The sequence below is a fragment of the Oncorhynchus mykiss genome, chromosome 16 (genome assembly GCF_013265735.2).
Source record: "Oncorhynchus mykiss isolate Arlee chromosome 16, USDA_OmykA_1.1, whole genome shotgun sequence".
Classification (NCBI taxonomy): domain Eukaryota; kingdom Metazoa; phylum Chordata; class Actinopteri; order Salmoniformes; family Salmonidae; genus Oncorhynchus; species Oncorhynchus mykiss.
In genome coordinates, this window is record NC_048580.1 from 26,281,569 (window position 1) to 26,406,848 (window position 125,280).

The 125,280-nt window shown below is 41.6% G+C and overlaps 5 protein-coding genes across 10 annotated transcripts; 1 reads left to right on the forward strand and 4 right to left on the reverse strand.

Moving 5' to 3' along the window:
- Positions 1 to 1,502: 1,502 nt before the first annotated feature.
- On the forward strand, positions 1,503 to 33,241 carry mpp3b (membrane protein, palmitoylated 3b (MAGUK p55 subfamily member 3)). Of its 5 annotated transcripts, none has more exons than XM_036946618.1 (20): positions 1,503 to 1,756; positions 2,456 to 2,525; positions 16,332 to 16,492; positions 17,572 to 17,690; positions 18,023 to 18,100; positions 18,301 to 18,381; positions 19,074 to 19,211; positions 19,590 to 19,671; positions 21,420 to 21,505; positions 21,646 to 21,720; positions 22,337 to 22,533; positions 22,858 to 22,922; positions 23,209 to 23,226; positions 23,478 to 23,519; positions 25,031 to 25,192; positions 30,264 to 30,344; positions 30,587 to 30,680; positions 30,986 to 31,094; positions 31,438 to 31,545; positions 31,935 to 33,241. In XM_036946618.1, the coding sequence occupies exons 3-20, from the start codon at positions 16,456 to 16,458 to the stop codon at positions 32,115 to 32,117; spliced, it is 1,755 nt and encodes a 584-aa protein (XP_036802513.1). In that variant the 5' UTR covers positions 1,503 to 1,756; positions 2,456 to 2,525; positions 16,332 to 16,455; the 3' UTR covers positions 32,118 to 33,241. The 5 variants fall into 5 exon arrangements, with proteins under 5 accessions (XP_036802513.1, XP_036802515.1, XP_036802511.1 ...); XM_036946620.1 differs by having other exon boundaries at positions 1,507 to 1,756; positions 17,960 to 18,100; positions 31,438 to 31,557; XM_036946616.1 differs by having other exon boundaries at positions 1,507 to 1,756; positions 31,438 to 31,557.
- Positions 33,242 to 38,411: 5,170 nt separating this feature from the next.
- LOC110491735 (26S proteasome regulatory subunit 8) lies at positions 38,412 to 61,033 on the reverse strand. The gene is made up of 12 exons (XM_021565423.2): positions 60,774 to 61,033; positions 60,074 to 60,145; positions 59,885 to 59,954; positions 59,570 to 59,667; positions 59,398 to 59,454; positions 58,904 to 59,134; positions 58,369 to 58,495; positions 57,874 to 58,064; positions 52,692 to 52,790; positions 51,795 to 51,905; positions 45,762 to 45,848; positions 38,412 to 38,607 (listed from the first exon to the last, which is right to left on the reverse strand). Exons 1-12 carry the CDS (start codon positions 60,798 to 60,800, stop codon positions 38,554 to 38,556), a joined length of 1,224 nt encoding a protein of 407 aa, XP_021421098.1. The 5' UTR covers positions 60,801 to 61,033; the 3' UTR covers positions 38,412 to 38,553.
- Positions 61,034 to 64,129: 3,096 nt separating this feature from the next.
- On the reverse strand, positions 64,130 to 87,931 carry smarcd2 (SWI/SNF related, matrix associated, actin dependent regulator of chromatin, subfamily d, member 2). The gene is made up of 13 exons (XM_021565424.2): positions 87,323 to 87,931; positions 85,926 to 86,104; positions 83,576 to 83,615; positions 83,306 to 83,428; positions 82,872 to 82,991; positions 76,726 to 76,821; positions 76,040 to 76,141; positions 71,586 to 71,747; positions 69,211 to 69,308; positions 68,727 to 68,862; positions 68,109 to 68,231; positions 67,697 to 67,798; positions 64,130 to 67,038 (listed from the first exon to the last, which is right to left on the reverse strand). The coding sequence occupies exons 1-13, from the start codon at positions 87,470 to 87,472 to the stop codon at positions 66,985 to 66,987; spliced, it is 1,485 nt and encodes a 494-aa protein (XP_021421099.1). The 5' UTR covers positions 87,473 to 87,931; the 3' UTR covers positions 64,130 to 66,984.
- A 697-nt stretch (positions 87,932 to 88,628) lies between these two features.
- Positions 88,629 to 99,987, reverse strand: LOC110491737 (ataxin-7-like protein 3). Of its 2 annotated transcripts, none has more exons than XM_021565425.2 (8): positions 99,671 to 99,987; positions 98,781 to 98,904; positions 98,366 to 98,498; positions 97,983 to 98,154; positions 96,255 to 96,355; positions 90,615 to 90,637; positions 90,095 to 90,140; positions 88,629 to 89,641 (listed from the first exon to the last, which is right to left on the reverse strand). In XM_021565425.2, exons 2-8 carry the CDS (start codon positions 98,829 to 98,831, stop codon positions 89,475 to 89,477), a joined length of 693 nt encoding a protein of 230 aa, XP_021421100.1. In that variant the 5' UTR covers positions 98,832 to 98,904; positions 99,671 to 99,987; the 3' UTR covers positions 88,629 to 89,474. The 2 variants fall into 2 exon arrangements, with proteins under 2 accessions (XP_021421100.1, XP_021421101.1); XM_021565426.2 differs by having other exon boundaries at positions 88,629 to 89,628; positions 99,671 to 99,828.
- Positions 99,988 to 107,530: 7,543 nt separating this feature from the next.
- Positions 107,531 to 123,810, reverse strand: LOC110491739 (nucleolar transcription factor 1). The gene is made up of 16 exons (XM_021565427.2): positions 123,433 to 123,810; positions 122,817 to 122,989; positions 122,286 to 122,369; positions 119,585 to 119,740; positions 119,337 to 119,401; positions 119,110 to 119,233; positions 118,643 to 118,762; positions 117,153 to 117,274; positions 114,507 to 114,654; positions 114,300 to 114,341; positions 111,283 to 111,401; positions 110,821 to 111,016; positions 110,539 to 110,586; positions 109,660 to 109,719; positions 108,059 to 108,112; positions 107,531 to 107,972 (listed from the first exon to the last, which is right to left on the reverse strand). Exons 1-16 carry the CDS (start codon positions 123,479 to 123,481, stop codon positions 107,886 to 107,888), a joined length of 1,647 nt encoding a protein of 548 aa, XP_021421102.1. The 5' UTR covers positions 123,482 to 123,810; the 3' UTR covers positions 107,531 to 107,885.
- Positions 123,811 to 125,280: the final 1,470 nt, after the last annotated feature.

Genomic DNA, 125,280 nt, shown 5'->3' on the forward strand with positions numbered 1-125,280 from the left:
TATAATTCTCATTTCTAGAAAAGGCTTTAAAAATCCAGGTCATGTGACATGATTAACCAAAACACAGGGCCATAATTATGAAATATGAATTGTTTGGATGAAGATCAATATGGGTGGTAATTATGTTAGTATTAGCAACAAGACATTGGCCACCACACCCCAATACAGTAGACTACATATACACATATACTCTCTCCCTCTCTCTCCTTCCCCTCTCTCATTCTCTGCATCCCTTTTTGTGTTTGTGTCTGTCCACTCCACACATTTGCCAAGCAATCAGCATAGAGACTCACACTGGTGTCATCTGAGTAGGATGACCCTGATACCCATGTTTGCTGTGACCCACTGAACATGGCTGCTGTGCTCCCTGCTCAGCCATAAAAGCCTACAGCCCTACACTAACCACATAGCCACGCCTTAATGATTACTGATGGGGTAACAAAAGCAATGACTAAAGCACTTTGCAACTCCCTTCCCTTCCTCTTCTCACCTCTCCTCCCCTGTCCTCCTCTGCCTTTCCCTCCTCTCATCCTGCCATCATAAATGTCTTATCACATCAAGGCTTCCCCTTTGACTGAGTGGACTGTAACTACACTCCAAAAGGGTTCTTCAACTGTCCCCATAGGAGAACCCTTTTTGGTTCCAAGTAGAACCCTTTTTTATTCCATGTAGAATCCTCTGTGGAAAGGGTTCTACCTGGAAACCCCAAAAATTATACCTGGAACCAAAAGGGTTCTTCAAAGGGTTATCCTATGAGTGTAGGGCACTAAAAGAGAGAGAGGGAGTAGATGGAGGACAGAGTGGTTGGTTAAGGGATAAGTGGAGTGATGGTGCGGTGATGGAAGAGTGGAGGGATGGGGGGCAGAAAAGGAGTGAAGTAGGGGGACTGGTAAATTTAGAACCATAAAGGTGCTATCTAGAATCTAAAAGGGTTTTTAGGCTGTCCCCATAGGAGAACCCTTTGAAGAACCCTTTTTATTTCCAGGTAGAACCCTTTTGGTTCCAGGTAGAACCCTTTGGGGTTCCATGTAGAACCCTTTCCAGAGGGTTCTACCTGGAACCAAAAAGGTTATCCCTATAGGGACAGCCGAAGAACCCTTTTGGAACCCATTTTTCTAAGTGTGTCATTTAGCAGACACTCTTATCCAGATCGATTTACAGGAGCAATTAGGATTAAGTGCCTTGCTCAAGGGCACATCGACAGATTTTTCACCTAGTCTGATTGGGATTCGAACCAGCAGCGTTTCAGCTACTGGCCCAACGCTCTTAACCGCTAGGCAACCTGCCACCCCATAATGACTCATAGGCAGGCATGTTTTAGTTCTACTACCCCCACATGTCAAATCTGCTTATCAGCTCAAGCATGTCACAATCAGCAGCATTGGTGAAGCAGCTAGAGAAAGAGAGGGAGGAAAGGGGTGGACCACAGATCCTGCATCCATGCGTCTGTATGTGTGAGAGAGGGAGAGGGAGAGCGAGAGGAACGGCCTGAGTGATATGATGAAGATAGACAGATAGGGGGAGGGAGGAGCCTGAGCGAGAGATAGAAAGGGAGGACCAGCGAAGTGCAGTGCTGCACGCGTGTCTGTGTGAGGAGGAGGAAAGAGTGATACAGATAGCAGGGAAGCTAATGGCAGGTTTACACAGGAATCAAGACACAGCGCTAGGCACCAAACCAAAGGAGAAAAAGGAGGGATTGCCAATGCACACACGCCCACACAGATACACACCACAGACAGAGCAGAGCATGAATAAGGTAAGGATCTTATTCTGTTTCATTTATAATTATTCTGGCAGACGTGTCAGCAGGAGGGAAGGATTCAGCAATGAAAGAGATTGAGGGATACAACGTGTGTTCACCTTTATGTGAAAGCTGCAGGGATGCTTAGCCTTGTGTGTGTTCTTGTGAAACCTGCTAGGATTCTCCAAATGCTAGATTTTACAAAAACAAGTGTAGTGGGTTCATAGAATGCCATATGTAATCTTTAAATCAAATCTATTTAGTTTGCTATAGCTGCTTTATGTTAGATTTGATATTAGAGGTTGCATTGAATGCCATGGAACTGTAGGTTGAATGATACATTTAGTATGTCTTTGTGTTCTGTGGGAGGGGGGGGGGGGGGGGGGGGGGGGGGGGGTCCATGTTGATAAGCGTGTGCTGTGTTAATGCAAAGTCAACTTCTCAGACTAATTATATCCATTGATACAAATTGCAAAGATGTATTATGAAATTGCAAAGATGTATTATGAAACATCAGTAATGGAATGGCAAGGACACACATTGCATTCTTACCTTGCATGACCGCCCCTGCTCTCTTTGGCCTGGAATGATTCAATACATGACCTTAGAGTGATCTGGTCATCTCACAATATTTCTTTTTTAAATACTACAGCATATTTTGAAACCACTTGCCATAAGCCATCACATTGCTTACACCAACTCGTTGCTTTTCAGACACTTTAAGGGACAGAGGAAAGAGGTTTGTTTGCAGACCGAGCAGTCAACCATTACTTAAGGATAACAGGTGAGGCCGGGGGCTTTGTCACGCACCAACACACACACACACACACACACACACACACACACACACACACACACACACACACACACTGGGTAGAAGGGCAGATGGTGCCAGGTCTGTGTTTTGAGTGACCTTGCCTTCCCCCTCTCTGGCATCACCCACAACAACAGATAAATCATCCACTCTTCATCTGACTCTACAGGCAGTCAAACAGGTGGTGAGGGAGAGAGAAAGGGATGGCGAGAGAGAGGAAAGAGAGGAGAGTGCATGTGTGTTTGTGCGTGACACCACCCTTGGCATTGACAGAGAGATGGGGAATGGAGAGAGATGGAGGAGAGAGAGAGAGTGAGGGAGGGAGGGAGAGGGAGGAAGAGAGAGGGAGAGGTCAACAACAAGGGGTCAAAATCTGCTGAATGAAGACCGTGCTATCATATAATACTGTGACCTTAGCTGAGGGGGTTCACCATCTGTCATAGAGACAGGCACTATGAAAGGCTATTGTATGTCTACGCAACGTAATGATAAGTAACCTTGCCTGAGACCTGAAGACTTGTGTCAGAGCTAATGCTTATAGGCTTTGTCTCAATAGGCTGATGTGGTCCTGAGACACAAGACCGTAACTACAGGAGTGAGCTATAACAGATTTGAAGAAAATATCTTAACGATCTCTTTAAAAATCTATTCACACTGCTTATCATTTAGGCCTCTGAAGTTTGAACAGACAACGATTTTGGCTTTTAACACTGTCGCAACCATGTCCATTAGCCCGATGCTTAGGGACTTGGCTAAAAGTACAGACCTCTTTGTCTAATGCTTAGTCTTCTGGACCAGATGATAATCCTCTCACCACCCTCACTACAAAACTACTGCATGCAGCAATATAGTATAGTGTGCATGTAGCAGAGTGCCATGCCACAGATGGTACTAACAGATTGTAGTCCAACTACTATTCAATAGACAGACCACTCTGTATTAGAAAGTCATTCCTCTTGTCCAGGACCATCTAGCCAGTAAAACATGTCATGTTGTTCAGTGGCAGGCAGACAAATGTCAGTGGGAGGAGGCTGTCCACTCTAAGCTCTCCTCTACTGCTTGTTATCAGAGTCCTGGAGAGGGGAGGGATGGAGGAATGTAGGGGATGGACAGAGAAGATGGCGAGGGAGGGAAAGAAGGTAAGGGGGAAGGGCATAGAGGATGGTAGGGAGTAAGAGAGGGAAAGATGTGGGCATGAAAGAAGGGTAAGAAGGAGAGGGGTAGAGAGGACGTGTAGGGAGAAAGAAAGAAGAGGGATGGGGAGGATGAAGGAGGGAGAGAGGGATAGAAAGATGGGTTGGGAGGTAATGAAGAGGAATGGGGAGGGCGAATTGAGGAGAGAGAAGGGATCCAGCTTTTGTCAAATTAATATCAAAAGTATAATTTTTAGCATTTTAGCTAACCCTAACCCTTTCCTAACCTTAACCTAATTCTCATAACATGCTACATTCATTTTCCTAACCTGCTGCGTAAATTATAACCTGCTACGAAAAGTCAAATCTGACGTTATTTTTACAAAAGCTGGATCCCTTCTAGCCATGACCGAGTAAGAGGGGGCCTGAGAGGGAGGCAATCTGTAGAAATGACTGATTTTCTGAGCAGAGAGGTCAGGGCGTCATGGCCTGGTTTATTCAGATAGAAATGGACGGTCTAGATTGGAACAGACATGGCTTTTTGTTGAAGTGTATATAACCATATTAAAGAACTGCAAAAATCTCTGAAGCTGGAGACTCTTACTACCTCCCTCACTAGCTTTAGCACCAGCTGTCAGAGCAGCTCACAGATCACTGCACCTGTACATAGCTCATCTGTAAATAGCCCATCCAATCTACCTCATCCCATACTGTATTTACTTATTTATTTATTTATCTTGCTCCTTTTCACCCCAGTATCTCTACTTGCACATACATCTGCTGCACATCCTACCATTCTAGTGATTTATTCCTATATTCTAATTACTTCGCCACCATGACCTATTTATTGCCTTACCTCTCTTATCCTACCTCATTTGCACATGCAGTATATCGATTTTTCTACTGTATTATTGATTGTTTGTTTGTTTATTCCATGTGTAACTGTTGTTGTTGTATGTGTCAAACTGCTTTGCTTTATCTTGGCCAGGTCGCAGTTGCAAATGAGAACTTGTTCTCAACTTGCCTACCTGGTTAAATAAAGGTGAAATCAAGGAAGACCTCTTCCTAAGGCAACCATGACCGTTTTTATTATACTCTCTAGCTTGTCATTGGTAGGCGCAGAGTGATTTGTTACCTCTTCTAGGAATAGAAGTATCAAATCAAAGTTTATTGGTCACGTACACCAGTGGCGGTCTGTTCCGTTTATGATATTTTCTTTCATGAGCATGACCTTATTTCTACTACAGCATCCTGGATGACTGTCATTCATATTCCATTCACCCAGTTCAAAGTAACATCGCTAGGTTTAGGCTACTACATGATACTCTAATTTTCCCTATACCCATCATGAGGATGGTACAACCTAGCCTATGAATGGAGGTTTACAATTTAGGTGCACACAAGTCGAGAGAAACATTTGAGATGACCGTGACACATGGACAGACAGTGACACATTCAATACCGCCTTGCACACTCTTGCCTGCATCTAGCTTAGCTAGGGTGTAAGGATTAGTCCATCAGTTGCAAACAAGTGTTTCTATTGGACAAATTCTGGTATTTTTGTCTCCGTTTAGTTTTCTTCCGTTTAAGAAACGTTTTTCAACAGAATCGGTGGAATGTATACACCCCTGATCACGCATAAACACATTTCACTTTCATAGCAGCCACGTTGTATTCATTCTAGTCTCTATGCACTCTCCTCCTCCCCTTTTCCCTTCAATTGTGTACTTTAATGAACAACACATCAGCTATATGTGACCAGGCGAAAAAGCCTTTCCAAGCCAAACCATGTCATAACCGCTACACACAGTCTACATCGTTGTCCCCATATTAGCTAAAGTAACGTCCTAGTCAACATAGCTAATAGAACTAATGCGTTAGTAAACCCACTACAATCATGCAGTAACGTTAGTGTATAGTCAGTAAGCAGTTACACTGGCGTGCCCCAGTGGTAATAAATTAATAAAACCTAAAGCTTAACTTAACTTGACTTGGAATGTGTGTATTAATGCCTTCACACATGTATCAGGTTTATCTCTGAATATGAGGAGATGTTAATTATTTGCGTTGAAAAGATGTGACTTAAACTCAGTTTGTAATATCCCTGTAAAAGATATGATCACATATCTTGGTTTTAAATTTAGCAAAGATCAGAAAGAAAGGGCCAACTTAAATGTCTCTCCTATTGTAGAGAAAATTGGAAAGAGATTTAACTCCTGGTTATTAAGAGATCTTTCTTTATCTGGACGTGTACTTTTATCACAATCTGAAGGTCTGTCCAGATGAGTTTATACCTCCCTTGCCTTGGATGTTTCTCTATCAGTAACTAAAATGGTTGATACTAAATTATTTAACTTCATATGGAGGAATTAACCTCATTATTTAAGAAAAGCGGTAATATGTAGCACCCAAAGTGAGGGAGGGTTGAATGCTCTGGATTTTAAAACCTCTACTATAATATTTAAGATTAAATGGATACAAAACCATTTAAGGAAAAAGGATTGCATCTGGAATGTCATCCCTAATTTAATATTCCAACAGATTGGTGGTCTAGAATTCTTACTAAAATGCAACTTTGATATGGGTAAAATCCCTATTAAGCTTACAAACTTTCATAAACATTTTTTTTCTAACTTGGAACCTCATGTACAAACATAATTTTTCCCCACGTAGGTATACAATATGGAATAATAAAGACATAAAATACAAAAACAAGTTTTTTTTTTTTTTTCCAGAACTGCTTTGACAACAACATTATTTGGGTTAAACAATTATTGAATAATGATGGACAACTATATGATTATCCAGCATTTATGAGAACACACAATGTTACATTCACTCCTGAGGAGTATCAAACTGTTGTTAGAGCTGTCCCTAAAGGTGCTATTCTTCTTTTAGGAGAATATAACACTACTCCAAGTGCAACTATTGAGGAATTTGTAGCCTCAATACAATTAGAAGGAAATGACATTTTAAACTATAAATGTAATAATAACATGTATATAAGGAAACTATGTCAATAAACTATGTCAATATTCCCTCTGCTAATGTACTGGAATGCAGCCCCAGGACAAGTGAACTGAAACAAAGTTTCGTTGTTGTCTGGTAAATATTGTATATCTAATAAGGTGAAAGAAGTATCATACAAACTCATTCATAGAATCGACCCTGTAAAGAGCTTTAATATACACAGATTTAAAATAGTTATTGATAACAAATGTGTATTTTGTGGTTGTGACCCAGAAACTCTTGACCATCTATTTTGGGACTGCTCTTATGTCAGAAGATTTTGGAGTGAGTTAGAAGATTTTATTTTAAAAGAAACAACTATTAATGTTAATTTGAGAGACTCTGGTGTTATGTTTTATTTTGATCCAAATAATATGGACCCTGATTTAACTTTCATTGTTAATTTGTTTATCTTTCATGGAAGATTCTTTATCCATAAAATGAAGTGGGCAGAGAACAAAACCCTCTTCACATTATTTAAGATAGAATTTATTCTCTGATCCTGTGATTGGGTGGACACCATGTCAGTTCATGCTGCAAGAGCTCTGATAGGTTGGAGGACGTCCTCCAGAAGTTGTCATAATTACTGTGTAAGTCTATGGAAGGGGGTGAGAACCATGAGCCTCCTAGGTTTTGTATTGAAGTCAATGTACCAAGAGGAGGACAGAAGCTAGCTGTCCTCTGGCTACACTATGGTGCTACCCTACAGAGTGATGTTGAGGCTACTGTAGACCTTCGTTGCAAAACAGTGTGTTTAAATCAATTATTTGGTGACGTGAACATATTTTGTATAGTTTTATCTAACAAGGATTACTTTTTCAATGTTAATATTATTGATTTTCATGAAATTCACTGAGGAAGATGGTCCTCCCCTTCCTCCTCTGAGGAGCCTCCAGTGGCATACACAGATTTGCAGACGTTATTCAGGTGCAGCAAAATGCTTGTGCTTCTAGTTCCAACAGTGCATTAATAATACCTAGCCAATAACAATTACTAAACAATACACAAATAACCAAACAAGTTCTAATGAAGAAAGCAATTTCGTTCTGATATATATATTACGTGTATATATATATATATATATGTATATATATATATATATATATATATATATATATATGGTCGGAACTAGAAGCACAAGCATCTGCTAACCATGTGTATGTGAAAAATAAAATTGGATTTGATTTGAAAATGTTTTTTATTTTTAATACATTTGCAAAATTTTCTAAAAACCTATTTTCGCTTTGTCATTTTGGAGTATTATGTGTGTATATATATATATATATATATATACATGTATATATTACTTACAGCTGTAATCGCAGCAAAAGGTGGCGCTACAAAGTATTAACTTAAGGGGGCTGAATAATTTTGCACGCCCAATTTTTCAGTTTTTGATTTGTTAAAAAAGTTTGAAATATCCAATAAATGTCGTTCCACTTCATGATTGTGTCCCACTTGTTGTTGATTCTTCACAAAAAATACAGTTTTATATCTTTATGTTTGAAGCCTGAAATGTGGCAAAAGGTTGCAAAGTTCAAGGGGGCCGAATACTTTCGCAAGGCACTGTACATATGAGATGAGTAATGTAGGGTATGTAAACATTATATAAAGTGGCATTGTTTAAAGTGGCTAGTGATACATTTATTACATCAATTTTTCCACTATTAAAGTGGCTAGAGTTGAGTCAGTATGTTGGCAGCAGCCACTCAGTGTTAGTGATGGCTGTTTAACAGTCTGATGGCCTTGAGATAGAAGCTGTTTTTCAGTCTCTCGTCCCCGATTTGATGCACCTGTACTGACCTCGCCTTCTGGATGATCGCGGGGTGAACAGGCAGTGGCTCGGGTGGTTGTTGTCCTTGATGATCTTTTTGGCCTTCCTGTGACATCGGGTGGTGTAGGTGTCCTGGAGGGCAGGTAGTTTGCCCCCGGTGATGCATTGTGCAGACCTCACTACCCTCTGGAGAGCCTTACAGTTATGGGCAGAGCAGATGCCTTACCAGGCGGTGATACAGCCCAACAGGATGCTCTCGATTGTGCATCTGTAAAAGTTTGAGTGTTTTTGGTGACAAGCTACATTTCTTCAGCCTCCTGAGTTAGAATTAGCCCTGGTGTGCCTTCTTTTAACCACGCTATCTGTGTGGGTGGACCATTTCAGTTTGTCAGTGATGTGCACGCCGAGGAATTCAAAACTTTCCACCCTCTCCACTACTGTCCCGTCGATGGTTAGGGGGCTGCTCCCTGTGCTGTTTTCTGAAGTTCACGATCATCTCCTTTGTTTTGTTGACATTGAGTGTGAGGTTATTTTCCTGACACCACACTCTGAGGGCCCTCAACTCCTCCCTGTAGGCCGTCTCGTTGTTGTTGGTAATCAAGCCTACCACTGTAGTGTCGTCTGCAAACTTGATGATTGAGTTGGAGGCGTGCATGGCCATGCAGTCGTGGGTGAACAGGGAGTTCCGGAGAGGGCTGAGAATGCATCCTTGTGGGGTCCCAGTGTTGAGGATCAGCGGGGTGGAGATGTTGTTTCCTACCCTCACCACCTGGGGGCGGCCCGTCAGGAAGTCCAGGACCCAGTTGTACAGGGCGGGGTTGAGACCCAGGGTCTCAAGATTGATGACGAGTTTGGAGGGTACTCTGGTGTTAAATGCTGAGCTGTAATCGATGAACAGCATTCTTACATAGGTATTCCTCTTGTCCAGATGGGTTAGGGCAGTGTGCAGTGTGGTTGCGCTTGCGTCGTCTGTGGGCCTGTTGGGGCGGTAAGCAAATTGGAGTGGGTCTAGAGTGTCAGGTAGGGTGGAGGTGATATGGTCCTTGACTAGTCTCTCAAAGCACTTCATGATGATGGAAGTGAGTGCTACGGGGCGGTAGTCATTTAGCTCAGTTACCTTAGCTTTCTTGGGAAGAGGGACAATGGTGGCACTCTTGAAGCATGTGGGAACAGCAGACTGGGATAAGAATTGATTGAGTATGTCCGTAAACACACCAGCCAGCTGGTCTGCGCATGCTCTGAGGACGCAGCTGGGGATGCCGTCTGGGCCTGCAGCCTTGCGAGGGTTAACACGTTTAAATGTTTTACTCACATTGGCTGCAGTGAAGGAGAGCCCGCAGGGTTTGGTAGCGGGCTGTGTCAGTGGCACTGTATTGTCCTCAAAGCGAGCAAAGAAGTTCTTTAGTCTTTCTGGGAGGAAGACATCGTGGTCCGCGATGGGGCTGGTTTTTCTTTTGTAGTCCGTGATTGACTGTAGACCCTGCCACATACCTCTTGTGTCTGAGCCATTGAATTGTGACTCTACTTTGTCTCTATACTGACGCTTAGCTTGTTTGATTGCCTTGCAGAGGGAATAGCTACACTGTTTGTATTCGGTCATGTTTCTGGTCACCTTACCCTGATTAAAAGCAGTGGTTCGCACTTTCAATTTTGCACGAATGCTGCCATCAATCCACGGTTTCTGGTTGGGGAATGTTTTAATAGACGCTGTGGGTACAACATCACTGATGCACTTTATCCCCTTACACTTGTGTCTATAAGGTAGTGGTTTTGGAATTTTTAGCTAGATTACTTGTTGGTTATTACTGCATTGTCGGAACTAGAAGCACAAGCATTTCGCTACACTCGCATTAACATCTGCTAACCATGTGTATGTGACAAATAAAATTTGATTTGATTTGGTAGATAATGCGGTCGGCATTTGATTGTGAGGAAAGTCAGGTGAACAAAAGGACTTGAGTTCCTGTATGTTGTTATGACCACACAACATCTCATTAATCATAAGGCATACACCCCCGCCCTTCTTCTTACCAGAGAGATGCTTGTTTCTGTCGGCGCAATGCGTGAAGAAACTAGGTGGCTGTACCGACTCTGATAGCGTGTCTCGAGTGAGCCATGTTTCCATGAAACAAAGAATGTTACAGTCTCTGATTTCTTTCTGGAAGGCAACTTTTGCTCGGATTTCGTCTACCTTGTTGTCAAGAGACTGGACATTGGCGAGTAGTATACTCGGGAGCGGTGCGCGATGTGCCCGTCTACGGAGCCTGACCAGAAGACTGCTCCGTCTGCCCCTTCTGCGGCGCCGTTGTTTTGGATCACTGGCTGGGATCCAATCCATTGTCCTGGGTGGTGGAGGAACCGCTTTGGGAAAGTCGTATTCCTGGTCGTAATGTTGGTGAGTTGACGTTGCTCTTATATCCAATAGTTTCTCCCGACTGTATGTACTAAAACCTAAGATTTCCTGGGGTATCAATGTAAGAAGCGAGGCGGCCATCTCTGTCAGCGCCAGAAGTACTGAGGTAAATTACGTAAGTAATCAGACACTTTGTTATGAGACTTTAAATATAGCTCAAATGCATTCTGTTTCCATCGGCCATCTTTGAGATGTTTCTACAACTTCGAATAAATTGTCTGTAGAGTTCCGAGACAGGATTGTGTCTTGGCACAGATCTGGGGAAGGTACCCAAAATTGTCTGCAGCATTGAAGGTCCCTAAGAACACAGTTTGCCAAAAGGCACATAAAGGAGGAACAAGATTCTCTGGTCTGATGAAACCAAGATTGAACACTTTGGCATTAATGCCAAGCATCACGTCTGGAGGAAACCTGGCACCATCCCTAAGGTGAAGCATGGTGGTGGCAGCATCATTCTGTGGGGATGTTTTTCAGTGGCAGACACTGGGAGACTAGTCAGGATTGAGGGGAAGATGAATGGAGCAAAGTACAGAGAGATCCTTGATGAAAACCTGCTCAAGAGTGCTCAGGACCTCAAACTGGGTCAAAGGTTCACCTGTCAACAGGACAACGACCATAAGCACACATGCAAAACAAAGCAGGAGTGGTTTCAGGACAAGTCTCTGAATGTCCTTGAGTGGCCCAGCCAGAGCCCGGTCTTGACCCCGATCGAACATCTCAGGAGAGACCTGAAAATAGTTGTGCAGCGACGCTCCCAATCCAATCTGACAGAGCTTGAGAAGATCTTCAGAGAAGAATGGGAGAAACACCCCAAATACAGGTGTGCCAAGCTTTTATCATGATACCCAAGAAGACTCAGGGTTGTAATCGCTGCCAAAGGTGCTTACATAATGTACTGAGTAAAAGGCCGGAATACTTATGCAAATGTGATATTTCCGTTTATTTATTTGTATAAATATGCAAACATTTCGGGAAAAAAATTGTTTTGCTTTGTCATTATGGTGTATTGTGTGCAGATTGTTTTCCCCCTCAATGTAATCAATTTTAGAATAAGGCTGTAACGTAACTTAATGTGGAAAAAGTAAAGGTGTCTGAATACTTTCTGAATGTGCTGTGTATATACAGTGTACACTGAAAACAAAATATAAGCGCAACACATAAAGTTTTGGTCCCAAGTTTCATGAGCTGAAATAGAAAATCCCAAAAATGTTCCATACGCACAGAAACCTTATTTCTCTCAAATGTTGTACATCAATGTATTTATATCCCTGTTATTGAGCATTTATCCTTTGCCAAGATAATCCACCTGGCAGGTGTGGCATATCAAGAATCTGATTAAACAGCATGATCATTACACAGGTGCACATCGTGCTGGGGACAATAAAAGGCCATTTTAAAATGTGCAGTTTTGTCACACAACACAATGCCACAGATGTCTCAAGTTTTAAAGGAACATGCAATTGGCATGTTGACTACAGGAATGCCCACCAGAGCTGTTACCAGAGAATTCAATGTACATTTTTCTACCATAAGCAACCTCCAACATCGTTTTAGAGAATTTGGCAGTACATCCAACCGGCCTCGCAAACGCAGACAACATTTAACCACGCCAGCACCACATCCGGCTTAGTCACCTGTGGGATTGTCTAAGGGGGGTGGGGCCTATGACTTCCCAGGCCCACCCATGGCTGCACCCCTGCCAAGTCATGTGAAATCCTTAGATTAGGATCTCATTTATTGATATAAATTGACTGACTGATTTATATGAACTGCAACTCAGAGAAAAGCAGTCTCTAAAGTGCAGGGTAGATTCCAAGGTGGTAGCCGGCTAGTTAAAGTTACTAAGGTTCAGGTCAGGGAACTGGGCAGAGGCCGGCTAGTGGTGGCTGTTTAACAGTATGATGGCCTGAAGTTATAAGCTGCTTATCAAATTATCTGTCCCAGTTTTGATGCACCTGTACTGTCTCCTCCTCCTAGGTGGGAGCGGGGTGAACAATTAGGTACCATGGTTAGGGTCAATGCCATTTCAATTCAGTCATTTCAGGAATTCAACTCAAATTCCAAATGTTCTTAATGAGAAGCATTGAGAAAAGCCAGACACCTTCTGAATTTAAAAGGAATCTGATCCCAACTGGTAGCCACTAGCCATAACATTCTCTAAACTTTCATTATTTTATTTCATATTTGCATGCAAGCTATGTTACCTAACGTATGGGTAACACACACACAGTTAGTTTTTCCAGGGAAGATAAAGTAAGATGCAGTGTATTGTCACGCTCTGACCATAGAGTTTTTTGTCTCTATTTTGGTTTGGTCAGGGTGTGATTTGGGTGGGCATTCTATGTTCCTTTTTCTATGTTTTTGTATTTCTTTGTTTTGGCCGGGTATGGTTCTCAATCAGGGACAGCTGTCTATCGTTGTCTCTGATTGGGAACCATACTTAGGTAGCTTTTCCCCACAGGGTTTTTGTGGGTAGTTGTTTTCTGTATAGTTTAGTTTCCTTACAGAACTGTTCGTTTTCCTCTTTGTTATTTTTTTGTTCAAGTGTTCTGATTTAATAAAATATCATGAACACGTATCACGCTGCGCTTTGGTCCCGTCATTTACGGGAAGAGGATCGTGACATGTATGGTGCAGGCATGCAATCATCATGTTGTTTGGATTAAACTTTTCATTTGTATGATTATGTTGTTTGGGTTTGTAAGTTAATGGATAAGATAGATGCGTGCTTTTGTTTATAATACAGGATAATCATGTAATGCAGGTTACACACACACACCTTCAGTCACACACATGCACACACACAAACACAATCTCTCTCCCTCTTTCACACACACACACACACACACACACACACACACACACACACACACACACACACACACACACACACACACACACACACACACACACACACACACACACACACACACACACACACACACACACACACACACACACAGTGCCCTTCTGTTATCTGTGAGTCATTTTCCATGGTGGGAAAAGATGTCATGGTGTCGTTTTCTACAGATTTTTTCAACACCATTTATAGGATTACACACATGATTACCAAGGATAGATAACACATACAAATCAGCCAAAAACGTTAATTTGGTATTTAGAGGACCACAATGGAAATAAGCTTTTGGGATTTATTGTATATTGTCCTCAATAATGTATTTTTTTAGGTACACCATAGTAAACCAGAGCCTTTAATGCACTTTTAATGATCAAATAAATAAATCAAATATTATTAACAGATAAGAAAGGTCAACCATATACGTAACAGGGAATAGTAACAGTTTTTAGTCTCGTTTCCAACTGCTTTTTTTGGTTCAGCACGGGGTGGTGTCTCTCTCTCACACACACACACACACAGTTAGTGTCAATCACTGCAGGCTGTATGATGGAGAATGGACTGACGTTTCCATGAAAGAAGGTGGTAAGGAGTTTCCTGGCCTCCCACACTTATTTCTCAGGATGACTATGTCGCGCGTGAGGAAATAGCTACGCTCCAGTGTCTATATTAGCATACTACTTTGGATCCATGCACATTACATTATTTAATTCTAAGTAGTATGCTAGTGTGGATATCGAAACAGAGCTATTGTGGGCCTATGCCTGTGAGGGATGAGAAGTGAGTACTGTACAGTATTTTAATTGGTATGTCCATTTCAATCATAAGTCCATAACTATGTCAACAGGTGCAGCCTTAGGGAAATGATGTCCTCTCACTTTTAGAAAACCCACACTACACTTCCCATGACTCCACAGTCAGCCATATTGGTGCACAGGTGTAAAAGTTTTCCCATTCCCGATCAGCTCTGCTGGCCCCACTTCATCAAGAAACCGAACACAGCACATTAAAGGCCCAGTGCAGTCAAAAATGTGATTTTATGTATTTCCACACTGAGGGTGAAATAACACTGTGAAATTGTCAAAATAATGATAATGCCTTTTTAGTGTAAGAGCTGTTTAACAAAGACTACCTGACATTTCAGCCTGCTTTGGTGGGAGGGAATTTTGGCCTTCCATGGGTGACATCCCCATGCAGTAAATTAGACCAATAAGAGAGTTCCAAACCTCTCTGCCAATAACATCTAATTTTCAGTTTCCCCCTCCCCACTCACCAGAAATTGTTACCCATAAATTATTTTTAAATTTAGATTTTTTATTTTTTTTTTAAACTGCATTGGACCTTTAACTCTTAGTATTAAGATAAATTTTAAAAAACTGCTTGCAAAGAAAAGTCCCCTATTTTGGGGACCTGCGTGGTCGAGTACCGGTTCACATCGACATTTTCGCTTATAAATCGTTATGTGCGTTGAGCAGTAGCCCTGATTCTCATGGACACAAGAGTATGCATCTTCTGCCTGTGTGGAGCAGAATGTGAAATCTGACACCACTTGAAGCTGGGATGTCCCTCATTTGCTCTTCCGACTGTCAATCAACTCCTGGCTGAAACCTACGTCATTGCCACTAACAACAATTTCTTATTTACAATGACAGCCTAGGAACAGTGGGTTAACTGCCTTGTTCAGGAGCAGAACAACAGGTTTTTACCTTGTCAGTTTAGGGATTCGATCTAGCAAACTTTCGGTTACTGGTCCAACGCTCTAACCACTAAGCTACCTGCCACCACTTATGCCTGGAATCCTTACATCGTAACACATCAGGAGAGAGTGGTTTCATCACTGTAGCACTGTGGATCGATTTATAGCCAGTAATCTAAAATAATTAAATTAGATTTTAAACAAACACGTTGTTTAGTATTTGTTATTTTAGGTATTTTATTAGGTTCCCCATTAGCTGTTGCGAAAGCAGCAGCTACTTTTCCTGGGATCCACACAAAACATGAAACATTAAATAATACAGAACATTAATAGACAAGAACAGCTCAAGGACAGAACTACATAAGTGTCAATCATTTGTCATAGACGGACAAGATTAATATGAGATGAATGCCAGGATGCCAATCTTTAGTTCTGTGAGAAGTTCACAGTGATCGGGGCAGACTTTTTGATCAAGAGACCTTTAGAAAGTATGCACATTTTCTCTAACACTAAATATACAAATTATGTATTTTACAGGAAGGTGAAATATTATAGTAGGTCGTTTTAGAAATTAATTATACTATATTTAGAAAAAATGTATTTTCAAGCATAATTCATAGTTTTGTTGAATAGGAAATACATCATATAAAATAGTTCATATTTGCACTTTGTACTTGAACTTGGGTCCTCAAAAATGACTACACCTCAGCAATTCCTTTACATTTGTTTTTACCAGAAAGGTGGGATTTTATCCTTTCTTGGAGTGTGCAACATTACTATTGTTAATGGCTCAATAATTACTTTTGGGGTTTACGTAGATTACATTTTCGATTACATTTAGTTACATTTAAGAAGAGCTAGCAGTTTGTTTTGTTGTTGTTTTTTTTCCTGTAGGATTGACAGCCGGGTTATAAATCTGGATAATAAGAAAAAGGAGGCAGAGAAAGAAGCTCCAGCAACTCTATCTTCCTTTTCTGTCCATCCTGAGTCTACACTAGCTGGCCCTTCCAGCTTCTAAATGATTGAAGCCATGCCTCAACTCTCTGGAAGCACAGGTAAGGGCAGACATATGGCTAAGACTCATGTATAATGTTCATGTTACTATATTATTTTTTATTTTTTATTTAACTTGGCAAGTCAGTTAAGAACAAATTCTTATTTACAATGACGGCCTACCCCAGCCAAACCCAGACGACGCTGGGCATATTGTGCTCTGCCCAACCCCGGCTGCATGTGATTCAGCCTGGATTTAAACCAGTGACTGTAGTGTCACCTCTTGCACTGAGATGCAGTGCATTAGACCGCTGCACCACTCGGGAGCCCCCTGCCGCTTGGGAGCTAAGAGTGCTCTTCTTAGTACCAGCTTTTTTGGGGCCAGCCAATCACAGAGTTCTGTTGTCCCCTAATTTGAATATTAATTGTGAGTAGCACTGGGCTACAGCATGCAATATGAAAAGGTCTATAAGGAAGTACAGCCTCTGCCAAGAGGTTTTCACCTTCATGGCAGATGAGGTAGTGTGCTTGCCCTGCAGTGGTGTAAAGTACTTAAGTAGTACTTTAAAGTATTTTGACTTAAGTAGTTTTTTGGGGGTATCTGTACTTTACTTTACTATTTATACATTTGACTACTTTTACTTCACTACATTCCTTAAGAAAATATTATACTTTTTACTCCAAACATTTTCCTTGACATCCAAAAGTACTCGTTACATTTTGAATGCTTAGCAGGACACGAAAAATTGTCTAATTCACACACTTATCAAGAGAACATCCCTGGTCATCCCTAATGCCTCTGATCCGGCAGACTCACTAAACACACATGCTTCAATTGTAAACTATGTCTGAATGTTGGAGTGTGGCCCTGGCTACCCGTAAATAAAAAAATAACATTTCACGGTCTGGTTTGCTTAATATAAGACATTTGAATAAATTAATACTTTTACTTTTGATACTTAAGTATATTTTTAACCAAATACTTTTAGACTTTTACTCAAGTAGTATTTTACTGGGTGACTTTTACTTTTACTTGAGTCATTTTCTATTAAAGGTATCTTTACTTTTACTCAAGCAAGACAATTGGGTAGTTTTTCCACCACTGTTGCCCTGTAATGGCATCATGCTTTTCTCACTGTAGGGTTGCATGAGACTCTGGCCCTTCTCACCTCTCAGCTCCACCCTGATGCCAAACACAAAGAAGACCTGGTGTTCCTCAAGGATGTCTTCAGCGAGAAGAGCCTGGCGTATCTGATGAAGGTACAACCCTAAAGATTTGTCCCCCTGATGTAACCCACTGGGTTCAAAGTTGTGTTAATGTTGTGTAGCCTAGGCTCTGGGAGCTAACTTAAGTCTTCAGGTCTTATAGGCAAGTCCGGCTGAATTTGATCTTCATACTATATGCGTTGCTGAGAAGGCTGGTGGGAGGAGTTATAGGAGGACGGGCTCGTTGTAATGTCTGGAATTGAATTAACGGAACAGAGTCAAACGTGGTTTCCATATGCTTGATGTGTTTGATACCATTTCAGCCATTACTATGAGCCCGTCCTCCTATAGCTCCTCCCACCAGCCTCTGATGTGTTGTACCACAGATCCATGAGAAGTTGCGACAGTATGAGCGGCAGAGCCCTACTCCAGTTCTCCACAGCGCCTCCTGTCTGGCAGAGGATGTAAGTACATCCACAACCCACTGAGTTGAAAACACAGGGCAGGTGAAGAAGATCTGGTGGATGCCTCCTGGAACTTTGCTGTCACCTACCCAGTTAATAAATGTCAGTGAAGATGGAGGCAGATATATTCAGTTGTGTTGAGTCACCAGCAATATGTCTTAGGCCTACTTATGATGACATCCTAATGCTGTGGTTGACAGTTGGCCGAGGAGATTCAGAATGGACCGATGGAAGGTGATGAGAGGGAACTGCTTCTGCTTCTGAGTGCTCCTCATCTCAAGGTACACATGTCACACACACACACACACGCGCGCACACACACACGCACACACACACGCGCACACACACGCACACACACACACACACACACACACACACACACACACACACACACACACACACACACACACACACACACACACACACACACACACACACACACACACGTCTCTCTCTCATGTTTTTTATCTCTTCAACATCATCAAAAGCAAGCACTAAGCCTTTTTACAGCCCCGACACAGGCTGAGTCCCAAATGGCACCCTATTCCTTACATATTGTGAAAAGGTAGTGCACTACGTAGGGAATAGGGTGCCATTTCAGACGCAGACACAGACATTCCTCTTCAGTCACATTAATCAAGGTCATTATGCTCAATTTAATGGCTTTTTATTTCAAACAGCTAGGGAAGAAATCACAGCTCATGACATTAGTATAGTAATATCTTCATTATACCCGCTCGTTTGCACAATAGCCGGGGGAATTTTGTCTCTCTCTTTCAATCTCTTCTCAAGGTTCTTCAGTCTCAATTTCTTTGTGCCTCTCTTTCATCCTTTCTCTCTTTCCGTGCCTTGCTCATTGAATTGATGGATTGTCTGTCCCACTCAGTTTTAATGGAATCAAAATATTTATTATCATCGTCATTGTTTAGGATGTGTCCCATCTCACTATGGTCTGTCTCTCTTTGACCTATAGGCTATCCTGGCAGCACATGACACGGTGGCCCAGAAGAACTTTGACCCCGTGCTGCCCCCGCTGCCAGACGAAGTGGACGACGAGCTGGAGGAAGAGTCTGTGAAGATCGTCCGGTTGGTGAAGAACAAGGAGCCCCTGGTGAGTCTTGATAGGATATGATGTGATATGATACAATATACAGTACAATTTACGTTAGCTTACAATATACGTTACAATACTTTATTGTGGGAGCATGAGATTCTGACCCTCATTTCATGGAAATTCATTTTGAGAGGCCAGTGGTACATTTAAAATATAATATGCATAACCATTTAGAATTTGAAAGGCTATAAGTAGGAATGTGTCATGCTTTGCGATAGTCTTCTGTGAGCTAGTTAAGTGTCTGTGAGCTAGTTAAGTGTCTGCGAGCTAGTTAAGTGTCTGTGAGCTAGTTAAGTGTCTGCGAGCTAGTTAAGTGTCTGTGACCTAGTTAAGTGGGAGCAATAATTAAGCGCATCACCTGGTGAAATTTTCCAGGGGGCGACCATCCGCAGGGATGAGGTGACGGGGGCTGTAATAGTGGCCAGGATCATGAGGGGAGGGGCTGCGGACCGCAGTGGTAAGAGAGCAGCATGTGTAAGCACGTGTACACACACACAGCACAAACCCTCACTGCCCTACCCCTCATATGGTACTGCACCAACCATATCTTAGATCCTTCCCCATACCGACACCACCAAAGTACCCTACCTCCTCCATTTTTCATCCACATTCATACCCACCCTCATAAACTACCAACCTGGACTCAGGGGTAGACGTAACATAGTAAATATAAATCCGAGACACGCCAATTAGTATGATACGTATTAGTATTTCGTATGGTATGTATTAATGTGTGGATGTCCATCCTATGATGAGTTATGAATTACAATTCGTACAATATGTTACAAATTGCAATTCGTACAATTTGTAACGAATTTGCAAAAAGTATATGTTACTAATTCCATTTTGTTGTGGCTAACATTAGCTAGGTGGCTAACGTTAGCTAGGGTTAAGTTTAGGGTTAGGAGTTAGATTAAAGGATTAGGAGTTAGGCTAAAGGGTTAGCTAACATGCTAAGTAGTTGCAAAGTAGCTAAAAAGTAGCAAGTAGTTCCAAAGTTGCTAAAATGCTTAAGTTGTCTGTGTGGAGATTCAAACACGGAACCTTTGGGTTGCTAGACGTTCGCGTTATACGCCCACCCATCCTGACCAACCAGCCTTAAGCAACCTTCTGTCCTATGTAACCATACCGATGGGTTCTGACTTCTAAACTTGAAATACTGTTAATCATCAGGTATCCTATGGAAATGAGAAGGGCCACAGTCTGGTTTCGACGCCAAAAGAAAACGATTATCTGTAGGAGGAATGTGTACGGTGGAGTCAATTAAGGTCGGATATGAGCCATGGGCTTGGAATGTTCTGAGTAAAGGAAAGGCAATCAAATGGTTGCGGTTACTGGGGGGCCGAGGTCAGGTCAGATTAAGGGAGCTTATTACCCACATCACTTAACTTCCTGCCTAGAAATAAATATGTAATGTTTATAGAGGGAAGGAGGAGATTTCACCCAAATTAGGGTTTATATACTGGTGGGAACATGTCTTTGTCTGGTCAGCTGTCTGACCCTTTGGGTGTATAAACTTAGTTTGAGCTTTAACAATCGTCCGTGAGTTTTTACACGGTTCATTTAGAACCTAACAATACCAAACGCATCATATCATACTAATTTGAGAGTGCCGGATTTAAATTGCCTATGTTCGGTCTATTCTATGAGATCTGGCTGGAACTACAGTTCCACTTTACTCAACTCAACCCTACAGCATCCCAACCTATTACAACATAATGAAGGTTATTCATGGTCAAAAAGTCCTCACCTCGAAAGTCTAACTTCTTGGTTTAAGTCAAACTGGATGACTCAACGCAGCAAGTCCATCTCTCTCAACCACGACATTCCGAAGACAGAGAAGGAAGATCTTCAGATTTATACCCAAATTTGAAGTTGAACAAATATTGAAATGCTGATAGGAGAAGGGATTATATGTCACAGCCTCACAGAAATCAAACAGGTCACCACTACTCAATATGGACTAGACATAAAATCCTTCAGATTAGGCGTGTGCCACAAGATTGCATTTTGCAGATTATTACTGAGAGGGGTTGCAGTCAAAGCTGGTCACTGCCATTGCCATGGAAACGTTATCGACTGTGTCTGTGTTTTGTTTAGCTCATATATTTTAGAAAGTAAATGCACATGTTGGTGTTTGACTGACTGGTACGGCTTGTGTTGTTTCATGTCTGTCTGTCTGTCTGTTTGTCTGCTTGCCTCAAGGTCTGGTGCACGTGGGAGACGAACTTCGAGAGGTCAACGGGAACCTGATCATTCACAAAAGACCAGATGAGATCAGTCAGATTCTGGTAGGTGTAAAGCTTTGCTCGAATGCTCGCTAATCTAGCTACTATACAGGCTATCATTGTTTTCATTGACGACTGCAGTAATTGGTTATCAAGGTAATTTTAGCCTCATGCTTTATCCTTCGGACTTTTTATTTAACCAGTCCCAGTCACAAGGCTCCATCACTTTGAAGATCATCCCTGCCGTTGCGGAGGAAGATAGGCTGAAGGAGAGCAAGGTGAGGAGGGATCACCAAAACTGTACATTCTTATTGCCCCCAGTTCAGGTAGTGTGAAAACGTTTTCTCCCTGCTGAACACAACCCGGATTTGTTATGAGAGTATCCAGCCACGGAATTACAAGGCATACTTCTATGTAATACGAACATTCTGAGGGATGTTCGTAGTCCATTGACAGTCAAAACATTATGAAGGCTATTGATGGCCAGAAGGCTACACTTTTATTTATTTATTGGCAGCTATAAAAAATAAATAAAGATATATAAACTCCCAGTAATTTATTGGGTAAAACACCAACTTGAAGGCACAGTGATGCCGAAACGTTGGTGCTTTACCCAATAAATAAATGACTGGGAGTTTATATAGTCAGCACCTCTACACAAAATCATTTTCTCTGGGTGTGTGCCAGCTCATGCTATTTATTTATTGGCACACAAGAAAATACAAAACAATATGATGAGAGTTTAAAAGGCAAACGAAAAAGGGGTTAAAAAACCCATCTCCTCCTTAAATTTAAGTTCAAATAAGACATATTTTAATTGTGGTGAGAGATGCACCTCTTCTTCTCTTTAGAATGACCCCTGTCATGATTTGAACCCTGTTCTTCCTGTACTAGGTCTACCTGAGGGCCCTGTTTGACTACACCCCCTTTGAGGACAAGGCCACGCCCTGCCAGGAGGCGGGACTTCCTTTCAAGCGGGGGGATATCCTGCAGGTGGTGAGCCAGGACGATGCCACCTGGTGGCAGGCCAAGAGAGTGGGCGACAGCAACCTGAGGGCCGCCCTAATCCCCTCTACACAGTTTCAGGAGAGGTAGGCAAGACTGATTTTTTTTTAGAATGGTTTAAACTTTAAAGAGTACAAAATAATGGGCAACTTACTTAAGGGGCCCTGCTGTATATGATGTCCTATTGCTGAATTTACCTTTAATTTGAGGAATATATTTGTATTCTGCATTTTTGGGATATAATTGCCAATGATATTGGGAAGAGCCCGTCGTGTTAGTCTTGGCAGATTAGAATTTTGTTATTGTTGATTTTCTATAAACTGGAAGTCACCTCGCTGTGTATGATTATGTCAAATTGCCGAGTCTACTTTAACTTTGAGGGATTTTTATCCCATCTACACCTCTCCCAGGCGTCTTAAATACAGAATAAAGATGGGCACTTACCAGGCGCCTGTGTCACCGAAAACACCCACATGTAAGCTCTCTCAATACACTGATTCCCAAGGATCACTTATATTTTATATTTTATGCATTCTAGAAATTCGTATGCTTTTTGTAGAGAAAGAGAAAAAAAGATTAAGGATATCAAAAGAGAGGAGGGATTTTAAAATGATCCTCCAAGGGTTAAAATCCTTTTATCCAGTTCGGAAGCAAATATGACAACAAATCTGTAGGTGGGCAAACAAAGGGTAATATAACTGTCCTCTCATATCTTTATCTGTCTGAGTATCTTTATCCCCCCCCCTTACTGCTCACCTCAGATGATCCGGCTGAAAGAGGTAGGTGGAGAGAGCACACACACACACACAGACACATACAGACACTTGTCGAATGTTATTTTCTTTGCCTACCTTCCTTGACCCAATACCTGTAACACACCTGCCTGCTTTGCTTTACCACCCTAACACCCCCCCCCCCCCCCCCCCCCCCCCCTCCTGGACTCTTCAGAAACCTCCACAGTACACACACCCCTTCCCTCCTTACCCTCCCCCTCTCACCCTGTCTTCTCTCCCTGCTTGCCTCCCTACAGCAGACTGTGACAGTGAGGGCTCTCAGAGTGGACAAGACATAGGTGAGGGCATCACGGACTAAGCTCCACTCACCAACACGCTTAATTTTTAGCCCCGACGCTAAAGCCAAGCTTTACCTAGCCTCGCGGCTAAGCTAATCCATTCACTGAAAGGTCGATGTGGGCTGTTGAAACAAATTTTGTTCAAATGAATGCATTATGACAACATTATTTACCCTTATGAGGTCTTTACTATGTAGCTCTAGTCCCCTTTTGAGAGTTTAAGTGAAGGTTTACAAGATCTCCATCACACCACCATCTCCTTTACCTTGACCTTTCCCTTCCTTGTGACTATGGCCATGTTTCAGACCGCCTGCAAAGCAGTCGCACTGCACACATTAACCGATGATTGAATACATCATATTCATTGCAGTCGTGCATCAGATTACATTATCATATTGAAGTGGTTACCTGCAATGTGGGTGGCCTCGAACGTGGCCTATATGACAACTCTGCTGCACTCCCCGGTCCTCAAACCCACATCCACCTTTCTAGCTAGTATCTCTACTGCTTTGCTAATTGCTAATACAGGATCCACCTTTCATACTATGTTAGAAGGGTCTTACTATGGCTTAATGCTGCTGAACACTTTTGCCACCTCCTTTTTGGTTTCTTGAACAGAGTTGGGTCAATTCCGTTTCAATTGTGGTTGGTTGAATTAAAGTTGTGCTCCTATGGGGAAAAGAATCCACATCCAATTCAACAAACTGTTAGCAATGTGTTAGTGCTATTAGCATTGTGTGCTTCTTGTCTACTTTCAGTATGCTCTGTGGCCTTTTGTTGAGCGCCATTGCTGTGAACTTTTGTGGTGCTTGGCGTTTGCGCCTCACTGTGCAGAGGAGCAGCTTTCTTTAAACTATATTGTGTACAGAGAGTGCTTCCGTTATTTTATACTTTAAGCTATAGGTGCTTCTTGTGTTTTTGTCCATTGGTGCTTGTCTTTAAAGAGGCCTTGCGTTGGACTCATAGCTAACTCGACCAAGCTGATCTGCTCTTTTGCTGCACCATATCAGACATGGGGGCTGGTTGAGTGGTGGTCTAATGCTAGTTGTAGTTTTTCCCAATAAGAGTAAAGCGACCCCTGCTTCCTGTGGCCATGCTTTTTCCTGGGATTTGTACTCAGGTACCATTACAGACTTTTATTCACGTCGTAGTGTTGTGTTATGTTGCTTTTTCCTTCCATATATTTTTTGGGGGGAGAGTGGAATTGATCATTTTATCTGGAGCCCTTTGATCAGACAACTAATGTTTTGTGATTAGAAGCCTTTTCTGAAAAAAGCTTCTCTCTAAATTATACTGTGAATTTAGCCTGAGTGTTAGTTTGTCTCTGCTTTTGCAAGTTATGAATCATCAATGTTGTGTTATTTAATTTAAAAAACAGTCAGGCACCCAGCAAAAAGGTTGAAGTGTTCATTTTAGGCACCCAGACTAAAAAGTGTTAAGTGCTCTTTCTTGCGTTTTGTATCTGTCTGTCCCTCATATTTGTCTGTCTTTTCGTGTGACTGTTACCTCAGCTGGTCTACGCAGAAGTTTCTGTCTGAGTAGAAAAGATCGACAGGGGTCTCCGGGAGAGCCTCGCACTCCAGACTCGGCCCTGCTGGACTTCCTAATCTATGAGGAAGTGACACGCTACCAGCCCCGCCCCAGCGAGAGGCCTCGCCTAGTGGTGCTGATAGGTAAAGGACATAAGGGCTCTTTTAGTTTATTAGTGTCAAGTGGACTATGGTCTTGGGATATATTGAACTACAGGTATAAGATTTAGCATTTCTGAACTTACCAATCCATAATGTTAGCTAGTTGTGTTAAAAATCTACTCTCTATATATACAGTACCAGTCAAAAGTTTGGACACTACTCATTCAAGGGGTTTTCTTTATTTTTACTGTTTTCTACTTTGTAGAATAATAGTGAAGACATCAAAACTATGAAGTAGAACAAATGGAATCATGTAGTAACCAAAAAAAGTGTTAAACAAAACAAAATATATTTTATATTCTTCAAAGTAGCCACGCTTTGCCTTGATGACAGCTTTGCACACTCTTGGCATTCTCTCAGCTTCATAAGGAATGCTTTTCCAACTGTCTTGAAGGAGTTCCCACATATGCTGAGCACTTGTTGGCTGCTTTTCCTTCACTCTGCGCTCCAACTCATCCCAAACCGTCTCAATTGGGTTGAGGTCAGGTGATTGGGGAGGCCAGGTCATCTGATGCAGCACTCCATCACTCTCCTTCTTGGTCAAGTAGCCCTTACACATCCGGAAGGTGTGTTTTGGGTCACTGTCCTGTTGAAAAACAAATTAGAGTCCCACTAAGTGCAAAACAGATGGGATGGCGTATCACTGCAGAATGTTGTGGTAGCCATGCTGGTTAAGTGTGGCAAGCTGGTTAACACTTGAATTCTAAATCAATCATGACAGTGTCACCAGCAAAGCAGCATCACACCTCCTCCTCCATGCTTCACGGTGGGAACCACACATGCGGAGATCATCTGTTTTCCTACTCTGCGTCTCACATAGACACAGCGGTTGGAACCAAAAATCGTAAATTTGGACTCATCAGACCAAAGGACCGATTTACACCGGTCTAATGTCCATTGCTCGTGTTTCTTGGCCCAAGCAAGTCTTGTCTTCTTATTGGTGTCTTTGCAGCAATTCGACCATGAAGGCCTGATTCACGCAGTCTCCTCTGAACAGTTGATGTTGATATGTGTCTGTTACTTGAACTCTGTGAAGCATTTATTTGGCCTGCAATCTAAGGTGAAGTTAACTCTAATGAACTTATCCTTTGCAGCAAAAGTAACTCTGAGCTTCCTTTCCTGTGGCGGTTCTCATGATAACCAATTTCATCATAGCACTTGATGGTATTTGCGACTGCACTTGAAGATTGACTGACCTTCATGTCTTAAAGTAATGATGGACTGTCGTTCTTCTTGCTTATTTGAGCTGTTCTTGCCATAATATAAACATGTTTTTTTAACCAAATAGGGCTATCTTCTGTATACCCCCTACCTTGTCACAACACAACTGCTTGGCTCAAACACATTAAGGAAAGAAATTCCACAAATTAACTTTTAACAAAGCACACTTGTTAATTGAAATGCATTCCAGGTGACAACCTCATGAAGCTGTTTAAGAGAATGCCAAGAGTATGCAAAGCTGTCATCAAGGCAAATAGTGGCTACTTTGAAGAATCTCAAAAATAAAATATATTTTGATTTGTTTAACACTTTTTTGGTTACTACATGATTCCATGTGTTATTTCATAGTTTTGATGTCTTCACTATTATTCTACAATGTAGAAAAAAGTAAAAACAAAGAAAAACCCTGGAAGAGTAGGTGGGTCCAAACTTTTGACTGGTACTGAATAAATACTGCCATTGTTTTATTGAGGAAACTTAGCTGATCGGTTGAATTGTGTGTGCTTGTCATTGAAAGCTTTATTAATACCTACAACAATCAAAAATGTACATTACCCAGTGGAGGCTCCTCAGAGTAGGAAGGGGAGGACCATCCTCCTAAGTGAATTTCATAAATAAAAAATAAATAAAAAAAGTTACATTGCAAAAGTTATCCTTTTTAGATAATACTAAACATTTTCAAATGTCACCAAAAAATGTATTAAAAAACACAGTTTTGCAATGGTCTACAGTAGCTTAAGCAGCACTCTGTAGTGTAGCACCATGGTGTAGCCGTAGGACTGCTAGTTTCCGTCCTCCTCTGGGTACATTGACTTCAATACAAAACCTAGGAGGCTCATGGTTCTCACCCCCTTCCATAGACTTACACAGTAATTATGACAACTGCCAGAGGACATCTTCCAACCCATCAGAGCTCTTGCAGCATGAACTGATATGTTGTCCACACAATCACAGAATCAGTACTGAAAGCATAAGCTACAGCTAGGTAGCTGCTGCAGTTCATAAAATGTGGTGAGTAGTTGACTCAAAGAGAGAGAAAGACAATAGTTGAACAGTTTTGAACTCTTCAAAAATGAAGGAGAAGCGAGAGAGCAAAAGAGAGAGCAATGTCGTATCTTTTTCACTTTCACTTAGCTTGCGAATGCAGCTAGCTAGTTTAGCTTACTCAAACACCCGGCTCGAAGAAAAAGAGATGCTATGTTAGCTAGCTGGTTATAGCTATCCAACACTGGAACTTTTCCAACTCAAGGTAAGCATTGTACTGCATGATGGTAGCGGGTTTACTAACGCGATAGTTCTCGTAGCTATGTTGACTATGGCGTTGGTGAATATGGCGTTAGTGAATATGGTGACAATGATGTAGGCTGTGTGTAGCGGTTATGATATGAAGGTTTGGCTTGGAACAGTGTTTTCTCCTGGTCACAGACAGCTGATTTGTTGTGCACTGAAGTCCACAAGCGAAGGGAAAAGGTGAAAGGAGGAGAGCACGTAGATGCGAGAAGGAATTATGTGATTATGCTGTTTGTACGTGGCTGCTATGAAAGTGAACAGTGTTTGTGTGTGATCAGGGGTCTATTCCTTCAGCGGATTCTGTTGAAAAACTTTCTTTAAACAGAATCAAACGGGGATAAACATACCTGAATTTGTCCAATAGAAACTCTCGTTTGCAACAGTTGGACACATTTTTACATCCTAGATCAGCTAGATACATCCAAGAGTGTGCAAAGCGGTATTGAATGTGTCTCTGTCACCTTGATTACTCACATTTTTCTCTCGACCTGTGCACCTACGTTGTAAACGTTCATTCATAGGCTAGTTTTTATCAACCTCATGATGGGTATAGGGAAAATTAGAGTATCATGTAGTAGCCTAAACCTAGCGATGTTACTTTGAACTGGGTGAATGGAATATGAATGACAGTTATCCAATATGCTGTAATAGAAATAAGGCCATGCTCATAAAACAATAATCGCCCTCCCTCATCTTCAACGGCACCGACCGCTACTGACATTATCACACTCCCTTATAGAGACATTTAGAAAGGTAGTCCTGTTTCATGAGAGTCTCATTTACAAGGGAGGTCCTTCCTACCTGGACTAGCCTCTACTGATCTGCACTGTAAACATGTCTGTCTACAGTGCCTTGCGAAAGTATTCGGCCCCCTTGAACTTTGCGACCTTTTGCCACATTTCAGGCTTCAAACATAAAGATATAAAACTGTATTTTTTGTGAAGAATCAACAACAAGTGGGACACAATCATGAAGTGGAACGACATTTATTGGATATTTCAAACTTTTTTAACAAATCAAAAACTGAAAAATTGGGCGTGCAAAATTATTCAGCCCCTTTACTTTCAGTGCAGCAAACTCTCTCCAGAAGTTCAGTGAGGATCTCTGAATGATCCAATGTTGACCTAAATGACTAATGATGATAAATACAATCCACCTGTGTGTAATCAAGTCTCCGTATAAACGCACCTGCACTGTGATAGTCTCAGAGGTCCGTCAAAAGCGCAGAGAGCATCATGAAGAACAAGGAACACACCAGGCAGGTCCGAGATACTATTCTGAAGAAGTTTAAAGCCGGATTTGGATACAAAAATATTTCCCAAGCTTTAAACATCCCAAGGAGCACTGTGCAAGCGATAATATTGAAATGTAAGGAGTATCAGACCACTGCAAATCTACCAAGACCTGGCCGTCCCTCTAAACTTTCAGCTCATACAAGGAGAAGACTGATCAGAGATGCAGCCAAGAGGCCCATGATCACTCTGGATGAACTGCAGAGATCTACAGCTGAGGTGGGAGACTCTGTCCATAGGACAACAATCAGTTGTGTATTGCACAAATCTGGCCTTTATGGAAGAGTGGCAAGAAGAAAGCCATTTCTTAAAGATATCCATAAAAAGTGTTGTTTAAAGTTTGCCACAAGCCACCTGGGAGACACACCAAACATGTGGAAGAAGGTGCTCTGGTCAGATGAAACCAAAATTGAACTTTTTGGCAACAATGCAAAACGTTATGTTTGGCGTAAAAGCAACACAGTTGAACACACCATCCCCACTGTCAAACATGGTGGTGGCAGCATCATGGTTTGGGCCTGCTTTTCTTCAGCAGGGACAGGGAAGATGGTTCAAATTGATGGGAAGATGGATGGAGCCAAATACAGGACCATTCTGGAAGAAAACCTGATGGAGTCTGCAAAAGACCTGAGACTGGGACGGAGATTTGTCTTCCAACAAAACAATGATCCAAAACATAAAGCAAAATCTACAATGGAATGGTTCAAAAATAAACATATCCAGGTGTTAGAATGGCCAAGTCAAAGTCCAGACCTGAATCCAATCGAGAATCTGTGGAAAGAACTGAAAACTGCTGTTCACAAATACTCTCCATCCAACCTCACTGAGCTCGAGCTGTTTTGCAAGGAGGAATGGGAAACCATTTCAGTCTCTCGATGTGCAAAACTGATAGAGACATACCCCAAGCGACTTACAGCTGTAATCGCAGCAAAAGGTGGCGCTACAAAGTATTAACTTAAGGGGGCTGAATAATTTTGCACGCCCAATTTTTCAGTTTTTGATTTGTTAAAAAAGTTTGAAATATCCAATAAATGTCGTTCCACTTCATGATTGTGTCCCACTTGTTGTTGATTCTTCACAAAAAAATACAGTTTTATGTCTTTATGTTTGAAGCCTGAAATGTGGCAAAAGGTCGCAAAGTTCAAGGGGGCCGAATACTTTCGCAAGGCACTGTATGTAATGTAGACTTTACGACAAGTGTTCAGACGGTTGGTAAACAAGGTGTTCTATCATTGTCTGTCTGGCCACAGGTTCCCTTGGGGCCAGAATTAATGAGCTCAAACAGAAGGTGATCGCTGAGAATCCCTGCCACTTTGGTGTGGCTGTGCCGCGTGAGTCACAGTCTCTCTCTCTGACACACACACACACACACACACACACACACACACACACACACACACACACACACACACACACACGACTACATTTCACACACACACACACACACACACACACGACTACATTTCACTCACACACACACACACGCAAGTGACTTTATTTCACACACAGAGTAAGTTGCATTGTGTCCATGTTATTCTTGGTATTGTATCTGTGAATTTCCTTTCCACCCTAGACACCACTAGAGCCAAGAAGAGTCACGAGAGGGAGGGAGTGGAGTACAACTTCATCACTAAACAGGCCTTTGAGGCTGACATTCAGAGCAACATGTTAGTTCATGCTTCTAACATTATATAGATTATCTCATTTAAAAAAATATATATATAAAGGAAGGTTGTGGGCTCAATTCAATGTGCAGAAGTTCAGCGTTAAATCCTGATTGAAATTTAAAGGCAATGTTCCCGCAATAGCTGAGACTGCATATGCTGCCTTAATCGGAAATGACCTTAACATTTCTATTGCGGAATCTGCAACGCTTCAGCGGTACAGATTGAATAGAGCCCTTTAGTATCTATCAATAATGAAGACATGTTGTTTCTACTGCGTTGTGTTAGGCTACGTTTTGTCTGTTCAGTTTTATAGAGTATGGGGAGTACAAGGATCATTTCTATGGCACCAGTCTGGAGGCCATCCGCAGTGTGCTGGATCGAAATAAGATTTGCTTGGTGGATGTACAACCAGAGGTATGTATGTATCTCAGCCAGTGGAGGGGAAAAATTGGGGACGATGGGCTCATTGTACCGGCTGGAATGGAACGGTCCTCCCCTTTTCCTTACTCCACCCTCTTCTACTGACCTCAACCAACAGATTCACATAAAATATTGTAAGTACAGTCACGTGTACACAATCGACTGAACAAAAAACAAAACTACTACTTGCAGTGTTTATACGTTATGCAACAAATGGCACAACGTGCATGTGTCTCAGGCTATTCCTGTGTAAACCATTTGAGGTTAACCCGAACCATGTGTATTGTGCCGTCCAGGATGACGATCATGACGAGTAATGTGTTCTGCTCTCCATCAGGCACTGAAGATCCTATGGACGGCTGAGTTTAAGCCTTATGTTATATTTGTGAAGCCTCGTATCCATGAGAGCCACTGCAAACGTCACGGCTCCTCTTCGTCACTCAGTGTAGGCATCACTGTGAGTTACACACACACACACACACACACACTAGGGACAGGAGTTTTTTCCTGATCAGGTTGCATAACCAGGACAAACCAAACACATAGCCACACACATAGGCATAACCTTTTCCCCAGACACACTACAGACTGAAGACATAATATCAATTTAAAAACAAACACATTCACCCTATCAATACACCAATGCTATGGAAAACCCACCTATCCTATAGACCACCCACACCTTTAAGTCAAACTCACCCTATGGACACACGCAACCTCGTATGGATAGCAGTCGCATCCTATTGATAATACATAGGTGTGTAGCAACAGTAAAAAAACAATGCTTTTAAAAACATCTGATCGTCCTGAATCTCTCTCTGACCCCATGGTTAGGAGGAGGACCTTCAGGAAATGAGGCAGTCGGCCGTGCTGATGGGCGAGCGCTACGGCCACCTGGTGGACCGGGTACTAGTGAAGGAGGACTTGGCCAGTGCATGCGTTGAACTCCGGGACATCTTGCAGAGGGTTGAGACAGAGGTTCACTGGGTGCCTATTGGCTGGGCCCGAACCACCTAGCATACACTCCCTGGCGCTACAGAGGGGCCATTGCATATAATACAATTAAAAACCCAGGCCATTAGAAACTAGCGGGTGACATTGAGATAATGGGAATGGATTTGAACTTTGAAGTGTTTTACTGACATTGTGTTCAACCACTCCCGTAATCTCACAAGCCAGAACCAAATCTCAGATGCGCTTTACGCTAACAGTCACAAGAGACTAACCACTGCCAGAGTGATGGTGTTGGTGGTGGCAAACTGACATTGAGATGAGTGGAGAACGAAACGAGGGGACTTGGGAATGGGACCTTTCCACGAGGACAACGTCTATCGGTGGTGACTCAAGTGAATACGGTGGAATCATTTGGAGCAGTTTGGGTTGCCTGGCTCTCGACAGACTCTTAATAAGAGACTTGTCGTTGCCTTTACACGTTGCATCAGAAGTATTGGCTGCCGTCACCTCAAGATCAAGCCTATTTTGCATTGTTGAATTGTGGACAGTTTAAACATGTGTATTATTCCTTCATCCTCATTGCATGAGCTTGTCCTGTTTACTTCATTTATAATAGAGGCTATGTGCAATGGGGAATTGTGGATACTGGCTGAACTAAAGCATGGTAATCAAATGTTGTTGATCAGGCGGCTAAGACACTGTAAGTCCCAAATGGAAGGGTAACAGATTGTAGCCTCAGAGACTCCACAGAAATCTGCCAAAATAAAGCTCAATAACTTAATGCATCCACACACTCCTATTGAGCGTTCACCTGTATTGTGAGTAGGGCTATGCCATCTTGATCTGTAGTAGAGCATAATAATCCTAATTGGCAATGTGGCAACAACCATGAAAAAGCATATAATACTTGCATGTGAGAGTAATGGTCTTGAAAATGTATACTATTTATCATAGCCATGCATTCTATTATAATCTAGAATGTGTACAGTAGATTAGTCTAGTAAGTACTGAACATCAAACAGAATGCAGTACAAATATTGGTTTCCAATTATACATAACAGATGTGGGCAAGATGGAGATGTGATTTCATTATGAATGATCAATGATTACTCATTGAACGCAAAATAATACTGAGGACTGTGTGCTTTGTGATGAAGTAATTCAATAAAATCTATTCCTTAAAGATACAAGATGACCCTGTTGATTTGGCCACCCTCTTCATTGTCCTTCTAGCCCTGGTTACACCTGGCACCATCATGTGTTTTTTTCCTGATTTGATAAAGAGGATCTGATCACAGTTTACTGCGTCTTCTCGTGGTATTAAAATGTGTCTTTTATGCGTCCACTGTGTCCCCAATGTGACCAGATTTCCACCATTTCAATGGTGCCAGGAGAGGACAAGAAATTGAGAAAATAATAATTGAGAAAGAGCCCTGGAATTCTGCCCAGAGGGGTTTAACTGGTTCAGTTATGTTCCGAGGGCAACTCCGCACCCAGGGCACTGGCAGATCAAATGTATTGGTTTGATGAAAGCTCAGTGGGCAGAGCTTAGAGTGACAAGTCAGTGAGTGGAGTTTACAGGTGAGCGTAAAACAAAGGCAAGGCTGGCAGGGAGGTAGGCCCCTAAACCATTTCCCATGCATTGTCTGGGGTTTCTTAACAAAACCGGGTGTAATATAATTCTTGCCACTGGTTGGTTTTGTGGCGCTAGTCAGTCTGATTTTACATAGGGAACACTGTAAACTGGAAGAGGTGCATATTTCTTCACCCAGCAAGAGTCACAGAAATGGTAAGATGAGGAGTGTTGGTGTGTGTCTATTTGGCAATAACAGCTGGTGCGCAATGTCAAATATTAAGGAAGTCTAGAGGTATTGCTTGCCTGAGGTAGAGTACCTCATGAAAAGCTGTAGACCACACTACCTACCAAGAGAGATCTATATTTTTCGTAGCTGTATTAACTACGACAAACCGATGCTGGCACTAAGACCGAGCTCAATGAGCTGTATAAGGCCATAAGCAAACAAGTAAATGTTCATCCAGAAGCGGCACTCCTAGTGTCCGGGGACTTTAATGCATGCAAATTTAAATCTGTTTTACCTCATTTCTACCAGCATGTCACATGTGTAACCAGAAAACAAACCTCTAGACCATCTTTACTCTACCCACGGAGACGCGAACAAAGATCTCCCTCGCCATTTATTCGCTCAAGTGGTCAGATGACGCGGATGCTACGCTACAGGACTGTTTTGCTAGCACAGACTGGAATGTTCCGGGATTCATCCAATGGCATTTAGGAGTATACCACCTCAGTCTCAGGCTTTATCAATAAGTGCATCAATGATGTCGTCCCACAGGCAAAGCGTCAATACAGGACTAAGAATGAATCCTACTACACCGGCTCTGACGCTCGTCTGATGTAGTAGGGCAAACTATTACAGACTACAAAGCGAAACCCAGCTGCGAGCTGCCCAGTGACGCGGGCCTACCAGACAGGCTAAATGCCTTTTTATGCTCGCTTCAAGGCAAGCAACACTGAAGCGAGCACAACTGTGTGAAAAAGGATATCAATTATTCAGATCTGGATTGACAAGTACGCTAAATTACAAAACCTCTAGGGCTTAGTCTACACAAATTAAATAAAGGATGCAGGACCTGAGCCCACAACCATGCATCAGGACTACTTGGCCTGATGACTCTTGGCTATCCCTGTCCCCAGTCCACCTCGTCGTGCTGCTGATCTTGTTTCTGTCTGCAGCTATGGAACCCTGGCCTGCTCAGGACTCACCGGAAGTGCAACCTTGTCCCAGACCTGCTGTTTGATCCTGTCTCTCTCTACCAGACCTGCTGTCTCAACTTCGAAATGCTCAACTATGAAGAGACAACTGTGATTATTATTTGACCCTGCTGGTCATCTATGAATGCTGAAATGTCTGGAAGAACCATCTGGTGTAAATGGCTGTACTATTTTATAATCTCCACCAGCACAGCCAGTAGACTGGCCACCCCTCAGAGCCTGGCTCCTCTCTAGGTTTCTTACTAGGGAGTTACTAGGGTGTCAATGCAAATAGTCTGGGTGGCCATTTGATTAATTGTTCAGAATTCTTATGGCTCGGGGGGGGGGTGGGGGGGGGGTAGAAGATGTTAAGGAGCCTTTTGGACCTAGACTTGGAGTTCCAGTACCGCTTGCCGTGCGGTAGCAGAGAGACCAGTCTATGACTTGGGTGACTGGAGTCTGACAATTTTTTGGACCTTCCTCTGAACGCCTAGTATAGAGGTCCTTGATGGCAGGAAGCTTGGCCCCATTGATGTCCTGGGCCGTTCGCATTACCCTCTGTAGTCCACGATCAGCTCCTTTGTCTTGCTCACATTGAGGGAGTGGTTGTTGAAGTGGCACGCTAGAACTTCCAGAGGCTTGTACACCTGAAGCAGTGTGATGTGGTCCAGGTAATTGTCACACACACTCACTCAGTTTTGTTGTATAATAATGTTAACGTAAGAAAATTGTGCCTTTCTATGTTAGATCTGACACCCCTATTTGCTCAACCACAGCCTTCACAGCTGCAGTCGTCTGCCAATGCTACACTGGCCGCAAAAGGTGATACAGACAATTAAACACACATGCACACGCTCTCTCTATTTAATCACATCCGCTTTAGCCGACATCAGCAGAGCGGTTGTTTTGGCGGCGTCTGAAGTGGAACTGTGTTAGAGCTGTCAAATCCAAAAGCGGCTCCTGGCATTATACTTAAAGTTGCATTAACAGAAATCTAACGCAGCCCTGTTTGCAAGTTTAAACAAGGGAATGTGAGATGTAATCTACACTTTGATTAGGCTGATAGAAATCCTAATTTCATTTAATGATTTTGAATTAGAGTCATTACTTCTGTGTAGCCCACACTTCCTCGTTGTGAACTTTTAGCACGAGTAGGATGGTTGTGGCTTCGTGACAAGGATCAAAAGCGGCTGCTTACCGATGATTTGACAGATCCAACAGTCACAGGCAAAACATCAGCTATGCGGATGTCGGCGGTTAACGCTTGATCTGATTGAATCTAGGCCTTACACTCATTCTCTGTTAAGTTGTAGGATTATTGTCAGATCTGCAGTCACAGCAGTCCTCTGCTGTGGTATTTAATTTGCCGGCTGCACCAGTTCCTCCCACACTGGCCGTGAAGGGAGAAACCTTTAAGGGGTCTTACAATTCCAAATCAAATAGCTAAATGATCCTTGGTATGTCCATCTTACAACAATTCCATATGTTAGCAGCTGACAAAATATGGTCAGAATCAGAACGTAGATAAGATCAGGCAGGACAAAGTGTGCATGGTTTTAATAGGGTTTCTGTTCAAGGTTTTCCACGTCTACACATGGTATTAAAATGTCTCCCAAATTAGATGTTTTGCCAATCTGAGTTTTTACCTAATGGCTAAACACCACATGGAATCTGGTCTTTTGAGTTCAGATTTATTACCATATCCATATGTGGATCTTAATCCTGATACCATTCTGATATTGGATATGGGACCTCAGTCTGGACACTCATTTTTCTTGCTCTCACGTGTTTATTTTTATTTTTACATGACCTACCATTAGCATAAATACCGCCAAATTTCAAGGAACGGTGACAGGAAATGAGCATTGCATCTGTGTGTTACTTTGGAGGCTACATCAGTGTGAAAGCTTAAATCTGATATGGGTCACAAAAGTTAGAAAAATAAATGTGGATATGAAAATAAATCAGAATTGGGTTCTCAGGGTGGCTGTGTATACACAGGCAGCCCAATTCTGAGGTTTATTGGCAGAGACCTGATCTGATTCCCCCGGTTGATGGTCAGGAAAAGCTTGTCTATACAAATCTAAAAATGTGGGCAAAATCAAGACACATGTTAGCACCAGGTATAAACAGGGCTTACTTGGCATTCCTTAAAAAGGTATACTACAATTAAATTTGCACGCTGAATCTCACCGGAGAAATCATCTGAGAAAGGGAGACACCGCCTCTGTCTCAGTATGTGTAGCCCATGTATCTGATGCTGTCTGGACAAAAAGAGTATAAGATGTTGCCGCTGTAGCATTTGACTGATGCCAGCAAGCATTTGGCTTCCATTGATTAAAAAAAAGTAATAATTAGCCAATCAGCGTTGAGCTGATCTGGTGCAGGAAAACACCAAGGGAGGCCAGTTTGGATTTGGCTTCAGACCAAACAAATCACTTCCTAAGAAAAACACATTTTCAGACAAACTTTCTAAACCATGGATGGAGATGGGGTTTTGGACATGTGGTTGACTTAATTCTCTGTACAGGCCAATGATAATGACAGCAATTCTGATTTAACAATAAATTAATATGTTGTGCCACTGGCCTGAGATGATTGAAATTCAATAAGTAGCCTAGATGTAGCTAAGTAGGCTCATGTTAACTTCACTGGTTCATTGTTGCCAATGCCAGGAATTTAGGCTAGCAAACACTTTAGTTAGGTAACCTATGACAACAAAAACTAAAAGTGTACTGTATGACAAAGTCAGTGCGTTTTGCCAACATGAGGATAGCATTGGTGTTCAACTAGTCTACTTTTTAAAAATTATATATATATTTTTTACTTACACAAGCATACCATGGACAGCCACAAAATACATAGCAACATTGATTGAACTAAATAGTTATTGATACCTTAATTTTTTCAGTTTATTAAACTAAGAATATATAGCCTTGACTTGATTTTTACATTTTTAAGTTAAAATGGTGCTGGAATCACAAAGGCAGAGCTCTTGTCGTCTTTGTCCTGATTTGAGGTAACTCAGTGTTTCTAAATGAGTTCATGTAGTAAACAGTCGAAAACATTAACTTGCTTGACCATGTTGCAGGTCATATAAATTGTTGAATGCAATATTTGCTTTGTGGACTTCAACGGACAGGTGTTGCCCTCCGGTTTTGTGAGGAAACAAACGTGTGTGTAGTTTAATTTATTCCGCCACCGTGTGACTTGTCTTTTTGATGGCTTTGCCTTATTGAATATCACGGTGGCGTATGAACGAATGGGTTATAGAGCAAACAACGCAATTATCAGAACATAGGTTATAATATGGCTTTTTTCACTGGCTTGGCTTCCTCAGTTATTTTACCCACATACTTTTACTGGTTGTTTATCAAAGTCATCTGGCCAACTCATTGATCCTGTTTGTAGTATATCCCTCTGGTCTTGATTTACGCAATACTTATCATATTCAAGACCCAGGAGAGGTAGCCTAATCCCAGATCAGTTTGTGCTGTTTAGCCAACCCCCTATGGTCTTTTTTAGGTATACAGCACAACAGATCTGGAACCAGGCTACAGCAGAATAAAAAAATGGGGGACTTGTTTCTCAGTGGGGAGACAATTTATTTTTTAGAATGAACTAGGTAACAATTATAAACCAACCCTAAACAAAAGAAGAAAAATATACATATGTGACTTTGCGGGTAAATATCTGCGTTGGGGTCCAAAAATCCCCCCCAAAGTTCTACTTCCAGAGTTTCTTAATGGACATGTTCTTCTCGCTGTCCTTCTGCATCACCTGGAAAGACACAAAGGATAGGGGTCATTAGCCAGTGATCATTTACCTGATGGGGTGAGAATGTCTCCCTATCATCCCAGACACACTCCAATTCACATACTGCCCCCAACAGATCCACAAATAACACAATCCCTATTGCACTCCACACTTCCCTTTCCTACTTGGACAAAAGGAACACTACATGAGAATGCTGTTCATTGACTACAGCTCAGCGTTCAACACCATAATGCCCTGCAAGCTCATCACTAAGCTAAGAACTCTGGGACCTGATGGGACTCCCCCAGGTGGTGAGGGTAGGCAGTGCGGTGGCAGGACAACAACCTCTCCCTCAACGTCGGCAAGACAACGGAACTGATCGTAGACTACAGGAAACAGAGAGCTAAGCACGCCCGCATTCACATCGACAGGGCTGTAATGGAGCAGGTCGAGAGCTTCAAGTTTCTCATTTCCACATCACTAATGATCTATCATGGTCCAAACATCCCAACACAGTCATGAAGAGGGCACGACAAGGTCTCTCAGAAAGACACAGCAATTGGAACTAAAAATCTCACATTTGGACTCATCAGAACAAAAAGGACAGATTTCCACTGGTCTAATGTCAATTGCACGTGTTTCTTGGGCAAAGCAAGTTTCTTCTTATTGGTATCCTTTAGTAGTGGCTTCTTTGCAGAATTTTGACCATAAAGGTCTGAGTCACGCAGTCTCATCTGAAAGTTGATGCTGAGATGTGTCTGTTACTTGAACTCTGAAGCATTTAATTCTGAGGCAGGTAACTCTAATGAACTTATCCTCTGCAGCAGAGGTAACTCTGGGTCTTCCATTCCTGTGGCGGTCCTCATGAGAGCCAGTTTCATTATAGCGCTTGATGGTTTATGCGACTGCAGTTGAAGAAACTTTCAAAGTTCTTTAAAATGTTCCGTATTGACTGACCATGTCTTAAAGTAATGATGGACTGTTGTACCGCTTTGCTTATTTGAGCTGTTCTAATATGGACTTGGTCTTTTATCAAATAGGGCTATCTTCTGTATACCACCCCTACCTTGTCACAACAAAACTGATTGGCTCAAACGCATTAAGAACAAAATAAATCCCAAATTAACTTAAGGCACAACTGTTAACTGAAACAAAATCCAGGTGACTACCTCATGAAGCTGGTTGAGTTTGCAAAGCTGTCATCAAGGCAAAGAGTGGCTACTACTAAGAATCTCAAATATATTTTAATTTGTTCAACACTTTTTTGGTTACTACATGATTCCATGTGACATTTCATAGTTTGTCTTCACTATAACTCCACAAAAAGAAAATTGTAAAAATAATAAAGAATATCCTTGAATGAGTAGGTGTCCAAACTTTTGACTGGTAATATATTCGGAATGTATTCAGCCCGCTTTACTTTTCCCACATTTTGTTACGTTACAGCCTTATTCTAAAATGAATTTAATATTTTTCCTGAATCTACACACAACAGCCGATAATGACAGTGAAAACTGGTTTTATATTTTTTTTGCAAAAATAATTATTTATAAATAAAATGTATCAAATAAATTTACATAAGTATTCAGAGCCTTTGCTATAAGACTCGAAATTGAGCTCAGGTGCGTCCTGTTTCCATTGATCATCCTTGAGATGTTTGGAACCACCAAGGCTCTTCCTATAGCTGGCCGCCCAGCCAAACTGAGCAATCGGGGGAGAAGGGCCTTGGTCAGGGAGGTGACCAAGAACCCAAAGGTCACCCAAAGTTCATCTGTGTAGATGGGAGAAACCTCCAGAAGGACAACCATCTCTGTAGCACTCCACCAAATCAGGCCTTTATGGTCAAGTGGTCAAATGGAAGCCACTCCTCAGTAAAAGGCACATGACAGCCCGCTTAGAGTTTGTCAAAAGGCACCTAAAGATTCAGACAATGAGAAACAAGATTCTCTGGTCTGATGAAACCAAGATTATCAGACCAGCTGAAGCTGTACATAGCCCACCCAACTACCTACCTCATCCCCATATCATTTGTATATACTTTTTGCACGCCAGTATTTCTAATTGCACATTTATCATCTGCACAACCATGTTAATTTGTTAAATTGTAATCGCATCGCTACTATGGCCTATTTATTACCTTACCTCCTTACTACATTTGCACACACTGTATATATATTTTCTATTGTGTTGACTGTACTTTTGTTAATTCTATGTGTAAGTGTTGTTTTTTGTCGCAGTCCTTTGCTTAATCTTGGCCAGGTCACAGTTGTAAAACAGAACTTGTTCTCAACTGGCCAACCTGGTTAAATAAAAGAGAGAAAAAAAAAGATACTAATTGGCCTGAATGCCAAGCATCACATCTGGAGGAAACCTGGCACCATCCCTACAGTGAAGCAGGGTGGTGGCAGCATCATGCTGTGGGGATGTTTTTCTGCGGCAGGGACTGGGAGACTAGTTAGGATCAAGGGGAAGATGAATGGAGCAAAGTACAGAGAGATCCTTGATGAAAACCTGCTCCAGAGCGCTCAGGACCTCAGAATGGGGCAAAGGATCAACTTCCAACAGGACAACGACCCTAAGCACACAGCCAAGACAACACAGGAGTGGTTTCGGGACAAGTTTCAATGTCCTTGAGTGGCCCAGCAAAAACCCGGACTTGAACCTGATCGAACATCACTGGAGAGACCTGAAATCCAACCTGACGGAGTTTGAGAGGATCTGCAAAAAAGAATGGAGAAACTCCCCAAATACAGCTGTTTCAGGTAGCCTTCCACAAGCTTCCCACAATAAGTTGGGTGATTTTTGGCCCATTCCTCCTGACAAAGCTGGTGTAACTGAGGTTTGTAGGCCTCCTTGCTCGCACACGCCTTTTCAGTTCTGCCCACAACTTTTCTATAGGATTGAGGTCAGGGCTTTGTGATGGCCACTCCAATAGCTTGACTTTGTTGTCCTTAAGCCATTTTGCCACAACTTTGGAAGTATGCTTGGGATCATTGTCCATTTGGAAGACCTATTTGTGACCAAGCTACCTGATGACTTGAGATGTTGCTTCAATATATCCACATTTTTTCTACCTCAGGATGCCATCTATTTTGTGAAGTGCACCAATCCCTCCTGCAGCAAAGCACCCTCACAACATGCTGCCAACCCCATGCTTCACGGTTGGGATGGTGTTCTACGGCTTGCAAGCCTCCCCCTTTTTCTTCCAAACATAACAATGGTCATTATGCCGAAAGAGTTCTATTTGGGTTTCCTCTGACCAGAGGACATTTATCCAAAAAGTATGATCTTTGTCCCCATGTGCAATTGCAAACCGTAGTGTGGCTTTTTTAATGGCGGTTTTGGAGCAGTGGCTTCTTGCTGTTGTTCTGGAATTGATTTGCACTTTTCGCACCATCTGTAGGAGACAGAACGCATCTCCTTCCTGAGCGGAATGACGGATGCGTGGTCCCATGGTGTTTATGCTTGTGTACTATTGTACATATAAATGTGGTACTTTCAGGCATTTGGAAATTGCTCCCAAGGATGAACCAGACTTGGAGGTTCACACGTTTTTTATGAGGTCTTGGCTGATTTCTTTTGATTTTCCCATGATGTCAAGCAGAGGCACGGTGTTTGACGGTAGGCCTTGAAATATATCCACTTGTACACTTCCAATTGACTCAAATTATGTCAATTAGCCTATCAAAAGCTTCTAAAGCCATGACATAATTTTCTGGCATTTTCCAAGCTGTTTGAAGGCACAGTCAACTTAGTGTATGTAAACTTCTGACCCACTGGAATTGTAATACAGTGAATGATAAGTGAAATAATCTGTCTGTAAACAATTGTTGGAAAAATTACTTGTGGCATGCACAAAGTAGATGTCCTAACCAACAGTTTGTGGAGTGGTTGAAAAACGAGTTTTAATGACTCTAACCTAAGTGTATGTAAACTTCCGACTTCAACTTTATGTAAATGTAATATTTCACCGAATTATTTTTAATAACTTTGCAAAATTTTCTAAAAACCTGTGTTTGCTTTGTCATTATGGGGTAGAATAAGGTTGTAACGTAACAGAATGAGGAAAAAGTCAAGGTTCGGAATACTTTCCCCGAATGCACTGTATATACACTACATAACCAAAATAATGTGGACACCTGCTCGCCGAACATCTCATTCCAAAATAATGGCCATTAATAGGGGGTGGGTCTCCCTTTGCTGCTATAACAGCCTCCACTCTACTGGGAAGGCTTTCCACTAGTAGTTGGAAAATTGCTGCGGGGACTTGCTTCGATTCAGCCACAAGAGCAGTAGTGAGGTCGGGCACAGATGTTGGGCGATTAGGCTTGGCTCGCAGTTGTCATTCCAATTTATCCCAAAGGTGTTTGATGGAGTTGAGGTCAGGGCTCTGTGCAGGCCAGTCAAGTTCTTCCACACCAAAACCTTTTCTGTATGGACCTCGCTTTGGGCACGGGGGCATTGTGATGTTGGAACAGGAAAGGGCCTTGCCCAAACAGTTGCCAAAGTTGGAAGCGCAGAATCATCTAGAATGTAGATCTAGATCTCCCTTTACTAGAACTAAGGGGTCTAGCCTGAACCATGAAACAGTCCCAGAACATCATTCCTCCTCCACCAAATGTTAGTTGGCACTATGCATTGGGGGCAGGTAGCGTTCTGACATCCGCCAAACACATATTCGTCAGTCGGACTGCCTGATAGTTAAGCGTGATACATCACTCCAGAGAACGCGTTTCCACTGCTCCAAAGCGAAATGGCGGTGAGCTTTACATCACTCCAGCTGACACTTGGCATTGCACATGGTGATCTTAAGCTGTTGTGCGGCTGCACCAATTACATGAAACTCCTGACGAATAGTTCTTGTGCTGACCTTGCTTCCAGAGGCCGTTTGGAACTCAGTAGTGCAAATTGAGGACGGACGATTTTTACGTGCTTCAGCACTAGGCGGTCCCGTTCTGTGCGCTTGTGTGGCCTACCTCTTTGCACATACTTTTGTATATATTGTGTGCCTAACTCAATTACCTCTTACCCCTGCACATCGACGCGGTACTATTAACCCTTGTACATAGCAAAGTCATCGTTACTCTGTATCTATTACTTATATTACACGTTTTAATTTACTATTATTTCTCAATTTTCTTTCTCTTGCATTGTTGGAAAGGGCCCATAAGTAAGCATGTGACAAATAACATTATTTTATTATCAGTGATAAGGGGAAAAGGATTTGACTGTCCATTTTAATGGCAAGATGGTAAGTTTGTCTGACCCAAATCTGTTTGAGCAGTGTATAGTCAACTCCTATATAGTTGTCATGTCAGTTTTGGCATGACAATGACCACAGTAGTTGGAAAGACACACAGATCTGAGAACAGTGTCATGACGTTGGCTTGGGGGTAGGTTTATGACAGTCATAAATGCCTCTTCCCCCCTTTTTCCTCCCTCTACCCTACTGATGTTACATTTGCAAAACTCTTGGTTAACAGAGATTCTAGGAACATCAGAAGGTGGGGGGGAAATGAACTATACTCTGGTAATCCGACAAATTGAACATTTGCGGTGGTACTTAATGAATATCAAATCAAATGTATTTATATAGCCCTTCGTACATCAGCTGATATCTCAAAGTGCTGTACAGAAACCCAGCCTAAAACCCCAAACAGCAAGCAATGCAGGTGTAGAAGCACGGTGGCTAGGAAAAACTCCCTAGAAAGGCCAAAACCTAGGAAGAAACCTAGAGAGGAACCAGGCTATGTGGGGTGGCCAGTCCTCTTCTGGCTGTGCCGGGTGGAGATTATAACAAAACATGGTCAAGATGTTCAAATATGATGTCAGTTCGGTTGTCATCTGAGACATTCTCATCAATGATAAGATGACAAACTCTACAGTGGAAAGTATACACAGAGTTATCGGATTCACATGGAATTGTTGTTCAATTTAAATGTTTGAATATTAAATTATTTGTGATGGGATGAAACTTGATTTTAGCTTCTAAATCATGAGATTTGGGTTTTCATAAGGTAGGGCTCTGCTCAATCAATGGCCCCGCCCCTGTGAAGGGACATGGGCTATAAAACGTTTCAAACACGCTCTCCTCTCCCTTCCTATATAAAGCCTTGACAATATAACCTCCTTCCCGAGGACAACGTTCCGATGTCAGAATGGTTCAGATAATAACTACAGAACAAAGCCAACATCAGCGTGAGCTTTGGTTGCGAATGGTATGAACTTTGAACTCTTATTCACTACAGAAGTGATACCTCCTAGCCGCTGAGTTAGCAACAGCCGCTGCAAACGAGGGTTAGGAAGGAACAGACAGAGTATCCCATCTACCACACAACGAAGTTACTAAAACATATTCAATTTACCAGCAGAGACATTCTTCAAAGGACAAAGAACTCGGTTGGGCAACACGGCCTTCCATCTACCTCTAACCTACCGAAGCGCAGCTCAGAGTAAATATTTATTGTATTTTCCTTTTCCAAATGGGCGGTAATTTAGAATGCATAAGATACTGTATTTACGATAGCACAGCTTCGCCCTTTGTTCATCAGTCTTCCCACTCTTTCACTCAAACCCAGACCCTTTTCTTTTGTGTAACCAGCTGTCATATCTGTTCCACCCGCTAGGGACGTTTTCCTATGACGTAATTTGTAATCAAGTTCATTAATTATGTTTAATTCTGTGTGATTAGTTAGGTATTTAGTAAATCAATAATTAAACCCAATTTTGTATTGCTGATTCAACTTGTTAGCCAGGGTTTGTGCAGAATGTATAACTTTCAGATGAGACTGAATTAAGGTGACGATTAATATTGACTGCTATTGATGTAAAATATTACTAGGTCTTTAAGAGTTTATTCGGGAAGATAACAGCTCTATAAATATTATTTTGTGGTGCCCCGACTCTAGTTAATTACATTTACATGATTAGCTCAATCAGGTAATATTAATTACAGAGAAACTATTTCATAGAATAGCATGTCATATCACTTAATCCGGCATAGCCAAAGACACGACAACAGTATAGATATAAGAATGTACACCTAATCTCTGATCAACACTAGTTAGTAACGATATGTTAGGAATGTGGGAATAAGAGGAATAATGTAAAACCGAGACAAACTGTCTCTTGGAGAGTGATGGACAGAGAGAGAGAGACAAACAGGACAGAAGACTAACCTTGGCAACAGCCATCTCAAAGTCCTCCTGGTTGACGTGCACTCTCCTCTCCCTGAGGGCGTACATCCCGGACTCTGTGCACACACCCTGAGACGTAAGAGGGAACAGAAACACACATACAGGTTTTACCATGGTGAAATAACACCATGGTAAAAAGTAATTAAGACCCACAGTGGTCGAACACTAAGGCACTCCAGAAACAGGGTCACAAATTCCTAGGCTAGGGGAGGTTAAGATGGTTAACTTGACATATTCTGCCCTTGTGCATATGCAAGCCCTAATGTGGTGGGCCCCATTCTATAACTTGGGGAGTATCAAGTGGGTGTTCTATTATAATATTCTACAGTCATACCTTGTAAATGTAAAACCCTGTGGGACGTGTCCACTACAAAATGTAAGATACATTTTTGTTTTAGATTCCGTCTCTCACAGTTGAAGTGTACCTATGATAAAAATTACAGACCTCTACATGCTTTGAAAGTAGGAAAACCTGCAAAATCAGCAGTGTATCAAATACTTGTTCTCCCCACTCTGTGTGTGTGTGTGTGTGTGTGTGTGTGTGTGTGTGTGTGTGTGTGTGTGTGTGTATATATATATATATATATATATATATGCCTTGCGAAAGTATTCGGCCCCCTTGAACTTTGCGACCTTTTGCCACATTTCAGGCTTCAAACATAAAGATATAAAACTGAATTTTTTTGTGAAGAATCAACAACAAGTGGGACACAATCATGAAGTGGAACGACATTTATTGGATATTTCAAACTTTTTTAACAAATCAAAAACTGAAAAATTGGGCGTGCAAAATTATTCAGCCCCCTTAAGTTAATACTTTGTAGCGCCACCTTTTGCTGCGATTACAGCTGTAAGTCGCTTGGGGTATGTCTATCAGTTTTGCACATCGAGAGACTGACATTTTTTCCCATTCCTCCTTGCAAAACAGCTCGAGCTCAGTGAGGTTGGATGGAGAGCATTTGTGAACAGCAGTTTTCAGTTCTTTCCACAGATTCTCGATTGGATTCAGGTCTGGACTTTGACTTGGCCATTCTAACACCTGGATATGTTTATTTTTGAACCATTCCATTGTAGATTTTGCTTTATGTTTTGGATCATTGTCTTGTTGGAAGACAAATCTCCATCCCAGTCTCAGGTCTTTTGCAGACTCCATCAGGTTTTCTTCCAGAATGGTCCTGTATTTGGCTCCATCCACCTCCCCATCAAGTTTAACCATCTTCCCTGTCCCTGCTGAAGAAAAGCAGGCCCAAACCATGATGCTGCCACCACCATGTTTGACAGTGGGGTTCAGCTGTGTTGCTTTTACGCCAAACATAACGTTTTGCATTGTTGCCAAAAAGTTCAATTTTGGTTTCATCTGACCAGAGCACCTTCTTCCACATGTTTGGTGTGTCTCCCAGGTGGCTTGTGGGAAACTTTAAACTACACTTTTTATGGATATCTTTAAGAAATGGCTTTCTTCTTGCCACTCTTCCATAAAGGCCAGATTTGTGCAATATACGACTGATTGTTGTCCTATGGACAGAGTCTCCCACCTCAGCTGTAGATCTCTACAGTTCATCCAGAGTGATCATGGGCCTCTTGGCTGCATCTCTGATCAGTCTTCTCCTTGTATGAGCTGAAAGTTTAGAGGGACGGCCAGGTCTTGGTAGATTTGCAGTGGTCTGATACTCCTTCCATTTCAATATTATCGCTTGCACAGTGCTCCTTGGGATGTTTAAAGCTTGGGAAATCTTTTTGTATCCAAATCCGGCTTTAAACTTCTTCACAACAGTATCTCGCCCCTGCCTGGTGTGTTCCTTGTTCTTCATGATGCTCTCTGCGCTTTTAACGGACCTCTGAGACTATCACAGTGCAGGTGCATTTATACGGAGACTTGATTACACACAGGTGGATTGTATTTATCATCATTAGTCATTTAGGTCAACATTGGATCATTCAGAGATCCTCACTGAACTTCTGGAGAGAGTTTGCTGCACTGAAAGTAAAGGGGCTGAATAATTTTGCACGCCCAATTTTTCAGTTTTTGATTTGTTAAAAAGGTTTGAAATATCCAATAAATGTCGTTCCACTTCATGATTGTGTCCCACTTGTTGTTGATTCTTCACAAAAAAATACAGTTTTATATCTTTATGTTTGAAGCCTGAAATGTGGCAAAAGGTCGCAAAGTTCAAGGGGGCCGAATACTTTCGCAAGGCACTGTATATAATTGAGTTAATAAAGTCACATGGTGTCTCTTTTGTTTTACTGAGTAAGGGTGTTTCAAAATGCAGGTGTTTCAGCATAGCTCGTGCTTTCTGGGGTGGTGGGGCAAGCCAGCAGAAAATACAGAGTGTTGCGCCGTGATTGGCTCAGTGTTCTTTCACTCATGGGGACTTTGCACCACTGCCAAGTGTAAGAGAAACATTTTATCCCTTCGGGTGCTGCCATAGAAGTGCCCATCCAAGAAGGCTCAATGTCATTGGTCAGACAATGACGGAAAATCACGTTATATGTACAGCAGCTTTGAATGGACTGATCATGTCAACATCATACTTTCACAATCTTAGCTAACAGTCATGAATCAAGTTTACAATCTACTGGCAAATCCTTTTTAATTATTGTCAAATTAATAGAAATAATGGAGAAATGATAGATAAAACATATCGGTGCTCATTGGCCATAAACTTTTCACCACTAGTTGGAAATCACAAGGTCAACGAATGGAATCAGACAGTGGCTGTCTGGTCCCAAATCTGGGATTAAGGGTCTCTTTTCCAAGTAAAAAATATTAAACTTTAGCCATGCTGTCCATGAAGCATGATTTGTGCCACGGTCAAAAAAACTTAACTCAGAGGACCGCCACGCCACCTTTCTGTTCAAGTGAGCACAGGATGAATAATGTGAGTCCAAAATGTATCGTATGCTGCTTCATAAATGTAATATGCCAGGGAGATATGTATACTGTAGCTAAGAAAGTAATACCAAGTGTAGTAAGATGTTAATAGCCCATTTCCCTCACCTTAATAATTTGGTCTTACTTACCCCTCTTAATTTCACCTACTGTTCTACTGTAGCCTATAACCCATTTTAAGGAAATGTAATCGAATATTCTAAGAGCTTTCAGTGTCTGCTGATATGCCCCCATTAATTATCCTAGGGTTCTGACTTGGTGTACAGGGAGAACACCAAGAACGTTTTTCTGAATTCGGTCGCTGTACATTTCAAAGGGTGCTAAACAAAGTTATTGACTAACGTTACTTCCGTCCTAGCTCGATCATGGTCTTAACTGAAATTACCGATTGCCTCCTTTTGTCCCCATATGCCTTAGCTTGTACATCTCAATTGTCATTAGAAACCACATTTGTTGCCGCAAGTCAGCCATGTTATTTTTTTTAAAGGCAGTAAATGAGGCCTGCCAGACAAGGCGCCACTGATAGCCAGGCGAAGCAGTGGTAAGACGTTGGGACAGTTTTATGTAGGCCCTAACAGTTTATGGGCACAGTTTGTCACTCTTATAGTGCAACTAATGTATTGTTTAGTATTGTGTGTCGTGGCTTTGCTAGCTGGCATTACTTTTCTTTTGCCCCACCAAGACTTAAATGCTAAATCACCACTGCTTGCAATAGATTTCCATCCGACGAGTTAAAACTAACGCGGCCACTCAGGAACATTCAATGTTGTCTTGGTAAGCAACTCCAATGTATATTTGGCCTTTTAGGTTATTGTCCTGCTGAGAGGTGAATTTGTCTCCTAGTGTCTGGTGGAGAGTGGACAGGTTTTCCTCTGGGATAATGCCTGTGCTTAGCTCTATTCCATTTATTTTTATCCTAAATAGACTCCCTAGTCCTTGCCGATGGTAAGTATACCCCTAACATGATGCAGCCACCACCAATCTTGAATATATGAATTGTACTCTGTCGTGTTTGATTTGCCCAAAACAAAACATTATATTCGGGAGAAAAAGTCAGTTTCTTTGCCACAATTTTTGCAGCATTACTTTAGTGCCTTAGTGCAAACACGATGCATGTTCTGGAATATTTTTATTCTGTACAAGTTTACATATTTTCACTCTGCCATTTGTTAGTATTGTGGAGTAATTAATGTTGATGCATCCTCAGTAACCGGGCTATTAGTTTATTAAGCTAAAACCAAGACTCAAATGGAAGTGTATGAGAGGGTATGCCTAGGCCTAACTTGAATTAAAGAATTGCAAAAAGCATAGGTCTACCCATTGTTAGCTTAAACTTTTTGGGATAGGGGGCAGCATTTTCACCTTTGGATGAATAGCGTGCCCAGAGTGAACTGCCTCCTACGCTGTCCCAGATGCTAATATATGCATATTATTATTGGATAGAAAACACTGAAGTTTCTAAAACTGTTTGAATGATGTCTGAGTATAATAGAACTCATATGGCAGGCAAATACCTGAGAAAAAAATCCAACCAGGAAGTGGAAAAGTAGTTTTTCCAACTCAGCCCCCATTGAAGATACAGGGTGATATTAGTTATGTTGCACTTCCCAATGATTCCACTAGATGTCAACAGTATTTAGAACCTGTTTTGAGGTTTCTTCTCTAAAGGAGGGGGTCATAAGGGCTCTTTGAGTGAGTGGTCTGGCAGAGTGCCACAGCCTCTGTCTGGCGCGCTCACGTGAAAGGTAGATACGTTCCACTTCATTTGTACAGACAAATGAATTGTCCGGTTGGAACATTAATGAAGTTATGTTAAAAAAATCCTAAAGATTGACTCCATACTTAGTTTGGCATATTTCTATGGGCTGTAACGGAACGTTTTTAACTTTTCATCCGACGTTCAGCGCGACCTGAACGCGCTTTTGGATTTGTTTACCAAGCGCCCTAACAAAAGAAGATATTTGGACATAACTGATGGACATTCTCGAACATTTATGGTGGAACTGGGATTCCTGCGAGTGCATTCTGATGAAGATAGTCTAAGGTAAGTGAATATTTAAAATGCTATTTCTGAGTAATGTTGACTACCCAATATGACGGGTATCTTCTTTTTGGCTGCTTTGTTGTCTAAAGGCTGTTCTCAGATTATTGCATGGTTTGCTTTCTCCATAAAGTTCTGAAATCTGACACAGCGGTTGCATTAAGGAGAAGTTTATCTAAAGTTCCATGTATAATAGTCGTATCTTCAATGTTTATTATGAGTATTTCTGTAAATTGATGTGGTGCTCTGCACAATCACGTTTTAGAACTACTGAACATAACTCAGATTTTTTTAAATCAAGTGCACCTGCAAAAAGTTTGCTCGGATGTGCGAGTGCCTTTTGAATTTTGGTTCCAAACTTCTTCCATTTAAGAATGACGGAGGCCATTGTGTTCTTGGGGACCTTTAAAGCTGCAGAAATGTTTTGGTACTCTCCCCCAGATCTGTTCCTCGACACAATCCAGTCTCGGAGCGCTACGGTCAATTCCTTCGACCTCATGGCTTGGTTTTTGCTCTGGCCTGCACTGTCAACTGTGGGACCTTACATAGACAGGTGTGTGCCTTTCCAAATCAAGTGGACTCCAATCAAGTTGTAGAAACATCAAGGATGATCAATGGAAACAGGATGCACCTGAGCTCAATTTAGAATATTATAGCAAAGGGGCTGAATACTTATGTAATTAAGGTATCTATTTTCAATAAATTTTAGAATAAGGCTGGAACGTAAACAGAAAGTGGAAAAAGTCAAAGGGTCTGAATACTTTCAAAGCCATTCATGCACTGTAACATGAATGGCCTTGAGCGCAAAATGCAGGTGTAAAATGCAGTTTATTTCTGTAAATGCGGCACCGTTTATGCATGTAATGACAGGCTTCATTGGCGCAGGGTTTGCGTGAAGGGTCTCGAGCTTCGAACCACTCCCTTTTGGGGGGTAGCAGGCTAAAAAGTGAGAACCACAGCTCTAAGGGGTAGAGGCTAAAAGACTTCCCTACTGGCCCTCATACTCTGAACCCCATTCCAAAGTGTCTCAGACCTGTGGTAGCCTTCATATGGTTGGCACATTCCAAACCGTGTCTCTCACCTTAACCTCAGCTCCGGAGGCTCCTGGCATCAGCTCTGCAATCTTCCTTAGGTTAATACCACGCGTCAGGTTCATCTTCCTTGAGTGGATCTTCAGGATGTCCAAACGAGCCTGAGGAGCAGAAATAAAATTGGACAACGGCAGAATTACGACACTGTAGCAGCAAGCTGCTCACATGAAACGGAACGAGTGTCAACGCAAACACACATTTCAGAGCGCGAGGAGAGAGTGAGGATGCTGGACTAGACTCAATGGTATAAATCCTTTATTTTAAAATATTAAAAAATAATAAATAGAAAATGGTGCCAGAATACAGCACTTTGTATTTCTGATGAAACTAATGGGGCCGGAAAATGCAAGGGATCTCACTATAAGATATGTTATGTATTGTGATTAGATACGGATTTTGCAATTCAATGTACCAAACATATTGCTCACAATATGTCTACTGCAGAGGTACAAGAGCTATGAAGAAACGAGTTTTGAACAGTAATGGAAGTAAAATAGCTGAAAACAAATTGCCTCCTGATTTAAATAAAGATGGAGAACAACCATGAAGGACAAATACTGGCGTTTCGGTGCAGGTACAGCCAACTAGAGTAAAAATATTGCACTATTTTCAAAACCATAAGATATTTTAAATTATATCCTGATTTGTAACTATTGATGTTTTACCAATGAGCAAAGAATCTGCGTTATATCACACTCCATTTAAAGGTAATTTCTGATTGACACGACATATGCAGCGTTTACCTTCGAGGTTCACAAACATTTCCTTTAAAAAAGGTGCATAGCTGACAAGCATGATCAAATAGAATCCCAGCCCAAAGGCAGGTTTTTACTTGTTTTATCATAATATTCGAGGGGCAAAAAAATATATGTTGGAACAGTACCGACCTCTTCATTGGGAGGAGGGAACTCTATTTTCCTGTCGATGCGGCCGGGCCGGAGCAGGGCAGAGTCCAGGATGTCAATACGGTTGGTGGCCATGATGACCTGAGAAAGCACAAACACAACAAACACACAGTATTAGTCCTTTTAGTCATATTCAGCCTTTTCCATATAGGCTTCTTTGGTTTGCACTTTTCTATATGTTAGCCTGTTAGGCTAACCCTATGTGATCACCTTTAAAAACATGTTCAATACATTACTTCGCATAAAGGGGAGAAAATATATTGCAGTGTTAGAAAAGTAGGTTATAAATTACAAGAACATTGGACAGAAAGGGTTTAGGGAATTAACAAGCCTGAACACAGAAATTATTCCCAGCTACTCTAGACCAAAAATGTGTTCTATAAATCGAACAGAATTAGACAACAAAAAAAGGCTAGTTAATTCAATCACAATGACTGATTACTATAGTCGAGTAGCCATGCATTTACAATTGTGCAAGTTTGTGCATTTTGTTTATAGAGTTTTTTTAGAGAAATGGAAACCTTTGAAATCCAGGTACATAGTGAAAACAATAGTTAGCAATGTAACTGGCTAGCAGTCAATGTGGACTTGGGCATCATTCAAAGCAGCAGAAAAATAGAGACAAGTATGAGATGTGATGAGTATTGTACCAGAGTGATGAGTTCTAAACTTGAAATATTGTTAATTATCAGGTATCCAATTGGAATATTGAGTACCAGTCTAGTTTCTACACCAGAAGTTAATGGTTATCTGTAGGTGGAATGTATTTAGTAAAGGAAAGGCAATCCCGTGGCAGGCACTGATAAGGGTTTAGAGACATGGTTTACTTCGTCGAAGCACTTTTGGCAGCGATTGCAGCCTAGAGTCTTCTTGGGTATGAGGCTACAAGATTAGCACACCTGTATTTGGGGAGTTTCTTCCATTCTTCTCTGCAGATCCTCTCAAGCTCTGTCAGGTTGGATAGGGAGCGTCGCTGCACAGCTAATTTTCAGCTCTCCAGAGATGCTCAATCGGGTTCAAGTCCTGGCTCTGGCCGGGCCACTCAAGGACATTCGAAGCCACTCCTGCGATGTCTTGGCTCTGTGCTTAGGATTGTTATCCTGACGGAGAGTGAACCGTCGCACCAGTCAGAGGCCTTGAGCGCTCTGGAGCAGGTTTTCATCAAGGATCTCCGTTCATATTTGCCTCGATCCTGACTAAAGAAAATCCCCACGGCATGATGCCGCCACCACCACGCTTCACCATAGGGATAGTGCCAGATTTCCTTCAGACATGAGGCTTGGCATTCAGGGCAAAGAGTTCAATCTTGATTTAATCAGAACAAAGAATCTTGTTTCATGGTCGGAGTCCTTTAGGTGTTGTTTGGTAAACTCCAAGCAGGCTGTCATGTGCCTTCCGTCTGGCCACCCTACCATAAAGGCCTGATGGAGTGCTGCAGAGATGGTTGTCCTTCTGGGAGGTTCTCCCACCTCCGCAGAGAAACCCTGAAGCCCTGTCAGTGACTAACAGGTTCTTGGTCACCTCCCTGACCAAGGCAATTGTCCCCCAATTAAGCAGTTTGGCTGGGTGGAAAGCTCTAGAAAAAGAGTCTTGGTGGTTCCGAATTTCTTCCATTTAAGAATGGAGGCCACTGTGTTCTTGGGGACCTTCAATTCTACAGAAATGTTGTGTTACCCATTCCCAGATCTGTGTCGACTGACAATTCCTTCGACATCATGACTTTTTTTTTTGCTCTGACATGCAACTGCAGGACCTTTTATGTGTGCCTTTCCAAATCATGTCCAATCAATTGAATTGACCACAGTTGGACTCCAATGAAGTAGTAGAAACATCAAGGATGATCAATGGAAACAGGACGCATCTGAGCTCAATTTCAAGTCTAATAGCAAAGGGTCTGAATACTTATGTAAATAAGGCAGCTGTTTTTATTTTGAATACATTAGAAACATTTCTAAAAACCCTGTTTTCACTGTCATTATGGGTATTGTGTGTAAATTTATTCAATAAAAACATTTCCTCATCAATGTTAGATTAAGGCTGTAACAAAACGTAGAAAAAGTTTAGGGGTCTGTATAGATTTGTAACATTTTAATTTGTATCCTTCAAAATGGATGGAATTTCAATAAAAAAAATATATAAATTAGTTAAATATTTATCCTAAAATCTAAGAGCAGCTTCATTTAAATTCTTCAGGAACCAACGAGAAGTACTGCCTCAGTAGTGTAGCTCCTCCAGGCATGAGGTTGACTACTGTGAAGGGTGCATGCCTCTCCCTTGGGAAACGTTGCTAGCTGACCAGGCAACAGTGTGAAAGAAGGTAGAGCTTTGCTCCACTTCCTCCCAGGAATCTCTTCCCTCTTCACTTGCTCCTGTTAACAAAAGCACCACTGGGTCCTCCAGCAGCAGCGTGGAGAGGGTGAAGTCAGCCCCACTGTTGCGCCACTGGTCTGCCAGGTCAAAATACACCAGTGACAAACACAGTTCGGCCCCACTGCCACTGTGAGGCCCAGCGTGGAGACCAGGCGTCCCACATCGCCCATGGTCACCAGGCCGAGGGCACCTGCTCTTGATCAGGGAGACGACAAGGTGAGGGAGGGAAGGGGCGAGCGCTCCTCTAGATGGAGCGTCCTCAGGGCCAGCTCCAAACATGTTCTTCAACAAACTGGACGAATCCTTTCATGGCCGAGGTAGAGTCATGTCACCGTACTTTACAAATGTACTGTTAGAGAGCCCCTCAAACTATTTTCCATTTGCTAGAGTTAAGGGTCTGACTGTCATAGCGTGTGGTGTTGGACAACTCTCTCCGTACATACAGTACCAGTCAAAAGTTTGGACACCTACTCATTCTAGGGTTTTTCTTTATATTACTATTTTCTACATTGTAGATCAGTGAGGAAATCAAAACATATTGAATCATGTAACCAAAAAAAAATAAGTGTCGAATCTAAATATATTTTAGATTATTCTAAGTAGCCACCCTTTGCATTGAATTGTGGTGCAAAGCTGTCAAGGCAAAGGCTGGCTATTTGAAGAATCTCAAATATATTTGGACTTTTTTGGTTACTACATGATTCCATGTTTCATTTCATAGTTCTACAATATAGAAAATAGTACAAATAGACCCTTGAATGAGTGGGTGTCCAAACTTTTGACTGGTACTGTACATATATGGTCCACCCCCACCCTCCAGCGCCCTAGAGAGGGACCCCGCAGACGGGTCCAAGGCGCAGGATCAAGTAGCGCCTGTGGGAGGCCTTTACCAGCAACCAGCTGGCTGACAGTGTCTCACGCTCAACGTCTCCCCCGTCTATCTGCCCCAGATAGATGTGCGTCAGCAGCCTCAGAAGAGGTGAAAACAGTGCTCAACATGGACAATTGCTTTCAGTCATTAAAATATTCATTTTGAAAACGTTAAGAACAGTACTTTTGTTTAAACTATACCAAAGAGTTTCTAAACCCCGAGGTCCAACATCACAATACTTCCGGGAACGCATCGCAAAGCAGACACGACAGACCAGACCTGGGTTTGGGAAATCAACAAGATTATTATTCCTTAGTTGTTAAATTTCTTGATTTCTAAAGGCACAACCTAGATTCGAGCCAACGTCTTAAGTAGCTGAACATGTTATTTATTGCTCCAACCTCTTCAAAAGTATGGTTGGGTGGTATCCAGATTTCAATATCTTCATACCGTGCATGGGCCATCCCAGGATATACAGGTATTACTGGTAGTGCACAAGGGGCGCTATTTTTAAAAGACAAAAAAAAGTAACTTACCAGAATGACAAAACTAACAAGTACACAACATGACCAAAAGTATGTTGACACCTGCTGGTCAAACATCTCATTCCAAAATCATGGGCATTATTATGGAGTTGGTCCAGCTTTACTGCTATAACAGCCTCCACTCTTCTGGGAAGTCTTTCCACTAGATGTTGGAACATTGCTGCAGGGACTTGCTTCCATTCGGCCACAAGAGCATTGGTGAGGTCGGGCACTGATGTTGGGAGATTAGGCTTGGCTTGCAGTCAGCGTTCCAATTCATCCCAAGGTGTTCGATGGGAAAACAGGTAAGGGCCATCCCCAAACTGTTGCCAAAAAGTTGAAAGCACAGAATTGTCTAAAATGCTGTAGCATTAAGATTTCCAGTGATGAAAAACAGCCCCAGACCATTGTCCTTCCTCCAAATTTTATAGTTGGCACTATGCATTGGGGCAGATAATGATCTCCTGGCATCCGACAAACCCATATTTATCCATCGGAATGCCAAATGGTGAAATGTGATTAATCACCACAGAGAAGACTTTTCCACAGCCGATGCTTGGCATTGCGCATGATGATCTTAGGCTTATGTGCGGCTGCTCGGCCATGGAAACTCATTTCATGAAGCTCACGACGAACAGTTCTTGTGCTGACGTTGCAGGTCTAGCAGGGCAGAAATTTTATGAACTGACTAGTTGGAAAGGTGGCATCCTATGACAGTGCCACATCGAACACAGGTTGCTTATCTCAAGTTGCATTGCAAATTGCCATGTCAGGAACAAAGATTGTTACGTGGAGTGTGCGATGACACAGCCGCCAGAGAATGTAACGTTAGTGATCACACAGGGAGAAGATTTTTGTGCCCCTCTTATATAGCTCATTGGCTGATACACTTTTGGCCATACCCCTATTCTGAAATCAACACGGCGAATATAGCCAAAAAAGTACGAGTTTGCATCCCTGTATACTACTCTTACTATTTTTTCTTATTTAGAGATTAAATATATTCTTTATCTGCATTTATTGCTCATTTCTATATAATCATCGTCATTAAAAAAAATACTGGTTCTGTCTGTTTATAGCATCACAGAGAACATGCAAATACAGATTGATAGGTTGCAGAGGGTTAGTGGGTGGGAGGACAGTGAGTAGAGGACATTAGAGTAGCTATAGTGTGATTAGAAAGAAAGTGTTGTCAGACAGTACCAACAGGAGAGTGACAGAAATCAATCAGCGGAAAGAAGCGGTGTCAAGTGTTAGAGCAGAGGAATAGCATACACATTAAGTAAAGGTGCAGAGAGGGTGTGGTGTTGTATAGAGTGATAGTGTTATTGTAGATTAGGCCACATTATAAAGCCTTAGACGACAGTGATGTATCTGTGTGTATGTACGTGTCACCCACTTTGATGTTCTTGGTGGCCTCGAAGCCATCCAGCTGGTTCAGCAGCTCCAGCATGGTCCTCTGCACCTCGCTGTCGCCCCCGCTGCCCCCCTCCAGACGTGACGAGCCGATCGAGTCAATCTCGTCCATGAAGATGATAGAGGGCGCATGCTCACGGGCCATGACGAACAGCTCGCGCACCATGCGGGCACCTGGGATGGGGAAGACAAAAGCAGCGTTATAGCCAGCAGTGTGATGTAAGTGAAAAACAAATAACAGCTTCCATTTCACCAATTGCATTGTGAGAAACATTTAGTCTACTATCACTCAGTGCTCCATGAAAATGGACTGAAATGGGCTTAAACGTGCTGGAGCTGGCTAAACAGCAGCTATTTGGAGAACAGAAGCAGCAAAATCTCCCTGATTCTGGAAATCCCCTGACATACGGAATTACTAGACACTTGGGAACCCTGTCGAAAGGTTACCAAAATGGCTGACTGATCATTGATGACTCACCCTCCCCAATAAACTTCTGCACCAGCTCCGAGCCAGAAACCCTGATAAAGGTGCAGTCGGTGTGGTGGGCCACGGCTCTGGCCAGCAGGGTCTTCCCTGTGCCTGGGGGTCCGTACAGCAGCACGCCCTGGTGGTGAGACACACAAGGGAGGCTAGACATCCCAAAACATGACAGAGTGCATCTCAAACGTCATGATGTATTTTAGTATAATTGTGTTAGAATTAGCTGATGTCACTTTTTTCTGTTCCTTCTGGGAATCAAGACTGCTGAGGTTAGTATGTGATAAATGCTGTGGGGCATTGACAGAACAAGACCTTAGGACAACCCCAACACGATATGAAAAAGTCTGAAAAACATTTGATTTTGGGAGTGCTGTGTCCTTTAAGACAGTACAAGGTCAACTCAAACACAAAAAGCAATTGTTTGAGTTTACCTTCAAAGCTCATAGTGCGTACTGGGTAACATATACAGTTGATATGACCTGTGAATTAACCAATAACCCAATAAAGGGCTTTTCCCTTTTGGGCCACCCACCTTGGGCTGTGCAATGCCGAGAGCCTCGAAGAGCTCTGGGTGCTTGACTGGCAGCTCGATCACTTCCTTGATCTCCTTGATCTGCTTGTCCAGGCCACCAATCATCTCGTAGGTGGAGTCAGGTACCTTCTCCACCATCATGAGCGAGACCAGCGGGTCCACCTTGTTGGGCAGGATCTTGTGCAGGGTGTAGCTGTCGTTGCGCAGCGCCACACGGCAATTTGGAGTCACCTGGTAGGAATGGGCAGCGGGGTAAATCAGTGTGATTACAGTCCTGAATCATGAGGAAGTTTGTTGCATTTATTCTTAATTTCAGTTGTGTTTCCAAGTCTTTTCTTTCTGTCCAGCCACCTGAATTGGATGGGGATATTTGTTTTTCAACTGAATTTTGTTCACTAATCTGTACGTACACAGATGTACATGTACCTTTATACATATAAACATTAAGTTCTCATCACATTGGGGTCAAATATCAACAACGTGTCCATACTTACATCATTGATGTCAATGTTCTTATCCACATCCACCACAAATTTCCCCTCTGGATGGACCTGGAGACAATTAAGTAGGTACAGTAGTAGACTGTCAGTGTCATCTAGATGCAGCTACAGCATACACCGTAAAAATGTGTTATGTCTACATTTCAGCAAAACAAGGCTAAACTACCTTGACCAGCACTTTCTTTTTGTCCATGGCCCTCACCACCTCTCCAACATATGAACCTTGCTCCTGTAGCAACTGCAGCTCCTCACGAAGGAGACGCACTAGGGACAAAGCAAATAGATTTGAACAATGACTGCCAATTCATAAAGTGCATGTTTTGTTTGAGTACAATCAATTTACTTAGTCCGAGAACATTTCCATTTTATAAGCCACACAATTACTGCTACAATTAAGTACTAGCTAGTTACACTGTTTGAAGAAGTTCAGCTGTTCTTTTTTTCAATTAAAAAGTGCTGGATAGCTAACAATCATTCCTACCTTTTGCATTGAGTTCATTCCTCTGAGCCTGTAGACGTCTGAGATTCTGACTTTTGTCATTCACTGTCAACTGGGAGCAGAAAGACCAGATACTTCTTATCTTGACAAAGGATATTAGCAGTGTCACAATGGTGTCAATAGACAACGTGTAGCTAACAGTCAATTTAATGAAAATCTGTGTTTGCTTACCTGTAACTCTTCTATTTTAGACAGGTAGTATTGCCGGAGACCAGAACCACCTTTACTGTCCTCCATCTCCATCTGCAAAACAGACATGCATTAACAGTGAGATCTTTGTTGTCAAGTAAACAACGTAGCTAGCTAACGTTAGCTTGCTGGCTAATCAGTTAACATCATGGTGGCTAACGTTGTAGCTAGCTGTACAAGCCTAATTATTTAGCAAAACCCGAAACTAACCTAACATTTTCCAAATACTCTTCTTGGAAATATAGCCAGCAAAATATTTACTACAGTTAACTGACATGGTTAATACACTCAGCTAACGTCAGCTAGCTACAAAACGTAAAATATTTAAAAGTATCTTTACTAAAGAAGCTAACACGTTAGGCGTAATAGCTAGTTAGCAATACTTGTGTTAATTTTACTTAACTTATGCTGAGTTATTTACAGCCACAAATATAAGGAATGTTACTGAAGCAAACGATCAATTAGATTAGCTAACGTTAGCTAGCTAGTTTACAATGAGACAGCAAACCGTCAGGATTCTCTATTTTGACAACTGTTTTGGTCTCTTCAAAACGGTTACATCAACTTCTGACAAGTACCAACTTCACAGAACACATTAAGTGTCTCTATTCAATGTATCTACAACATTCCCACAAGTGTGAACAAATCATAATAAATTAAGGACAAAAAAAAAATCACTTACATGATGGTCCATTCCGTCCAGCGCCATCTTAAAACTCTAAACTTCCGGTGGACGAAAGCGTACTTCCGAAATACAAATCTCTTCTTCAGTAAATGTTTTACAATTAAAATTGGAGCCTAATGCCGCCTGCTGTACTGGGGGTGTAGTACAGTCAAACACTAAACTGTAATGAAGGTAATAATACTAAAAGCAAGATCTTCTGTCATTTTTGCAAATACCATAACTATTTTGAGAAGCTGTGCCAGGCAAAATGTTGAAGACTGTAAAATCAATTTGCATAGTCCTTGGAGTGGCCCTTATGCACCATATTAGCTATATCAATATGGTGCAATTTACATTCACTGAGTGTCCTAAACATTAGGAACACCTGCTCTTTCCATGACAGACTGATCAGGTCAATCCAGGTGAAAGCTATGATCCCTTATTAACGTCACCTGTTAAATCTACTTCAATCAGTGTAGATGAAGGGGAAGAGACGGGTTAAAGAAGGAGTTGCAAGCCTTGAGACATAGATTGTGTATGTGTGCCATTCAGAGGGTGAATTGGCAAGACAAAAATATTTCAGTGCCATTGAACGGCGTATGGAGTGGGTGCCAGGCCGGTTTGAGTGTGTCAAGAACGGCAACACTGCTGGGTTTTTCACACTCAACAGTTCCCCGCGTGTATCAAGAATGGTCCACCACCCAAAGGACACCCAGCCAACTTGAAACAACTGGGGGAAGCATTCAAGTCAACAAGGGCCAATATCTCTGTGGAATGCTTTTGACACCTTGTAGAGTCCATGCCCTGACAAATTGAATTCTGAGAGCAAAAAGGTGTGCAACTCAGTACTAGGAAGGTTTTCCTAATGTTTTGTACACTCGGTGTGTATGATAAATAATGATTTAAGTTTTGAATGCATTTCAAAGAGACTGGCATTGAGGATATGTTCTTGGACTTAAGTTAAAACAGACTGCCTTGTGTTTGAATAGACAAGTTTGTTCAAGCCAACTCCTAGCAGAACACAAGGACATACATGTGTAGTTAGTTTGGCCGTTATTGGAGAGTAATAAACAGGAAAGACCAGCCATACCGGTTTAAGCAGTCCTTTTCTGTAAACGGCAACAGGCTTCTTAACCAGCCTGAACACGAACACATTGGGCATGCACGAGGCCAGCTCTTAAGCCTCCTCTGTATAGCTTAAAACATAGCCTAGTCCCAGATCTGTTTGTGATGTATAACCAACACCTTTAAAATAAAAAAATTTAAAAAATATATATATATTTTTTTTACAAACAAATCTGTATTTTGGATGTAAATGGCATGTTATGGAAGTGTCCAGACACTTTTTTTTGGCAATTTCACATGTTTTTGAGAAACTTACACCAACTGACAATATACTTCCTCATCCTCGTTCAACAGTATGGGGCCTTGAATAAAACAAACAAAAGCACTAAAAACACCCAAATACAACCTTTTAGAAACGGGAACACATGAAATTGTGTTATTCTGAACTTTATCGGCAAATCGCACAAAATGGAATTTAACGTTACGGATAAAGTTCGGAATGAGACAAATTCACATGTAAAACATCTGAAAGACCTGCATCACAGTACTTTCCATTTCTAAAATTACTTTCGTTAATGTTTTATTTGAGCACTCATACGGCAGAATGAGAAAGTAAATCGCTGGTTGGGGGAAGTTTAGTAAAAACAAGTGAACTAGCAACAAACAAACAAAAACAACCGTTTGGGTACTTCTACAACATGCCATTCACATCAAAAATTCCGATTTAGTTGTAAAAAAAGTAAACTAAGTTCATTATCATGCTAAAGTTTGGCAATGACAATATGAGTTTGCTGTACAAACAGATCTAGGACCAGTGAGAAAGCTAGAGGCATAAATACACTATATATTCACACGAAAGTATGTGGACAAGTTTTCAAATTAGTGGATTTGGCTATTTCGGCCACACCCGTTGCTGATGGGTGTATAAAATTGAGCATGCAGCCATGCAATCTCCATAGACAAACATTGACAGTAGAATGGCCTTACAGAAGAGCTCACTGACTTAACGTGGCACTGTGATAGGATGCTACCTTTCCAACTAGTCAGTTCATAACATGTCTGCCCTGCTAGAGCTGTCCCGGTCAACTGTAAGTGCTGTTATTGTGAAGAGCAATGTTGAGGAGCAACAATGGCTCAGCCATGAAGTGGTAACTCACACAAGCTCACAGAAAGGGACTGCCGAGTGCTGAAGTGCGTAAAAATAGTTTGTCCTCGGTTGCAACACTAACTCCTGAGTTCCAAACTGCCTCAAAGCAATATCAGCACTAACTGTTTGTCGGGAGCTTCATGAAATGGGTTTCCATGGCCGAGCAGCCGCACACAAGCCTAAGATCACCGTGTGCAATGCCGAAGTGCCGGCTGGAGTGGTATAAAGCTTGCCGCCATTCGACTCTAGAGCAGTGGAAACGCGTTCTCTGGAGTGATGAATCACACTTCACCATCTGGCAGTCCAACAGACGAATCGGAGTTTGGCAGATGCAAGGAAAGAAACTACTTACCCCAATGCAGAATGCCAACTAAAGTTTGGTGGAGGAGGAATAATGGTCTGGGGCTGTTTTTCATGGTTCGGGCTAGACCCCTTAGTTCCAGTGAAGGGAGATCTTAATGCAATAGCATGCAATGACATTCTAGATTCTTTGCTTCCAACTTTGTGGCAACAGTTTGGGCAAGGCCCTTTCCTGTTTCAGCATGACAATACCCCTGTGCACAAAGCGAGGTCCATACAGAAATGATTTGTCGAGATCGGTGTGGAAGAACTTGACTGGCCTACAGAGTCCTGACCTCAACCCCATCGAATACCTTTGGGATGAATTGGAACGCCGACTGCGAACCAGGCCTAATTGCCCAACATCAGTGCATGACCTTACTAATGCGCTTCTGGCTGAATGGGAGCAAGTCCCTGCTGTAATGTTCCAACATCTAGTGGAAAGCCTTCCCAGAAGAGGTGGAGGCTGTTATAGCAGCAAAAGGGAGGAACAACTCCATATCAATGCCCATGATTTTGGAATGAGATGTTCGACGAGCTTGATGTCATTGCATGCTAGGAATATGGGACCAAATACTTCACTTGACTACTTTAATATATTAAGTGAATTTGTCCAAATACTTATGACACCTTCAAAATGGGGGACTATATACAGAGTTATTTCCTTTCTAAAAACATAAAACAGATGTATGAATACACACTCAAATAAAAAAAAGTGACATTCTGTACTGTCGCCTCATAAAACATCTCAAATTAAAAAAGGCTGGAGAATAGAGACCAAAAAAAATGTGTAAGGTTTACTGTCCAAATAAATACATAGAAATGTTTCTTCAAGTATATTTATTTTATGAAATATTCCAAAGGCACCCCCGAGTATAATTGTATAAAAGCTTTCAATTGAGGATACAAAAACATGCAAACTTCTACAAAGATATCGTAGAAAATCAAGCGGAACAGGCACAGCAGTGAGATTCCTTGAAACGTAACTGCTCTCTTTCACAAGAACAATTTTGGCACTGACAAAAATCAGATTCTTGGAACGTTCATAGGCATTTAGACATTTTCCTAAAGTAAAAACCTGCATATAAAACATTCAAGCTACACTGAAAAAAAACAAAAAAAACACAGAAAGTGTTTCATGAGCTTGAAACAAAAAGTCCTGTACACACACACAAAAAGCTGTTTTCTCTCAGTTTCTGCATGTCCCAGTTAGTGAGCATTTTTCCTTTGCCAAGATAATCCAGCCATCTGACAGGTGTGGCAAATCAAGAAGCTGATTAAACAGCATGATCATTGCACAGGTACACCTTGTGTAGGGTACAATAAAACACCACTTTAAAAATGTGCAGTTGTCACACAACGCCACAGATGTCTCAAGTTGAGGGAGCGTGCTGAGTGCAGGAATGTAATGTTGTTTTTTTTAGATCATTTGGCAGTACATCCAACCGGCCTCACAACCACGTGTAACCACGCCAGCCCAGGAACGCCACATCCAGCTTCTTCATCTGCAGGATCATCTGTAATAAAGCCCTTTAGTGGGGAAAAACTCATTCTGATTGGCTGGGCCTGGCTCCCCAGTGGGTGGGCCTAGGACTTCCCAGGCCCACCAAATGGCTGCATCCCTGCCCAGTCATGTGAAATCCATAGATTAGGGCCTCATTTATTTATTTATTTCAATTGACTAATTTCCTTATATGAACTGTAACTCAAAATCTTTGAAATTACTATTATGTTGAGTTTACATTTTTGTTCAGAATTGATTAAAGGGATAATCCAACCCCAGAAATTAAAGTCATGTAAAGCCTGTCAATTTGGGGAAAGCCTGTTCTATCACTGGGTAAAATAAATGATTTAACTCCTAAGTGGTCAGTCTGTGAAAATCGTGTAGGAACGTATCATAGCTACATGGTTCTTGTCACTGGAGATAGTGTTATCCCCCATTACATTTAATAGCGCTTTTAAAACAATTACCTCCACTCCAGATCGCCAAATCTGCCAATAGATGATATGGGCATACTTCTCTAGAACACATCCATCCATTTATACCGGCATCACAGAGTTCATATTTTGCTTAGATGTGCTCACTCTAAACAGTGTATCAAATTATTCAACCCAGTTTCTCCTTCAAGTACCATATCGCAATGCACCCTGTGTGTCTGTGGGAAAGGGCCATAGTTGCCATAGCAACATTCTCTGCACTTGCTGTGGGCCAATGATTGTATGAAGCTCTGGCCAGAGACGAACTGCAAGTTAAACAGGGTTAAGACTCCTAAATTGACAGTGCAGTTTCTCTAGGTGATTTTACAGGTAGCTAGCTACCTCACATGCTGATATGGACTGGCATTAATCTGTTAATCATAGGAATTTGTGGTGGATTATCCCTTTAAGACTTACATGAAAATACAATGGTGGACAACCATATGCACATTGTGAAGTACTACTATGGTTTGGATTCTTATTAATTCAAATAACAGTTTCAGACTTCCTAAATTAAGTTAAAGAGATACTTCAGGATTTTGGCAATGAAGCCCTTTATCCACTTCCCCAGAGTCAGATGAACTTGTGGATACCCTGTTATGTTCCTGCGTGCAGTTTGGAAGTTGCTAACAAGCATTAGTGCAATGCCTGGAAGTATATGGAAACTATTAGCATGCTAGTAAATACCATAGACTTCCAGTCACTGCGCTAACGCCAGTTATCAGTGGCTCGCGATACTACCTCCAAGTTCCTTATACTGGATGCAGAGACAAACGGTATCAATCACAAAGTATTCCTTTTAGGAGACCCCCTTGCACCCACCCAAACTGCCAATCTTCCACCCCTTTGGAATTCAGACAGTGAAATACCCTAACAACCAATCAAAACAGCATGTGAACAGAGAAACACAAATCCAAATTGACTGAAACAGCTGGACAAAGTGGGCTCCTTTCCTAGCGAATAGAACAGCCCCTTTACCAGCACTACGATTTCCTGAGTGTCCTGTCCAAACATGGATTCTAGGATATTATTCTGTATTTCTAACAAGCGTTGTTTGTGTAAAGGCTACTAGGCTTTAGGTACTTTCCCCTAACTAATCATCTCCATAGCTTTGAAAAACTATGGTAAAAACACACACAACAAAATGGCACATAAGCATTGGTACTGTCCAAGTTGTTTTGACTCAAGTTAAGACATCATAAGCAAAATGTGGGAAGAAAGCTACAAACTCATTTGTACATCTTGCAATATTATAAAAAGGCAAATATTTGAATCAGCTGGCTGTCAAACAGTATCCCTCGTAATGTGGAGAAAGACGAGACTATAAGCAAGACCATGTAAAATCATTACTTTGGTCTCAAAGTAATTACTTTGGAGAAAAAAAACACTACTAACAGATACCAGACAAGTACCCAAAAGCCTTTACCCTGCTGAAACCATTGCACCAAACCATTCCCATAAGGACATAAGGCTTTGTGATTGAAAGACACATTAGCTGCAATAGTTATAGAATAATATATATATATATAAACATATGCTATTACAAAGTGGTTGAAAAAGGCAATGCGAATTGATAGAAGCGGATTCCAGTTCTGTGGTTGTGTTTTGGATATGATTAATGTAAAACTGGGAGTTTAAGACCATCTTAAAAATGTGCCTTGTTTTGTTTTAGTGGATTGGGGAGCTACGCTCCATAAGGACTCAGGTGAGTCGAATTCCCAGCACCTGCTCCAACTCCTGTCTTCTCTGCTGCACCTAAGACACAGAAATTTGTATATTTTTAAAGGGATAGTTCACCCAAATTTAAAAAATGACATTAGTTTACTTACCCTGTTCACAGTCTATGGACAAGGTATGACAGAAATCCATGCTTTGATTTAGTTTCCTTGGTACGGTTTCTAAATGCTAACATTTTAGCATTCGTGACACAAATCACAAAAACGCTAATATCGGTACCATCATTTTGAAATTTAAGCAACTTTGAGTCATAATTACATTTTAGATACTTTTGGAAGATTTGGATATGAAAAACGTTAATATAGGTACCATGACTTGAATGGGATGTGCCACAAATGCTGAAACCTTTTCATTTTTTGAAACAGTGCCAGAGAAATAAAATCAAACCATGGACTGCGGTCATACCTTGTCCATAGACCGCTTACAGGGTAAGGAATTCAGTGTGTAATTTGGGTGAACTATTCCTTTAACAGTGAAACGGCATGGTAAGCATTTCTTTATAAACGTCGACCAGCCCAACCTACATAAAACATCCTAAAAGTATTCGTACAGGTGTGTCAACCTTGTTCCCTTTTAGTGATAAACCAATACAGAGTGTACTGCACAGATACAACAAATATAGACCTAATGAAAAATATTGCGACCCATCACCCATCCGATGGTGCTGGATGCCTACCTTAGAGTAGACGTATCGGCCCACAGCTTCTGGCACCCAGGGGGCCTGGTAAAACTCAGTCCTCCTCTCCTCCTCTGGGTTTCCTGCCACGTCCGTCATCAACTGAGAAACAACAATACATTTACAGGTAAGTGGTACAATACTTCAATAACTTGGTCCACCATCTCAAATCTCCTCTACACAACAAGGAGAAGAGGATATGCATGTGTGTACATTACATTCAAGGCAATAGATTCCTATACATACATTCTATTAAGTAGGACAGATGCACAAGTCATTGGATTTATTACATTGTGAAAAGATTTGGCTATGGAAGTGTGCGGAAAAGAACCAGAGAGAGAGAGATAGGGAAGGGAGAAGCGTTTTGGAATGGAATGCAGCCCTTGCCAAGGTATTTACAGTTGGTCAGTACCTTGAGGTCTCGACTCTGGGACTTGAGCCAGTCCTGAATGAAGTCCTGCGGGTTGTTGCTGAAGCTCAACATGAAGTCTCGCTGGGTCTTCAGCTGGTTAATAGACTCAATGGTCTCGTGGATCTGAGAAGAGTCGAGTGAGGACATGCCTGATGAGATACTAGAAATTACATGAAGACCTGTATGTTTTTATAGTTGGAAAGGCCAGCCCTAATAAGCCTGTACCCAGATCTGTTTATAACGTCTTGCCAACTGTCTTGGCTATACAGCACAATCCTATCTGGGACCAGGCTAAGCACTAGCCGTGTTGATTCAATGATTTCGTCATCCATCACCTAATAAGAGAAATGGGCAGATGCTCAAACATTGCACTTCAAACTAAGACCTGAGCAACAGAGGCGCTCCCAATTTACGAAGATATCTACTCACTAGTTCCGTCATGGAAGTTTTATTAGTCACTCAATGAAAACATGCAGACACTGCTGGCTGCAGCCACTCAAAAGAAAGGGTTATTGCCAAAAGATTCCACTGACTTAAAGCAAGGGTCTGAAACAGTCGGACATTATAGTGGTCAGGGTTCCAGACCTCTAAGGATCAATAAAGTTTATTCAATTCGACCTTCATCTCCAGGGCGGCAATCTCCTGTTGATTGGTAGTGGAGGACAGGAAACTATTCATCTGGGCCTTCAGAGGATCGTCCACCTCCACGTCAATGTCGTAGCACGCCGTCTTCTTCTGGTCGTTCGGGTCCACGCTACAGAGTGGTGAGAATAGAACAGAGACGTATTAAGACAGTCGTAATCGGTTTTAAGGGACGAACACAGAAAAATCCAGATGTAAGAAATGATATCCCAGACTTTAGCCTGACTATGATATTACTAGGCTATGGTAATAAACTAATGAACATGGGTTTTAGGAACACTTCCAACAGGGCCCGATTCCAATAGGTATTAGATATCAGTATGGGGGCCACAACAAGAACGCAGCTTGTGGGCCGCAAGCTTGAGATCTCTTGGCATATTCCCATCCATTCCGCTCAGATCTATACAAGCACAAGGGGTAGGTGTCGATTTGGGTTTGGTTATTAGCCACTCATACACACCTGATCATGTGATTGATGATGATGGGGTCAGGATGCTGCAGCAGGCCAGCCAGCTTCATGGGAATCTCAGAGAACCGCATACGTGTGCAGCCTAAAATCTGCAGTTCAGACAAGTTAAAGGGGTAGTTAACCGTTTAAGTAAAGCTTATTTTTGATTTACAGAAAAACAACAAAAAACATTCCTTTAGGACAGGGGTGTCAAACTCATTCCATGGAAGCAGAGTTTGATGTTTTGTTATTTTCTTAATTTGTGTTATATTATATGTTCCGAACTGATCAGGGACCTTAATTGATCATTCAAGTACAAGGCAGGAGTGAAAACCCGCAGACACTCGGCCCTCCATGGAAAAAGTTTGATACCTGTGCTTTAGGACAGTGTTTTTAAAAAAAAATCTCTCCTCTGGGACCCCCCAGATGTTTCACACTTTTGTTGTAGCCCTAAACTACACTGAACAAAAATATAAATGCAACATGAAACATGGGACCAACACTTTACATGAGCTGAAATAAAAAGATGCCAGAAATTGTCCATATGAACAAAAAGCTTATTTCTCTTAAATGTTGCGCACAAATTTGTTTACATTGTTTGTGAGCATTTCATCTTTGCCAAGTTAACGGAATATCAAGAAGCTGATTAAACAGCATGATCAATACACCAGTGCACCTTGTGCTAGGGACAATAAAAAAGGCCACTAAAATGTGCAGTTCTCATACAACACAATGCCACAGATGTCTCAAGTGTTGAGCTTGCGTGCAATTGCCATGCTGACTACAGGAAAGTCCACCAGAGCTGTTGCCAGAGAATTAAATGTACATTTTTCTACCATAAGCCACCTCCAAAGTCATTTTAGAGAATTTGGCAGTATGTCCAACTGGCCTCAACCACAGACCACATCTATGGCGTCATGTGGGCGAGCAGTTTGCTGATGTCAACGTTGTGAACAGTATACAGGCTGGGGTTATGGTATGGGCAGGCATGAGCTAGAGACAAAGAACACAATGCATTGAATCAATAGCAATTTGAATAAACAGATTATCATGCCATTCATCCGCAGCCATCACCTCATGTTTCAGCATGATAATTCACGACGCCATGTGGCAAGGATCTGTACACAATTCCTGGAAGCTGAAAACATCCCAGTTCTTCCAATGCCTGCATTCTCAGACATGTCACCCATTGAGCATGTTTGTGATGCTCTGGATCGACGTGTAAAACAGCGTGTTCCAGCTCCCGCCAATATCAAGCAACTTCACATAGCCATTGAATAGGAGTGGGACAACATTCCACAATCAACAATCAAATGCAAAGGAGATATTGCGCTGCATGAGGAAAATGGTGGTCACACCAGATACTGAGTGGTTCTTTTTTACTCCTTTTTCATGATATCCACTTGGTATTTAGTCTTGTCCCATCGCTGCAACTCCCGTACGGACTCGGGAGAGGTGAAAGTCGAGAGCTAAGCGTCCCTCGAAACATGAACCTGCCAAGCCACACTGCTTTTTGACACACTGCTCGCTTAACCCGGAAGCCAGCCGCACCAATGTGTCGGAGGAAACACTGAACAACTAGCGACCAAAGTCCACTTGCAGGCGCCCAGCCCGTCACAAGGAGTCGCTAGGACATGCCGGTTGTCAAAACCCTCTCCTAACTTGGCAACGCTCAACAAATTGTGTCCCGCCTCATAGGTCTCCCGTTCGTCTGTGACACAGCCTGGGATCGAACCCGGGTCTGTAGTGATGCCTCATGCACAGCGATGCAGTGCTTTAAGCCGCCGCGTTTTTATTTTTAAATTTTTTTTAAGGTATCTGTGAGAAACGGATGCATATCTGTATTCCCAGTAGTCAAGGGCTTGATGACAAGTTGAACCAACTTGCTAACGGCTGGAGGCCCCCGAGGAGATGTTTGAAAATCCCTGCTTTAGGACAACTGTTATCACACACATTCTACCAACCTAAATTGGCTCTACGTAGAAGTTTCATTCATTGTGGAGTTACTTTTGTTTGCTGGTATTTCTGCATGTTTGTGTTGTATTTATGTCAAGTTGACAAAAGGTTGAGAGCTTTCACAATTGCTTTCTAAGGCTACATGACAAGTAATGTTTAAATTACAGTTCACCCCCCCCAAAAAAACACATTTTGTTATTGTTTTTATCCCACAAAAGTCTAAATTTAATCTGTAATCGATTTAGGACTGTGTGGTTTGTTGTTCATACTATATCTACATTAAGATAATTCTGCAGGCCTCAAAAAACATTGGCGACATCCAATTCAACACTGACAATGTTCAATTGAGATGAATGATCCCTTGTGAGGCCCTTTGCTCCACTAGGTGCCATCATGAATAAGTAAGTCATTTAAGATTTAAGGGCTTGCACCTGTCTGAAGTAGCGGTTGCAGTTGATGTACTCCTTCTCGTGGCTGTCCTGCAGCTTGTTGTTCTTGATGTAGAGCCACAGCGCCTGCATGATGCTAGCCCGTGTCTGGGTGTGTACACCTAGCAGCCGGGCCAGTCTTGGGTCCAGCTTGTACTGTGGGGGCTGTGTGAGGAGGTGGTGAAAGAAGAGGTAAAGGAGGGAGGGGAGAAGGAAAAATGCAGAGGAGAAAAAGGAGGAGGGAGATGAACACACTTCCCATCACATCGTCTCTGTTGGTTACTGGAAATTTAAACATCACTATTCAACCCTCAAAATCAACATGCAGATATTAAACACGTGTTTGAAAGTATAGTACTTCAAATGTGGTAATGCCAGTTTGGCTTTTGAAAATTGGCACGCCTCCACTTCCCTAAAATGAAATACATATTGCGAAAGGGCTGACAGTCACATCTGCCATGCATCCTTCAGTTGACCTTCCCACATATCTATTATCAGGATCATGTTCATTACGGAAAGCAACGGAAAATCTTTTAAAACATTTTGCAACGGAAAACAAAAATGTGCGTTTCTTACTGGACAGTTAGTCCCTCCCTGTTTCAGTCAGTTTTCTTTGGTTTGGTGCCTAATTAATAATAATTATTGATTGGATTTCTATAGCACTTTTCTACCAACTGCGGTACTCAGTGCTTTACGTAGTAGGGGGAAACTCACCTCATCCACCACCAATGTGTAGCACCCACCTGGGTGATGCACGGCGACCATTTATGTGCCAGAACGCTCACCACACATCAGCATTCAGTTGGAGAGGTGAGGAGTGATCTGCCAATTAGGAATGGGGGGGATGATTAGGTGGCCATGATGGAATGGGGCCAGGTTGGGAATTTAGCCATGACAACGGGGTTAACACCCCTACTCTTATGGTAAGTGCCATGGGATTTTTAATGACAGGACACCCATTTAAAGTCCCATCCGAAAGATGGCACCCTACGTAGGGCAATGTCCCCTTCACTCTCCTGGGCAATTTGGATCTCCTTAGACCAGAAGCCCTTCAAAACACCACTTCTAGCAGAATCTGGTCTCCCATCCAGGGACCTACCAGGACCGACCCTGCTTAGGTTCAGAGTTGAACCAGTAAATGGGATACAGGGTGGTATGCTGCGGGCAAACATGACCCTGATAACGTCTGAGTGACTACGTAGTAATAACAGTCAAAACATACATCACAATTTTATGAACAAAATTGTCATCACACGTGTGATAGCATGTGACATTTCACCATAGCTACTCTGGTTTATTGGTACTGTAATGCCTACGTGTTACCATGCCGTATTACACTTCTGTGTGTCAGTATTTACTTCGTTTTTGGAGAGATTGAGATCTTTTCAGTGATAAGCACCATCAATATTAGCAGCACAGATGCACCGCTCTGTTCCAACAGTGGGAAGGATACTCTACACACAGCCTGGAGCTGGTGAGCTGCGGGGGAGCAAGAGATGAGAGTGGGCAGACAGGCTCTGCTCCGGCGCCGCCTCGGATCACACTCTTGCTTCCCCATCGCTAACCAGTCACCACCAGCCTTTATTTAGCTACCCTTTGACTGGTTAGCAAACAAGCTGCTTTACGAAATAAAAACAAAAGCAGCATTGAGTTTAATAGTTAACAGTCTAGCTGTGTTTTTCTCCCCCTTGAGTATAGAAAAGTAGGCTGGCTTTGAATGTGTAGTCTCGCTCAACCCTCAACACATTCGCCACTGCATTTCATAGCCAGGTTCTGTAGCCAAGTCTCCCTCTTTTCCTTAGAAAACCGCCTGATTCTAGCCCTTACCGCTCAAAAGGTATGACCAATACTACGGTTGCGTTTTCTTTCCCAAGCGCATTGGCGGGCCGCATTTACATTCATAAACATAGCGCGGGACAGTTCAAAGACTATGCTACTTGCGGACTGGACCGTTAACCATTTGTTTAGGCTACATCTTGTTCAGTCATGTTCTTATTAGCCAACTATAAATCTAAGAATTGTATTTGTCACATGCGCGGAATACAACCGTACCATGAAATGCTTACTTACAAGTCCTTAACCAACAATGCAGTTATGAAAAATATAAACTAAAAGTAGATATTTTTTGTATTATTTTGTAACAAAATAAGGAGACTATATACAGGGGGAACCGGAACCCAAGTCAATGTGTGGGGGTAAAGGTTAGTTGAGGAAATTTGTACATGTAGGTAGGGGTAAAGTCACTACGCAGAGATAATAAAAAAGCGAGTAGCAGCAGTGTAAACAGCCAAGGACTTGTTCAGCAGGACACAATGTTTTGGAACTTTCAGATAGAACTATGCTATGTCGAACAACGCAAAATACATTTGGCCTAAACCCTCCCCTAACCCCAAAATAATAATTAAAACAAAGTGGATAGCAGAGAACATACCCTCACTTCTTAGACAGACCAGAGACTTGGATATGCCGTTTTACAAACGGTTCTTCGTTCTGTAAGCATTTTTATAGCGCACAGGGCTGTGGGCCAAAAGGTTGTGGGTTCACATACCACCGTGGACAAGAGTAGGGGAGGAAAGATCTCCTTTATAGTAAAAGCATTGCCTGAATCAATCATCGTATTTGCAGGCCCGATAATTTTTTGGGTCTTTTATAAACATTTCATGCAATTCTATGTAACTTCACATATTAGTTGAATATCTTTTTAATACCACACAAAATTACAGGCTAAGAATGGACAGAGATATAGGCCTGTGTTCATATTATCATATTTCTCCAATGCCAAATCAGTGTGTGTCTTGTCCGCAGTTAATTTAATCGGAGACGTCATTATGAATCTGAGCATGGTACTTTCAAAAGTTGGGCTTACCTTTCCACCCCAGAAAGTAGGCCTACCTACACAGATAAATGTAAGCTTTAACTGATGGCTACTCTTCTTCTGTGGCTTAACCCAATCAGAGGTCACAAGTGTTTCCCAAAAAGCTGTCTGGGTGAATAGCTTAAATCAATCCATAGTGACAGAATTAGATTACTTCCCAAGCAAAGTGAGCCTCTGAACGACAAAGAAACTAGCTTATTGGGAGGTCAATAACATATTGTTTTTAATAAAAATCTATTATAGCAGTAGCACACTATCAAAGTTGACCTCCGGGCCCTCATCTTCGCGCTCTCCTTCTCAAACTGAACAGATTGTTAGTGAATTTTTTGGACTTGGCCTAATCAAAAATGATTTTAGGAAGGAACCTTTGACTCTCCTCCTGAACTGCCACCGTAGCCCTACACAGCACAGTCATTGGGTAAGCAGCACACACACACAAAATAAAGTGTTGGATCAGCAATAGCAGAGCAGGCTGGGGCTCAGGGTTGGAATATCCATTGCCGTGTATTAAGCAGCCTAGTTTTATTTACACCATCCCGGCAGCAATCTTAGAAATATAACTTTGCTCTGTCCCTCTAAACATGCACTCTGTAGCCTATACGCTACGGATCACTTGATTGAGACCACACCAATTTGCCTATAGGAACACTTGATATTGAGCACCCAGTGGAGAATCAGAGATGAGGGGCGGCATCAGCGCACATCGATATACAGCCTAATGAGCAACTAAATCTGAAACACTGAGAAATATCGAAATTTCATCAAATTACATAACCCTCCTCTGCCTGGACTATAGGTAAAAAAAATTTTTTAAAATAAGACAATGACCCAACACACATCTAGGCTGTGTAAGGGCTATTTGACCAAGGAGAGTGATGGAACACTGCTTCAGATAACCTGACCTCCACAATCACCCGACCTCAACCCAACTGAGATGGTTTAGGATGAGTTGGACCGCAGAGTGAAGGAAAAGCAGCCAACAAGTGCTCAGCATATGTGGGAACTCCTTCAAGACTGTTGGAAAAGCATCCCAGGTGAAGCTGGTTGAGAGAATGCCAAGAGCGTGCAAAGCTGTCATCAAGGCAAAGTGTGGCTACTTTGAAGAATCTAAAATATATTTTGATTTGATTAACACTTTTTTGGTTACTACATGATTCCATGTGTAAATTTCATAGTTTTGATGTCTTCACTATTATTCTACAATGTAGAAAATAGTCCAAATAAAGAAAAACCCTTGAATGAGTAGGTGTGTCCAAACTTTGGACTGGTACTGTATATGCCATATTTCTGTTGTTGGGAAGAGAATAGGATGTTATGCAGAAAAATGTTGGTAGGACAAGGCTATGGATGTTTGTGCACATCGAAGTCAGTGTTTTATGTTTACTATTGGTTAATGAGGCAATACAAATGTGATGTGACTAAAATGAAAGGGCATTTATAGTAGACTAAAATGGCCAACTGCCATTATTCAAATGACAAATGTGACTAAGACTTAATAGACTAAATCAAATTTAAGTGCACAAAATATACACTGGTGTGTGTGTGTGTGTGTGTGTGTGTGTGTGTGTGTGTGTGTATATACCTGGTGGTCCAGCATTAGGAGCAGGGTGCATTTCACGCTCACGTCCCCTGGTCTCTTCACCTGGAAGCCATCTGTCTCCTGGGTGGTGGGCATCCTGTGCCACTGAGAGAATACAGAGAGAGTTTAGAACTGTGGGTCATATTAATTAGTGCAAACCATTTTGCAAACAAAATTAAAAACAAATTTATTGGACAAGTTTAGCAACTCCCTCCACATTTCGGCTTGTTTTGTGCCTATTGAATACAACCCAGAGTCATGTTCATTAGGCACCAAATGGTAGAAAAATGGACAAACAGGGAGGGTCTAACTGCACTTGTCCAATAAGAAACTAATTATCTTTTTCCCCGATGCAAAACATTTCCCGTTGTGTGCCCGAAAGAACTTGACATGGTGCAAAAACAGCACACTAACACCTATTCTTCTTTAGCGTGGGTTTTATTGAGATTTTCTTCGTGCAAGCCGTTCTGTACATAAGCACCAACACCATTCGTAAGATCAACATGGCTGTGTGCTACATGCGTTTGTATATTGGAGTTTCATTACAGTAAGCCTTTCATTACCCAGGCTTTTTTTTGTTCATGTCTGACCAATTGAACAGTAATGGCAATTTGAACGCTTGTTCAGGGGTACCTTTCTAAAAACGGTGTCAATGTCGTTGACAAAGTATGTAATGGTGTCCTTCATACCTCTACCAAGTGGTTATCAGGTCCATACAGTTCCTTATCGAGCTCAATGACCAGACTCTTAAAGAAGGACGAAAACTTCCTCTTCTGTTTCCCAGGCTAGGAAAAGAATGTGAGGAAAGAATAGAAGAAAACAAATAATTCACACTGGTATTTTTGTTGGGTTTTAGTGTTTTGCTACAGCTGCATTGTTTGGTACCTACCACATCAGGGGGCTGTGGCTGGCGAAAACCTAACATTCTGGGAGAAGTTGGCTAAGTTTACACACCCCCTCCCAACAAAACTCACCCCTGCCAATGACGGTTTGCGCAACATGTCCCCTCTCACCCCTTCCCTCTCTCCTTCCTACACACGCTCTAACCACTGAGGCAATGGAAAACAAGAAATAAATCCCCCCCCTTTTAATGTGGCTGCAGCCAAGCCCAGTCATTGCATGCGTTCCAAATGGCACTATATTCCATATATAGTGCACTACTACCATAGGGCTCTGGTTAAAAGTAGTTCACTATATAGGGAGCCGTTTGGGATGCAGACAATGACTGTCAGCTGGAAGATGAGAAGTATGAAGGGTGCATGTCGACTCATGGCACGTAGCAGAAAGAACGAGCCATGGTTTCAATTCCTTGTTTCGGAGAAAAGAGGAACATGAGAGAAAAACTGAAAAAAAACATCTGGCTGGGTAGTGTAAGCCAAGGACACAGGCCAACAGAATGGGAGAATGCTGAAGTTAAGTGCCTAAAATATTTTGAGAGAGGCTCAGGTAGTAAATTGTAAAAAAAAAGGGGGCATTAGATTCAGATTAAATGGTAGCGGCGAAAACAATACAGTGCCTTGCGAAAGTATTCGGCCCCCTTGAACTTTGCGACCTTTTGCCACATTTCAGGCTTCAAACATAAAGATATAAAACTGTATTTTTTTGTGAAGAATCAACAACAAGTGGGACACAATCATGAAGTGGAACGACATTTATTGGATATTTCAAACTTTAACAAATCAAAAACTGAAAAATTGGGCGTGCAAAATTATTCAGCCCCTTTACTTTCAGTGCCGCAAACTCTCTCCAGAAGTTCAGTGAGGATCTCTGAATGATCCAATGTTGACCTAAATGACTAATGATGATAAATACAATCCACCTGTGTGTAAACAAGTCTCCGTATAAATGCACCTGCACTGTGATAGTCTCAGAGGTCCGTTAAAAGCGCAGAGAGCATCATGAAGAACAAGGAACACACCAGGCAGGTCCGAGATACTGTTGTGAAGAAGTTTAAAGCCGGATTTGGATACAAAAAGATTTTCCAAGCTTTAAACATCCCAAGGAGCACTGTGCAAGCGATAATATTGAAATGGAAGGAGTATCAGACCACTGCAAATCTATCAAGACCTGGCCGTCCCTCTAAACTTTCAGCTCATACAAGGAGAAGACTGATCAGAGATGCAGCCAAGAGGCCCATGATCACTCTGGATGAACTGCAGAGATCTACAGCTGAGGTGGGAGACTCTGTCCATAGGACAACAATCAGTCCTATATTGCACAAATCTGGCTTTTTTGGAAGAGTGGCAAGAAGAAAGCCATTTCTTAAAGATATCCATAAAAAGTGTCGTTTAAAGTTTGCCACAAGCCACCTGGGAGACACACCAAACATGTGGAAGAAGGTGCTCTGGTCAGATGAAACCAAAATGGAACTTTTTGGCAACAATGCAAAACGTTATGTTTGGCGTAAAAGCAACACAGCTGAACACACCACCCCCACTGTCAAACATGGTGGTGGCAGCATCATGGTTTGGGCCTGCTTTTCTTCAGCAGGGACAGGGAAGATGGTTAAAATTGATGGGAAGATGGATGGAGCCAAATACAGGACCATTCTGGAGGAAAACCTGATGGAGTCTGCAAAAGACCTGAGACTGGGACGGAGATTTGTCTTCCAACAAGACAATGATCCAAAACATAAAGCAAAATCTACAATGGAATGGTTCAAAAATAAACATATCCAGGTGTTAGAATGGCCATGTCAAAGTCCAGACCTGAATCCAATCGAGAATCTGTGGAAAGAACTGAAAACTGCTGTTCACAAATGCTCTCCATCCAACCTCAATGAGCTCGAGCTGTTTTGCAAGGAGGAATGGGAAAAAAATTCAGTCTCTCGATGTGCAAAACTGATAGAGACATACCCCAAGCGACTTACAGCTGTAATCGCAGCAAAAGGTGGCGCTACAAAGTATTAATTTAAAGGGGCTGAATAATTTTGCACGCCCAATTTTTCAGTTTTTGATTTGATAAAAAAGTTTGAAATATCCAATAAATGTCGTTCGACTTCATGATTGTGTCCCACTTGTTTTTGATTCTTCACAAAAAAATACAGTTTTATATCTTTATGTTTGAAGCCTGAAATGTGGCAAAAGGTCGCAAAGTTCAAGGGGGCCGAATACTTTCGCAAGGCACTGTATTTCTGAGCAGTGAGCATACACTCAACACCATACTTATTTGGACAGTTAAGTAAGAAAATTGTGAATTTGGCTATGTGAATTGTGGATTTGAGATCAAATGTTTCCTATTAACATCTAGAAATGAATGAAGGCACTTTATGTACTTAGTCTCCCCCCAAAATAAGTAATAATATTAGGTCAGTCACTAAATTCTGTATGTAAAGAAAAATAGGCAAATTGGTTTCCATCAAACTGACTTTTTGCAGATAAACAGCTGTGCATGATGACGTAGTATCAATATTTATTGTACATTTGCATAAAGCTCATTATCGTGCACTTTATCCACCATAAGTCATAAACGTATGAACTTTAAAACTTATTTCAGCCTATAAACTCTGCAACTCCCCATTTTAAAATCTCATGACTCCAAGCTTCCCAGCGAGATGGTTTAAATTAACATCCATATTTGCGCATAAAAGCATATCCACCGCAAATGTCGCATTATCCATTTCACCAACAACAATTATCTACCAAATTTCCACCAGACCTGCCACTACTTTTTATTTTATTGTTTTATGCGTCAGGCAAATCATCTGCATGAAATGGTTGTATGGAAATGTGGTTATGACTACATAGTGTTTGTGTCTCTACAAACTTGTTGGATGCATTTGTAGTGGAGATTTGATCTAAAAAGTTGCAACATACACTCCGAACATAGTGTAACGGAGATAAGCGAGAGGTCATATGCACCAAAATAAAGCTGGAACATATTTTCTGAAATGTATGCATTACAACAGTTAATGGTTTTTGATCATGGCTGCAGCTTTAATGTGTGGCCCCTAATTTTCCCATTTCTGTCTAATCGCTGCAGCCTCCTATACAGAATGTTTCCAACAGAAAATTCCATTGACACTATTTGGATAGTCCATCTGTAGATGGTCTATAGACGCTCAATTAACTATCAACAACATTTTAAATTACTATCAACTAACCCCTAAACTGAGATATCTACTTCAGCACTCATCCTCCACATACAACACCCGTTCTGCCATTCACATTCTGCTAAAGGTTTTCCAAAGCGCACAAGTACCTGGGTCGCTCATCCTTTCAGTTTGCTGCAGCTAGGTGACTGGAACGAGCTGCAACAAACACTCAAACTGGACAGTTATCTCCAGCTCTTCACTCAGACTCAAGCGTGGACACTAACTGACAGTTGTGGCTGCATCGCGTGATGTCTTGTTGTCTCTACCTTCTTGCCATTTGCGCTGTTGTCTGTGGCCAATAATGTTTGTACCATGTTTTGTGTCGCTACCATGCTGTGTCGCTACCATGCTGTGTCCCAGCCCCAGTCCCCGCAGGAGGCCTTTTGGTAGGCCGTCATTGTAAATAAGAATTTGTTCTTAACTGACTTGCCTAGTTAAATAACTCCCTTTTTTTTATAGTTTGTTTTGGTTGCGTTTCAGATAATGTTTTGCCCAGTAGGAACAGAATGGTGAATAATATAGTGTCCTTTTGGAGTCACTTTTATTGTTAGTAAGAATAGAAGATGTTTCTGGACACTCCTACATTAATGTGGATTCTACCATGATTGTGGAAAGTCATTCATGAATCATGAGGAGTGAGAAATGTAGAGGCACAAAGACCATACCCACTGAAAAATGCTTACCTCCCCTGTTATTGGTAATGGTGAGAGGTTAGCATGGTTTGTTGTAGGCCAACCTCACTCATCATGACTTTTCTTAATCATGGCATTATCAAGGTTTATTTAAAAAGGTGTTCAGAAACATCTTATCTACTCATTTAGAAAGAAAATCACTCTGGTCAAATCAATCACTTTTCTGCTCCTATTGGGCAAAACATAACTCAAAACACAAACCTAAATCGAGTTTGTCGAGTCAGAAGCTTGATGTACTCTTTGCCTGCTAGGAACATGGGTCCAAATACTACAATTTTTACTAATAAAATGAATTTGTCCAAATAATTATGACTTCGTCAAATGGGGCGGGGGGGGACTAGATATAGAGTGACTTCGGAAGGAATTAAGACCTTTTGCACATTTTGTTATGTTACAGCCTTATTCTAAAATTGATCACATTGTTTTTTTTACACAGTATCTACACACGATAACCCATAATGACAAAGGAAAAACAGGGCAAGAAATGTTCGCTAACTTATAATTTAAAACAAACTTACAATACCACACTTGCATAAGTATTCAGACCCTTTACACAGTACTTTGTCGAAACCCCTTCGGCAGCGATTACAGCCTTGAGTCTTCTTCAGTATGAAGCTACAAGCTTGGCACACCTGTATTTGGGGTTTCTCCCATTCGTCTTTGCAGATCCTGTCAAGTTCTGTCAGGTTGGATGGGGAGCGTTGCTGCACAGCTATTTTCAGGTCTTTCCAGAGATATTCAAATCAAGTCCAGGCTCTGGCTGGACCACTCAAGGAAATTCAGAGACTTGCCCCAAAGCCACTCCTGCATTGTCTTGGCTGTGTGTTTAAGGTCGTTGTCCTGTTGGAAGGTGAACGTTCGCCCCAGTCTGAGGTCCTGAGCCCTCAGGAGGAGGTTTTCATCAATAATCTCTCTGGACTTTGCTCCGTTCAGCTTTCCCTTGATCCAGACAAGTCTCCCAGTCCCTGCCGCTGAAAAACATACCCTCAGCATGATGCTGCCACCACACTTCACCGTAGGGATGGTGCCAGGTTTCCTCCAGACATGACGCTTGGCATTCATGCCAAAGAGTTCAATGTTGTTATCATCAGACCAGAGACTTGTTTCTCATGGTCAGTCTTTAGGTGCCTTTTCAGAAATGCCAAGTGGGCTGTCATGTGCCTTTTACTGAGGAGTGGCTTCCATCTGGCCCCTCTACCATAAAGGCCTGATTGGTGGAGTGCTGCAGAAATTGTTGTCCTTCTGGAATGTCCTCCCATCTCCACAGAGGAACTCTGGAGCTCTGTCAGAGTGACCATTGGTTTCTTGGTCACCTCCCTGACCAAGGCCCTTCTTCCCAATTTCTCAGTTTGGCCAGGCAGCCAGCTCTAGGAAGAGTCTTGGTGGTTCCAAACTTCTTCCATTTAAATGGAGGGCACGGCGTTCTTTGGAACTTCAATGCTGGACAAATGTTTTGGTACCCTTCCACAGATCAGTGCCTGTTATCCCTTTGTCATTTTGGGGTATTGTGTGTAGATTGCAGAGGATTTTTGATTTAATAAATGTCAGAATAAGGCTGTAACGTAACAAAAACAATTTAAAGTCAAGGGGTCTGAATACTTTCCGAACGCACTGTATAAAGTGCTTTCATTTCTAAACGGTAAAACAGTATGCTTGAAAATCCCCTCGAATGAAAAGGTGACATTTTGTACTGTCGCCTCTTGAAACATCTCAAAACCCAAAACGCTGGAGCATAGAGCCAAATTTTAGGTTCTGTCCAACTACATATGGTGTTGATTGTACATCGCAAAAATAACATGGTGTTATACGAGTATGACAAACAAGCACTATGGATGCAGTTTTATTCAGGTATCGTTTCCTCCGCTTTAAAAAAAAAATGGTTTCCCTACATAGTGGACAACGAACAATACCTACTGGCTTGTGACTTACGACTAAGCTTTGGCTAGAAATACGATTCCATTTGTCTTGTGTGGTTTTAGGTGGGTGACGTCACAAGTTTCAGGCTAGCTACCACTGGCGTCAGATAAACAGACACCGTTGGCTCACTTACATCCTCAAGGAGTTTTCCCTCCACCCTTAGTTCCCAGGATGACACTTTTTCTGCCTCTTCGCCTTCTGGCTTGCCGGGAGTGTAGGTGTTGGATATGTAGATCCTCAACTTGCGCTTTTGCTGAGAGGGAGAGGTAAACAAGAGCACGCATCACAACCTTACAAAGAAAGTGTTTCCCATACCTATACCAATGTTGGGGAGGCCTCCCTTCCTAGTTCTCTTGCCTGAGAGACCTAAAATAATTTTTGTAGATCTAGACAGAGTAAAATAATTTGACATAAAATGGATGTTGCCCTGGATTTTGCTTCGGGAGCCTTTGTATACTGACTGAAGAGGAATCTAAGGGGAAACACTGGAAGACCAAATTGTGTTAATTGATCAATGTATGATTATTATCTTACAATACCATACATACAAATGAGTTTGAGCTGTACCGTAATGGGCTTTTTGATGGCTTCCTGGATCTCCATGCGTTTGCGGGCGATGGTCTGGTCCAGCTTCCTCTCAAAGGCCAGCAGGTCCATATAGGCCTCAGACTCTGGAACCAGGTCTCGTATCTGGAACAAGGAGGTTTCAATATGTGGGGGATATGGGGTCTTCCTCCCCTCGGGAATAAATGGATCGATCCAGAGCCATATAATGTATGCATATCTATGGTTTTAGATCAAACTATTATTTTTCAAGGGGGCAACGTTTATACTCACCCTCTGTGGTAGCACCTTGTCGGCCATCCTGCGCCTTTTGCTGCAAAAATCGAGACAAGGTGTTAGATCTTCACAAATCTTTAATGGCATATTGTAAGGCAATTAGAATGTTGGCTATTTAAACAGAAACACCTTTATGATGATAGCTACACTATTCCACACAAGGAAAAGCTAGAGGATTGGGATGTGTTCATTCAGGTAAAAACGTACCAAAATGTTTTGCAACAGAAAAAGTGTGTTTCTTATTGGACGACTTCAGATGGTACTGCCACGTTTCAATATGTTTTCTTCCGCTACGTGCCTACTGAATATGACCCTGATGCCTGTTCAGGCTCACAACTCTTTGGACCCAAAGGCTAACACTTATCACAATTGAATCAACAAAAGCTTTTGTTTTCTTTGATCGAATTAAACTAGCTCACCCTTGCTTAACAAGTAAATCCAATTATTCAGGGCCTTGGAGAGCCTTTCACTTTCAGCCCTTGGTGCAACTCGCTAATCAAGTGCCAAGTATCTAATATATACTGAGTAAAAATAGAAAACACAACATGTGAAGTGTTGGTCCCATGTTTCATGCGCTGAAATAAAATACCCTAGAAATGTTCCATATGCACAAAAAGCTTATTTCGCAAAAACGTGAACAAATTTGTTCAGAACCCTATTAGTGAGCATTTCTCCTTTGCCAAGATAATCCATCAACCTGACAAGTGTGGCATATCAAGAAGCTGATTAAACACTAGAGCTGTTGCCAGAGAATTGAATGTTCATTTCTTTACCATAAGCCACCTCCGTCATTTTAGAGAATTTGGCAGTACAACCAAACCGACCTCAACTGCAGACCACGTGTAACCACGCCAGCCCAGGACCTCCACACCGGCTTCTTCCCCTGCGGGATCGTCTGAGACCAGCCACCCAGACCGCTGATGAAACTAAGGAGTATTTTTGTCGGAAATAAAAGCCCTTTTGTGTGGGGAAAAAACATATTCTAATTCCCTGGGCCTGGCTCCCCAGTCCCACCCATGGCTGCAAACCTGCCCAGTCATGTGAAATCAATAGATTAGGGCCTAATAAATGTATTTCAACTGACTGATTTCCTTATATGAACTGTAGTATTAAGTAAAATCGTTGAAATTGTTGCATTTACATTTTTGTTCAGTATATTTTGAAAACTACATTCAAAAACACAAGACCCTTGCAGTAAATCAAAATGATAGAAATAACCACCAGACATCCATTCTCCCGAACATTTACAAGCAGATGACCTCATTCCATTTTGAGGTAAAAAAAAAGTAAGATGCCCTTGTCCATGTGGCTCTGTCTGGCAGTGGGGCATGGTCATGGGACGTCTTCTTTGTTTTTAACTCCTCTGTGCAGCAGACTGTGTGGAGCAACAGACAGACCACTGACTGAGAGGACAGGGGTACAAAAGAGTCTTTCAGTAGTGTCCCTATACCACCGTCACTATCAAAGACCCTGGAAGGTCACTAAAGACTGTGACCGTCTGTCTTGTGTGTCATTAATGTACCACCACATGGCTGACTTCTAGTACTGTGGTGTACACTTAATGGTCATAAAGGGCTTGTACTTGTGTGTGGGGGATCACATGGTGCTCTATTGGTTGGGGTTACCAGATGCATTATCATTGACAGTAGTGCAGTTAGGTTGCATGTCTTCATGACATGAAGTATTCAGCATTCAAACTGCATCATTAATTCAAAAATAACTGCCTGAGAATTCACCAAGAACGATAACCTGGTATAGACAATAGCCGTGTCCAAATAATCATACTAGCTTTCTAAATAGTAGGCCATTTAGGCTTGCGAAATTTCAAAAAGCGAGTATGCTTTAAATTCCAGGATGTTCTTTTCCTTTCGGCTTTTAATCTAGCTGCACATTTTTGAGGAAGAAAATAGTATTTCCAGACTCACATGTGTGTGACAACAGCTGATAATGAGATAAGGGCACACGTTGTACCCAAAAAAAACGAATGGCGGGAATCAGCGCAATTTCACATTAGATGATGCATTCTCAGGATGGGTGAGCCTAGTATGTTGATATGTGTTGCTTACTGCATTCATTTTTACTAAGCAGTATGTTCTAAATAGTATGTCGTTTGATTACTAAATAGTGTGTAGTTTTAGTAAGTAAGTAGTAGGCATGACAGATTTCAGACAAGGCCAATGTCTGGCAAGACCAAATATATTTTTGTACAGCCATAATCCTCAGTCATGGTTAATCAATATGGTGTACAATGGTGCCCCACAAACCCCACCACCACTACAACAACCCCGATGTCCCCTTTTAAAAACCGACTGTGTGCCCCCCACAGTCCACCCAACCCCTAACTCACCCACGCCTTGGGCCTCCCAGCCCCCCCTGCGGTTGTTGTTGAAGGAATCGCTTTCGAGAGGCATCCATGGCTGATTGCCCCATTCCTATGCGTAAGGGCATGTTCCCGCCCCCATAAGAGGGTCCAGGGCCCCCAATTGGCCCCATCGGGATCCCCCTGTTGGAAGGCATACCAGGGTGCTGGAAATTAAAAGCACAGGGGGACAGAAAGGGGTTACATTAATGGCAAACTGACAACATTCTTCCTCGCTGAAGTGATCAATGTTTGTTCTGATATCTTTCAAAGCGGAACCATGTATTAGTAACACAATATTACATAGCCTAACACATGCATGAACTAGCTACATATAGTCATGCATACAGCGGTGATGAAAAAGCTTGCATTATGACTGCCTGTTAATTTGCAAACATTGTTTTCCAACAACTGACAGTGGTCAGGAAGCAACCACGTGATGTATGATTAGCTGTATGAAGCTAGCCATAATAAGGATTAGCCACAAGAGTTTAATTTGCAGTTGGTCTTTAAAATAAAAGTTTCCAATGGAAAGTAATTCAAACAGACAAAAAAAATGATATCAAGTCCAAATATGGCATGATAAGGCTAGAATATCTTTATATAAATTAAACAAAAGACAATTAGTTAATATGAAATCACATTGGATGCATTAGAATTGCATTTGGGGCATATTTACATGCAGTTTAAAGCCTAACCTATGGACCCATTAAATTGACTTTCACGCAACACAACTGTAGAGTTGACACAAATATAAGCTTCTTAGGTCTTACTGTCGGATTTCAACTGTGGGAAATCACCCTTCCAGTCAGTCTATTGGACATCCATATGGCACTGTACAGCAGTTAAGAGTCCCACAATAAGAGATAAGACGCTAATATTTGAGTATGACTGAGTAGGCTGATACCCCATTTCATAGGTACAACATCCAACGGCATTATTCCACTATTTGTATCCGTTTGAATCACTTTCAAAGGGGGACGTTTATTTTGAAGGCGAGCCGCAAATGACACTATTGTGGCTAGCTTCACATAGGTATGATCAACTACTCATGCCGCGGTCAGTTTTTCACTTTCTTGAAATGCGGAAGTTGACAGATTAAATTACAAATCAATATACAACAGATGAAGAGGAAACGTCAATTTTCTAACTGCAGTAGCTGCATTGCCACTTGTCTGACATTCACAGCAGTGTCTAGCTAACTTTACTAGCTAGTAGTTAGCCTAACCCAACACTGTTTTTGTAACATGATAACGTTATACAGTAACGTTGCCTAACTTGTCACTAAGTAATATTACTTGCCATATTTTAGCCAATAAAGCAACGTTATCACGATAAATTCTATTATATACAATTAGCCGAGGGGAAACCTCTCGACAAGTTACCTGACGGTACTGGGGAGTGGCATTCATGGCTCGGAAACCCGAATTCTGTTGGATTCCTGGCATCCTCATTCCAACGCCTGCATGTCCAGCGTTCATGGGGTTAACACTGGGGTTCATCTGAGTAGCCGGAAAGCCCCCTCTTGAAGCCATTTTCGGAGCTACAAGTGGTGGTAGGTCGCCGTGAAGTTTTCGGTGTTAAGAACAAGCTGTCTTGCTGATAGTACACGGGCCAAACGTTTATTCTCCACGCGTGTTGACAGTTGTGTAGCTAGCAACCAACGCTAGTAAACATTGCCAATAAAAAGCTAGCCAACTGAGCGTAACGTTACTAACGTTAGCTAGTTAACCAGTTCCGGGGTGTTTATTTGCAAGTGATGACCGACGGTCGCTTTACTCCTTCCTACAAAGTGGTATATTTGTATCATCCCCTCCCCCAAATAGTTGAATTTGTCAGGCCAATTTATATTAATGGTCACAAGAGCATGTTGAAGAGTCTGTCCAATGTCTGAAGATAGAAGTGTGTGCGCCGTGTCAACTGCCAGTGCCGCCTCCTACTAGCTAGTTGTTGCCAGATTGGCTGAAACCATAGAGAATGACAGAGGCCTCTAGTGGTCAAAAGGCCATGTTCGCATGGGCAGCGCCATTGAGGGCTTCCACTATTTTAATTTAGTCAACTGGGTGAGACTTCCAACTTCATTGGCTGATCCCTCCTGGTGACCCTGTTGGAGTCATGTCCAGCCCAGTCATCAGAAGGGATCAGCCAATCGTGAATAATAAAATTGACTACTTCAAAATGGAGATAGCCTCAATGGCACAGATGCTATAATGGCACGGATACAAATATGAGTCCTATCTCTACAGCTGAACCTTTTGAAAGCTCCCTTTCTGCAAGAATGGGTTTTATTTGTCACTGTTCCGACGTAGCAAAGATACTTTACTCTGAGACTGAAGGCTACCCTGTCAACCCCCATGCCAAATACAAATTCTGAGTGTATAGGCTTTAAAATCAAGACATTTTCAAAAACACATAGCAAGCTAAAAGCCCTACTAGCTACATCACTTTGGGCACACACCAAAAAACAGCAAAATGTTGCATTTCCACAACAGGCAATCAACAGCCTCCCCTGCTCACGACTGAGTGCACTACAGGCTGGGAAGGCTTAGGGTATGTTCAGGTTCATTCAACAGAAAAGTGTTTACTAAATCTTGGCTTTGTTGCAACCCCCCTCCCCAGATGTATGCATCAGCCCACATCAAGCCAAACATAATTTTAATTCCTATACTCGCAGTTCAAATATCACACATCGACAGATGACAATCGTTTATTACTTGACAGATGAACAAATACAAAGCCATGATAGCAGCATTTCAACTATTTAAATATTTACACTATCACAACACTGAGGAGACATATAACCCTTTACAATGTAAACAAATAATAAAGAATGTTTTGAATGCTAGAAAACAAGCCTAACTAACTACTCATCTACAATGAAACAGATTAACCCATGTTCTACTGCAAGGAGTTTGCAGTTTATTTCAAAACCTATTTCCACAGGTATATGACAAGTGACGGGAGTCCTTTCAGCATACTCATCAGTAGGAGAATCATGATGTTGACACTGAATATGGAGTAATAAAATGACAAACCATTAATTATTATTGCCTGTAAGTTGTGCGACTTCTGATTTTAACTGTCCATTTGTCCATAATTATGTTCTTGTCAAAAAAATGAGTTGAAAAGACTTCTTGACTGATATCATCAAAAAGTCAGTGCATAATCAAATGGTCCTTAGTATCCATTGCTCTGACCTCGACTGCCTCTGCCTAGCCACTGTACGACCTCACTCCTTATCTGTTGCTCTAACACAATATTTCGTAAAGAGGCCAGCCAAGAGCTACCTATCGATAAAATAATGTATGATATAAAATAATGATTATTGGTGCAACGATTCGGTGGAGAGGAAAAACTGGACTGCTTCAGCAGTGTTGTGTTCATTAGGGCACATAGTAACAAAACATTTTAAAATGTTTCACAATGGAAAAACAAACAAGCATTTCTTATTGGAGAAGTTCAGTCACTACCTCCATGTATCAGTCAGTTTTGTTCAGTGTGGTGCTTAATGAACACGACCCATTTAGCAATAGTCTACTACACATCTGTCACGGTCCATTGAAAAACAAAAGGAGCCAGGGTGGACTCTGAATGGTCTTCCTGTGTGTCTGTCACTGGGGGAAGGCCTCGTCTTTCATCAGCATGCGTGGGCTCTCCTGGTTGTCCATACGCCGTCTGGGGCCCATCATACCTGTGGAGACAGACTGACTCTATTTATCAAAGTCACCTCCATTCTCCACTCCAAGGAAATTATACTGTGGCTGTGAAAATCTGATTATGGGGATGGTCCAGGAGGTTTTTATTTTAGTTACACTTGTCAAATGATCTCTGGAACCACCTTAATATAAAATAGCAATATCTTCTTAGATTCACAGCGCAACTGCAATACAAAACACCATTATCTGTAGGATAGCTTATATTTCATATGAGCCACAGTACACACCTTACTTAATCTCTGTCTCAATGACCTAGAACTAGGGTAGAGCGTCTCAGGGACAACTTACATACAGTATATCCTTTGTCATAACACTGTCATACTATTGAATTAATGCCAGAGTGTGTATTAGGCCTATCCAAAGAATGAGGCCTAAAGCAATCGCTCCATTTGTCACAATTACCATGCATTTTGTAGTTACAGACTAATGATGATAACTTACCACTCTTATGTTTAAATGATTTGGATCTCCTGGGTGAGTTTGGATTCTACAATAAAAAAGGAAAATATATATTTATGTACATATAAAACAAAATAGTTTACACAAAACTATAAGAAATTTGTAATTTAATTGTCTTATTCAATAAAAACAATATGTTCTGTTTAACAGAAAGCTTGACAAATCACAACAAATATTAAAATTGAAGAAATCGAAATTTGGTCTCGTCGCCTTTCAGGATCATGCTGCATACTGTTGGAAACTTTACAAACATATTAAGATAACTTTATTTTTATGGTTTGTTTTGGCCGTGCTTTCCTGTAGTAATTTTATTAGATTGGTTACAACTACACAAACCCCAAGTGCCAATCAACATTCTCCCTTCGATTTCTCACTTGAAATTCAGCTGTGGCAGTGGATTCTATTCAGATAAAGCATCAAGAAAAGCAGAATGATCAACTAGTGGCAAAACTATGTTATTACAGAAAATATTTAATGGTTGTTTCAAAGAAAGTGCAAATACCTTATCTGATTTTCTCTTCTTCGCTGCAAAAACGAGAGCATTTTATAAGACACGTGGACATCATTTCAATGATTTACAAGATATCATAATGTACAAATACACAAGAGAACCAAGCACATTGATAACACTTCAAAGCATATTTGTTTTACTACTAGATATCAAGTGAAGATCAAACATATACAACTACATTTTTGCATGTGCACAGTTGAAGTCAACTCTGTTTCAGTTCAAATTAATGTAAAGATTGACTACTGGTATTCACCATTATAGGATTCTAATTTCCATGTGTCTACTCTTGTGAGTAGACACAATTTATATAACTGTCAGTCACCAGGGTTGTGTTTCGTAGGGCACACTGTAGGAAAACATTTTGCAATGGAAAACAACAAGCAAGCAAAAACTAAAGAAGGAAGTACCAGTGACTCGCTCAATACGGAAGTTGTCAGATGATGCAGATGCCCAACTATGAACCATCAAACAGGCAAAGCATCAATACAGGACTAACATTGAATCCTACTACACTGGCTCCGATGCTCGTCGGAAGTGGCAGGGATTGCAAACTATTACGGACTACAAAAGGGAAGCACAGCCGTGAGCTGCCCAGTGATACGAGCCTACCAGACGAGCTAAATGATTTCTATATGTGCGCATCTGGGCAAGCAACACTGAAGCACGCAGGAGAGCACCAGCTGTTCCGGACGACTTTGATCACGCTTTCCATAGCCAATGTGAGTAAGACCATGAACAGGTCAACATTCACAAGGCTGCAGGGCCAGACAGATTACCAGGGCGTGTACTCCGAGCATGCACTGACCAACTGGCAAGTCTCTTCACTGACATTTTCAACCTGTCCCTGACCGAGTCTGTAATACCAACATGTTTCAAGCAGACCACCTGGATCCTGCAACTGGATCCTGGACTTCCTGACAGGCCGTCCCCAGGTGGTAAGGGTAGGTATTAACAAATATGCCACACTGATCCTCAACACGGGGGCCCCACAGGGGTACATGCTCAGTCCCCTCCTTTACTCCCTGTTCACCCATGACTGCATGGCCAAGCACGACTCCAACACCATCATTAACTTCACCGACAATGATGAGACAGCCTATAGGGAGGAGGTCAGAGACCTGGCCGTGTGGTTCCAGCATAACAACTAGAGGGCGACCGATTAATCGGCATGGCCGATTAATTAGGGCCGATTTCAAGTTTTCAGAAGAATCTGCCTTTTTGGACGACGATTATATTGCAATCCACGAGGAGACTGTGTGGCAGGCTGACCACCTGTTACACGAGTGCAGCGTCAAAAGGACCTGTGGCTGCAAGGAGCCAAGATAAGTTGCTAGCTAGCATTAAACTTATCTTATAAAAAACAATCAATCTTAACATAATCACTAGTGAACTACACACGGTTGATGATTTTACAAGGTTAACTAGCGTGTCATGCGTTGCATATAATGAATGCGACTGTTAATTTATCATCGAATCACAGCCTACTTCAATTTGGCCAAACGGGTGATGATTTAACAAAAGCGCAATCGTTGCACAAAAGTACCCAGCCATAAACATCAATGCCTTTCTTAAAATCAATTAAAACCTGCATATTTAGTTAAAATAAATGTATGTTAGCAGGCAATATTAACTAGAGAAATTGTCACTTCTCTTGCATTCTGTGCAAGCAGAGTCAGGGTATATGCAGCAGTTTGGGCCACCTGGCTTGTTGCTGTGTGAAGACCATTTCTTCCTAACAAAGACCGTAATTCATTTGCCAGAATTTTACATAATTATGACGTAACATTGAAGGTTGTGCAATGTAACAGCAATATTTAGACTTAGGGTTGCCACCCGTTCGATAAAATACAGAACAGTTCTGTATTTCACCGAAAGGATAAACGCTTTGTTTTCGAAATGATAGTTTCTGGATTTGACCATATCAATGACCAAAGGCTCGTATTGCGGTGTGTTTATTATATTATAATTAAGTCTATGATTTGATATAGCAGTTTACCTACCCCCGCTCAGTCAGCAACAGGCTCGTAAGCATTTATTCAAACAGCACTTTACTGCATTTGCCAGCAGCTCTTAGCAATACTTGAGGCACTGCGCTGTTTATGACTTCAAGCCTATCAACTCCCGAGATTAGGCTGCCTATAAGAACATCCAATAGTCAAAGGTATTTGAAATACAAATGGTATAGAAAGAAATAGTCGACACGTCATAATGCCTATAATAATGACAACCTAAACCTTCTTAAATGGGAATATTGAAAACTCATGTTAACAGGAACCACCAGTTTCATATGTTCTCATGTTCTGAGCAAGGAACTTAAACGTTAGTTTTACATGGCACATATTGCACTTTTACTTTCTTCTCCAACACTATTTTTGCATTATTTAAACCAAATTGAACATGTTTCATTATTTATTTGAGACTAAATTGATTTTATTTATGTATTATATTTAGTTAAAATAAGTGTTCAAAGTCCAGACCTGAATCCAATCGAGAATCTGTGGAAAGAACTGAAAACTGCTGTTCACAAATGCTCTCCATCCAACCTCACTGAGCTCGAGCTGTTTTGCAAGGAGGAATGTGAAAAAATGTCAGTCTCTCGATGTGCAAAACTGATAGAGACATACCCCAAGCGACTTACAGCTGTAATCGCAGCAAAAGGTGGCGCTACAAAGTATTAACTTAACGGGGCTGAATAATTTTGCACGCCCAATTTTTCAGTTTTTGATTTGTTAAAAAAGTTTGAAATATCCAATAAATGTCGTTCCACTTCATGATTGTGTCCCACTTGTTGTTGATTATTCACAAAAAAATACAGTTTTATATCTTTATGTTTGAAGCCTGAAATGTGGCAAAAGGTCGCAAAGTTCAAGGGGGCCGAATACTTTCGCAAGGCACTGTATGTATGTATGTATATATATATATATATATAAATAAATTGTCTGATTAATCACTATCTGCTTTTTTTGGTCCCCCAATAATCGGTATCGGCATTGAAAAATCATAATCGGTCGACCTCGAATATCAACCTCTCCCTCAATGTGATACAAAACAAAGGAGATTATCATGGACTACAGGAAAAGGAGAGCCGAGCATGCCCCCATTCTTATTGACGGGGCTGTAGTGGAACAGGTTGGGAGCTTCAAGTTCCTTGGTGTCCACATCACTAACCAACTGTCATGGTCCAAACACACTGAGGGCAGAGGGCACAACAAAACCTATTCCCACTCAGGAGACTGAAAAGACTTGGCATGGGTCCTCAGATCCTCAAAAAGTTATACAGCTGCACCATCAAGAGCATCACTGCCTGGTATGGCAACTGGCACTTGAGGGTAGTGCGTACGGCCCAGTAAATCACTGGGGCAAAGCTTCCTGCCATCCAGGACCTCTATGCCAGGTGCCTTAAAAATTTCCAAAAGACTCCAGCCACCCTAGTCATAGACTGTTCTCTCTGCTACCGCACGGCAAGCGGTACCGTAGAGCCAAGTCCAGGTCCAAAAGGCTTCTTAACAGCTTCTACCCCCAAGCCATAAGCGTCCTGAACAGCTAATCAAATGGCTACCTGTGTCCCCGCACATTGACTCTGTACCGGTAGCCAGGGTTGGGGAGTAACAGATTACAAAAAACCTAACTGCAATCTGTTACTATACCAGAAAAAATATTGTAATCAGATTACAGCTACTTTTGAAAAACTAGATGATTACGTCGAGGAGTACTTTTAAATTCAGAAAGCATGTTTGCGAAAAGAAATCCTTGACACTTCTGTTTTCTCAATGACATTCAAATCAGTATTGAAAAAAGGTGCAAGTTTAAATTTGTTCCACGTGAGCGAGTCTGACCACAAGTCAGAGACCACTATGATGACACACCAAATGTGTTTGATGGATCTCGGGACAAGAGCATGAATAGGCTTTTTCTAGGCTACAGTCCAAACTATGTCTTCCAATGGTGCGACTGCTGTCGGCATCGAAAGATTATCCAACTTGAATAAACGCTTGGAGGTAAGGATGACAGCAGTGGTGTCGTCTACGGTGATACGGATATCACTTATTATTGACATCTACATAGCGCATTGATGTGAATCACACAGCCAGTGAAAAATGCTCTTGCAACAGCTGCATAGTGCGCATCCCAGCCTATGGAGTAAAAGTGGGGCTTTTATTGCTAAATTGTTTTTATTCTCCATAGGTCTAATGGACACATGCACACTTTTGATTGCCACTTTAAGTCTATCTGCCACATCAATTTTTAGATGTATAAATGATATATATCCATTGATTCTTGAAGAATATAACTTATATAAATGCCTCGAGCTTAGTTCAACTGTCACACTCCACGAGAACCCAAAATATAAGCTTGTTTTTCTCCAATGTTTGTAAACATTGTAAATGTAAACAAACACCGTACAGCCTCACAACATGGTTAAAACAATCATTTTGATAACATGGATGGTCAGTCCATACATCCATAGCTCTGTCTATTAATCTGGGTGTGGTTACATTTCTCCAGGCCCATCCCTCAGCTTTTTACCAAAACCGAGGTGGGGTAGCCTTTTTGTTATTGTTTCATCTGTGGATTTACCATTTAAACAGTTACAGATTATCAAGATATCAAAGTGTCACCAACAAAAAGGTAAACAATCAGCCTATAGAAAATGCAGCATATGGCATTCCTTTTTCACATGTAAATAGCACCTTTCAACAGCACTCAAAGCATGCCATTCCATGAGCGCAGCATTTATTTTTCAACTCGAATCAATGAGCCCAATCAGTTCTCCATGACAACAAAATCAGAAACAAAGTAGGGCTGGCTAATAAGTCCTTAGTTTTGGGGTTATGCTCAGGTAAAACTATTTGGCTAATCTATACTTTCAAATCCTATTCTTGAAGATCAAAGGGTAAAACATTTATTGGAATTCTGATAGACTTTGGTTTTTAATGTAAAGATATAATTGAATCGTATTATTATATGTAGTAGAAAGCGATGGGTTAGAAGAAGCCTACATAACCAACCAATAAAGTAACATTTTACATCCATATATAGCCAGCTATGTAAACTTCAACATTGATTTATCCTACAATAGTTGTTGTTCAATTGCTAACATACATTTTTGTCTTCTAATGCCTCTTAAGGGGAAAGTAATCTAATAGTAATGGAATGTAATCAGATTACGTTACTGAGTTTGGGTAATCCAAAAGTTGTTACTGTTTACAATTTTGAACAGGTAACTAACTAGTAACTAACAGATTACCTTTAGAAAGTAACCTACCCAACCCTGCCGGTACCCCCTGTATATAGCCTCGTTACTGCTATTTTATTGTTTCTCTTTATTTATTTTTAATTTCTTATTTTTTTTCATTATAATTTGAATGTATTTTTTGTTTACTTCAGTTTATTTAGTAAATACTTTAACACTTATTTTTTCTTAAAATTGCATAGTTGGTTAAGGGCTTGTAAGTAAGCATTTGATTGTATTCAGCACGTGACAAATAAAAATGGGATTTGATTTAACCTCTGTTCTTATTGGATAAGGTCATGTGGTACCTTTCTGTTTCACAACGTTTGCGCTCGTTTTCTGCCTACTAAACAGGACCCAGATCACCATGAAAAGGAGGGTGAAAGTCAGTCCTTTACCTTTCTTTTCCGCCCCGTAGGACCAGTCGTTATCATTGACGTCATCATTATCCTCCTGGTCGCTCTCTGATTTATTGTTAGTGTTGTTGCCGGTGACTATTCTGTGTGGGGAAGAAAGGACAGTCAGTGACATCATCCATTGATTTATGGCCAGACATGGGTTCAAAATACTATTTGAAATAATTTCCAATATTTAATCTGCGCTTAATTATTTGAAATCATTTCCAATATTTAATCTGCGCTTAATTGAGCTTGTGTGGTTTAATGGACCAATAGAATAGTCTCAAAAACGGCAAACTCCGCCCGTCTGTTACTCCGGGCAGGCTAAAGCAAAGTACTTGAAAGAATCCTTCCTTCAGGATTGCTAGAGAAAGTAAGGCTACAGTTGAATGAAAAGTGTGCAAACTACATTTGATTAGAAAATAATACTACCCTGTTGTGGTATGAGAAAATGTTTTATCGTCACATACACCAGAGAGACACAGTGAAATGTGTTATTTTACAGGGTCGGCCATAATAGTACAGCGCCCCTGAAGCAAATGAGGGTTAAGTGCCTTATTCAACGGCACATCAACAGATGTTTCACCTTGTCGGCTTGGGTATTCGAGGCAGCAACTCCAGTCTTAACGGCATTACATTGCTGTCTGCACTGCAATGTCAACTGGTATTAGGGTAGCTGTGTTTAAAGGTTAGCTGAACCAAAACAAAAATACTTGTCTGGTTGAAAACGGCCTGAGGCATCAACATTAGTCAGAAACATTTATTCTAGTGCCAAAATGTAATACAAAGCGCAAATAGGATCATTTTGGTCATTAAGTCAATATCTTCCAAAACTATGACATAAATTCCTAAATCCTTGGATATTTGTGATTTTCTTTTTGATTTCAATCATGCCCAGTCTTGCCCACTAAAAGGGGATGGTAAACGCTGCACGGAGAAGCAGCTGAGCTGAGTGCAGCAGAATCAACCTACAGCCTGCCCATTTCTTTACAGACAACAGAAATACCCATTAGCACACAGCGCCTCAGTCTTGTTTACATGAAACAATACATAGTTGCCAATGTTATGTTGAAAGAACAAGACTTGGTCTTTATAAAAGGGCTTGTTTTCCCTCCACCCAACTCAAACATCCTCACATTCGTGAGATAACATTAGCATCATAAACACAAGTATCATAGGTATTCTAGAAAGGAGGAAATGCTCAGGGTTTAAGATTCTTGACCAATCACGTTCACGTTGCCATGCTGCGTCAAGTGGTTGCTAAGCCATTCATCTCGTAAAGTATGGTTTCTGTTTAGGATCAGTAAAGAGGAACACACAACGCCAGGCTATTAGCGAACATAACACTCCCCATTCAAACCCTCGTTGCTTCAGTCATGGCTTCTAGCATTTCATAACAAGGATGTGGAAAAGGGAGGCAAATTTAGTGAGTTTAGCCACCCCTTTAAAGATGTCAGTAATCAACGCATCAATATGACATACAGTTGAAGTTGGAAGTTTACATACACCTTAGCCAAATACATTTAAACTCAGTTTTTCACAATTCCTGACATTTAATCCTCGTAAAATTCCCTGTCTTAGGTCAGTTAGGATCAGCACTTTATTTTAAGAATGTGAAATGTCAGAACAATAGTTGAGAGACTGATTTTTCAGCTTTTACTTCTTTCATCACATTCCAAGTGGGTCAGCAGTTTACATACACTCAATTAGTATTTGGTAGGGGCTAACCTGCGGTTGGCTATGCGGCTGCTGTTGCGCCCCATGCCCAGGCATTTCTCCAAGTGCGGGGCAAAGCGTGACGCAGCGATGCTCCGGCTGCAGTTGGGACAGACACACTCCTTGTTCTTCCACTGGTTGTACACCTGCCCGAACACATCCACTCCTGGCTGGTCCACAATTTCTACTCATGCAAAAAAATAAAGAGAAAGAAAAAATTGTAGTTCAAAGCACTTTACATAGTAAAGGTATATATTATATATTGCAATCATTGTATGGTGGTGTAGTTAGCAAATTAAAACTTGTGGAATGATATCGTCTGTACACGTCTTTATCTTAACCATTGTTAAACAATAATTTGAAAACATAGGTGAGTAGAAAGTAGAAATACATACCAAAGTCCCTCATGGTTTCTTGGTCCGTGTCTTCCAGGAAAAAGTAGCCCTGCTTGACGGCCCGGTGGACCTCAAAGCACAGGCCCAGACAAGCATCCTCCACCAGGTCAGAAAGGATGTCCTGAGCTACGCCCTGCCAACCAACCCAGCATTATTATATAGAACCAGGATATAGCCTTTCTATGGAATGATACTGTTAGAAGAGTTGGCTACAGAACTGATTCACACTAGGGCCAAACAGTCAAGCTGAATTGCGCCGGCCAGGTTACGCATCAGCCATAGCTGCAGTCCAAAATGACACACAGTCCAAATGTTTAAGCCTTTGTCTAAGACTAAAATGAAAAGTGTGGGTAAAAAAACGATACCCTTATGTATAGTCCACACAGGACTAAACCAAACCTACTACTATATTTACCTCCAGCTTGCTGTTGTCCAGGCTGGACATCGAAATCTCATCCATTTTCATTTGCCAGAATTAGAAGATGAGCCCACACTTCTGTGTTCATGCTGTAAAGCAGCATGCATTGGCCAAGACGGGGCTAGACCAGACAAGAGAGAATACACATATCATAACACATAATTTAATCTTCATACATGACATTTACAATGTAAAATATATTTCAATGAGTCATGGTAAGGAGTGTGGGGAGCAGGAGCAACAACAAGCAATGAAACATTGTAACAAAGGGTGACAACTAAATGCACAATGAATTATATTAAAAAAGTGGAATCTAGGCTATTCACGTTTATAACCTGTCATTTATGACAAAAAATAATTGGATTATTCGTTGTTTGTCGTACAAATCAGATAACATGTTACGTGTCCTGCTTCGCATCATATATCGTTCACAGAACAGCATTGAACACATGTTTTCCTTATATTATTTTTTTAAAAATCACACAGAAGTCCTCGGCCCCTACTATGGGGCATAACATTGTCCAGTATGCACAATTGAAAATAACGCAGATAGACACCATTGTATTCGTGTCGATTTCAGATTAGCAGAAAGAGACGGGGGATATTTTGTGATCATTTACAGAAAATAACAAAAAATACTGGAAATAAATGTATCAACTTAACATATGGTGCAATCGGAAGCAATTGTAAGACATTGAATGTTACTTCAAGAAACAGATTACTGCGAAGCACGCTATGGTTTGCTTAGTGCACTGCTGCTGTTCGTTTTAAAAACTCGATACATTGTGTCACAAGAAAAATATCACGTCACGGTGTAGCTCTCTTTAGCCTTGACGATCACAACAATTAGATACATGCCAGTCCATAAATGTTTTTATTTTATTTACCTATATCGGAAGGCATCCATCTTTACATCAGACGACTCAGGCAGTAGCAATCGATCGCTACACAAGAGAACGCAAAACACGAGCAGCATTACTGTCTTCAGTGAACCCAGCCGGCTATTGTCAGTGGATTTAAGCATGTCCACGTACAGTCCAAGTGACCCATATTCTCCCACTCCAGTCTTTAACACTCTCTCTTTCTCTCTGGGATTTACATATAACATGATTTGATGGTAAACGTCTGCTTTAAAAACTTGGCAGAACTGGCTTCAGTTGTTGAAATATCAAATAGAGGCAAGTTAATAAATGCTTATTGCAACACAGCATTCCTCATTAGAGGTCCCCTCACATACAATTAAAAGACATCATGAAGGAAATAACACTTCCCTTCTCTACCGAGTATCTCAATATTGGTATCATCGCGGCCCTTGTTTTAGCATGCAGGTGTTGAGAATTATAATATAGATGCATATCGATATTATATTTTAGATAAATGGACATGATTGACACATTGTTGTATGTTGATTTCAAATTATAAATGTCTGGTCAGTTTGATGAAAATGGTGGAAATGACAGTAGTGATGGGCAACAGCTTTGAAGGTTTCTCCTGCTTTGAATGGAGTTAGGTTTTTGTACAGGCTGCTCATGCAATTGTGGCACTAGGTGTATGCCAGTGACCCAGTTATGACAAGTGCAACTATAGACTGCCTCATCTTCAGCCTCAAATCCAATAATGTGCAGATACTCAGTATAGCCAGATCCAGAATATGTGAACCTGCTTGACAACCCAATTGCTCTTGTGTTGTCATAAAACAAAAACTTGGGCTACCTCCAGCCTTCTGTTTGCACCACGTAATTGTCTAGGTCCTGGTGTCACTAATAACATTTGAGATTTTAGTCATTCTTATCCAGAGCAATTATGGTTAAATGCCTTGCTCAAGGTCACATCCACAGATTTTTCACCTAGGCTCGGGGGGTTTTGAAACAAAGATATTGAACAAGATAGACTTTATGACCAAAATGTTGTTTCACCTTACTGTAGTTAGTCAGTGTTATATCAACAGTGTTATATCAGGACATAACTGCACAAAAGTCTACCATTTCTAATTGTAAAGGGAAAGGATGAACAGAATAAATACTGTAAATAAATGTGTGTGTGAAAATGCATACAAAATTCCATTTTATAAGCCATGGCCCATCGAAAAGCCAACGGCAATGTAAAAGCTGAAAAAATTGACTTAAAAGTTGACCTGTTCTGAAGAAATCTTGTGTTCATTAATTTATGAAATATGCTGTTTCATAAAATATATTTTCAAAGTTTCAAAGATGGATTTTAAGATGCTGTTCATGATCATGCCTCGAGACTGACTGAAAAATAAAAAGTAAATGACTACATAAGAAAAACATACCATTACCTTGTTCATAACAAATTCAAATACAAATGTCATTGTCTCAAAGTCAGGAAATTCAGATAATGACCAATATTAACCTGTGTTATTTGAGACATTCATAACCAGCTACAAACGTTGTGTATAACACAATGGTTGATACAGTATTGGAGTTAACATTGCAAAGCATTGCATGCCCATATTATGCCAGCTACATCGGAAAATAATAGTTTACTGTATATTACAGTGATTTTTTTTTTTTGGGGGGGGGGGGGTTATAATTTAATTTGAACACAGTAAAAATGGATGGTAAACATTTTCACGTATGCCACCAGTATATCATTCATCATTTGAAAATATAAAATGCCCATATTTTGCCAGCTACAAGATTGGAAGAACTAGTTTACTGCATATTACAGTAAACTATTTAATGATTATAATTCAATTTTAAACACAGCAGAAATGGATGGTAATGTTTTTTTCACATCTGCCAATAGTAGATCACTAATACATTCTTAATACAATTGCAAAGCATAACATATCTGTATTTGCCAGCTACACCATTTGAATAATACTTGTTCTGTCCTATTACAATTTATATTTGAGTGATAACACAGTTAACACATTTAAATGGATGGTAAACATTTTGTCATGTGTACCACTAGTAGGTCACTAATCTATTGTCATTAATATTGCAAAGCACAACAGCCCATATTATGACATATTACAGTGACCATTGATGGATTAGAATTGAATTGTAACACAGTAGAAATGGATACTAAACATTTTGAGTTTGGATCCCGCGACAGAGGTTGGCATCAGTTGCTCGGACCGCTCCTATTTGTCCAGTGATCCTGCCGACCAAGGGTGGGGTCCGAGGAGCTGTTTGGCATAGCTGCCTATCAAGCTAGCAGGGATTTCTTTAGGGCTTGAACACAGCCGGCAACGCGGTTAGACATTGTGGCTGGGACAACGGATTGTCCCGGGCTTGTGGCTGTCTAGATACTTGTTGTTTTCAATTTTCCCTGCGACCTGCCCTGTCTGGAACTGCTAGGAGTAACAGTGCAACCTACGCTGAAGGATCTTTTAAACAAACAACAATATTTCTACAAGCAGTTGTTAAAACAACAAGAAAATAGATTCAAGTGTTTTGTCCAAATACTGGTGGAGTCAACTAATAAAAGAATGGACGACCTGACCAGAGGTCCAGGACCTAAAGAATAGTTTGCAGGGTCAGTTCTCCCAGGGTCAGTTCGATGAGTTTAAACTGGAGACAGGCAACATGCAGCAATCTGTAAGTCATTGAGAGAGGACATACGTTCTGTATGTGAATCCATGATAACAACGAGAGGTAAATCAGATCGAGGGACAATCAAGGCGGAACAACATGGTTGTGGACGAAATTGCAGAATCTCCACATGAGACCTGGACAGAGTCTGAGGACAAAGTGAGGGAAATTATCTTGGAGAAACTGAAGATGGGCAGAGGTGGAGTTCGCCCACAGGACTGGAAAACCCACCACTGGCCCAGGTGACAGGCCCAGGCCAATATTGGTCAAGTTCCTGAGGTTCAAGGTCAAGGTAGCTGTTCTGGAAAGAGCCAAGAACTTGATAAGAACGTACAGTATATCTTCCCCAACAATGACCATCCTGAAGCTGTGTGACAGAATAGGAAAGAACTTATTCCAGCCATGAAAGATGCCAGAGTGCGTGGGGACATTGCTTACATCCGCAATGACATGCTCATTGTCTACCCTCCCTCCCAAAAGCTGGGAATTGTTGAGACAGCCAAGCCTATGGGTTGTAGCTTCAATTCCGCAACACCCACATACTTACACACACCAACTGATTAATGTATATATTTTTTCTCTTGTTTTGTTTGCTCTTTTCCATATCATGTCTGTCTATCTGTTATATAAGCTACCCAGGAAAGGGTTGAAAATTTCCCATATTAATATATCAAATCAAGTTTTATTGGTCACATACACGTGGTTAGCAGATGGTATTGCCGAGTGTAGCGAAATGCTTATGCTTCTAGATCCGACAGTGCAGCAGTATCTAACAGGTTATATCAAACAATTCCACAACAAACCTAATATCTAACAAATTCCACAACAAAACCTAATACACACAATCTAGTAAAGGAATGGGATGAGGATATATAAGTATAACATATATGGATGAGCAGTGACAGAGAGGCTAAGATGCAATAGATAGTAAAGGTTTAGTATATACATATGAGATAAGTAATGCGAGATATGTAAACATTCTAAAAGTGGCACTATTAAAGTGACTAGTCTTCCATTTATTAAAGTGGCTAATGATATCAAGTCTTTTGGTCGTCAGCCTGTGTGCTAGTTGCGGCTGTTTAACCATCTGACAGCCTTGAGATTGAAAAACAGCTTCTATCTCTCTGTACCAGCTTTGATGCACATGTACTGACCTCGCCATCTGGATGGAAGTGGGGTGAACAGATAGTGGTTCGGGTGGTTATTGTCCTTGATGATACATTTTTGCCTTTCTGTGACATCGGGTGTTGTAGGTGTCCTGGAGGGCAGGTAGTTTGCCCCCGGTGATGCGTTGTGCAGACCGCATCACCCTCTGGGGAGCCCTGCTGTTGTGGGCGGTGCAGTTGCCGTACCAGGCGGTGATACAGCCCGGCAGAATGCTCTCCATTGTGCATCTGTAAAAGTTAGTGAGGGATTTTGGTGACAAGCCACATTTTTTCAGCCTCCTGAGGTTGAAGAGGTGCTGATGCGCCTTCATCACCACACTGTGTGCGTGGACCATTTCAGTTTGTCGGTGATATGTACACCGACAAACCTTCTCCACTGCTGTCCCATCGATGGGGATAGGGGGGTGCTCCCTTCGCTGTTTCCTGAAGTCCACAATCATTAACTTAGTTTTTTTTTATGTTGAGTGAGAGGTTGTTTTCCTGACACCACACTCTGAGGGCCCTCACCTCCTCCCTGTAAGCTGTCTCGTTGTTGTTGGTAATCTAGCCTACCACTGTTGTGTCGTCTGCAAACCTGACGAATGAGTTGGAGGCGTGCATGGACACGCAGTCGTGGGTGAACAGGGAGTACAGGAGAGGGCTGAGAAAGCAAACCTGTGGGGCCCCAGTGTTGAGGATCAGTGGAGTGGAGATGTTGTTTCCTACCTTCACCACCTGGGGAGGGCCCATCACAAAGTCCAGGACCCAGTTGCACAGGGTGGGGTCGAGACTCAGGGTCTCGAGCTTAATGATGAGTTTGGAGGGTACTATGGTGTTGGAGGGTACTACAGCTCTAGGAAGAGTCTAGGTGGTTCCAAACTTCTTCCATTTAAGAATGGAGGCCACTGCGTTCGTGGGGACCTTCAATGCTGCAGAAATGTTTTGTTACCCTTCCCCAGATCTGTGCCCCAAAACAATCCTGTCTCAGAGCGCTACAGATAATTTCTTCGACCTCATGGCTTGGTTTTTGCTCTGATATGCACTGTTAACTGTGGGACCTTATATAGAATTTACCACAGGTAGACTCCAATCAAGTTGTAGAAACATCTCAAGGTTGATCAATGGGAACTGAATACTTATGTAAATAAGGTATTTCTGTTTTCTTATTTTAATGTGCAAAAAATTCTAAAAACCTGCTTTCACTTTGTCATTGTGGTATTGATGAGGATTATTTATTTAATCCATTTTAGAATAAGGCTGTAACAAAATGTGGGTCAATGGGTCAGAATACTTTCCAAATGCACTGTACATGGCAATCATTTATTTATTTTACCAGGCAAGACAGTTAAGAACAAATTCTTATTTTCAATGACAGCCTGGGTTGCCTTGTTCAGGGGCAGAATGACAGATTCGTACCTAGTCAGCTCGGGGATTTGAACTTGCTAACTTTCGGTTATTAGCCCAATGCGCTAACCACTATGCTACCCTGCCGCCCCAATCATGCTGGCCAAATTGTAGGCTTCTCGACTATAGGCAACCGATAACTGACAAAATAAAGGAAACACTTGAATAAATGAGGGATACAAGTAACATGTTATGGTGGGGTGCATTTTCCATGGTTTAGGTCCACTAGTACCTATCTATGCCAAGGCGACTGCGTGACAGAATGCCAAGAGTGTGCAAAGCTGTCAAAGCAAATGGTGGCTACTTTGAAGAATCTCAAATATAAAATATATTTCGTTTAACGCCCCCCCCCCCCCTGTGTCATTTCATAGTTTTTGATGTCATCACTATTATTCTACAATGTAGAAAATAATACAAATAAAGAAAATCCCTTGAATTTGTAGGTGTGTCCAAATTTGACTGGTACTATATATATTACCTAAATAATATATACTGTATGGATTTCCTTTATTTGTACAATTTTCTTCCTGCCTCTTGGGCCCCTAACAGGCCTGGGCCCAGGGGCTTCAGCCCAGGTAAGCCCTTACAATAACCCAGCTCTGTGTAATAGTGAATTAACAAAAAGGTACTTCAATGATAATCTAAAATAATAAAATAAATGGCTCAACTGGCGCAGGTAAAACCTTTGAATTTGTGAACGGATGTCAGACTACATCAAATAATATCGACTGGCAAATGAATGTATCTTACCTCTTGTCCACTTCAAGTTCATAGAGGATACTGAAAACTCCAAAGACCAGACCATTAGCAAGGCTGCACCTCCCCTACAAACTGGACATCATCCAAGGCTGTGCAGCAAGCAACATCTGTGCAGCATCAGCCCTGAGACATTGTGGGGAATATCCAGCATGGAAGAGGAGGCTTTGGCCTGGCAGCAAGCAAACCAACATTCCATAAGGCAACAACATCTGAAAGCAGGAAGCTGGTGGTCGAGGAGGTGCGCAGACAGGTGCAAAGGCTGTCTGTCTTGCTAAACAAGGGCAATGGACGTGATGGGAAGGCCTGGAGAGGAGAAAGATCAACTGGAGTGAGCTTTGGCAAATGGAGGCAAGCAACATCAGCTTCATCATAAGAGCTGTTTATGATGTGCTTGTCACGCCCTGGTCTTAGTATTTTGTGTTTTCTTTATTATTTTGGTCAGGCCAGGGTGTGACATGGGTTAATTATGTGGTGTGTTTTGTCTTGGGGTTTTTGTAGGTATTGGGATTGTGGTATAGTGGGGTTGTCTAGAAAAGTCTATGGTTGCCTGAAGTGGTTCTCAATCAGAGGCAGGTGTTTATCGTTGTCTCTGATTGGGAACCATATTTAGGCAGCCATATTCTTTGAGTGTTTTTCGTGGGTGATTGTTCCTGTCTCAGTGTTTGTTTGCACCAGATAAGGCTGTTTAGGTTTTCACGTTACGTTTATTTGTTTTGTATTGTTCATGTTTATCTTTTATTAAACATGTATCGAAATAACCACGCTGCATTTTGGTCCGCCTCTCCTTCGACGAAAGAAAACCGTAACAGTGCTTCCATCACCAAAAAACCTACATCAATGGTATGGCGAGGACCCGACCTGCCCCCTCTGCCCAGCTCCAGCAACTCTCAGGCATATAATGACAGTTTGCAAGACAAACGGAAGGACCCTTGCTGGGCTATAACTTCATGACCCACCACCCCCACCTGAGAACCCAATTCAGATCCCAGAACTTGAGGAGGGCATATGAGGTATGCGGTCAGCTGTAGGGCAGGCTCAGGGAAGAGGACGCCCCTGCCTTGCATAGTCCTGTGGGAAATCTTAATTGGGCATGGGACACAAGCTAAGGCTTGATCACCCTTTAGCTGGCAACCTTTGATGAGGGTGTTTAGTGATTACAGGCCGAAACACCCACTGATTCGAAGGCACACTACCGAGGATGTGTCCCAAAATTGACATCTTAACCCAGTCCAATAAATAAACCTCCCATGCCACTCTGTCAACATCACGGCAAATCTTACGTGAGTGCATACCATCTATTGGCACAATGGACCGTTTTTAACATCTCGTCCCGTGTTTTATGAATCTGATAGAACAGCAATATGATTCTCAAACTTGACATGAAACGTCATTATCTGCAGCACTAAATTACACCATGAGTACGAGAGTTCTGTTTTGATGGAAACTGATGAATAAATCAATGAATAAATGGTCATTTTATATTTAACTATAAATAACAGTGAACATTGTTGGGGCCTGTTGATACAAGATACTGAATGTTATGTCACTGTTACACAATGTCTAGGCAGATTGATAGTCTCCTAATCAAAATCATAAAACAGTGGAAACATTTCAACTCATTAACATTTTATCCTGAACAGTCAACAAATGGCAACAAGCCAATAAAATCATAATTGAACTGTGTTAAGAATCTTGTGATATATATTGAATATCATAAACTAGAATAACTATAATATTGACATGAAGACCTCCCGAAGAAAGGGAGATTGAGGTAGTCCCATTAGTCTTCGATCACTGAATTCCAATGGTATCTCCAACAAGCACAGTGACATTAGGCTATGGGCAGTGTGCATCATTCTGAATCAGAGTCCTCTTTAAAAAAAAAAATGGAGCTCATTTCAGATCTGTGATTTCTTCAAGAAAGGGAGGAATGAAGGATGCATTTCCTCACGCCATCTGAGCAGGGTGGCAGGTAGCCTAGTGGTTAGAGCGTTGGACTAGTAACCGAAAGGTTGCAAGATTGAATCCCTGAGCTGACAAGGTCATTCTGCCTTGAACAAGGCAGTTAACCCACTGTTCCTAGGCCATCATTGAAAATAAGATTTTTTTCTTAACGGACTTGCCTTGATAAATTAAAAGGCAAAAAAAAAAAAAAGGCCATCAAGATAAACACCAGAGTTTATTGGGACAAGTGTCAATGACATTAATTCAGTCATTAGGTTATGGACAGTGTATCATTCCGTATCGGAGTCCTCTTCAGAACTGGAGCTAATACTGGAGCACCCTGACCAATTCTCCTTTTCCATCATATGTTCGGCTTCCTGAAAAGGTACATAAGATCACTTATGGCGGATTGTCCCAAAATAAAGGCTTAATGAATTTTTAAAAAAAAGGTGTCTAATCTAACCTCATCAGAGTCATCTTCATCACTGGATGTGTCGATGTTGTCATCCTCCGAGTCCTAGAGAGAAACATGCGGACACTGGCTGAAATCCTCATTGGACATTAGTGAGGGACTTAACCCTTACATTGAAATGATGCCTAACCCTATAGGCCCTGGTCAAAAGTAGTGCAGGATGCCATTTGGGACACAACCCATGTCAAATTAGGATTCCACCCCATAGGAGCACTTGTTGCAGTACTGTTGGTATGTATTAGAAATATTAAATAAACAATACCCAATGAATGCTCCAGGAGTTTTATTGTGCAATGCCTCGACCCGAAGGTCTTCGTCAGGCTGATGTTGTACAAAGAAACAACTAGAGCATTTGTCAGCGTGCAGGTATCCAATCTTTACAACCTGTTTACTTTTTGAACCCAGCACCTGCAAGTCATTTGATGTGCATACACTGTTTGAAATTATATACACACACAGTGCATTCGGAAAGTATTCAGACCACTTGACTTTTTCCAAATTGTGTTACTTACAGCCTTACTCTAAAATGTATTAAATCGTTTTTTCCCCCCTCATAAATCTACACACGATAACCCATAATGACAAAGCAAAAACAGGTTAATTTTTGTTGCAAATGTATAATAATATTTTTTTTTACTGAAATATCACATTTACATAAGTATTCAGACCTTTCTCCGTACTTTGTTAAAGCACCTTCGGGATTACAGCCTCAAGTCTTCTTGGGTACGAGACGTTTCCAGCTACAATAGTCCTTTACAACATTAACAATGTCTACACTGTGCTTCTGATCAATTTGATGTTATTTTAATAGACAAAAAAAAATAGCTTTTCTTTCTAAATAACCACAAACTTTTGAACAGTAGTGTATGTAAATAAGGTATTTTTTTTGCAAACATTTCTAAAAACCTGTTTTCGCTTTGACATTATGGGGTATTATGAGTAGATTGATGACAAAAAAAAATATTTAATACATTTTAGAATAAGGCTGTAACGTAATAAAATATAGATAAAGTCAAGAGGTCTAAATACTTTCCGAAGGCACTGTATGTATCTGCCAGTAACTGAAAAGGTTGCTGGATCGAATCCCCAAACTGACAAGGTAAAAACCTATCCTTCTGCCCCTGAGCAAGGCAGTTAACCCAATGTTCCCCGGGCGTGGATGACGTGGATGTCGATTAAGGCAGCCCCCCCCCCCCGCACCTTTCCAATTCAAAGGACTTGGGTTAAATGCGGAAGACACATTTCAGTTGAATGAATTCAGTTGTACAACTGACTAGGTACCCCCCACCTTTTTGCATTTTTACTCCTAAACTTATTTAGGCTTGCCATAATAAAAGGAGTTGAATACCATGCAAGACATTTCAGCTTTTCATTTTTTATGAATTTTGAAAAACATGATTCCACTTTGACATTAAGGGGTATAGGGTATGACAAAAAAGTACACATAATGTTTTAAATTTGGGCTGCAACACAACAAAATGTGGAAAAAGGCAAGGGGAGTGAATACTTTCTGAAGGCACTGTATCAGAACATGTCTTTTGCTGTCACGTTGTGGTGTTGTGGAGGTGATAACGTGTGGTGTGTTAACTTACTGATGTTCTGCCCTTCTTTGCCATCCATCTCTGCTCTGGGTTGTCGAGGATTTTCAATTTCTGAAGAACAAGATACAACATCAACCCTAAAGAGAACTCACGCCAATCGAGACAGACAGACAGCCAGAGACACACACACACACACACAAAATCCGTGGTGCCGGGAAATCGCGGAATCAGACAGTAAAACAGAATTCAAGAAGAATCTAAAATGTATTGAACTAGGGAATCAACTAAATGTATTGAAAATTAAACTTCCCCAAGTTTATTATAAGACATGAACAGAATGTATCCGTGATTCGTATTTCCTGCAACTTTCTGAAGAGGCAAAGAGAACTCCACGTCTGTGTATGACCGGTGCGCTCGTCTACCACTTTGTGTAGACGTTAGTGATGAAGCTAATGAAAAAACTCAATTAAAATGTTAACTACAAAGTAGCCTATGCTTACCTGACAGAATGATACCATGATTATTTGCATCAATCAAGAGGGTATTTGTTTCGCAAACTCTACCATCACGTGTGCTACAAAAACACAGCTAAACAACAGCCTCTTGCTAGGTCCGCACTGGAATTAAAGGTTCACTAACTACACCCAAAAATCTAAATTCCTTCTAGGCCTAAAAAGTGGTAACCTGATGTGGTTTAAGAATTGTTGTGGACATACAACATCCAATTTAATTTTTTAAATTAAAAAAGTGTGCTTTTGAGAGGGAAAACCGGAACAACTGGGGTAAATGGAAACCTGCAAAAACTAAATGGAGAAAAGGGAATTTGGGGAAAAATAAACAGAATCGAGAAAAAAAAATCTAACATTTTATAGGGCCTTATCTATATACACACACACGCCTCAATTTCCTCTCGGTTTTATCTCTACTTACATTTGGGTTTTGATCCAAGTACTTTGCCTGTTCCTTTGTGGACAAGGTCTGAAAAATGTTAAATAGTAAGACCACCAGTTAACAGTCGAAACTTTACAGATAGACCACAACTCACAACAGTGGTCATATTTAAATATAAAAGAAAGAGGGTTAGTCCCAAATGGCATCCTATTCCTAAGTGCACTACTTCTGACCAGAGCTCTATGGGCCCTGATCAGAAGTAGTACACTGTATAGGGATTAGGGTGCCAAGTGGGAAACAACCAGAGTGACTGGACTTTACATTAAACCAGCTGCACAGCTCTACTTGGTACTCCCTAACCCTCTCCTGGGCTATTCTCTGGTAGTGCTCCTTTTCCTTCTGGGCCAGCTTCTTCCACAGTGGGCTGACCATGGTCATGCACGTCCTGAAGCTGAGGTGGCTCGATTTGGCTCTCAGCTCCGCCATCTTCTCGCTGTAAAATACTGCTTGACCCCGCCTGTTCGGGGGGGGGGGGGGGGGGGGGGGGGGGGTCAGTGAAGTGGAGAAAGGTTTTCAAAAGCTAGAAGTTGGGGTCACACTCAATGCTGTCACTGGGGAATTGGAGGGAAAATGACTGAATATTTTTCGAAAGGCATATAATTTCCTCTTATTCTGATACATCTGCACAGCACAACACTATAAGAAGTAAGTCTTTCAGAAGTATTTTCACAAACTCAGATAACTTAGAAAGAGAACAGTTGTGCCACAACCAGCGATACTCACTCAGGTGGTTTCTTAGGCTCGCCTTGAAACTTATTTTTCGTCCCTTTTTGTGCAGCCAACGTTGAGGTCTGCATGCTTTTTCTGTTCTCCAATAGAATGCGCTCCTTATCTGTCACAGTCTGAATGGACAAAAACACACACACACACGTCATGTTTCTGACAGCATTATGACCACATTATGACTAAAGGCCACGATACAAATCAGGTCATTTTTGGGGGCCAATATTGCTGCGCAATGTTAAGGAATCCTTAAACCATTTGTGCAAATGTATAATAAAAAATACAACTGAAATATCACATTTACATAAGTATTCAGACCCTTTACTCAGTACTTTGCTGAAGCACCTTTGGCAGCAATTACACCCGCAAGTCTTCTTGGGTATTACACTACAAGCTTGGCACGCCTCTATTTGGGGAGTTTCTCCCATTCTTCTCTGCAGATCCTCTCAAGCTCTGTCAGGTTGGATGGGAAGAGTCGGTGTACAGCTATCTTGTCCCGAAGTCATTCCTGTGTTGTCTTGGCTGTGTGCTTAGGGTCATTGTCCTGTTGGAAGGTGCACCTTCCCAGACTGAGGTCCTGAGCACTCTGGAGCAGGTACTTTTCTCTGTTCATATTTCCCTTGATCCTGGTCCCTGCTGCAGAAAAATATCCCCATAGCATAACGCTGCCACCACCACCATGCTTCATCATAGGGATGGTGCCAGGTTTCCTCCAGACGTAACTATTTGGCCTGAATGCCAAGTGTCCAATCTTGGTTTCATCAGACCAGAGAATCTTGTTTCTCATGGTCTGAGAGTCCTTTAGGTGCCTTTTGGTACATTCTAAGCGGGCTGTCGTGTGGCTTTTTCTGAAGAGTGGCTTCCGTCTGGCCACTTTACCATAAAGGCCTGTGGCGGAGTGCTGCAGAGATGGTTGTCCTTCTGGAAGGTTCTCCCATCTCCACAGAGGAATTCTGGAGCTCGGTCAGTGTGACCATCTGGTTCTTGGTCACCTCCCTGACCAAGGCCCTTCTCCCCGATTGATCAGTTTGACCGGGCGGCCAGCTCTAGGAAGAGTCTTGGTGGTTCCAAACTTCTTCCATTTAAGAATGATGGAGGCCACTGTGTTCTTGGGGACCTTCAATGCTGCAGAAATGTTTTGGTACCCTTCCACAGATCGGTACCTCGACACAATCCTGTCTCGGCGCTCTATGGACAATTCCTTCAGCCCCATTGCTTGGTTTTTGCTCTGACATGCACTGTCAACTGTGGGACCTTACATACAATCGTGGCCAAAAGTTTTGAGAATGACACTAAAAATAATTTTCAAAGTCTGCTGCCTCAGTTTGTATGATGGCAATTTGCATATACTCCAGAATGTTATGAGTGATCAGATGAATTGCAATTAATTGCAAAGTCCCTCTTTGCCATGCAAATGAACCGAATCCCCCCAAAAAAAATTCCACTGCATTTCAGCCCTGCCAAAAAAAGGACCAGCTGACATGTTGTCAGTGATTCTCTCGTTAACACAGGTGTGAGTGTTGACGAGGAATAAGGCTGGAGATCACCCTGTCATGGTTATGGTTACCTGCAAGGAAACACGTGCTGTCATCATTGCTTTGCACAACAAGGGCTTCACAGGCAAGGATATTGCTGCCAGTAAGATTGCATGTTAATCAACCATTTATCGGATCATCAAGAACTTCAAGGAGAGCTGTTGTGAAGGCTTCAGGGAGCCCAAGAAAGTCCAGCAAGCGCCAGGACCGTCTCCTAAAGTTGATTCAGCTGCGGGATCAGGGCACCACCAGTACAGAGCTTGCTCAGGAATGTCAGGTGTGAGTGCATCTGCACGCACAGTGAGGTGAAGACTTTTGGAGGATGGCCTGGTGTCAAGAAGGGCAGCAAAGAAGCCACTTCTCTCCAGGAAAAACATCAGGGACAGAGTGATATTCTGCAAAGGGTACAGGGATTGGATTGCTTGAGGACTGGGGTAAAGTCATTTTCTCTGATGAATCCCCTTTCCGATTGTTTGGGGCATCCGGAAAAAGGCTTGTTCGGAGAAGACAAGGAAAGTGCTATCATCAGTCCTGTGTCATGCCAACAGTAAAGCATCCTGAGACCATTCATGTGCGGGGTTGCTTCTCAGCCAAGGGAGTGGGTTCACTCACAATTTTGCATAAGAACACAGCCATGAATAAAGAATTGTACCAACACATCCTCCAAAAGCAACTTCTCCCAACCATCCAGGAACAATTTGGTGACAAACAATGCCTTTTCCAGCATGATGGAGCACCTTGCCATAAGGAAAAAGTGATAACTAAGTGCCCCGGGGAACAAAACATCGATATTTTGGGTCCATGGCCAGGAAACTCCCCAGACCTTAATCCCATTGAGAACTTGTGGTCAATCCTCAAGAGGCGGGTGGACAAACAAAAACCCACAAATTCTGACAAACTCCAAGCATTGATTATGCAAGAATGGGCTGCCACCAGTGGATGTGGCCCAGAAGTTAATTGACAGCATGCCAGGGTAGATTGCAGAGGTCTTGAAAAAGAAGTATCAAAACTGAAAATATTGACCCTTTGCATCAACTTCACGTAATTGTCAATTGTAATTAAACTTCAGTATTCCATAGTAACATCTGACAAAAATATCTAAAGACACTGAAGCAGCACACTTTGTGGAAATTAATATTTGTGTCATTCTCAAAACATTTTGCCACGACTGTACATGATTCCATGTGTTATTTTCATAGTTAATGTCGTCACTATTATTCTACAATGTATTAAATAGTAAAAAGAAGAGAAAACCCTTGAATGAGTAGGTGCTCTAAAACTTTTGACCGGTAGTGTATATTATATTATTCCATGTCCATATGGCTCATTATTGTGCCAGTATCTCACACCCCACTCTGTTACCAGCAACATTTCTCAGAAATATTGCCTCAAAATTGCTAGTGTATCAGTTTAAGAGTTCACCTAACATGCTAATCAGTCATTACAAACGTAGACAGTTTTTGAAATTAAGAGAAAACTTACACACAAAACTTGGTTCATGTTGACCTCGTATTCTTTCTTTAACTGAAAAATGAACACAGAAAGTTGAATTGGAGATCAGACATTTCATGTCGGTCTTCACAATAAGAGATTAAAAGAGCAGCTTCTCAACAGACATGCCCCCAAACATGAAAATACATATGAAATACCAAAAAGGGTTTAACGGAGCATGCATTTTCTCCAATTAACCTTGTCACAGCGTCTCTGGTAGGCTTCCTTTTCACTCTTTGTCATTTTTTTCCAGCGCTGGGAGCAAATCACCAAATACTGGGTGTTAGGGAATCCCTCTCCCAGTATGGTGGCTTTCTGTTCCTTACAGAAAAGGTTGTAACCCTTCCTAAACCACAAACACATGGTTAACTCAACCTTAAAAAGGCAGATATGACCACAAACTCCATCACTGTAAATGTGACATGGACATTTACAGTGCATTGAGAAAGTATTCAGACCCCTTGACCTTGTCCTGATTTTGTAACATTACAGCCTTATTCTAAAATGTATTAAACCCCCTGCCACACACACAATCTAAAAACAATACCCCAAACTGTTTGACATTTTGGCAACTTCATAAAAAAAAAATACAAATCTGAAATATCACATATACATACACTACCGTTCAAAAGTTTGGGGTCATTTAGAAATGTCCTTGATTTTGATAGAAAAGCTAATTTTTTGGTCCATTAGAATAACATCAAATTGTTCAGAAATACACTGTAGACATTGTTAATGTTGTAAATGACTATTGTAGCTGGAAACGGCAGATTTTGAATGGAATATCTACATAGGCGTACAGGCACCCATTATTAGCCACCATCACTCCTGTGTTCCGATAGTACGTTGTGTTAGCTAATCCAAGTTTCTGATTTTAAAAGGCTAATTGATCATTAGAAAACCTTTTTGCAATTATGTAAGCACAGCTGAAAACTGTTGGTCTAATTAAAGAAGCAATAAAACTGGGCTTCTTTAGACTAGTTGAGTATCTGAAGCACTACAGGCTCAAAATGGCCAGAAACAAAGAACATTCTTCTGAAACTCGTCAGTCAATTCTTGTTCTGAGAAATCAAATGTATTTATATAGCCATTCTTACATCAGCTGATATCTCAAAGTGCTGTACAGAGCCCCCGCCTAAAACCCCAAACAGCAAGCAATGCAGGTGTAGAAGCAATGAAGGCTATTCCATGCAAGAAATTGCCAAGAAAGAACTCGTACAATGCTGTGTGCTACTCCCTTCATAGAACAGTGCAAACTTGCTCTAACCAGAATAGTAAGAGGTGTGGGAGGCACCGGTGCACAACTGAGCAAGAGGACAAGTACACTAGAGTGTCTAGTTTGAGAAATAGACGCCTCGCAAGTCTTCAACTGGCAACTTCATTAAATTGTACCCGCAAAACACCACTCTCAACGTCAACAGTGATGAGGCGACTCCGGAAAGCTGGCCTTCTGGGCAGAGTTGCAGAGAAAAAGCCATAAGGCCAGCATCCCGGAGTTGTCTTTTCCCTGTTGACCTTGAGACTGATGTTCTCTCTGTTCATCTTTCCCTCAATCCTGACTAGTTTCCCAGTCCCTACAGCTGAAAAACATCTGCACAATGCTGCCACCACCATGCTTCACCGTAGGGATGGTGCCAGGTATCCTCCAGATGTGACACTTGGTATTCATGCCAAAGAGTTCAATCTTGGTTTCATCAGACCAAAGAATCTTGTTTCTCATGGTCGGAGTCCTTAAGGTGTTGTTTGGCAAATTCCAAGCAGGCTGTCATGTGTCTTCCGTCTGGCCACTCTGCCATAAAGGCCTGAGAGCGGAGTGCTGCAGAGATGGTTGTCCTTCTGAAAGGTTCTCCCATCTCCATAGATGTACTCTAGAGCTCTCTAAGAGTGACCATCGGGTTCTTGGTCACCTCCCTGACCAAGGCCCTTCTCTCCCGATTTCTCAGTTCTCCCCCGATTATTCAGCCAGCTCAAGGAAGAGTCTTAGTGGTTCCAAACTTCATCCATTTAAGAATGATGGAGGCCACTGTGTTCTTGGGGACCGTCAATGCTGCAAAAATGTTATGGTTACCGTACCAAGATCTGAGCGTCGAAACAATCCTGTCTCGGAGCTCTACGGACAATTCCTTCGACCTCCATGGCTTGGTTTTTGCTCTGACATACACTGTCAATTGTGGGACCTTATATAGACAGGCATGTGCCTTCCCAAATCATGTCTAATCAATTGAATTTACCACAGGTGGACTCCAATCAAGTTGTAGAAACATCTCAAGGAGGATCAATGGAAACAGGATGCACCAGAGCTTAATGTAGAGTCTAATATCAAAATGGTCTAAATACTTATGTAAATAAAGGTATTTGTTTATTATTTATAAATTTGCCCGTTTTCACTTTGTCATTATGGGGTATTGTGTAGATTGATAAGGGGGAAAAATGAAGACATTTTATAAGAAGGCCGTAACGTAACAAAATGTGGAAAAAGTCAAGGGGTCTGAATACTTTCTGAATGCACTGCATATTGAAAACGTATCTATATTTGGAAAATGAATTGGCACTCATGCAAAAACTCTGTAAAAGGCATGAGTGGACTCAATGTTGGAGAGCTGCTGACTTACGGAACAGTATACTTGTGTGAAAATAAAAATACTGTAAATATGCTCATAATAATTGTATGGGTTAACACCAATATTCTAGCCTTAAGAAGGCACTGTGCCGAAACGTTGTTCACACACTAAATTATTGGGAGCATATTTAGAGAATGTGCGACTATCTTTCTGTTTACTCATGCAACAGTTACTACTTTGGCAAAGGTAGCCCTTTATGGTAAAGGTAGGCCCAGTGACTTACGGTGGGGGTTTGTCAGGTTTGCCGTCTGCCAAGTCCTTCAACAGTCTCTCACTCTTGCGTAGAAGTGGCGTATGCTTGGCCTTCCGACTCCCGTTATTCTCTGGGTGCTCCTCCATCTCCTCCTGCAACATGAGAGTTGTTCATGGTTGAGTGATTCATGTGATGCAAAAATCAACAACCAAACCATAAATGTGTCCTGGAACTTTGCATTGTGGAACATTGTGATGGTGAACATATTGTTAGCTTCTAATTCTCAGAGTAAAAACCTCAACAGACACTATGAAAGCTTAACCAAGTTTACTCTTCCCAGAGGATCAATACAGCTGCATGAGACAAAACATGGTTTCCACCAACACAAGTATATATACACACTCCAATTTAAATGCACTCCTCCTTCTCTCCAATCCTTATATATTTTATGGTTCGACAGGAAGACGAAGTGACGGGGTAATAAACAGCTCCTCCTCCCTTATGACCTGACCTCAACCCCCTTGATGCCTAATCCATAGCTCTCCACCCGTATCACCGATAGCACTCCCGTGACTGCCTCCCCTCTACCCAGCACATTCCAAAGCCATCTGGGCTCCTACAGAACCATTAACTTCTGATGTAAAAACCAGTCTCCATCACTCCTCACATACTATAGTATTACTCCTGATGTATCGTGTCTCTGGTATAACAATGTTCCAAGTTTGACCCAGAGTCTAACAATATACTGAACAAAAATATAAACGCAACATGTAAAGTGTTGGTCCCATGTATCATGAGCAGAATTAAAAAGACCCCAGAAATGTTCTGTATGCACAAAAAGCTTATTTTTTCTCAAATTGTGCACAAATTTGTTTACATCCCAGTTAGTGAGCATTTCTCCTTTGCCAAGTAAATCCACATCAAGAAGCGGATTAAACAGCATGATCATTACACAGGTGCACCTTGTGCTGAGAACAATGAAAGGTCACTTGTGCAGTTGTCACACAACGCCACAGATGTCTCAAGTTTTGAGGGAGCATGCAATTGGCATGCCGACTGCAGGAATTTCCACTAGAGCTGTTGCCAGAGAATTGAATGTTAATTTCTTTACTATAAAAGGCACCACCAACTTTGTTTTAGAGATTTTGGCAATATGTCCAACCAGCCTCAGAACCGCAGACCACATGTAACTAGGCCAGCCCAGGATCTCCACTTCTGGCTTCTTCACCTGCGGGATCGTGTATGACCAGCCACCCGGACAGCTAATGAAACTGAGGAGTATTTCTGTCTGTAATAAAGTCCTTTTGTGGGGAGAAACTCATTCTGATTGGGTAGGCCTGGCTCCCAAATTGGTGGGCCTATGCCCTCCCAGGCCCACCTATGGCTGCGCCCCTGCCCAGTCGTGAAATCTATAGATTTGGGCCTAATGAATTGATTTCAATAGACTGATTTCCTTATATGAACTGTAACTCAGTAAAATATTGTATTCTAGGCCATAAACACATCAGCAAAACACCCACCTTCTCATACTGTGTCTGCTGCTCCAGAGAGCGATTGATCCACTTGAGTTTCTCCTCGTCAGGTAGCTTGGACCAGCGCATCTTCTGCATAATACTCTGCCTGATACAGTCTTTTTTGGCCTGTGGATAGAGACATGATGCTATATCACCTGCAGTTCATGTGTTTCTTATGCAATGTTTCATCAGCAAGACTGACCTGTATAAATAACAGTTAAATTAAATTAATTGTGTATTGGAACAGTCAGTGGGAGGTCAGGATAATCAGTCATTCCTTTATATAAAGAATATGCCAAAACATATTATAAGTTGTTTAGTAGAAGCAGATTGCTGAACTCTGAAGACACATCGGCCTTTGCTGATTAACATCTCCCACCCCTCCACTAGCTAGCCTTGTAATATATTTCAAAAAAACAAAAAACAAGCCTTGAACAGATTACATTAGATTGGTTGACAGCTATGACACTCACACCTGGGTTGGCTCGAAGGAATTCCATCCTCTCGTGGCGGTACCAGAGCCCGTGGGGTGTGAGGGGCCCTTTTATGTTCTTTAAAGAGTCTCTCTGTACCTTCTTCCCACCAGAGTTCTCTTTCCTGGAGGAGCATTGGTTCAGTTGAGACTTTAGAATGTCAAAACAACAAACAAACATGCATCTATGACATCAAGAGAGCAACAGACAGCTCAATACATTTTTACCTCAACTCCCTCATGCGTTTCTCATACATTTCCTTCTCTTTCTGGAACTTCGCAATATATTTTGCCTATAAACCAGAAATAGGAAGTAATCAACCAGTCAGTCAAGTGTATAGGTCACAAAGGTTTCTTAGTCTACATCAATACCTCAAACCAAAGAATTCGAGGATAAATAAATTGCGCTATAGCAACTTGAAAATGGGAGATCATTCCCATTGTGACTATAAAAAGCCGTTCACACACTGACACACCTTCTTGTGCTCTGGGAGCTCATTATACTTCTCATTCATTAACTTAAAGAGTTCAGGGGGTGTCATTTCAGGCTGCTGCTTCTTAAACTTTTTAAAGTTCTCTTTGGAGAAGATGCTGTTTGACGGGGTAGGTCTCCTTGGAAAGTCAGGGTGTATCTGCAAAAGAACAGAGAAGATTTCTCAAATATGTTAAACATCCCCTTTGAAGTCCTACTCCAGTCTCCTTTTCAGCTAATTTACCACCCAATTCACTTTACAAAAGGCACATCTCTGACATGGCACAAGTATAGGGGGTGGGCCTTTCCTCTTTTCTCTCAATTGCTCCTCTATTGTTCTTCAAGCATGGGGGAGGTCGATGAAAACCAGATGGCACCATCAGACCAACTCCTTGAATGGCCTACTCCATGAAATTTGCGCTTGTGTCTAAAAAAAACACACTTTTTTTTTCACCCTTGTACATTATTGTATTTATACATAAGATATTGTTTTTCCAACAGGAACAGTTCAAATCCTAGTGATGGAAAATAACTTAAAAAAATTACCAGTTTGCCACTTGACTATAGAAAAGAAAAAGAGAGCCGCACTGTTCCTAGGCTGTCGTTCAAAATAAGATTTTGTTCATCACCGACTTGCCTAGTTAAATAAAGGCTTAACAATAATAATAATCCCACCCCTGGTTAGCCACTAAAGGCTTAAAAAGCCAAACAACATCTGCCAATTAATTTCTAGCACTATTGCCCGTCTGTGTAGTGCGCGCGTTTGTCTATCACTCTCAGTGTAGCCAGTTGATGTGATAACCGTCATCGGTTGACAGAAATACTTTCCCCAAAACCATCTAAATTAAATGTTAACTGCAAAGTAGGCTTACCTGGCAGAAGGACAGGACCAATGCTAGTCCAGCACATTAGATGCACATTCCTCACTCACTAGATGCACAATTAAAGAAAATCAAAATTTGTTTGTTTTCTTCTAGACCCCCCTTAATTGTTTATTAACCATTATTTTACCACGTACAGTACCAGTCAAACGTTTGGACACACCTACTCATTCAAAGGTTTTTCTTTATTTTTTAAAACTATTTTCTACATTGTAGAAAAATAGTGAAGACATCAAAACTATGTAATAACACACATGGAATCATGTAGTAACCAAAAAAAAGTGGTGACAGCTTTGCACATGCTTCTCTCAACCAGAATCATTAGGTAGTCACCTGGAATGCATTTCAATTAACAGGTGTGCCTTGTTAAATGTTAATTTGCGGAATTTCTTTCCTTCTTAATGCATTTGAGCCAATCAGTTGTGTTGTGACAAGGTATACAGAAGCTAGCCCTAAAAGACCAAGCCCATATTACAGCAAGAACACCTCAAATAAGCAAAGAAAAACGACAGTCCATTACTTCAAGGCATGAAGGTCCGTCAATGTGGAGCATTCCAAGAACTTTTAAATGTTCTTCAAACATCAACTTCTATGATGAAACTGTCTCTCATGAGGACCACCACAGGAAAGGAAGACCCAGAGTTACCTCTGCTGCAGAGGTTAAGTTTATTGGAGTTACCAGCCTTAGAAAATGCAGCCCAAATAAATGCTTCAGAGTTCAACAGTCATCTCAACATCAACTGTTCAGAGGAGACTGTGTGAGTCAGGCCTTCATGGTCGAATTGCTACAAAGAAACCACTACTAAAGGACACCAATAAGAAGAAGAGACTTGCTTAGGCCAAGAAACACAAGCAATGGACATTAGACCAGTGGAAATCTGTCCTCTGGTCTAATGAGTCCAAATTTGAGATTTTTGGTTCGAACTGCCATCTCGGTGTGGGTGAACGGATGATCTCAGCATGTGTGGTTCCCACTGAGAAGCATGGAGGAGGTATGATGGTGCTTTCCTGGTGATACTGTCGTGATTTTTTAGAATTCAAGGCACACTTAACCAGCATGGCTACCACAGCGATGCACCATCCCATCTGGTTTGGGCTTAGTGGGACTATCATTTGTTTTCAAAAGGACAATGATCCAACACCCCTCCAGGCTGTGTAAGGGCTATTTGACAAAGGGGAGGAATGGAGTGCTGCATCAGATGACCTGGTCTCCACAATCACTCGACCTCAACCCAATTGAGATGGTTTGGGATGATTTGAAGGAAAATCAGCCAAAAGTGCTCAGCATATGTGGTTACTCCTTCAAGACTGTTGGAAAAGCATTCCAGGTGAAGCTGGTTGAGAGAATGCCAAGCTTGTGCAAAGCTGTCATCAAGGCAAAGAGTGGCTACTTTGAAGAATCTAAAATATAAATACATTTTTATTTGTTTAACACTTTTTTGCTTACTACATGATACCATATGAGTTATTTCAAAGTTTTGATGTCTTCACGTATTGTACAATGCAGAAAATAGTAAAAATAAAGAAAATCCATTGAATGAGTAGGTGTGTCCAAACTTTTGACTGGTACTGTATATTAACAGAAAACATAGTGCACTACTTTCTCTTGGAACACTAAGGATGGGGAAGAGTTGCAGGGGGGAAGAGAACAATGTCCCTATTTGAAAGCTAGAGAATAATTAGTAGCTTGCTATGTTTCATTTTTTTTAAAGTAGCTCTCATGTTAGGAAAGGTTGGAGATCCCTGTTCTACTCTATTACTTTAAGCGGCATTCTATAGGTTGAAAAGGGACATTTACAGGAGTTAGACAGAGTTCTCACTTACCTTCCAGTTCTGGCCCTGGAAAGGGTTTTCAAAGGCAACCTCAGCTTCAGTGACCAGCTCTGCTAGAGAACGAACCTTGCGCATCTTAGAGAGAAACACAGAGATAGTATGTTTTGATAGTATCCCGTGTGGCTCAGTTGGTAGAGCATGGTGCTTGCAACATCGGGATTGTCAGGTCGATTTCCACGAGGGACCAGTACGAAAATGTCCGCTCTGGATAGGCGTCTGCTAAATGACTAAAATGTAAATGATAAGACATGACTTTGTATATCTCTGTACTAAGTTCATGTGAACCAATGTATGAATATTTTGACTGGCATTTCATATCCCATGAGAACCAAGAACAAACGTACAAGAGTAGCCTAACTAATTTACTTAACGGATAGCAAGGTAGCTCTGATGAAACGCTGTCTGTCTCAGGAGAAATTGCTTATCCTGGTCCCAGATATGTTAGTGCTGTATAGCCAACTCAGCTATAGAGTGCAACAGATCTGGGACCAGGCTAGGGTTTCTAGGCCAGAAGTCACCCACCTTTTTTGATAGTTCCTTCCACTTCTGATGACACATCTGTGGAGAGTAGGGACCAAAAGCCACCTTGTCCCACTCCAGTGTCCTCTCCCCTTTAGTGTAAATACTCATGTCACCTTTGGGAATGTTTTCTTTGATACCATGCAGGAGCGTTATCAGGTCCTCCCTACCCCAGGCTGTAACCAAAGGACAGACATAAACAGATGACCAACCAGTCGGTCAGACAGCAAACCAGTCAGACTGATGTCTAAGAAAGCAAACATACGACCAACCAGAGAGAGATATGTATCGACAACAGTGATAGACAGCCATATAGACAGACAGACTGACAACCACAACTAGACAATGACCAGTCAGACAGAACCAACTATTCAGACAAACAGTCCACAGAAGAGACAGACAAGGGGCAATGACAGAGTGACAGGCAAAACCTTACTGCATTTCTAGCTAATTTACAGTGAACAATGATAAACATGCCTAATTGAGCTACATACAAAATGGTTGCTTGAACTCTTATCCAAAATGCACAGCTCAATGATCCCAGCCACCTGGTCAAGTCACTTCACACCCCGGGGACAGTTAGTCAAGTCTTGAAAAAAACCCTTCATACATTACTTACCTTCTTCTTTATCACATGTCTCCATTTCTTCTTCCTCTGTAAAGTCCATCACAAACTAGTGGCGATGTTTGCACGACTAATAGCCCTTTGAATGCTGAAACACAACTAGCGGCTATGTGAGTAACGTTTGCTAGCTCAGTTGCTAAAGAACCACATGGCTATTTACAATTCATTCGTGTGGTGATTGTAAGCACGTGAGACGTTCCCCTTTCATGGTCCTGGTGCAAGCAATAACGTCTAGCTAAATTAAATACTAAAATGCATAAAGAAATTATATACATGGCTAGCTAAAGTTGAGAATTTTCATTGGGATAGGCTATACGGAAACGCCTGGTGCCGAAATTGATGACGTAGGTTGCGCAGTTGAAACTGGGAGACGATTGTAATTCGGTTCACAGTCGAGTCGTCCTGATGAGCCCTCCCCAGCTAGGTCTATTATGCTAAAAGCAGCAGCATGGCGCTAGTTAACGCTTATAAAAGTGGGAACAATTGAGAAATAACCATCTGGAATATGGATGTCACCTTGACATGCCAGTGTATTTCTGAAAACAGGTTGCATACGGAGTTGCCGTCTTGTCAGATAGGTTAACGTTAGTTAATTAACAAACAACAAATGTGGCATAGTAATAAGTAAGCGAGAAGTAGCTAGATAGTGTTGCTAATCTGGCCAAAATGACAGCTAATTATCACATGTATTGTTTTTGTAGTCCAATAAAAACAGAATGACTCTGAAGTTCACAGTCTGAACACTCCCAAAAATTATTGCTGAAGTTTCTAGCCACAGGTTAGCTGGAGAGGGCTCATTATGACAACTGACAAAACTCAGCTGAGAACCGAATCCGTTCGTCCCAATGATTTATATCAATAAAATCAAAAGTATTTATAAAGCCCTTCTTACACCAGCTGATGTCACAAAGTGCTGTACAGAAACGCAGCCTAAAACCCCAAACAGCAAGCAATGCAGGTGTAGAAGCACTAGATGTATATATAAAAATAGGCTATATTGTAAACATTTATCAATACAAAAATGTGATGTTTTCTTAATTTAAAGGTTAGGGTTATGCATAAGGTTAGCATAGTGGTTAAAGTTAGGTTTGAAATAAGATTTTAAGAAGATAGAGCTCCTGAGTGTCGGAGCGGTCTATCACAACCGGGCGTTATCCGGGGTCCCATATGGCAGCACACAATTGGCCCAGCGTCTTCTGGGTTGGGGGAGGGTTTAGCCGGGGTAGGCCGTCATTGTAAAATAAGAAATTGTTCTTAACTGAATTGCCTAGTTAAAATAAAAAAATATCAATTTTTGAAATAGGTCGGGTTTATGACTTTGTGGCTTTCGTAACTAGTGACGACCATTTGAAGTCACAGGTTGGCCATAATGACACTCCCCAGTAGAAGCAGTTCTTCATAGGAATTAATTGAATTCTACAGTATTTCAATTAAAATATTTCAAGGACAAAATTACATGTTTAAGTATTTTGTTGTAAAAGTATGCATTTACGTGTCTGTAATAGAATAAATGTGACAAAAACACATTTATTGTGAAGGGCGATTGTCAAGATGGGAGGCACGGAGGCTTCAACACAGCGCCCTCTATTAGTCATCTAGTGTATGTATAAATAAATAGTCTGCCCCTGCACGCTGGTCAGGCGCATAGTCACACTCTCTCCTCCGATTGGTCGTTTCCCACGAAAAGTCTCTGACTTCCAACCTCAGTGCGCTCCACAGTTCCGGCTTTCCGACATGATCACTGATGTCATTATTCTAATTAGTAAATGTTTTCGTGTTTCCAGTTGTTTGAAACACCATAATAAAAACGGTTCGTCCCCAGAATCCACACTTAACTCTCGG

Excerpts from the sequence above, each read along its gene's own strand:
- mpp3b (XM_036946616.1), top strand. The coding sequence starts at position 16,456 with ATGATTGAAGCCATGCCTCAACTCTCTGGAAGCACAG. Across the intron at positions 21,721-22,336 it reads ATAGGCTGAAGGAGAGCAAG|GTCTACCTGAGGGCCCTGTT; the intron begins GTGAGGAGGGAT and ends TTCCTGTACTAG. Across the intron at positions 30,681-30,985 it reads GCTGACATTCAGAGCAACAT|TTTTATAGAGTATGGGGAGT; the intron begins GTTAGTTCATGC and ends TTGTCTGTTCAG.
- LOC110491735 (XM_021565423.2), bottom strand. The coding sequence starts at position 60,800 with ATGGCGCTGGACGGAATGGACCATCAT. Across the intron at positions 58,496-58,903 it reads TCGGCATTGCACAGCCCAAG|GGCGTGCTGCTGTACGGACC; the intron begins GTGGGTGGCCCA and ends TCTCACCACCAG. Across the intron at positions 45,849-51,794 it reads CCTCCGGAGCTGAGGTTAAG|GGTGTGTGCACAGAGTCCGG; the intron begins GTGAGAGACACG and ends CTTACGTCTCAG.
- smarcd2 (XM_021565424.2), bottom strand. The coding sequence starts at position 87,472 with ATGGCTTCAAGAGGGGGCTTTCCGGCTACTCAGATGAACCCCAGTGTT. Across the intron at positions 71,748-76,039 it reads TCCTAATGCTGGACCACCAG|CCCCCACAGTACAAGCTGGA; the intron begins GTATATACACAC and ends CTCCTCACACAG. Across the intron at positions 67,799-68,108 it reads CCCAGAGTCGAGACCTCAAG|TTGATGACGGACGTGGCAGG; the intron begins GTACTGACCAAC and ends GTTGTTTCTCAG.
- LOC110491737 (XM_021565425.2), bottom strand. The coding sequence starts at position 98,831 with ATGAAAATGGATGAGATTTCGATGTCCAGCCTGGACAACAGCAAGCTG. Across the intron at positions 98,155-98,365 it reads AGAAACCATGAGGGACTTTG|AAATTGTGGACCAGCCAGGA; the intron begins GTATGTATTTCT and ends TTGCATGAGTAG. Across the intron at positions 90,638-96,254 it reads CTACGGGGCGGAAAAGAAAG|CGAAGAAGAGAAAATCAGAT; the intron begins GTAAAGGACTGA and ends TCGTTTTTGCAG.
- LOC110491739 (XM_021565427.2), bottom strand. The coding sequence starts at position 123,481 with ATGGACTTTACAGAGGAAGAAGAAATGGAGACATGTGATAAAGAAGAA. Across the intron at positions 119,402-119,584 it reads AGCTCCCAGAGCACAAGAAG|GCAAAATATATTGCGAAGTT; the intron begins GTGTGTCAGTGT and ends TCTGGTTTATAG. Across the intron at positions 111,017-111,282 it reads GAGCCTAAGAAACCACCTGA|GCGGGGTCAAGCAGTATTTT; the intron begins GTGAGTATCGCT and ends CCCCCCGAACAG.